Genomic DNA, 144,179 nt, shown 5'->3' with positions numbered 1-144,179 from the left:
ATTTCGACAATTTGTTGTTCTTTATTATGCGCCATTTCGACATGGTCGAAGCGGTTTGGAAAAGTTAGACAACCAGACAATCCGTGATGAGAAAGCTTTGCGTTCAACCATCTTCGTCGTTTGGCGGAGGGGCGCATGATTTTTTTTTATCCGGGCTTATCGGGTTGTAAAAGAAAAGCTTACTCCGCACACAGGACCGCTTTCTCCTGGTCATATAAAGCTTCCCTTTAAAACTCAAGCAATGATGTACCACCTGGCTCTTTCAGTACTACTTTTTCAACCTCTATAAGAGTACATTCGATATTTGTTTGAGGTCCACATACGCGCTGCATCGCATACCTCCGATCAAACCGTTCATTCCGACGTTCTCTTCTGTCGTGCTAACATTATTTGTAGCGAACTACCGATGCATGACCCAATCATTACTGGTTCCAGTTGATTTCGTACTCCTGTATCTGTTCTGTCATCTTGACTGTCCGTCCACATTGGTTCTGCACCCGCCCCTTTTAGGCTCTACCCCGTTCCCATCACGTAAGATATCGTATGTAGACAAATAAGTAAAAATTGTATTGCATGTAGAAAAATAATCAAGAAAAGGCGGTTGTATAGTAGGTAACATTCATAATTAAATCGTCTTTTTGCCGTTTTCTTCTCCCGCGATCGGCTACGTCGGCCGGAAGTGCGGCGTTTAAGCCAGCCTGACGCAGTATCGGGGTGAGTTTTTTTTTTTTGTCTTTTGTTGTGTTTGGCGCCACTCGCTTCTGTGCTCGGAAGAATGTTTTCCTCAATCTTCCCTGTTGTCCTGCAATTAGCTCACCTGTCTTGGATATCGCATGCAATCCAAACAGCATCTTTTAATTATGTTCTCTTCTTTTAGTCAATCGCGCGTAAGCGCTAGATTAGATAGACGTTTGGGATTTTGGTAGTATTTTTACGTGTCTTTAATTTGCATATTTTTTCACCTGAAATTCGACGTCCCAACTGTGTGAGAAAACGACCGCATTAGGTCGCGTCCCAGCGTTGGGTTATCGGGGAGAAAATGTCGGTAGAAACGGTCCGGGGAATACTCCTCAGCTCTGGCTAATAAAAAGGCGTTGCGTCCTGCAGTATGACACGCCGGAACAGGGGCTCAATACTGATCTCTGTGGTGTTTGTGGCTCGTGGCATCGGAGGTGGACTGGCTGCTCATCGAACAGACGCAGCAGGACGGGAAGAGGAAGCGCGACAGGAAGGGCCCCTTGTACGGATCAGTCGGGTCAATCACCAGCAGCGCCTGCAGGTTGTAGCGCTGCTGGCAGATGGCGTAGAAGCAGGGCGCCACCAGGTTGCACGTCGAATGCTCGTACCTGCGTACAGGCGGTTTGGCCGCATGAGGCGCATTTAGAGCCCGACAAGAAGAAAAAAATTGCGCCAATCCACGCCGTGAATGTGGTTGGAAAGCAAAGCTGTAAACGGCCCCCCTAACGATTACCCATGCAACGTCACTTAAATTCACTCACATCGCTCTACAAATAGTAAAACCAGAGAAAAGTGAATTTTACTTAACCACATCAATTATTACTTCAAAGAGATATTCTTTGTAAAGTTAAATCATTGCATGATGCATGAACGTGTTTGGTTGAGTTGTATTGGTGTAGCAAAAGAGTGGAAACTTTTTTTATAAAATTAAAGCTCCAACCCGGTGTTAGACGATCTGACTTCTCCGTCTCGGCGCCGCGGACGGAGGCGACGAGATTTGCGGCAGAGAAGGAGGAGAAAGAAATACTTCTGTTCAGATTGCTGAACGGCCCAGAGTGCAGCCCTGGGGAGTGATTCCTTCTTCTGTGGGGCCCATATGCAGTCCGCGCGGCCTGTGTTCTGTCCACCCGCTGAAGCTGGGTAGCTAGAGAGGGCCTGGACAGCAGCATCTCCCATTCCTCTTGTTGGGTAGTTGACGGAAAGAGAGGAGGGTGCTACGGACTAAAGTCGCACACCCCGATTACGGGGCGGAGTCTTCCTACTTCTGAGCAAAATTTACATTAAGCGTCGAAGCGATTCGGATGCATTAAGTGAAGACGCGTAGGCTGTGGGAAGGAGCCCGCATTGTATGAGCCGTAGGGTAGTTTGTTGTTTTCTGGAAAGGTCAGGGTAAGGCAAAGGTACGGTCTGTCTCAGAAGGCGATAATGCTGGGTTATCTCCTTGAACGTTACAAGCCGGTGACTGTCCTCGTGCAGCTCCATAGCACGGGAGGTAAACGCGCAGGCTTGTTGGGTGGGTGTATTTGTTGCCCTCCATTGAAGCGTGAGGGGGTGTCCAGATGAGCTGAATGGAACCGTTTGGGGAGTGGTTTTTTAGCGCGCGCAGTGCAGGTCAGGACACCCAACCCGACTGGTAATTCCAGTTGGCTTGCTGGGATTCGGTGACAACCCACCGAACCCCTGGTTGAGTGAGAACCAAGGTGATGGCTGCCTCTTCTACTGCCGTCATTTCTCGGGTCCTAAGCGAGGTACACGCAAGGAGGTTGCTGCTGGAGGTAGCCACGATGATGGCGTATTGCTGCCCTCGATGTTTGGAGGCGTGTGTGTAGATAACTGCATGATCCCCACCGAGGGTGGTGTTTAGCGCTTGAGCCCGTGCTTATCGGTGACCCTCGTCATGTGAGGGGTTCATATTTCTAAGCAAAGGGAGCATCTTTAGTTTTAGTCGCCAAGAGTCTGGCAGTACGTCAAGCGGAGTGACATTCTGGGCTGCCCAGCCAATCTGGTGAAGCATGCGGTTACCCACCGCAGTTCTGAGTCGGACCTTCTGGTTACAAAGATGGCCTTCTATCAGCTCATGGGACATCTTGAAGGTAGCGCAGTTAAACATGGACACTAGTGAAAGAAACGACAAACCACAGTGTCCGTGTTTAAGTGCGCTACCTTCAAGATGTCCCATATGCATTACCAACTAGCCCAGTTGTCACTTCTTCTTCTATCAGCTCTTCCACCGTGTTGTGGAGCCCCGTGCTAAGCAGCCTCTGTGTGGACGCAGTCACGAGAAGACGAATGGCCTGCTCGACCTCCTTTCTAATCATTATATAAAGCATCCCTATGTCTTCCTTGTTGAGAAGAAGACAGGGGGTGGACGTAAGTGACTCTCGAGAGGACGAAAGCTTCAATTAATCGAAAGGTACCGGATTCCTTTAGGCCTCGCTTCTTGGTGGCAACTCGCCTGATCATATGTAGGATTTCATTAATGCTGTTTTTGAGGCGCTGCAAGGAGACGTCACTCTTGGTGTTAGCCTCGAGATGTAGGCCCAGGATCTTGATACTGGGGCTTGGAGTGATGGCCTCGCCATCACGGAGTATTTGAATGTATTCCTTGATTTGGCGTGAGGGCGTACGACAAGGAGCTGTGATTTTTCACGGGAACACTGGAGGCCACAAGCTTTAGCGCACTGGCGTACTACAAGTGAGATGCCATGCATTGGTACTAGCTTCCTTTAATTTATGTAACTCTTAACACATGAGCAAGGTGCGCACAGAGCCGCTAGACGGGCGTGAGTGGTAGCGTGACGCTTTCACGTGGCATTCAGCGAGAACGCAGGGAGTAAACCCGTAGATGTGCTTGGTGAGTACACCACCTGTCTTCACCGTCTTTGCTTGGGCTCGTAGCTAAAGCGGTACGATGACGGGCTCTCGCTTTGTTAGTCTATTAGTTCCAAGTTCGATTCCCGGCGGCGCCAGTAAATTCTTTTATTTGTTCGCTGGAGTTTTCTGGTGACACCAACGGTCGCGAAAGAACCCTTGGGGGGTAGAGGTAAAAAGCTTTGCTTTAAAAAGGTCCCGTTGCCCGGCAATGAGCCACTCACACATTTTGAGAGGTAGGACACGTGCCAAATAATAAACGCATTCTGTTTTCGGCAGGTATTCGCAATCTGCGTGGAATAAAATGCCCTTTAAACCAGTATTTCATTGCGCCGTAAATAGAGAATTAAGTAAAATCTTGTTACCAAACAAAGGGAGGGTGGTAGATTCTTAGAAGAAGTTAAAAGCACTGTATTCGCAAGGGGAGCACCGTATAGGCGGCGAGATAAACCGATCCCAGATGGCTGTCCACAGGAGGATCCCTCCAAGCACCGCCGCGTATGTGCGCGTGGGAAGCAGAGGGGGGTAACTCTTATTTTTAATGTCGGCAGGCGATGGTGACGACATATTTCAATGGACCACTACCTTACGAGATATAACGCGCATATTATAACTAAAGGCGAAAATTTCGGCCCACAAACGAAGGTTACAGATAAGGCAAAAGCCGGGAGGAAGGCTGCCAGAGCTCGATCTTTGACACTGCAAAGCTCCTGTCTGCAACTATGACGGGTTCACAAGCCACCACAATTAGTAGAGTCAGGTCATAAGCGAAAAAGATTTATCAGAGTACGGGAGCTTACTAAGCGTTTCATGAACGCCAGGTTACTTCACGTATGCTATGTCGGCCCGTGCAGGACGCGCGAGTCAATGACCTGGCCAACGTGATTAGTGATAGGTTTTCACTACACCTGCTTTATCGCCAGCGAAGGCAACTATATAAACGTTTACCCGATCAACTACCTCAGCGTGGTCGCTTGAAGGTTGACAGTATCCTTGGTGAGGTGCTTTTTTTACTGCGAAACAGTACATATCTCACCCCCCCCCCCCCCCCCCCCCCGCTGTTTTCATTCCGGTGAAGCCGATTTACTCGGCGCCACTTCGGGTCCTCCTTGCCACTGCCGACCCCTCTTCTACAACTGTTATACCCCTCTCCACCACCGATACCTCTTTCACATGTTGCGCAGTCGGCTGACAGCGGCCGTAGCGCCGTTATGAGATGATTGTGGATGATCAAAAGCAGCGCGAATGGGCGTAAAAACGCCCGAAACCGCCGCTACCGCCGCCGCCGAGAGTGTAGCCGCGGTCGTTGCCACCTCATATTCCACCTCGCCCACCCGCTGCGGGGCTCTGCCGGTTGAAAGCAACTTGCCCTGTTGGAACGCCTACTTGAACACAATTATTCTTTAGCTTGAAAGCCATTCGAGCGATTGTCGCGTCGGCGGCCCTCGTTGACCAGCTGGTCATAGTTTTTCTGGAGAAAGAATAATAATAGATCTTAGTCACGCAGCATATAAAGTCTATCGGTTCCCCTTCGCCGGTGTATTTGACGCCTAATTATGGGCCATCTCCGGTTGCCGGCTTTGACGCGCACGGGTTGCGGGTGGAGGGAGGGGGCATGTACGCACAGCAGGGCTTAATGCCGCTACCGATGACATACCCGCAGTGGTGGTGGGAGGTTTAAACGTGGGAGTATCATGGTTCAGTGCACCCTGTCAGCTGTCTTCCGCAATCGAGCGGCTTGGGTCTGGGTTGGTGTGTTGCACAGACAATAAGGTGCCTACGATTTGGCTGCGACAGGGACAGGCACGTGTGTACCCGCTAGAATAAAGCACGAGGCCTTCGAGGTGTTAACTCGAATGCCGCTGCCGCCGCCGTTGCTGCCTTAAGTCCCAGCTCGTCGAATAGCTGCGAATTCCTCCCGGATGAACAGTAACTAGCCCGCTTGGAACGCCGACGTGGGCCAATATCACTTGTTACGCTTAAAAGCCTTCAGAACGACATGTTCGACAGGGACTTTCCCTTCAAAGCACACGAACACAATCGGTTGCCGGTTTATGTGTGCACGGGTTGGGAGTAGCGGGGGGGGGGGGGGGGGGGCGTACACCCGCAGATGTAGGTTTCATCCTTTGCTGATGACATGCCCGTTGTGCTGGCGGGAAATTTAGACGTGGGCGTCAAATCGCCCAATGGGACCTGTCCGGTCCACTCAGTGGTCGAGCGCATTGGGTTGGTGTGTTACACCAACGACGTGGGAGGGAAACAGACCTCTCCATGTTTATCGGCTAGAAAAAAGCTCGGGTCATTTCAATCTTCATTCAGTTGATTGGCTCGAAAGAATACTAAATCGCAAATTTCAAACAAACTTGTTTTGTTTCGTGCACACCGTGGACCGCGTCCAGCTTCGCAGGTCATGCTTCTTCACAAAGTGGAACGGCAATAATTTTATTTATTGAAGAACGGCTACGTACCTTTATGTTGGTTGTGTAATGTTTATCTTACGCCTTTTGATCTTTTAGTCAGTGACAGCGCCAGTGAGGTGGACCCTATAGTTAACTACCCATTTACAAAGGAATGGTTTCAATTGTATAGATTGTAACGCCGCATTTGCCACCTTTTGTCTGTGAACTTCTTTAGTCTCAAATAATGACATACATCTCTACACATGTAGATCCATATCGGCGGTAGCCAGTAATGATGGTCTTGACTACTACTTGAACTGCTACTACTGCTACTGGCACAGCTGACATATTACAGCTCATAAACTGCCGCTGCTCTTGTTGCAGCGGCTGGTACTAGAGCTGCTTAGGCCTATTCTGTTACTACTAGAGGCACTCCAGGCAAGCTGGCAAATAGATTACGATATCTACATTGCCCCTTTAAAAGGAATTGCATTTCTAAGTGTCGCAGCACCATTGCGAGAGTGTGTAGCGCTTTGGGAACATTAAAAACAGTGAAAGTTGTAACTGTAAATTGTAAGTTTCGTTTTGCGGCTACAAGTAATAGAACACGGGAACAATACGTCGACATTCTGGCGCAGCACAGAACGAAATTTTGTTTGCTCCCATATCGAGGTCTAGAGCCGAGCCGTACGTAAGGTGCTCCGAGAGTCGGTGCGGAAGCTATTATGCCTCTGTCGATCACAGACGCTTCCGTGACGGCCTCTCGAACTCAGTGCAGGGAAGTGAGTTTATTATACCGACGCGACAGGCAGCTCTCCAGGTGTTAAAAATCTGTCTCCTTTTAATTCACTGAACTTTACAAGTGTCTAAAATTTATTTTTTTAATCCTTTCTTGGGGTATTTCATATAGCAAGAACGAGATAAAAAATCCCTTTTTGTAGCGTTTTTTTTTTTCTGTCAAAGGCATTACCAAAAGTCTGCCTACGAATTTTCTCCCTATGGTCCTTAATATTTTGCGATCAGTTTATTTAAAGCGCAAAGATGATTCAATACTTGAAAGGTAACTGAAAAGGGAAAGGCTCAGCAGGAGGACGATGAATCAAAACTGAAGGCGGCAGTAGAAATAGTTGTCAGTTTGCAGGTATAGACAGGAGTGAGGTTCATGATCGAAAAAAAGGTTAATATGACTTCGATATGCCAAAAATACTACTGCCTCGGGCCAGTGACGTACACAGAAGCAATAGAACGCAAAAAAAGCTTTTTTGGCCGGCGGTGAAAGAGAGAACCGAAATTTCGAGGTGTAATACTTCAACTACATGTGGCATCCCTTTCAGTGGCTGCATTTCCCTCTGTACAAAAATATGGGTGTACAGTCCCCTAACTCCAAACAGTTCCCTAGCTCCAAACCCGCATTAACCAGCTCACCCACTTGATTCACCTAATGCGTGGCCAGAAACACGGCCTCATAGCACGCGATACCCGCAAACTAGTCCTAGCCATGTTACACAGCAGACTAACCTATGGTATCCCCTTCGTTCCCCTAAAGCCAAGCGAACGTGGAAGGCTTGATGCACTCATCTGCAAAGTGATTAAGGCAGCCCTTGGCCTACTTGCGCATATACGCCCCCCCCCCCCCCCCCAAAAAAAAAAAAAAAAAAAAACCTCGTCAACTAGGGCTGCATAACGCTGTGCGCGAACTTATTGAAGTGCAACCCTTTCTCAGGATCAACGCCTCACACTCGCCCCAGGCGGCACGAAGATCATACGAGACGTCGGCTGACCGTCTTCCGACCCTCGCAGCGCTCCTCAGCCTACCCACGCAACACCTGACATTGCATTAGAGGGGCACCAATTACCAGGTACATGCAAACCACCTACAACAAGGTCAGCAGAGAAGCTGGGGTACGCCACCTCACCAAACTCTACCCAAATGACCAACAGGCCTGGTATACAGATATTGCTCAGCTTCCCGACTCACTGCGAACCACTGCAATCGCCGTGAACTCGCAAGGAGGCACGGCAACTGCAGCTGCCTACCTTAGCCGGCGAGAAAAAAGGTACTCCTTAGAACAGGTGCCGGTAAAGGTCACAAAATCTCAAAATGACGAAAGCACACACAGCCCCTTTTTCAGCCGGAAGCAGGTGTCAAAACTGAAAGCCAATCACGAAAAGTTTAGGGTCCAGATGACGAATTCACTGAGAAGTCATGAATTTCCGCACCCATCCCGCAACTCTCCCTTTCACTGATGATCTCCTCTCCCCTCTGCGACCACTGTGACTCCATGAGCACACTCTATCATGTGGTGGGTGAGTGTCCATGTACGTTCCCCCCCCCCCTCTTATCTGTTCAGTATAATTGAGCCTTGGGAGCGCGCCCCTGCCAGCGCCTCCTCCGTCGTCCAGCAAGAGCGGGTGGAGCAACGGAGTCCTGGAATCAGGAAGCCACCACGAAGAAAATGCTTCAACAATACACCAATAAAGATGCTTATTCACACTTTTCGGCACTGTCAATGTACAGTTTGTTTCTTGCTTGAGATCCCTATGCACTGTATGAACGTAATCTGGGATGTTTCTGATGAAATTCCAGTAGTAAGTCTGAAAAGCGTTGTTAACCCTTTAACTTTCGCTGGCAACCTGGGGAGCACAATCGCCATCACCATTTCAAGACTACGTATAAAAAAAGAGGGTTTTACATTCAGAGCTACACCTGGGCTATGAGTCGCCGCACAATAGTGGAGGGCTATGGAATAATCTGTGACACCTGGGGTTCTATAACGAGCGGCAAAATCTCGACAAAACCCGCCGTGGTGGCTCAGTGGCTAAGGCGTTGCGCTGCTGAGCACGAGGTCGCGGGTTCGATTCCCGGCTGCGGCGGCCGCTTTTCTGATGGAGGTGAAAAGCAAAAACGCCCGTGTGTACGAGATTTCGGCGCACGTTAAACATCCCCAGGGGGTCAAAATTAATCCGGAGCCCTCCACTACGGCGCGCCTCATCGCCTGCGTTGCGTCGGCGCGTTAAACCCTAAAATCAATCAACCAGCAACTTATTCGGGACAGAAAAACATCCACTTTGTTGCCAGCCCCAGCCACAGGTCTGTATGCCTATGCTTCAAATCATGAAAATTAGAAGACCGTTCCCCGAAGTTAATCGCATTTCCCTTAAACGTACTTTTTCTCATTTCTGGTGTCATTGTTCCTTTGGTAATTCCCCAAATGTTTCCCTAATTATTTCTAATATCTTTAGCCACCTTCACAGCAGCACAACTACGCACACTATTTCGCCGTGATATCTGCTCATCTGACCTCCTCCTTGGCGCTCAGTCCACTTCTCGCGAAGCTTCATACAGCTTCCAGCTTGTTCAAGGTTAGGGCATAAACGACCACTCGTAAAATTCAGTCATTTTACTAAGCTTAATCGCAGTTGTAGCACTCAAGCGGGGGAGCGCTGCTTTTTTATCCACGGTAGCAGCCCACGTTCTTCGAATGCTCCCGTTTGCTGCGCCACACGGCGGTGATGGGGTACGGGGGGGGGGGGGGGGTTGCCCAGCAAGGTGTTTTTTTGCTCGCGTGGCATTCCTTCCCTCTGTAGGCTTGGTTAACAGTCTTCACATCTGTAAGGTCCACTTATGAGATCAGCGGCCAGGCGCCCGGGCTGCGCGTGAGAACCCGCCACTCTGTCTGGTGGCCCAGCACTGTAGACTCTACGCTGCAGCCGTCGCCAATTCGTCACGGCGCGCACGGGAGACGGATTGTCTGGCCCACCGCATACCACAGGGATAATCCCCAATTGAGAAAGCAGACGGCGCCGCAGGATTCCGGGAACAGGCTGCGTGACGCGCGGAGGTGGTGGGATTACCGGCGTCGAAGCGCGCGCCGCGCAAGACACCATTGTTAACTCGCCCCGGCCGGCACGGTGCACTGTCGCCTGCCTTTCGCTCTCGCTTAAAAATGTAAGAAACAGCGCAAAGGACAGGACGCAAATTAGACGACAAACACGCGGCGCTTTAAAGCCGACAAACACGACTAAAGTGTACCGGTACGTGGACAACTACCTTGTTCTGCATAAATTGACTGATGAACACCAGGAAAGAAATTCCGTCAATCTAATTTTTGAGGTGTTTCAGCAAGAACTAAAGTGCCTGAACTTGACGAAGGAACAACCCGATGAAAATGTTTTACGTTTTTTAGACCTCACAACCAAGTTCAACCCTGAGCATGTATGCTGGCGTTTTGCACCCCGCTTGCAAAAGGCTCTCTTGCCTTTTACTTCGGCCCACTCAAAGATAGTAAAAAGAGGGGTGGCCACTTCATGTTTGAAATCGGCATTAACCAGGTCGTGCGAGCACTCAGCCCAACAGCGTTTTGACGCCCAAATGGGCAGACTAGAAGCAGCGGGCTATCAGCCTCCGTTTTTATCCAGCATTGCAGAATCCCTGTTACGGGATCTCCGGAAACAAAAACAGAACAAGCCGTTACCTAACGAAGAAAATGAGCACGCAAACGCCGTACTACCGTCATTCCTTACGTGCATCAGGTATCGCACAAAGTTAAGAAGATTGCCGTAAGAGGGGGCGCAAAAGTTCTTATGTCCGCGCCCAACAAACTAAGCAAGCTCTGTGCGATGGTAAATAAGGTAGGAAGAAATCACAACCCATGTAAGATTAACCACAAAACGAAGTACGTAGGCTACCGTCAGATTGTCGTTTACGAAATCCCCCTGGATTGCAAACGAAGCTATGTGGGTCAGACGGGAAGATGTATTAATCTACGGCTCCAGGAGCATGCAAATTCACTAAAATCGAATGTCGGCGGTTACCTAGCTGCGCACTGTCGCCAGTGTAAGTGCCAACCAATGTTTGATGAGTGTCGTATTATTCGAAGATATGCAAACAAACGTACACGTGAAATTTTTGAAGCCTTTTGCATTAGTCAGAGGGGCGATAAATGTGTAAGCAAACCTTCCGTGCTTCTGTATGAAAATGAAATCGCGTATCTTTCAAATGTATAACTGAGCCTTACTTATCGATGACCACGTGACAATAACTTGTGTATTTTCCTCCTCGCTTGCTATCGGTATTTTCCTTTTTTTTCCCTTTCCATTGCTGTGTTGATGTGTATATAAGCCGCCTGCAAGCAATAAAACTTGGTTGTTAGTCAGCGCCACGTGTTTGTCTTCTACTCTACGTCCTGTCCTTTGCGCTGTTTCTTACATTTTTAAACATGCACCAACCAGCCCACTTGCTCCCCGTTCTAAGTTTCGCTCTCGCCCCGCGGGGTCGCACGCACCTGCTCGTCTGCGAGCGTGCCGTTGACCCAAAGATGGCGGCGCCTCATTGAATATTCCGTGGCGGGCTGAGTGACAGCTGTCTACCTGAATTTGGTCACTCCCTTACGCGTGTACGAACGCTACAGGGGCATTCCCGAGAGAGGGTGATCTCGAGGTTTTATAAGGCCGAACTTGGCCGTTGGAAATCGTTCTTGTCTGAGCGCCGAGCTGGGCAGTTCCCGGCGGGACAAGGAGTCTCGATCGTTAAAGCTAGGTTGGGATTTGCGAGCCCCCTAGGATAAAGGTTAGGATCGCGTCGGAAGTTCAGGGTGCAGCGCCGTACCGGGCAACTAGACGGATCCTGCGGCGAGACAGGGTCTCGGCCGTGGTTTCTCGAGCGGTTTGTGTACGCTCCAAGAATAGGAGAGTTAGACGAAGTTGAGGAGCTCGACTGATTTGTGCGCACTCGGAGCTAGCGTCTAGCTGAAGTTCGAAGGTTTTCCTTTTACTACTCATGTACCCAGTTTTTCTTACTGTAAATAGCTGTATATAAACTCTTCGTTTCACTTAATCAACCCCAACGCCTCGAATTCGTCAATCCGACCGCCATCTCCAAGAACTTCAACACCATCGCCCTGCCAGCCTCCTGCCAAATCAACCGGAGCCCGGGCGATTGGGTTCCTGATCGACACCGGACTTCGGGGAAATGAACCACAACCACCTTTACTACATCCTTGCAGGACTACGTTGCGCAGCAACGTCTTTTTTTTGTATTTTATCGCCGAGCTTCATGCGAATCTTGGTTGAGGCGAGGGCGTATCCGCTCACGTGTAATATACGTGTGCTGGTCGCTTAAAGCCTCGGTGAGAACCGACTGGATAGAACGAAGCATAGTAAATCTGGGAACAAAAGACCAGCAACGTCAGCGCTCCAAAGGCCCAAAAGCGCAAATAAGTTTACAAAAGGAACGACACCGCGAGTAACCGAAGCTGGGTGACGGTATATATGCATGCTTTCATCCCTGTAACCTATCGACAATATTACCCTTGAATTGTTTTGAAATAATAAACAATTGTTGACATTTAGGTGACTAAAACCATGACTCTCAACTTGACCGCTTTTCTTGGTATTTTTCTCTTTACGTGTTAGTTTTATTTGATGGCTTACGATATCACTTTTGAAGTTACCCGCTTCTTTTGGTGGTCAGAAACAAAGCTGACTTTTTTATGAATAACAATAAGAGCTGGGGAGGACTTCTAATCGTAGACGTAATGAAATGAGTACGCGAAAGAGTTTCTTTTGGCCAGGTTTGCCTACGAGCCTCCGGCCAATGTAGACTATAGCCTACAACCTATATACATCGGGCGCACTGCAGCTACTTATTTCACAGTCCATCCCTATCCATGCTGCTGCGAAACTGCCTCCACACCAGCTGAAGGGCAACTCAAACATCGGGCGAGATTTATGGTTCATGCACTTTGATTTGTGTTCCAATTTTCTGGTGCAGAAGTTTAGACCGCGTCGCAGCCAACGGGAATTCAGCGGGCGACTAGCGTTTCTGTTTCATTTTTCTTGTTCCCGCTATAAAACAGGCATGCCATGTGTTTCTTTGTGTTTTATTATTGCCTGAGCAATAGATGGGGCATCTCAGCAAAATCTTCACGGTGCTGTGTTCATTTTCGCCTCACTCTATAAGCAAGAAGAGCGATTGAAAACAACGAACTAACGAGTGGAAATAAGTTCGGAGGCCCTTCCGAACTCTGGACTCGTTGCTATGGGGACAAGTAGAAGCATGGAGAGCCAGCTGCCACTGACTCGACAAATCTTGCTGCTACTGCGACTGCTTGTACTCATTTGAAGTCGTGCGTTCCGATCAAGTCTCAAGCCGCGCCGAAAAGGAACGCGTTGCAGCCAATGGAAATTGCGTCCCCGAAAAGGGTTGGCTGCTATGGACGCTTTTCGCGGACGGTAGCCGGGTGCGCGCTTCCACCAAGATATCGAAGTAACGTTTTCGTTTTAATAATTATCTCCGTAACTATATGATATTCACCATTATATTATCATTATAAAAAAAAATTCATTGAAATATTTCAATACCTGTAAGCCGATAGCTCTTTGCATTTCGGCCAAAAAACACGAATCAGATTACTCACTCTATTTAATTATTTGCTTTAACCGGGTAACAAAGTTCTTAACGGGTGTATGGAAGGTGGATAATGAAACAGCACAATCTGTGCAGTTCATGCACTGCATCAGTGGAGCTTAACTCAAAAAGTAATCCCTGTTCTCGTTTTAGGCTCAAGCACTGATGTACTGCTCAAGATTCAACAAACTTTATGCGAGTAATTTGTGCAATTCTTCGGGTGGCACTGTGCCTTCGCACCAAATAAAAACTTTATCGAACGGCTGCCGCGTAGATGTAGATGTAGAGCAGTAGAGTGTAGAACGATATAGCATAGCGAAGAAGTAAGCTAACACGTGATTTCAGCATTTTCCGCGCCTTCGCAGTAGGGGAGCACAGCGGTGCTCTGGCGGGTTGCTCGCCGCGCAGGTGTTTGTCAGTGTTTAGCTGTGGCAATGTACAGCGAAACGCTGTGCGCCGAAATTTCTTTTAACCATACGTCCTTAACAGCAAATTTATTATATAAAGCCACACGCTCCCTTTAAAGAGAAGTTTACAAAAGAAAAACGCCATTTCTCAAATTGGGTTTCAGACGGTATTATTTGCAGCTGGCAGTTAAAACATCCCTTAGGCCCCAATAGCCTGCGAGAGAAAAAATGACGCAAAGAAATTAGGGAAGACCAAACGTAATTTTTGCTTGGTTTGGGAGCATTCCTTGGTATTTCAAACAGAAAGCAACAAAACGCACGCCCTGCAGGAAGCTCTCCTTCACTGTTCGAGGCTATATAATCTGTAATTTCAAGGTCCGGGCACAGACATGATTGCAACGTAAAAAAAGAGTCCACAAACAGACGGCAGCGAGCTGCCGAGTTGTTTTCTTTCTCTGCTATATGATGGTTTGCCGTAGCACCGCTCGGCTATTTAAACCCCCACTGTTTCGACACGTGCCAATTTGGCACCGGGCTGTCTTTCGATGTGGTGTTCTGTCATAGTGCCTGTCCGCGTAACGGAAGCATCAATGCTACAATCGCCTCACCTGCACGATATCTCGGTGACGAATTGCTCATAATAGGGCGTGTTAATGACCACAAGCCAGCGGCCGTTTGTGTTCTTGGCCCAGCCGGGACGGACGATTCTCGTAGTTGCGTCGCAGGCCAGTGCTCCGTTCCCGTCGTCCGCCAGCGGAGGGGTGTGCGAGTGGCGCAAGTCTCGAAATAGCTTCTCAAGGGGCCACCGGAGAAACTTTGTCACTTGGGTCACGACATCACTGGGGAAAGAACGAAGTGATCGGAGGTCATAAGACACGAGCATTATCGATTATCCATGCCTGTGCGCTTATAAAGATGCACCCGGCCGAAAGCACACAATGTCATAAACATTGCGCACGCTATTCTCTTGACCTTGTAGTTGATGTATGTGGTTATTGGATGGGCGATCCCAGTTCTAACCTCACCGAGATCTTTGCCTGCCGTGAGCAGCCATTTGCGTGATTTATCATGTAGATAGGTCCACAATGCCTACACTAAAGCTAGAGCACAAAAGGTTAATGATCTCACCAAATGCCACCGTAACATTGCTACGCAGCCTTGCGATGCCAGTAACATGTTCGAGCCCACCGTGTGATTTCCCGACATGCCTGTGTGGCCAATCGTCTATTGTAATACCAAAAATTGAGTGAATTGAAATGAAAAGATGTACAAAATTCAAACACTGAACCAAAATGTTATGTTGGAAGTTTTATCAGGGGCTGGTGGCAGCAGTATTTTTTTGTGGTGGTAGGATTGACCACTTCATCACCTCGTGACAGTATTTTCACTTCATCCACAATTAAGCTTTCCGGGTGTAGAATTGCCAAAGAGGCATCTGAAACTTTGCAAAAGTAGCAATGTCGACAATAACCTAAACTTCACTTATCCCCAACGGTGTGGTACAAGTGCTCTAAGTATACATAGTATTCCCCTTTGCATTGATAGCACATTCGGCCGCCATCACATTCTAGAAGCCTTTAAATACCGCTCAGTAATAAACGCACTCCTATTATTCCACTCTTCTGTCGTCAAAACGAACTCGTGCGTGTCACATTACATCACACTCCAAGGGTCCTGCGAAATCCAGTGTTAAAGGCTGAAAAGGCGCCGGTCATCGAAGGCAATACGAATTTAATGTCGCGGAAAGCTTCCTTTAAAGCGCTCTGCCAGTCTTATTGCTGAATGATGTCGGTGCCTTTGTATCAACATCGTAGTTGTTTTTTAACGGGTGAAATAGGTTATATCCTGCAGTAGAAAGTCACTGATACCTGTAAACGTAATTCTGCACTATAGCTTCAGTATTTTGGTAGGGTGTAGAGCTATCAAGCTTAGATCCTTTACGTTTGCTGCTGTGTCGTATCGAGCGCTCTGATCAAATGCAAAGCCTTCCTTGTCCCGAATCCCGGAATGGTTCCTCCTCCTACCTCTGCAGATATTGAACTACTCACTAAAAGCAAACGATGAGTTTGCTTTGGTCATATTCTTACCACGCACTGAGAGCTCTGCAGATGAATGTTGCTTTTGGGCAACTTCCCTGTTTTGAAGTACTTATTAACTTTACGTTGATAGGATCAAATGCGTGGCCTTTCTATACCGTGATGCCTAGCTCATTTTCCTTTTATTTTTACTTCCCTCAGCCTTTTGCCTTTACCGTAATGCCAAACAACTTTTCCTACGATCCATACTCGAACTTGCTTGCTGTCCTTACCCTCGTAATAAACTCTGCCTTCTATTGCTGCTACCTGAACATCCGCCAGCTTGGTGTTCTCCTGGCAAGGATGAACGCGTTTTCCCTTTCCTAACGAAGCTCTCGTCAGCCGTCAGCTGGTTTCCTTTACAATGAGGCTAAATACCTTCTTCCGCTGCAGAAACTTCCGCCATTGTCTCTAGCGCGTAATGTTCAGATCTGCTATCTCCACTATTATTCTAACTTTGTAGTCCGTGATGCTAAACTCGGCTATCTCACCCTGATATCCACACATCCGTAAGCTTGTTAGCTTCATGGTTATCCGATTCTTCCTATCTTCCCCCTCCGGCGCGAACTTGTGTCGCATCATTGGCTTTATTGTGATGCCAAGGCCCTCTTTCTCCCTGGAAACACTCCCATAACCATAGCTATCGGAAGAGTCGCCCAATTTCTTTTCCCTAATTAACGCTCTTCGTCATTTTCTCGTCGCAGGAAAAGGTCCATCGCCGACCTATGCTGGTGCGTTTCTTCAGTGTTCTAATAACCGTTTAGGGCGTCATGGTCCAACCAATGCTTTAAATTTTTCGGTGGGTCTCTTTTGCTACAGTACACCCAAGTGACCATGCTTGGGTCCAAGGGGCATTTTTGGCCGAAAGCGAGGACCGACATGCAATGTGGCTCAAAAACGTTACCTACGCTGTGACATCTCCAATAAAAAGCAAAATGCCCCGATGGCGTCAAGTGCCAGCGCAGATGCATGATGGGCATCAGGCTACACAGCTTGTCACAATGATTACTTATTAAGCTGATTTGTGGTCAAGCTTATCCACTGGTGTTTCAGTGATCTAAATTTTATCACAGAAAACCCCAAGAAGACACTCTTTGCTGATTTATACTTATTAACGTAGGATGTTGGCACTGAGCACAAAACCAGAGATCGAAATGCGTCGAGATAATAGTCATCGGGTACGCTTCGAACGATACTTAAGAACTTCAATAATGGCTTTTTGCGCCGCCAGTGTCTCCTGTTTTGTGTACGGGCGCAATTAAAAAAACACCAAGAGGCCCCACAAGGCTCTGAGCACGCTCACAGTGGTCCAATGAGCATGTGGGCCAGGATTGTGCCTCAGGGATCTGTAAAAGGCGCTAATTCAGTATCCACCGACGTCATACAAGACGCAGAAATAGAAATTTGCGCTTTGTGGAGCCGACTAGGGGAATTGGCTGAGTGAGGCGAGGAACATTTTTGCACCTATATGGAGCTAAAGGGTAATCTCCAACGAAGCCTACCTATTATCTTGAACGGGCAGCATTTTTTTCTTCCTTTCATAGTTTTTGCTTTATATAAAAATGTAGTGAACAATTTAGCACCAGTATTTTCACGCAACTTTGCCACCATACGTACGTGAGAAATACAATAAAGTTTTCATATAGTGAAATGATTAGAGTTGTCTGAATTCATAGTCGGTGAAATATAGTTTCAAGCTAATTGTGCCACTGGATTTCAAGTTACTGCTATTCTTGCAGAAATCATTGCTGCCTGATACGCGTAAAGTGGTGGGTATACAAACAACAAATGCTGCCTTCCCCTCGTACATGAGCAAAACCTTTGAAAGGTCCTTCTAGTGCTTGGTGATTGCGTGGACAGAAAATTTAGAACGCCTGCTTCAGTGGCACGCCCTGACTAGAGTAAGTTGCACGGCTAAATTTCTACCATGGCATAGCGGCCGGTATACATAATCAATTCGAAAGCCGGCCTCCTGGCAAGGTTGAACAACCGTCGGCCAAGAACTGTACGGCAGGTCAGCGGCCAGAGAGCTGCTCTGGGCCGCTTGGCGAGGCATTGGTCAAAGGTGAGCAACTGTTCAGTATACACCAGGAACTTCAGCATGTGGCCAAGGCCCGCATTTTAGTACGGATTTTACACTTTCACCGGAGAAAGACCGGACAGAAATTATTCGGCCAAAGTGCCAAGGCTGCGGCTTAGCCATGCACACCTGTGTCGCTTGGGAAGGTTTCATTCTGTACAGCTTTTAATAACGCGCTGTAAACGATTCTGAAGTGTATACTTGCATTGGGTAGTCTTCCGTGTGAGGGCAGTAGCCAGCATTGAACTCCGAGCACGGTGGAGCTGTCGCAGTTCCAACTGCTGTGTCAAAGTCACCCAGCAGCTCTGGTGACGCTTGGGCTACGGCGAGCTCGCTGGGTTGATGTGCGCTTGCCTTGGTGACGGGATCTCTAAACCGGAATTGGTTAAGGTTGAAGCCCGCTTCTTTTGGCACAGTGCTCATCCAGTGATGCACCTGCAAATTTGTAAGCTGATTTTGACGACGCTTATTGTGACGACGGTCAAAAACGCTGCGTGCCTTAGCATTGTTGCAAATACTCGCGCTTTGCTGCTAGAAGAGCTGATGTTCTGAATATTTATCGGTGCCTCTCTCTCTCCTTTTTCTCTCTGCTTTTTCTCTCTCCTTTATCAAATTCGAGAAAAATCCGCCGTGATCCCGCTTCCGATCACGGCAGATTATTCCTCGACTTTGAGTTTTTTGTTCCTGTAACATACAAAAATGAATATCACCTCATTAGGCGCTATAAAGCACCCTCAAGCAGAGGAATAGCACTGCCCATAATGATTGCATGCTTGATGCATATATATATATATATATATATATATATATATATATATATACGGGAAGAAATGCCGGCAGTCTACAACGTCAAAGAAGGCATTGGGGAATGGTTGAAATATTTTTTACTGTTAGTGACGTTACATTATTATTTATTATTATTAATTACGTGAGAAAGAAAGAGCCCCTCATTTACAAAAGAACGAGCCCCTCATTTACAAACCCTATATATATATATATATATATATATATATATATATATATATATATATATATATATATATATATATATATATATAAGGGTAGCAGTCCACAACGTGAAGGCAAACCAAGGAAAAAATGTGGTAGGTCCTCCATTCTTCTTGAACCTGATATAGTTTTTTAATTGTTTGAAAACTAGAAAGAAAGTGGAGAAAAGACATCCCCGCCGAGGGGGATAAGAACTCATGACCTCCACAATACCGGTATGGTGCGAAAACCACTATGCTACCGGCGGGGCTGTGCTCCCTTCCACTTTCTTTGGTGTTTATGTTAAGGTAACTGTTTCCTGTGCTTGGGGGTATTCTTATCCATGCCTGTGCGCTTATTCATGCCTGCGCGCTCTGCAGCTTGGGTGAAACCCTCTAACCCAGTTTTAAGTGCGATGCACTTTATAAGCGACCCCAAACCATCCACCGCCGGCGGCGGCGGCGTCCGCAGCCCTGCTCTCCCTAGCAACGGCGCAGAGCGGAGAGGAGCGTCGGTAGCAACGGCGCAGTGACGTCACTCACCACGTGACGCCACGCCCTCACCGCTCCCTCGCGGCGCGGCGGTGTGCGCCGCGCGCATCCCTCTCCTCACCCGCGCCGTGACGTCACGCACCACCTCCTCTCCCGGCAGCTGCCGTGCGCCGCTGCGCGCGTCCCCCTCCCCCTTCGCTCGCTCCTCCTCTCTCCTCGCTGGCTGCAGCTGCGCGCGCACCCCTCTCTCTCGCGCCCCCGCCTTCTCTCTCAGCCACCTGGCTCGGCGCGCTCAGCGCGGCGTACCCCCCTTTATATGCAGCGATAAACCGCCAGACCTCCGTGGGTCGGCTCGCGCGCGCTCTCTCGCTACAGTTTCCTGCTCGCTCTGCTCCAGTTTAGACCGTTCGCTGGCTGGGCGCCTCTCAAGGCGATGTCAGAATTACTACGCCGTGTACTCTCGGCGCAAGAAATGCATTCGCACTTCCTCACGATTCCCTTCGGGGAGGTGGGGGCAATTTTTTTTTGGACGTTTTTATAAGTTACCTATACCAAAACGAAGCAGTAAAGTACCTGACTAGCGAGCGAGATAATAGGATATTTTAAAACTATTTCTGCACTGTTCACTCCCTTTCAGGCGGAATTTTATAACGTCGGGCTATATTGAAGTCTTAAGCCATGATAGCAATTTATTTTACACATTTCAACTCTCCAGGTGCGGCAGTTTGGCTGGGTGCTGATATCACTTCTGGGGCCTTTTTTTTCCGTTATGACTGCAATTGCAAAAGTTCCGCTAGTAATTTTAGCGGCTTTTTATTTCGAAATTCTTCAATTTGGTTTTTGCATTCGTATGCGGGTAATATTTGTCAGTAAAAACCAATTCCATATTTAACTGAACCGAAATTATACTGAGTAATTCGTAAACAAAAATGAAGGAAGTTCACACTAACGTGTAAAACTTGAAGGTAGAAAAACTGCACGCAACGTGCACGACCATCACGAAAATTTAAGTACAGGATTGCAGCCGATTTGCTTCTTCTTCGCTGCCGCACCGGGCTTTACTCCATAATTGGTACTATAACTGTGAGCTTTTTTAATTTGTTCGGGAGTGATAATCGTCGGAAATCACCTTGGCGGGGCGTACGCTATGACGTGTCTTTCTCGTCCCGATCATGTGTTGCCACGATTACGGTGAACGCTGGTGACTTTTTTTTTTTTGCCAATCTTGGCCAATATCCCTATGTGGGTATTCTTGGCTGGAAAAACGCGCGCCAGGGACGCTGGGCGGTCGCCGCGAGGCACGCACCCACGAGGGCTCGGCATTTTCTTGTTCTGTTGAACTGCAGGGCGGTCGCCGCAATCTAGGCCAATCTCCCTAGTGGGTATCCCTGGCTTGATAAAGGTGCGCAGAGGACGCTGGGTGGTCGCCTCGAGGCACGCACCCACGAGGGCTCGGCATTTTCTTGTTCTGTTGAACTGCAGGGCGGTCGCCGCCATCTAGGCCAATCTCCCTAGTGGGTATCCCTGGCTTGATAAAGGTGCGCAGAGGACGCAGGGTGGTCGCCGCGAGGCACGCACCCACGAGGGCTCGGCATTTTCTTGTTCTGTTGAACTGCAGGGCGGTCGCCGCCATCTAGGCCAATCTCCCTAGTGGGTATCCCTGGCTTGATAAAGGTGCGCTGAGGACGCTGGGTGGTCGCCGCGAGGCACGCACCCACGAGGGCTCGGCATTTTCTTGTTCTGTTGAACTGCAGGGCGGTCGCCGCCATCTAGGCCAATCTCCCCAGTGGGTATCCCTGGCTTGATAAAGGTGCGCAGAGGACGCTGGGCGGTTGTCGCGAGGCACGCAGACACGAGCGCTAGGCATTTTCTTGCTTTTGTTAACTGCTGAGCGGTCATCGCGAGACCCGCGCTCATGTGTGCGCGCTCGGCAATTTCTTGGTATTTTAACTGCGGACACGAAGAATTAGGATTTATTAAACAGCTTCGCTGTTAAAACACGTAATTTACCCCAAAAGCCTAGAATATCCCCATTAATGCTGGTTGGGGCTACACCTGCAGAATACTTTTTCAATCTATTCATGGGCAACATATACCGGAAAATCGACTTCGATATTCAATGGATCTGCAAGGGAAGGGGGAAATCACGCCCGCGGCAATAGCAAAACCCGGCTTTCACGAGACCAGGAAAGATTGTTCTTGTCTGTCTGTACTTTGCTCGTAGCTGTTTCTGTTTATAAATTATAAGTGGCTCCAATAAGTCAACATTTGGGGCTGAACTTCTCGCCATGCTGAAAAACAGTGAAGTTTTGCTCTCGGCTTTTTGTCGTCAACACCAAGGCAGCTCATCTGCTCATGACTCGTCCACCACGCTGCCACTACGTGACGGAGGCGAGAGACCCCAGTACGGGGACGCCTTCGCCAATGTAACACCCGTTAATATCTGGATTTGAAGGAGAGGCCAGAAGGTACACCGATGACATTCATTCCTAGGAAGAGGTAGCCTGCAACGCTACATCGAGATTTTCCTGCCTGACAACTTGCGTATCCGACGTACCATTCAGCAGCTTTATGTTTTGGATAAAGCTGCGTTAGCCGCGGCTGTTGGAGGATGTTCAGTCCCCATGGCTGGAAAATGCGCGCTTGGTGGCAAAAATAGACAAACAGGAGAAAGGCGTGCGCCGCAAGAGTGTGCGCTCGTGCCTGGACAGGAGAAAAAAAATCAGATTGTTTCCCTGGAAATGTCGTCGCAAGACGATAGTGTTCTGTCACCCTGGCCCCCTAGCACAGCCTCGTCTCCCCCCTTCCCCCGCCATGCTCTTTCCTCTGCTCTAGCTCGTCCTGTGAATAAAATTGGGTTTGTTCAGTTCAATTCAATTTTCCCGCGTTCGCACTTTTCGCGCATCATCTGTTTGGACAGCGCAGGATTTTTTTCTGTTTTGTTTCTGGTTATGCTTAGAACAGTATGAGCTGATATCTTTTGTTTGAATTTAAGTATCTCTCACCGCTTTCGACACCGTTTTCACCACGTAATTTTTTGTACTTTCCCATTGAAAAACAAATACAGCTTGTATACTTAACCAAAACAACGGAAACGTCGTTTCGGATGTGCACTTACATTTTGCCTCCAATATGCCTGAAGTTTCCTTCGTGCTGAGTGTCCTGGACAAGTATGAGCCGTGCCAGCAGTGTTACTACTCAGGAATGGTCCTACCTGTACATACTCAATGGTGAAGTATTCTTTCACTTTGGCCTGGTGGCTGAGTCGACAGACAGACAGACAGACAGACAGACAGACAGACAGACAGACAGACAGACAGACAGACAGACAGACAGAAGAAAAAGTTTCCTGCTGTTCGAGAAACATTAATAATCGGCCCAGATGTACTGGGAAGGGCCATGAAGACAACATATAAGTTTGTTTTATTCAACACTTGGTGTTTTATAGTACCCTCAGCACTCTTCGGCAGCCAATTACTTTTAAGTGCAATGCACTTCTTAAGCGACCCTGAACCTGCGTCCACCGGCGATGTCCGCGCACGTGGAGATGGGCGCGCGCAGCCTGGCCGCTGACATGGCACATACCCACGTGGGGGATTGGCCAGGAATCTCCTCGTCTTCCTTGGCAACGGGGGGAGATGGGCGCGCGCTGCCTGGCCGCTGACATGGTACATACCCACGTGGGGGATTGGCCAAGAATCGGGCGTGAGAAGGGCTAATGCACCTGCTTAAAGGAACGAAATTTCAAAGCTGAGATCCGCTCTAGCAATCAAGTACAACGACAACACAAATAGGTGTCTGTGAATAAATGCATCTTTCTTTCTTTGTAGTTGTTTGTGTGTGTGTGTGATCTCTCTTTCGCGAACATTACCGAACCGCGCAAATTCAACTCGTGCATTCGCACTTTCACATTCTTCCCCTCGGGGAAATGCGGGGAATTTTTTATTCACTGAAAAATTAATCATTTAAGCCAAATTTTCATGCTGCCGCTGCATCGTATGTTTCGTGACGTCATTGCGTATTTAGGGCAAGTACCTAAAACAAAACATAGTATGTTGACCGGTGCTGCGTTATTATGCTCATTTTTGTTGCCTTGTTTATTACCTGCGTTCCTAGATGACGCAGCAGTACTGCTCGAGGACAACTAATCGCACTCTGCTTCTGACCGAACTTGTGTACCTGCCGTATTTTCGTTACGGTTGATATCAATCGGGTATGACTCGACAAACAGGGTCACGTAAGTGACCCTGCCACTTATGTCAGCTTGACGAGCGCGTTGCCAGACAAGCTCAACACGCCTGACGACTGTGTTGACCAGTGTCAGATGGCAAAGTACTGCACTGACTGCTTCTATGTTTACGCGTTCGTTCGTAACTTTCATTGTCCACCCGACCATTCCACGCTACCATTCTTAGTGCTATAAAAAGAATTCGCACTAAATGTGGGAGCGATAGCTCGTCCGGTAAGATTATTATCTCTATTTAATTTACGTTGAAATTTGCCGGCCTCAGCCAACCACGGCGAGCTGCCCATTATACGTAATAAGTTCAGTGCGGAAAAATTGTGAGTGAGTTGCGTGCTGTAACGACTCAGCGCGCCGCTACTCTCTGCGCGCGTGCTGCAAGCGTGGTTTAGTGAGGGAACGCTTCGTGTGCTTGGCGGGGAAGCCGGGCTCCTCAAACAAGCTGTGACACACAGGAGCGTTTCCGCTGCGCGAGTGCTTGCTGCGGTGACTCACCCCGCGGTAGCAGCAAAATAGAAAACAAACTGTTCTGCCGGATACATGCAGAGACTTGCATCAGCGGCCGGACGCCTGTCGCCGAGACCTTCTCCCCCCGTTCTTAGACTCAACGTGTGCCGGCTTCCAAAAGACCGGGAAATAGTGTTCGTGAGTGTCTGCACTCTTTTCGTGCCACGTGCAAAGCAGTGTGAAAGCTGTTTGACTGTTGGCGCTACGGGTTAGAAATACGCGTTTGCTCCGAGCACAAAGTCATTAGAGTAGCAGTATTGGATCCTGCTGTTGCTCTATTTGATTCATGCTGTCAGCTCGCCCAGAAGGGTGCTGCTCCTGTATCGTCGCTGTTCATCTCGTTCCATGCAGTAAACCAGTGAAGTGTGTCCTTCCGCTCTTTGTCATCAACACCAAGGCAGCTACTTCTGCTCGCCGGTCATGCACCACGCTACGACTACGTGACGGAGGCGACGGAGCCCGGATCGGGGACGCCTCCGCCAATGTAACAATGGCTATTCTCTGTTTTACTCATTATATAGCTTATTTGAGTAACGTTTACGCTTAAAGTGGTGTCATGTTATTCTAACGAGCCGGTCTTTAGAATGAACCAAAATTTTATTTTGTCTAGATGACCCCTTTAACCTCACTAACGCGCGAGGTTATTCACGATGTACTTTTTCAGGGCCCTTTTTAAAATTAGTTTCTTACAGATGCATTTAAAATCTTGTAGGCGACCGATCGCAAGTATAGGTAGATAGCAGGGGAATGAGCCAATGGAGATAAACTTCCTCTGGTACTCTAAAATTGTTTTTAGGGGCCAAACACCTTAGGGGCCTTGGTTGTCGGCGTCTTATATAAGCGTAGTCGTTCTTCCTCGTATTCGCATGTGGTCACGGTATTAAAAAAATGGTGCACTCGCATTCCAACGCCTCGCGCTAGAATGTAGCGCGTACTAACAGAACACACATGGCACTCGTTTTCCAACGCCTCGCGCTGGAACGTTTCATTTCTATGTGACAAAGCGCGAATTAACAGAAATCACCGGGACACTAGTTTTTCGTTCACCCTTGCTTGCTTGCTTGCTTCAATTTCGCTCCGTAGTCGCTTTAACTTTAAAATTTGCAGTTCTCGGTTTCGAATTTCACTTCCCCTCAGTCGTCGTAATTGGGACGTCGCGTATATGAGCGCGCGCCATGTGGCAAGAGAGAGGCTTGCAATCTTTGAATAACCTTATACACACAATGATTTGCCCCTCCCCCGGTTTCACGTTAGTGAATATGGCCCGGCTTTTTGCCTTGTTTAATCCCCCCCGTCCTTCATGATCCCACGAGGCGGCATTTAATACTGAAGTGTTGAAACACTAATCATAAGCGAGAGACTGTTTAAACAGTTTCCGAGCACTTTCCTAAAATTTGATTCGACTCCTGTCTATCTGACCTACATTTAGTGCTGTTATTTTCGCACGAATTGAAATGAATGCCTTCAGAATAACATTTCATGCCTGCTCGCTTGCATGCCTGCTCGCTTGCTGGCCTGCTATGGTTTGCAACGTGGGATTGGTGTCTCACAGATTCCGGCGCAACTTTGGAGGGCCAGACGGTGGCGATTCTGAGCTCCGATTATGACGGCAACCTTTATAGTAACGTTGAAGGGGCGGCCGCTTGAAGCAGAAATAGGTCACCCCATATATGGATGCCAGGCCTAAACAGTCTCATTGAGCTCCCTAAAACTATTTTCTTTTGATTTTTATTTCAATTCTAGATTCATTTTTAATTAACCTTCGATCACGGCCAAATCTTGCAAAGGATTCTTTAGAACCAGTTCTGTACACTTTAAGGAGGAAACGCAATTCATTTTTTCTACTATTTCGAGATGAAAAACCTTATTAATTAAAGCGACAAATGGCATGCCGAAAGGAAGTGGTTGATCAATTACCGAGAAGACGTCGATTACATTTCGTTCTGCTTCGCATACGCATTTTGCAGTGGGAGCTATAACATATTCACAGGGGTATTAGTCCTACAAATTCATTATTCTTCTTTGTGTTGTTCTATCCTTGCAAGCTCCCCTATTATATGGCTTCCAGAACCTCATCCTGCTACCGGTCATTTGATCGGGATTGCTTAAAGGACAGAAACAACTGTCTCGCTCGCAGTTTTCAGTGAGCACTTTCAGTAAGCGAGCTCTCGTAATTCATGATCATCTTTGTGTTCAAGTCGGCGCCAGTTCTGTGTGCTGGCAAATTCGAATGTTGCTCCGTTCCCTCCTTCCAACAAAACGTGGCTCCTCGATGAATGAAACAAGCGCTGTAGACTTGTTTTCCGGTGTCTTAGGAGAACGAAAAGTTGCGTCGAATCGAAATTTTGAGTAAATTGGCCGCCTTAAGCTGGCTGCAGCGCGCTTAACTAAGACGGCCTTCCGCCGTTGTTTTTCTATTTCTTTCGTAAATGTTTCCATGGGGGCTGCCGTATGTCCCTTTGAGCTCCGTGCAGAAGAGCCAAAGGAGCTGTTCTTGATTTGAGGCTTGTTTTCTTGGCGGGCTCTCCTCGCGGCCGGGTTTCTTAGGCACAGATAAAGACCACTCTGTCCCTGACGCGCTGAGTGACCACGTCCAAGGTTTCCTGCAGTTTGTAGGCTTCAGTTTGTCCTACAGTTTGTTTCACAGATAGAGCGGAAGCTTACGCGAGTTGGCGGTTCACTGTGAATATGCTGGCCCAACACAAAGGACAAAGAAGGATTTCTGAAAATGAGTGCGTTTACCAAACGGGCACATGTTTATATGAACGATAGAGGGGAATTGTTGCAACGTCCATACAGTCGTTCAAGGTAACCTGGGCGTTCACTGCCGAGACTTCGGGCGTGTGCCGGAATTTGATAAGTGTGCCGTAATTTCCTAACACCGAGAACAGCTTACGCGTGAAAATAATGAGGCAGGCATATTCAAGATTAAAACACGGCAGCACGGCGACCATTGCATCAAACTTCAGAATTTGGCTGTGATGCAATAGGAAACCACCGCAGCGAATAAGGCGACGTCACGCAAATTTTTCGGGTTTTTATATGTGTCGACTGTACATGTCTCTCCAGATTTCTTCAATAAAGCGTAGTCCAAGTCAGCGCCTGCCTTGTCTGCTTCCTTCTGGTCTCGTTTTTTGCGCTGTGCTATCATATCGATCTTTCCAGGCGGTGTGACCGTGGGGTCAACAGCGATACTTATGGCGCGCGAAACACGCGTTTTCGCTCGTATTCTTTTCCTAATGCTCGCGTGGGGCCTCATCTTTACCGCGTGGTCGGATAGTTGAGATAATCCGAGTGCGCCCTCCGCCATGCATGAGGGAGTCTCGCTCATTTTATCCCCTTCCCAGTGTGCGCATGGTGGGCGATGGATATGAGCGAGGGCATGGCGCTGTTCATGCAGACAGAAAGAATGCATTCTTGCTCCCTGGTATCGAACCATGGAGGGAAATATTTGACACTGTGAGAACGAGTTTTTTTTTTGTTTTGTTTACTTTCGTACCGCTCTAGGGCGGGTCGAATCGTGGCGCTACGACTCTGCCAGTTCGTTTGTTTTTGTTCATTTTAAACTTGTATTCCGAAGACTGTCTTCAGGTCCTCGCATCGGAAAATGCATTGACTACCTGGAAACAGCATGCTTAAGCCACGTGTCTATTCACGTACGTAGCCGTGATCGGTCATTTTTAGGGGCTGGGGCTGTCGGCGTCCCCTATCGTCATCGCAATCGTCTTCTCACGGAGTCATGGCAGTGAAACACCGGGAAACTCGTTTACGCCTCGTACTAGAGAGCTTCGTGCTTCAAAGACAAGAGACTTTTCCAGGAAAGCTGTATACTTCCACCCCCCAGCAGTTTCATCTCCGTTCCAAAAACGCCCAGGCGCCAAGAATACACTTATAGCTTCATGCTTCGCCCTTCCCCACGTTTCACGTTAGTGGAAATGGCCCTGGATTTTTCGTGGTGTGCCAGTGGTCAGCATGACCTCAATGTGGCTTAAGCGTACGTCTCCTTCTCCCTCTGTGTTGTTCTGCACCCTGCGGAGGTGGGCTCCTTTTGCTCCTAAATCCTGAATATTTGATCTGGGAGGAAGGTCAAGGAGAGGAGAAATTATCGCTTGATGCTGGCTATGCTCTGAATCTGTTCGATCTTCTGTGTTGTCATGGGATGTTTACTTACAAAAAATGCAAATAAATTGCAACTCTAGGAGCAGACCGTCGTACGGTCACCTGCCTGCGGCAAGCGAGCCATCAAATCTACGATTGATCTTTCGTCCCGGGCATAACGTGAGGGAATATAAACGGTTATGGGCAGTGAAAGTTTTTGAAAGGGCCAGATTCGTCTCAGAGTATAGCTCCGTAAGGAACGTGGGGCACGCTTCGGGTGGTCCCTGGCTGTTTCAGCTTAAATAGTGCGGTGGCCAATTGCTTGTTTTATCCAAGAGGGTCTGCGCTTCGAAGCGTTATACGCATGTTTTCTTCTGCCCTGTGAGAACTAAATGCTGCACAAATAATAAATTTCGAATCTCATGTGGACATCTCAATATGATGTCCAGGAAATTTCGAAAGTTGTGTTTCACAGAGGTGTTTCGGAAAAAAATTTCTAAATGCGTGTTTTCGCCATATTTACAGGCGCTATGCAAAGCGCTTAGAAAGGTTCGCCGCTGTGTTGAAAGAACTAAAATGTGGCAAACATTTCGAATTTGAAGCACATATGGAGAAACTTATAGAGAAAAAAAAAATAGAGGAAAAGTCCGGGATGATGTGCGGGCAAGCTTTGAGATCTGTAAATTAGTTAGGATATCATGGAAAATTTTCTAAATGCGTGGTTTCGACCTATTTGAGCGCGTAAACGAAATGCGTAGAGCGTTTTGGAAAATAATACTAACCCCAGCGATCAATAACAATGTGCGCAGTCTTCCCGGTGTTCTGGAGGAACGAAATGATGCATCAAATTGAAATTCAGAGTGAATAGGAGGTGGGTGAGCGTTCGTGCAAACTTGAACTGTATCCCTTCGGAATAAATGACTAAAGTCGCATTGCCGGCGCCTACATTTTCCGAGCCATGTAGCACGGCTTCCAGCTGTAATGAAACAAATAAATACGGCAGAACAGTTCAAGACTGTAGTAAAGAGGGGGGGGGGGGGGAGGTTATGCATGATGTGCGGGCAAAGTTTCAATTGGGGAGGTTAATTAGCAGTTTTGATTAAACATACTAATTGATGCTCCGTAGAGTTATGCGCAGGCTTCATTCTGTCCTGGAACGACTAAATGGGGCCGTCGTATCAGAATTGATGTCTGGGCAAAGTTTCAAGGTTTTGAGTTCATTAGGTCTTTCAAACAAAATGGCGAAATGCCGCTTTTGACCATTCAAAGCGTCATAAAATGGCGCGTGTTTCCTCGTTGTCCTCAAAGAACAAAGTTTGTCATACAGTTCAAATTTGCAGAGAATGTTTAAGCGCGTTGCCTAATTGTGGTCTTTGCGGGGGAAGGGGGGGGGGAATTTAATAATACTAAACGTTGAAAGCACTACATGGAAGTTTTATAAGAGTGTAGAATGTTTGCCCACGCTGAAGAGCCCCACGTGTCCCCAGTTTCAATTCGCATGGCCTGGTGGTCTTGTGATAGGTGACGCACGGTCAAACTTTAGCGTCTGTGGTATAATTATAGCTTCGGGCAAAATGGGCAGTTGAGTTTGGAGACTTTATACCGCCGTTACACGCGCTTCGGTTGAGGGCGTTGACCACCATCCCCATCGCAATTGCCAGCAATATGATTTGCTGGCTCGGTCTATTTGGTTTCATGCCGTTCCGAAGAATCGATTCATAACTCTTATAAAACTGGCCTTATCCTCGACGTGGCTATTTATTCATAGCATGAAGCATGTAAATGTTGCTCGTGCAGTAACCCGGAATGAAAGTGACATATTCTTGACATATTCTGATGAAAGTCGATTCTGCTGCTTGCCCCCACATCTTCAAGCGAAATAGCTTACCACTGAACAGACCATTTGTGTATATATAATCGATCTGCAAGGAAAGCTTTCGTGCCAATATCATCTTCATTTTTAGGTTACGATCACGATCAAATAACTTACCGACTGCCTGCATATTTCGTTATGCGATTTTGAGCATTTGGTGGAGTGCGGCTATCATTTTGCTTATATCAAGAGTTCATATAATGTCTATGGTGACGTCAGCACTATATCCTCACAACTTCTAGACAGACGAAGAATTTATTCACGTGAAGTGCTCAGGGGTAAAGGACAAACAATTGCTGAGCGTTAAATAACTGTTCAAGTGGTTACTTCCAGTAAATTTTATTTCGAATTACGAAATAGTCAGGGTTACCTGCTGTTCGACGCAGTTAGCAGAGTTCATCGGCTGCCTATGCAGCAGTGGTTGGGCGAAAACTTTATTGACCCTATAAGGTACTTTTCAATGCCTATTAGAACACTCTTATATCCGTGTTCGGGAGGTTCCCTTTATCCATGTTTGAACCGTGGCGAAATGTAATTGGTCATACTGACAAATACATTGTCAATAGTACTGGGATAGGCAATTTTGCGGTACTATGCCCGCTGAGTTGTTAAGCAAGCGTTCTTGAATGCACACAACCTTATGCAGACGGAAGACGCGTCAGTCGGCCGCTTCCGGTAATTAGTCTTTTGCAAATATCTATGCGCAAATTGTCTTCTTGAACTTTCTTGAAACGTTCCACCATAATTTAAGCCCAATGGATGTGGAAAACACGAGAAATAAAAGGACTAAGTCGTTTCTAAAAGTAATAGCGACCCATTATTTCATTCAGCCTCATTTACAAAGTGTCCCGTGACAATAGACCCCACTTTTGTCAGTTCAATCCTGGGCGCGGCGGCTGTTTCCCGCTGTGTGCTGCTGATTGCAATCCGCTTCGATGATGGGGCTGCTGAATTTAAGCCATGTGTCGAAAGCAAAAACGCCCGAGGGTAGAAAATTTGGAGCACATTTAAGACCCCCCCCACCCCCAAATTGTGTAAATCAATCCATTGTGTTGCACTACGGCGCGCCTAATGTAAATTCGGCTCGTAAAAACTAGAAATTTTAAATTGATGCCTGCAGTTGAGCTCTCGCGAAATCTACGGAATACAGGAAACTTCCCTACTACTCAGGTCAGCCGTTGACCTCTCGTGAAATCTACGCAATACAACAAGCTTCGCTACTATCGTCCGGAATAAAGTGCACTAACAATGGACCCCGTTGCATACAATATAGACTACGCTATCTGTCCGTGCATGCCGGATAAACAGCAGTGACGAGCTCTTAAATTACGTCCCGGGTAATTATGTAGCCAGCCAAATTGTTTTGATTGCGCAAATTCCGCAAATTCGAGCTCCTTCTCTGGCAGGAAACTAGAGCTGAGAAGACCTATACGCACTTTTCTTCACTATTTACTAGTAACGCGTCCCCCATCTCCACAGTTCCTGTGCCATATATATGAACAAAAAATTAGTAGTGATCTATGGTAGTATTACCCAGAGTATGCGAGACATAATGAGTAAAGTGCGTGAAGCCACCCGCCATGAGGGATTATTAGTCTGGTTTAAAAAAAAATTGGCTGGCGATTATGATACTCCCGAATGTCATACTTGGGTGCAGCTGTTCAGCTGTTTTGACTGCAAAATCTCTTGAGACAAAGAATTTCGAACAGTCGTATTTGTATGGTTACAGAAAACTTGTATTTCCAGGGGCTCACGAAGCACATGCACCGGTTGCCTCGGTCATTGTTCAGTACTCACTCGGGGTTCTGGCGTCGGCGCTGCTGAGCCTCCGCTCTGGCAGCTCGTTTAGCTGCAGCGGCTGACGAAGCGCACAACCGGTTGCCTCACTCGCAGTTCAGCACTCACTCCGGATGGCTGCAGTGCGCTGAGGCAGCCCTCACTCGTGGGTTCTCTTGACGGTAGCTATGGCGAGCATTTGCGTCGGCAGCGCGAAGTGCGTCTCAGGAATGGACCGCGAACTGCGTCTTAGGAAGCGAGCGCACGTCACGCGCATGCTTTCCGTGCGGACACAGCATACTAACCCTCCCCCCCCCCCCTCCCCCCCGCACACTTTCGGAAATTCGTCTCGGGCCGCCAAGCCCAACCGCCCTCCCCTCCCAAATTCTCGACAGTCTCCTCCTCTGCTTTCTTTCACTCTTCGGACTTGCCATCATTCGCTCGATGACACCGACGGCGACGCCCCTCAGCCTACCAACGGGCGCCAAAGGGCGTCGCCCTAAAACTAGTCTGTATGATATGATATAACTATAGTATGAGTTTGTTCTCACGATCTTAAACTCACGTCGAGGCATCACTGGTTCGAGTGAATGAAAGTCTTGGCACGTAAAAAAAAAAAATCAAACATCAGCACCCGCAGCCACCCCATTGGCCGAAATGTGAGAGACGGCCACTGGCAAGAGCGCTATGGGCCACGCTGCCTGTGTGCCACGTCATCCCGCAGCAGCGCCTCCTTTTCTGTTTTCTGAATGAAACGTAGCCCGTGCGAAGTTAACGGGATCTCAGGGGTGTAAAGGATCGGAAGAAACCCGCGGGAGCCGAACTCCTGAGCCACGCTCTTTTCTTTGTTGTACTTGGGGCAGCTCAAGTCAAAGTTTTTGTTTTCCTGTTCTCATCTATAACCTAGACTCAAAGCCAATTTTAACACGATCATTTCGCTTGTTTCCGTAAAAACGAATCCAAGCTGCATTTTAAATTAAAAATATTTTTTTTGGTTAAGATACCATACGTTGCCTCAAATATGCATGTTTCCTTTCCGCTAAACAATGTAGACAACTGCGAGACACGCAACCAGTTTTAGTAGTGTTCAGAAGCAGCCGCCACTTGCGGGCTCCGAACGTGTACGGCTTCGCCAATAACCGTAGGTCAAGCACGGGTTGCCCTTAAACTCAATTTGCAGCATCCTCGAAAACAGCATTGGCTGTGCAAGAAGCCCTCGGAAGGCTAACTAAACAGATCAACACGACGAAAGTTTCGTGCGATCGCAATCACTGACGTCAGCTCGGCTGCAGGCACCGGCCACTCGGAAATCAATTTTAAATGGTTGCTTCAAACACTGCGTGAGAATATGAAGCAGTGAGGACTGCGCGGGCATGGAGGTGCCTACTAGCGCTCCTCCGTGCGCGCAAATCTCCACGAACGCGCGCGCGCGCACGCGCACGCGCACGCGCACGCACACACACGCACGCACGCACGCACGCACGCACGCACGCGCACACGCACGCGCACACGCACGCGCACACGCACGCACGCACGCGCACGCACACGCACGCACGCGCACGCACACGCACGCATGCACGCACGCACGCACGCACGCACACGCACGCACGCACGCACACACACACACACACAAACACACACACACACACACACACACAAACACGCGCACTCGCACACGCACACGCACACGCACACACACACACACACACACACACGCGCGCACGCGCGCGCACACGCACACGCACACGCGCACGCACACGCACGCACGCACGTACGCACGCACACGCACACACGTACATATGCACACAATCTCATGATGCGAAGGCCCGTCTAGATAAGACATATTGGAGACTAAATCATGTATGCAATGTCAGAATACGTGTTTCAGGAATGGGTTTGTTCACAAGTAAGCTGCCATAATGAAAATAAATTGCTGAAATTGACAGAATTGGCTACTTTGTTAGCTAGCTACCCGCCGCGGTGGCTCAGTGGCTAAGGCGTTGCGCTGCTGAGCACGAGGTCGCGGGTTCGATTCCCGGCCGCGGCGGCCGCTTTTCTGATGGAGGCGAAAAGCAAAAACGCCCCTGTGTACGGGATTTCGGCGCACGTTAAAGATCCCCAGGTGGTCAAAATTAATCCGGAGCCCTCCACTACGGCGCGCCTCATCGACTGCGTTGCGTTGGCGCGTTAAACCCTACAATCCATCAAAATCTACTTTGTTAGCTAATGCGTCAGCCTTATTACGCCACATGTATTCGTTCTGAATCTTTATACGCAGATTTGGCTGAGTCGCCAAATATGTGGGATTTTTCTTTGTAGCTTCGTTTGTTTCTTTTCGACAATGATGTACAGTTACGCTATTTTATGAGGCATAAATGTGTTACCTTGATCAATTACGCATTTTCGTGCAAATTTAGGGCGTTTGGGCTTTTCTTTGTGTTTCCAGTTGTATATCTCAGAGCTTCTTTTATGTTCGTCTGTTTCCTGAAGGCAGGGTAGGAGCTACATATTTTTGATTTCGTGAGTTCATTGCTGATTTTCATACTTTTATATTCTGTGTATTTTTGGTCTTCTAATTTCTCTCGGCCAATTTTCTTCATTCATGATATAATACGGATTAAATGTGCAAACTTCGCCAATTATGCATTTTATGCAACATCAGGGCGTTACATGGCTCCTCCGTTTTTCCGATTTTTTATTCGTGTTTCGATTTATATATCAGGGCATTTGTTATTTCTGTCTTCGTTTTGTGTAGGCGGTATGTAAGGGTACATAATTTTCATGCCGTTGGTTCATTCTTATAATTTTGCGGGTTGGTATAATTTGTATGACAATTTTTTTTTATTTCCTTCGACACTTTATCTCTATTTACGATATTAAAACTTCTTAAATTCGTCAATTATGCATTTTCTCGGAAACGCAGGGCGTTACATAGTTGGTCCATTTCCATAAGCCGGAACCCTCACGCTTTTAGGTTCATTTCCGTAATTTTTTTGTTAGACTTTCCTATTGTTTTTAGGCGCTTTTTTATACTTGTCTTCGTTTCGTGATAGCGGGGGTACATATTTTCCATTCCGTTACTTCAGGTTTTAATTTTTTTAGTGCTGCTTTTTGTACTTATTTGTGGTTTTAAATTCCGCTCAACCTTTAACGACCGCCATTTACGTTACTGTAAGGATTAGATATGTGCCATTTGTGCGCAAATGCCGGGCGCTACGTAGATGGGGCTGTGGGGAAACTCGGCAAAGATTGCTACGGATTAAAATCAGGTGAGTACATTAAAAATGTCTACGCGCCACGCGCGCTCTCCGGAAATCAAAGTTTATACAGGCGAAGCCCTCGAGTAATTAAAAAATATAAATTTAAATCTGAACATGCTATATTGATATTCATTCGTGGATACTCTATTCAGGTGTGAGAGACGAAAAAAAGCGTTAAACCTACGCTTAATATGCACGTGAAACCCAGCTTTTAGGCTGAAAAAATATATAAGCCGTAATAACATTCACAATTCTCAAAGAGCTAATGTATTACTTTTTTTTCATTTCGAGATTTTTAGAACAAATATGTCTTTCTAGTTTCGAACCGGGTAGTGCTTAACCTCCGGGGCTTAGCCACCGCGCCAGTTTTCGTAGTCTTGATTGGCAGTGAGGCATGATTGAACAACTTATTCTGTGGGGCGGCGTATAACATTCCAAATTACAGAGCGACTTTATCACTGCATTTGAGCCAAGTTCTGCTACTTCTTTGAACAGCTACTCCCGGACACTGTGAAACGTGTGCATGTAGCTTTCCGGAAATACTTCATGAAGTAAACATAATAACACGATGGCAATGCGGCACAGAAACAACCACAGCGACATTAGGCGGTTTGCCGCGTGAAGGGAAGAAATTCCGTTTCTAAAACGACCCGAAACGAAGAACAGGGCGGAAGGGGGGGGGGGGGGGGAGATCTGAAATCGCAGATGGAGAGCTTCATATGTCGCAAATAGTCTTGAAATTCCGTGTACTGGCGTATCCAAACATTTGGCAGGATATTGAGCATAAGATGGCCGCAATTCCCAAAACGGCGGCCGGCAAGTTTCACCAGCACAGGAATACCCATTCATTTTATCTTGATAGAAGCATTCCGGGATGCATGAGATCACGTAATTCTACCAGCCCACCGAAAGCCCAGCCATGTCCGCGTGCGGCGCCTGGTTTTTCCAGAAAATGAAGTCTGACTTCAAAGGCGGGAGCTTTCAGACGAAAGAAGGGCGACACAACCGTACATCGCAAAACAAAACGTTGCAGTATGCTTTCGTACGCCGCTCTAAGTGCAGGTGAGCTCCCACGGAAAGTATACATTGAAAGTGAGTGGGGCGTGGCGTCTCTCGGCGGCCAGCTTGAGTAAACGAAAGTTCGAATTTTCTGCGAGACTTCATACCCAAGACGTGGGCTCCCGCACTAAGAAAACGCACCGATAGTGCCTTCCGCTAGTCGTACTTTGTATGTCAGATGTTCCGTCGGCTCGTGCAGTGCCAGTGTAAACTGATGCTGCACCGACTGACTAATCCCGACTTGCGCTCCGCTGTTTGCTGGGGATGCATAATCATTGTTCAATGTATGTACGGTTTCGCCGCCTCAAATCGAGAAATGGTTCGGGTAATTGGTTCATATCACTTTTGATCTCCAAGCGCTACGATGGGGCGACGTTAAGGTTGCTCGTGTAACTATTCCGAGGCCCTTCGTGCTTTTATCATGAATATGTATTGCCGCCAAACATCGCTGCCTTGTTATGGCTTACTCCAGCCGGTGCAGCCCCGTCGGACGATTGAAAAACGAGCTGGTGCCCTGCGTTGGTGCAGGGCATTAGTTAACGGTGATAACTGCTCGATAGGTAGACACCTAAACAGCGAAGACGAGAGTTCGAACTTGCTTAATGCAACCGCTAACTTTCCTATGCGCCGGAATCTCGATCTGAACCATAACGTTCCCCTTCTTTTATATACTTGAGTACACATGACGACAAACATGAGCGGCATTCGGAATTTCACGTTGCGAAATCTGTCCAAAGCGCTGGGTTGCGGGATAGCCATAGACACGCCTGTTCTTTTATACAGTGGCGGTACATCTTGCGCAATGCGGAAAACGACAGCAACGCAAGGTTCTATTAATAATATAGTTAGTACAGCGCTCCGCTGACGACATAGCTGGTTATTAATTGCGCGAGGTGGCGAAATCGGCAAACTCCCGTCAACATAGCGTACTCTTTGGTGCGAGTGTCTTGTATCAGGTATTTTTTTACCCTCTTATAATGAATAATTCGTGCTTGTTTTTTTTTTCCGCTTATAGCATTTTCACTTGGTCGCATGCGGTAATGAGAGTGCACGGCCACCGCTGTTCTCGGGCACGAGTATTAGTAGCCCGTTTTACTGCTAATATTTGTGCTAATAGGCGGAAGGTCAGGCAAGGAATGGTAACCCTTGGAGCAGTTAGAGGAGGGATTGGTTGGAGGTGTGCCGCCAGAGGACCAAAGTTGCAAATGTTTGCTCGTCTTGTGTGAAACTGTGCTAGGTGGTGTGCGATAAATATACCTTGTTTTTTATCAATGGTGTCATGAAAAGCTGTGTAGTTTACGTGGGCATGAGGGGCGTTTAGGGGCATGCCTGGAGCTACCAGGTGCACTTTCGTAGGGCAGCTTGTAGCCACCGGCTGGTGTTTTGCTTAGGTGGACACATGGAGACATAATCTATGAGAAACGGTGGCTTCAGAAATCTTATCAAGCTCATATTTGCGTACGTCTTGCTGATGTCGGGAGAAATGAGCATACTTGGAACCTTCGCGATTTGGCTGACGATTTGGGTCATTCACTAGTTAGATTATTCAGATTTGCTGAAATAGACCACTGAAATTTGCATGGATGGCCATCCGGGGTAGGTTTCCAGCCTGGACAGACAACAAAGTAACGACGAGATGTGTGTATATGCTGCAAGAAAATGCATTAGGAATGGTAATATATTCATACATTTGCGGATAACAGGAGAGCCCAATTTCCGGCGTGCGCTTCCTGTTGACATGAAGTCCTTGCTTTAGGCTGCGCTAATAGTACTCGTGGTTTAGAGCGATGCCCCAGATGAAGATATCATCAGCGTAGATGACATGTTTGAGAGGGGGCGTATGGTCGAGTCGGGAGGAAAGAAGCGGATGGTGTGATATTGAAGAGGGTAGGAGAAACGACTTAACATTCAGGGGTCACTCCTATGCGGAATAACGTTGTTCAACATAAGTACTGTCGTGTTGTTCACGCGTGTTGAGAGAAGAAGCCGAAATGGCCTCTGATCACGCAACATCTTTGGCTGCTTGGTCGGACGATGGCCTCTCTCAAAGTGGACAGATTCCTCCTCAATTTTAACATACCAACTGATAAGTAGACATCCACAGCAGGGCATGACCAAAGACCTGGCAAAAAGGATAATCATAAAAAAAATTCCAATCAGTTCAAAAATTTAGTGACAGTTGTAGAAACGTTCGTATAATCATCGTTGCTGCACCGATGGCGTAATCATTATCGGTGCCCGCTAACAGTTGGCAGCTCGCTCGAGCTGCTTCATCTTTCTTACAGTCGCCATTAAAGCTTGCTATCTGTATGGTCGCACCTCTCTGCATAAAGGTTTTTGTCTCTGATGCCTAGATTCCCAAACTTGTTCTTATATTTCAAGATTTTCTACCCCCACCCCCCTCTCCCAATATCTTGTGACCAAAGGAATGTTGCATCGCATGCGTTTGAACGTGGGGCAGCTCCATTAATTTAAGTTCAATATTAAATTAGAGGATTCACCGCCATGCTGAAACTATGCTGCGGGAGAGAACACTGAACATCTGTTGCGTTTCTGTCCTCTGTTCAACGCTACGCTATTGGCGGTGAGCGCGACCACGGGCGGCGCTGCGAAGCACGTCCCCGGGACGTCGGCTTAGGGATTCTCTCATTTGTCGTCTTCTTCACTCGGGCTCGCTCTCCCTGCTGTTTCTTTGCGCTCGGTTGACTTTTGATGCTTGTCCACACCAGATTTTGCGTGTATGTTGTGCGTAACTTTTTATCATAATAAAAGACTTAAATTCGCAAACACTAGCTCAAGGCGTCATTTAAAGTACACGTTTTGACACCACTCCGGAAGAAACGTTGCCGGCGTCACCACATTCCTTGCGAAGCAGTTCATGTGCGGAGCGCGAAGAGCTAGGCATTAGTTTCTGTATGCAGCAATCTTTCGAACAAAGGGAACAGCCTGCTGCTAATAACCGACAACTGCAAAAGTGCAAGACGAAAACAAATTCCAGGCGTTCAGGGTTCTCGGCTTTGGCAGAAGGCATTACGATGCCTGGTAATCGTATGTAAGCATGAATATGGTAAAACCGTTTTGCCTTGCCGAACGCTCGAAAGTATTGCATCACATCACTTTACGTTGTGATGGCATGACAGTATATGCACTATTGAGCGCAAAAACGTAGGTTAAGTCACAAATAACCTACTGTGTGTATAAACGCCTGCTGGTATTATACCAGGCTTCTAAACTGTATAAAGGTTTATATAGCAAAACGTTAGCAATTCAGCGCGATACGAATAACGCGATCGGCTCAAGCACGGAGGCTGTGTTCATATACAGTGCACGGCGCCATAACGGCTTCATCCACAAAGCAACTATGGTTTCAACCTGGACGGATAAATGTAAACCAAATCATAGGGACTTAGGAATGACACAGCCATTTTTTATTGCTGCTTTTCTGTCCTCATAAAAAATCAGTACGGAGAAGAGCTATAGCTAATCGGTTTCCATTACTTCTGCAGGTGCGCCACCATAAGATGTTTCCGCCATAACACACGCACGGCACACACACACGCGCCAGCACGTCCACGCACACACACGAACACACACGCACGCACACAGACGCACACGCACGTACACACATACACACACGCATGCAACGCAACCACACACCTACACGCAGGCGCTCGCAGACACGCACGCGCACGGGCACGCACGCAGGCACACGTACGCACGCGCACGCGCATGTACACAAACACGCACACACACACACACGCGCGCATGCACGCATGCCAATCACGTATAGGGTAAAAATACCGTAATACGATGTTCAGACGTGGAGGGACATTTACGGTACATTTCACACAGCCATGTCTTCCCATATTCAGATATGCGTTATAGTAAAACTGCACACAAGAGAGCAAGAGTAATTTTTTTTCAATTCATGGAGCGTCATCCAGAGTAGACCAGGATTTGTTCTTTGCGCCTGAAAAGTTTGTAAATCAATAAAGAGCTGTTTGGACATAGTCATCGGTTTCGATTCTTGTTGTACTGGAAACCGGCACGTATACTTTTTATTGCGTAATTTAGCGACTATATCAGAGCCTTCAACACCGTAATCATGTCATAACCGTTCGAGTTGAGAGTCAGTTCGTTAGGATAACGATGGTTACAATAAAAATTCGGGGCACAAAAGCCGCCCTCGAGTACTCTGACAACGTTGTCTGCGCTGTTTCTCGATGGCGTAGCACAAACCTTCTCATTGTATTTGCATTTGAATAAGCAACGCAGGCTGCGGATATGCACCTCCTTGCACGCAGCCATAACGAAAGCGAATTTGTGAAGGAGGGAATGTATGCCATACAGCCTAAAGAAAATATCCACACAAACTTTTTGAGCCTTCCAAACATCCCCAAACCTCCTAATAAGACGTTTGTGGTGGTGAAATTAAATTAAAGCGTTGGGCAAGAAAAAACATTCATCTGATACAAGTCAACAAAAATGAAATAAAAGACAGCCGTTTTATATCCTGATGTGCGATGCGCGTGTAGGGGCCCGCTGCATGGTGCTGAACACTTCAGACTGTTGGGTCTTCATTAGAGTATCTGACAAGTACTTTAGGGAAGCCTACGCATTATTAATACTTATCGAGGAGCCCTGAGCACTGAACCTCGCAAATTAGCTAGAAAGGACGAGTTACACACTATCTTCTGACCGATTCTCTGAAGAAAGTTGTTCTCTCTCTCCTTATGTGTTGAAACTAGTGCGGGATACAGCTAAAAATTATTCAGATGGGTCAGAAGATGACAAATAACTGAATTACTGAAAATGCGCTTTTTGATGCCCTAAATCATTGAAACGAGAGATTTCTAGCACAGACACTGCTGCCCCTCACAAGCGCCGGGTAGCAGTCGACAGCGGCGCGAGTCCCAAAACTGACGTAAGGAGCCAGGCGGCGCCATTCAAACATCTCATCGTTAATAATAACAGCAAGTTCACTCTAGGAAGTCCCCGTACGGTGTCTTCAACAGAACGCTTTAGAATGACCAATCGAAGTAACCGAGTGCGCATATTCGCATATTCAGCTAATGTCGAGGTCCAGAATAAGATTTGATTTAAACACATGTGCGCAGGAACAACACATGACGTGCATGGCAGTTTGCACCGCGTAATGTACCCGCATAGATGCCCTTTCTCAGTCAGATGGGATGCTGGGCCTCGTAATTCGGTCTATTTGCACACTGGACCACTTCGATTGGTCAGTGTGAAGCGTTGAGGTGAAGACGCCCCACTGAACTTATTATACTTATCTTTTTCCTGTATGACGGAAAGCCTGACTTTAAGTCTGCCACTTTCTTAGACCCTGGCCTAATATTGCATAAGCAACGTTAAATGTAAGAGTTACACCCTTTGCTGCGGGGCTCTGGACCCGTAACACTTCTCTTGTTCCTTAGGCCATAAAATTCTGCGTGACTTTCGATGTACGTTTAAAGCGTTGCCGCGCTTGTGGTCTATTTCTGTGCGTGTATTTGTCTCCTGTTATGTAAGCCTTTATTTTTCGCATTCCCTTTCGTTATTTCACCACATCCACCTTCATTTCTTACAGTTACTGGATCTTATGAGATACCGTCTTCTGGCGTAGCAAATCCTGCTGACAGGAGACGTCCCCTGGAGCTTTTATAATAGCACTCTCTCTTTATTTTATTTTAGTCGGCGCAATAAAATTTCCTCCTCCTCCTCCTCCTCCTCCTCCTCCTCCTCCTCCTCCTCCTCCTCCTCCTCCTCTTTCTAGCTCTCATTCTTTCTCTTCCTCCCTCTGCATTTTGACCAAGAGGTAACTACATACAAGGCTTTTCACCGGACACGTGCACGTAATCATTCCTCGCCCATGGTTTGGCGCTGTAATTGGCAAGATATGTTTGCTAAAATTATTACCAATCCAAACTTTTGTGCAACGCTGCCAGCCTGCGGGGGCGCTTACTAGTGGAGGGGTGCCGACTAATGTAGGCCACTTAGGATACTTTGCCGAATGGTTAAGTCTCGTTCATACGCCAAAGAATGCGTGGCATTCGTTGCCATATGTGCGAGATTTGACCCACACAGTGCCAGCCGCGAAACGCCCTGCATTTCTACAAAAATGCATAGTCGTTGGATTTAACACATTCCCTCTTTGTTAGAGCGTAATTGGAGATAATTTTACGAGAGAAGCTAAAAAACAAATACAACAAAACAATACAGTAAAATGGACCAACAAAATAAAAAAAATGTAGTTTATACACCACGCTTATAAAATGAAAAAACAATAAATAAAACAGCCCAGAAAAGAACGACGGCAACAGGAATAAAAAATGAAGGAAGCTCACACTAACGCGCGAGACTTGATGGTAGCGAAGCTGTACACAACCTTCACGACCATTACGAAGGTTTAAGTAGAGGATTGCAGCCGACTTGCTTCTTCTTCGCTGCCGCAACGCCCTTTACACCATCATTGTTGCTATAACTGTGAGCTTTCTTTAAATGCAGAGCATTTCTTTAACTCACGATGTAACCCGGCGTTGGCGTGCCCCGGCGTCCGCAACAGCCGTTCCAGGTGCGCCCTCTCCACCACTCCTCCTCTCCCGCATCACGCTACCCTCCTCGCTCTCAACAGCAGGTCCGCACCCCTCCCCCTACACTATATAAAAAAATAATACTTACCGGCGCCTGGTTTCGATCCCACGACCCTGCGGGCGGAACGCAAGGTACATGGTGCTCTACCCACTGCGCCACAAAGCCGACACAGAATGGAAGGCTACGAACGCGCCTTATATCCTTGACTCATTCACACTACGTCAAGAAGCTGCTGATACAACGCATTCACTACCTGTGGGCGGAACGCGAGGTACATGGGGCTCTTCCCACTGCGCCACAAAACCGATACAGAATGAAAGGCTACGAACGCGCCTTATATCCTTGACTCATTCAAACTACGTCAAGAAGCTGCTGATACAACGCATTCACTACCACCAACTCCCCAAACACTAAAGGTTAACGCAATACACCCACCCCCTATGCGACGCATTTACTCGAGTCCCCCTCGCGGGGAGATGGGCCCTTTTTTATTTGTTTGGGAGTTATAATCATCGGGCATCACCTCGGCGGGGCGTACGCTATGACGTGTCTTTCTCGTTCCGAGCATGTGTTGCAACGATGACGGCGAACGCTGTTTTTTTTTTTTTTTTTTTTTACAATTTTGGCCAATCTCCCTATCTGGGTATGCTTGGCTTAACGAACGTCCGCCGGAGGCTCTAGGCGGTCGCCGCGAAGAACGCCCACACGAGCGCTCAGCCTTCCTTGGTTTTTTGGGGATTTGGCCTGTTCGTCACATGGCGTTTCATCATAGGCCGGGGAAAGGGGCAAAAATGGACACGCTGTGAGCACTTGTCTACCAGTGAGGGAGCAACGAAAATGAAAAAAAGTGAAGAAAAAGGAGTGCTACGGCCACTGCAAATTAGTCATGCGAGCGTGTAATTCGTGCACGGGTTCCCCGAAAGGCAAACATTTTTTGTGGCGTGCCTTAGTGCCAGTTTAGGATCGCTGTGGCGGCCGCTAAGAGGACCGGTACTGCGAAAAGGTGTGCAAAGTAGTTATAGTCATGCCTCATCCCCACTTACGTCTAAAAACAGCCACGAATTTTGTTTTTGCGTTCCTGTGACGAACTTTCTTAAGTGACAAACTGGCCTATGACGAATGATCCTATGTGACCAAACGGCCTATTACGAACCGGCCTACGACGAAACGCCATGTGACGAACGGGCCTACACCCGGATTTTTTATGTACCAAGCGGTCGCCGAAATTTTGGCCAATCTCCCTTACTGGGTATGCTTGGCTTGACGAACGTGCGCAGGGGACGCTGGGCGGTCGTCGCGAGGCAAGCACACACGACCGCTAGGCATTTTCTTGGTTTTCTTAACTGCCCGGCGGTCGCCCCAAGGCTCGCTCTCTCGTGCGCACGCTAGGCAATTTCTTGGTATTTTTAAGTGCGGACACGAAAAATTACGATTTGCTACACAGCTTGAGTGTTAAAAAATCTAGACGACCGACCGATCGTGTAACACCTTGCATTCACACTAAGGTGCATACTTGGTGGAGTTAACCCATTTAATCACTATACTAGAGTAAATGGAGATAACTGTTCGAAGAGAATTCTAAAAACAGAAAATACAAAAAAATGACAAACTTAAAATACAAAAATTCACATACGATACAAACATAAGCACTTTATACATCACCCTTCCCCCTATACGAAGGCAAAGAACAATCGCAGAAGAAAAAGACGAAAACGCGAATAAAAATCGGGGAAACGAACCAACCGTTCAATAGCCTGAATTTGCACAAAAATGAATGATCGGCTGAGTTAAAAAGGCATGAAGGCAACATACACCTTTATTTGATTTGCAAAAAAAAAAAAATAGCCTTGGGTAACTCCGTCAGCTGCATTCTAACCACGGAGGGTGTTTTTTTTTTTCATAAAAAATACGGGAGCAAAATGAAAAAAAAAAAAAACAGAAATTTTGCACTTCAGTGACCGAATATGGGCAGGAGTGATGCAATGGAGGCAAGCGTAAAACCTAATTATTACTGTGCTAACAGAACTCTGGTATTCAAGTGATGCGATTAAACGTAACTAGAGTCCGCACTTCAATAACCCGGCCATGCTCCTTGGTGGCATCTTTGATCCGCAGCCTCCGATTGTCCGAACAAGATTCTGTGACGTCATAGAGACGTCGCCTGAAAGTGGATGGGTAGCCGTAACTGCTTCATCTGTTTTGCTTGACATTTCTATTAGTTTTTCAAGTTAGCGATAAAAATTGATATAATTGTTATCGAAACAAAGGAGTTTTCTGGTGAACGAAACGTCTATTTTGTCTTCATGGCGCCTTTAAACATTTATTGGTTATAATAGTGTAAATAAAGACAATTGGTCAAAGGGAATTTTAACAGCGAATCCGTTGAGCCAATCGTTTGTGTAAGATGTCCGCAGTTAAAAATACCAGGAAAATGCCGAGCGCTAGTGCACGCGGGCCTCGAGCGCCCGTTCTTCAAGCCAAGCATGCCCACTTAGGGAGATCGGCCAACCCTGGCCACAAAAAACAACTCCACCTTTGGCCGTATCGGGGCAACACTTGCTCGCAACAACAGACACGTTGTAGCGTACGCCCATCGTTTGTTCTTCCTCGTGTCGTCGTGCGCACGCGCTCTGTACCGTAGAAGAACCGTGGCTTGAATGTCGAAGCTGCATTGACTCCACATAGCCTGGTCGCGGATAGTTCGCTCGGCCGAGGAAGAGGCCGCGCTGCAAGAGGCTCGGCGTGCACAACATCCGCTACAGATGAAAAGTCACGCTTCCAGAGTGGCGTACGAAAACGTCGACCAGAACGACGAGCTCACTCTTGCCTGCTCAACATAAGGCCATTGGAATGCCATGCCGCCGACATCAACCACGACACCACGATACTAAAACTCAACTTTGTGTCCGTCAACCCTCACCCACAACAGCGTCTCCATTCGTCTTGCTCGTGAGTGCTAGCTTCCCTCAATTTTTTTTAGAAACCGTGCATCTGCCCCAAAATACATCATTGGTGATGTTACGGAACATAATCGCTAAAAAATGAAGAAAGTTAAAAAACAAAAAAAAAATAACCCGAAGTTTTAGCTACTCATAGCGAAATACTGCTGTAAGAAATTAACACACGATGAAAACAAGCGGAACGAGAATTCTTACTCATTAGTAGACGATTCTTTGAATGCTAGGACTTTTCTCTTCTCCTTCGCGCCTGCCTGGAACGCTGTCTTAGTGTAAAATCAATGAAACCCGCAATTTCGGGCTCAGCGGCAGAACCCCTTAGCCACTGCACCACAGTGGCGGGAGGTTATCATAAATATTTTAGGCCGTGACAAAATAAGTTAGTTTATATGTCTTCTTGGTGGATTTATCGCTGCACGTAGAATGAGTGGTGGTGACAGTGCGCAGCCGAGAAAGTTGTCTTCACGCTTCGTTCAAAGCAGATAGGCAAAATTTGTACTTCGCCATCAACGAAACACAGCAGCCGTGGACGGCGGAATTTTTAACTGTATTTTTTTTCTGAATTATTGAAGGACAACTACTGAGAATGGAAATGACAGGTAGATAGTAACTAAACTGAATACGTAAAACCAACGTTGACACCCGTACATGAATTTCAACCAAAAAGAGATTCTGATTGAAGTGATGGCATCAATATTTAGAACATAAATACTTAGCAGAGTGTAAGTGTCAATGCGTCTCACAAAACAAGAAAGCCCGTGATACTTGCAGAGTACTAAGAAGCCATTCACACCCTAATATAACTGGTATTCGCAAGAAGGGCGTGCGAATATGGGCATAATATTTTTACGGAAGAACCCGGCAACTCGCCTAATCCTCAAAAACCTACTGTATGCACCTCTTTTTGGTCGGCCAGCCAGATGTTTGCAAACAAAGCTGTTTTGTTGGGGCCCCATTAAAACAACCTTAAGTCACTGCGTCCTATATCCCCACAGCTACGTGCCCAATGTCCCTGTATGCATTCGTATCTTGACGTTGCAGAGGAAACATTCAAGGTATAACGCCGAATCGGGGTATAAGGTATAACTCCAAACGACCGTTAGACCATACAAGATATAACTCCGTACGACCGTGAGAACTGCGATTGTACGTGTAGCATAACGAATTTTAACTCCTCTATAATTTTGTAAAGCCGCGTTGGGGTGTCCCACGTAAGGAGAGAAAGCCTCTTTGAATATACTTCATGCAGCTCAGGTGCGGCTAATGCTAACGCGGAACACATGTACCACATACGTTAAAATTAGGTTCTTCGACAAGTGAGCTTTACGAATACTGTCGAATACTAATATGCAGGGAGAAAAAAACGTTCCGCGGTGTAACCGCCTACCAAATATTTTATCACTATATGATCATAGTTCTGAAAGCAGGCTATGCCGATTACATACGCAAACAGCCCGTAGTAAAGGTAAAAGGGGAATGGAGGAAGAAAGAACAGGAACGTTCGTTTCTACTTGGGCCACAGTGATAGCATGATGCCACTTGGAGTTCGCTGACAGGGCAGCAGCATGCCGGCTGCATCATGCTTAGTAGTCGATGGGAGTCAGGATATCGGTAGAATGCCGATATATTAAGATAAATTCAAATATGAAAGGATGCAGAATATGAAATTACTGAATTGTTCACGAGTTCAAGAAAAATGTATTCGATTCATAATCAAAATTTTGATGATTCAAAAATTTACCCACCCTTTCAGATTGTTTCGGAGAGATTCCTTACATTAGTATTCATTGGTAAGTGGCCTAAATATTAACAAGTGATGCTATTTTCTTTCGGTGGACTTCTTAGGTTCATCTCGATATGTTCACACATCACACGCGAAAATAACCATGCGTCTCTGCTTCACCACATCGTGCTTATCAACCGTCACTATGAAGGCGCCACATTGGGCGACTTCGCGGTCTTTATTTCCTGTTTCTTTCTATCCCCCCCCCCCCCCACGCAATTGTCCTACGATACTGTGAAGTATTATCAATTACTACGTAACTAAATAAAGTTGGCACACGTTAAGAATACAAACTGTGATTGATCTGCCCTGTGCCATTACGAAATTTAATGTTGTCACCACGTAAAGTAACCCCGCAAACATCTTTTTTCGGTCATATCGTAGGGTCTTTCTGAGCAAAAGCTTTCCTGGCGCGTTTGGTCTAAATGAGGGGTAATCCTGGTGCACTGTAGAAAAGCCAACCGACCATTGTTTCCAAAAGTACCCGTTACATTTTAGAAACTTCATTTGCGCCTTTTATGGTCGGATGTGCAATTCGGTTTACGGAGAGCGCACAAAAAAGTCGTAGATACAGTGTTAGTGTGTTTAAAGCTCTGAAAACGATAATACAGGGAGCTACTGGGAGGTTTCATTTCGAATGGGCGTGCTTTAAAACACCAACTTGCGAACCATAGAAAATAATTCTCCAGCTTAAGAGTATTCGTGTTCCGAGGCCAGTAACTCTTTTTGCGTTCTTTGCTGGCCGTCTGACTGCCATTTGAAGAACACAAGCGTAAATTCAGCGCTACAAGATATATATATATATATATATATATATATATATATATATATATATATATATATATATATATATATATATATATATTTCCCTTCGCTGTCTGCACTCAGATGAACGTGCGGCGTTGTGAAAAACGTTTCACAGAGGTCGTGCTGCTGCGCAGCTATCAAATATCTCCAAAGGGGGACGAATGGTCACCTCAGGCTGCATTGCCATTGCATAAATCTAACCGATGACACGTGGGAGTTGTGTGCAACCGCAAGAATAAAATATAACCTCGTTTCAACTGATTGATTGATTGTAGGGTTTAACGCGCCGACGCAACGCAGGCGATAAGGCGTGCCGTAGTGGAGGGGTCCGGATTAATTTTGACCACCTGGGAATCTTTAACGTGCGCCGAAATCTCGTACACACGGGCGTTTTTGCTTTTCGCCTCCATCAGAAAAGCGGCCGCCGCGGCCGGGAATCGAACCCGCGACCTCGTGCTCAGCAGCGCAACGCCTTAGCCACTGAGCCACCGCGGCGGGTTCGTTTCAACTGCAGAACCTGCGGCTTTCTAGCTTTGGCGCAACGAGTGAAAAGTCACCGACAAATAAATATTTGACGCCCGTAAGCGTGGATTTGTTTTCGCTATTGCTATGTACAATTATAAGGACGACAAAGATATGCAGCTGAATCTTTGTGGTAGCGGGCAAAAGACGAGTCGATTTTATTTATTTATTTATTTATTTATTTATTTATTTATTTATTTATTTATTTATTTATTTATTTATTTATTTATTTATTTATTTATTTATTTATTTATTTATTTATTTATTTATTTATTTATTTATTTATTTATTTATTTATTTATTTGTAATACTTTCAGGGATAAATGGCAATATGCAGCAAAGGAATACATATCAATCATACACCTTTACACAAAATTAGGCAAACAAAAAATCAAGAAAAACGCCGCTGCAAGCCAACATAGTTGCACACAACAAGGCATGGTTTATACAATGCTGACTATGGGATCTTTGAAACGCCTGTGATTTACAATGGTTGCTGTAGGTGAAGGAAGGCGATTTCATCCGTATGATGTGCGGGGAATCCGCGACTGGGAAAAAGCGTTCGTTCGGCTTGATGCTATGCCAACTGTGTGAGCATGACCAAGCGAGAACAAACGTACAATGGAGGCAAAATGAGTTCTTCGTACAGGTGTTGGTGATGAAACATGTTGTGGAACAAGGAAAGTCGGGAAATGTTTCGTCGAACTGCTTGGAATTCAAGGTTAAGGGTAGATATCATTGCAGTTAAGCTGGCGGTTCGACTATAGCATGACAGTATGAAACGGGCTGAATTGTTTCGAACAATTTTCAGTGAGTTTATTAGATTGTGAAAGGAAGGATCTCAAACTGAACAGGCGTATTCTAATTTAGACCGGAGAAGCGTTTTGTACAGCAGTAGTTGAAAAGAGATGATGATGTCTTAGCAAAATTGCGCTTGTGGTAACCGAGTATGCGATTTCCATTGCTAATAATATTTTCAATGTGAACAGACCAGGTGAGTTTATTTGTGATGTTAACGCCGAGATATTTCTAAGGCAAAACAGAGTCTCCGGCGATGTTATCACGGTAGTAAACAGGTAATGGATTATTTTTTCTAGATACGCGCCTACATTTACATTTACTAACATTAAGTTTCATTCGCCACTTTATGCGCCAAGCAGATATAGAATTTAAGTTAGTTTGAAGGGTAGTAAAGTTATCATCACAGGTTATTTCCCGGAACACCACGCAATCGTCGGTAAACAAATTCATATCAGACAAAATGCACGAAGTCAAATCGTTAACATATATTAGAAAAAGCAGAGGGCTGAGGACAGAACCTTCAGGTACATCCGATTGTACAGAAGCATTACTTGAATTTTAATGACTTAAGTCTCACGCGTGAGTTTTCTGTAAAAAATAAAGGTTCATAAGCGGGAGCGAAGGAAGAAACTCCATCCGCGAGTTCAGAGAGAGAGTGAAAAGTTCTAGAATGAACTGCGGAAAATTCAGAATTAAAAAAATTGTTTCGGAAATATTGAGCATAGATACCTCTTTCGCAGCTTTCACCAGCGCAAAAATGCCAAAATGTTGCCGAAACTTGTCAGAGGTTTCTTTTTCTAGGGACTCCCTCCGTATTATAGCAGTCAGCCAGCTTAGCTTGCTTCTAAATATTTTTTTGTTATTTGCATCCTGCTCGGTGCTACGGCTTGGAATATTGCTGCTTTTAATACGTAAGTGATAACTACCTCCACTTACCTTGCCGCCAACTTAGCCTGGCCTGTGTATAAAAGGGCGGAAACTTTTAAACTCTATCAGCTTTAAAAACATACCGTATTTATATCCGTAAAAAATATCCATGCAATAAAAAAAACACTCCCTAAGTGCAATGAAGCACACTGCATGGCTGGAAAGGATTAGAGTTGATGCGATGATCTTTTCTGTTCGTTCAAAGCGGGAAGACTTGCTTTTGGAAGGAACATTCCGAAATTTGGTGGATGGCAAGGCCTGCTAGCCAGATAAATACCCCGCGCCTTCTTCAACGAAGAAAAACAAGACACAACCATCGCTTGCAATAACATCATGAAAAGGACCAAAGCAAATCTCCTCCCATATTACAAATATCTTGTTATCCTAGAAGAGGATAAGCAGAATTTGAGAGATAAATATACCTAGCAAGAATACTGTATCAGGAACATTGGAGAACTGTACGGCTATAATGTTTTGAAAAGGAGTAAGCCATACTAGGAAAGATACGCGGCCTATTTAAAAGCATATTTTTCTCTTCGTTTTGTTTATTTTAATGAATATCTTAGACTTTTTTCCTCGCTAGCTATGATGGCTGCATTGTTCTGTTTTTATAGTAACGGCGAAAAATGAACTGCGGTTAAAAAACTAACTAATGCTTTTTGACCAGCTTGCTGAGTACAGGTACACTTTACAAATTTTTCGACCGTCAAATAAACTGGCATCGTTTGCGTTCCAACGCACATACTGTTCTTTCGTAAGCTTGCTGTGAGGCACCCGATCTCCACATTTTGCCGATTAAAGCTGCCCCAACACGACCAATTACAGACCATAAGCTTTTCTCTGTGGTGACCATAACTAGCCCTTGAATCAGTGAGCTCAGGCTACGGCTGTAAATTTGCTACTTTTAGTGTCATGTTCAGGAATAGTTCGAAAACAATGCTTCTCGTCGAATCGATGCAGCGGCGAATGCTGTTGGTCCTGCTCGAAAGTATCCCCAGCCGTTTCCAGAACCTAAGTTAAAGGAAAAGGCGCGCGGCAGTAGAGAAAACGAACGTTATTTTCAAAAAGTCCACCAGGGCAACTACAATTTTGGTGTACTAAATGACCGTTTTGTTCCGATAACAATGATTCCAATTTTATCCGGAACTTCAAACAAATGATGGGGATATTACGGAAGACAGATGAAGCAGTGGCGACTCCTTAGCCACCTTCCAACAACCTCTGTATGACGTCACGAAATTTGTTTGTGCGATTGGCGGCCGACCACCAAAGCTACCGCAAAGAGAGGGCTTTCGCGCACCACCCCGCCAGTCGAAGTTCGGACCCCACGGGTAGAAATTTGTGTCTTAATAGCAGAACTGTTCCAAGGGACACTGAAGTGATTTGCAAAGATTGCGGGATTGTAGTCCGGAGTCCATAGGCCATGTTTCGACCACTCTGTGTGCGTTTACGCGAATTTATTTAGCAGAAAAATCAATTCGAAAATGCTGTCGTCCTCTCTGCATCCTCGCACATTTTATGTCGCGTGTTCGTGGGACGTCAGGAGGAAATGACTTGGCTTGACTGCTCTACTGCACGGCTCGCCGACCTTCTTACAGAGTCGGCCCAGAGTCTACTTCGCCGGCCGCCGACGGGTCGTCGCAGTTAGTTCACTCAGTTGAAACTAAGCCACGACACGTTTGTGAATGGAAGAATTTGCCTTTCTTTAGTTTGTTAGTTTGTACACTGCATCAAGCTCCGAGTCCGGGTCGCTCGACACAAGCGCTGCACAAGCGCTGCACAAGCGCACATGCGATGCTTCGCTGACTGGAACGCTAGTAGGAACATCTAAGGCCACTTGAAGGCAGGAGAAGAGTCAGCGAAGCCAATATAAGTACTAAGGAAATAAAATCAACTGATACTTTTACCGTACAGGGTACAACTAGGGAGCAGGAAGCACTTTTTTGCGCTGGGTGAACAAGCACAGCGGTCAGCAGGACGATCACACATCTGCGAGCGCTTTTCCGTCTAAGAAATGCAAATGCTACACGTGAGATATTGTGGAAATTTGGGGGACGCTTACTGCACGAGCGCTATGCAACAAATAGTCACCTATGCTGCTTGAAATGCTAAAACTAAATAAAAGTGTAAACTGGTTATACAGAATATACCTTATATTCCCAACGCCGGCAGCTGTCTTGCCCGTGGCTGAGTGGTCTGGAGCGCTAGGTATGTTATTTTGCAAGTTGCAAATTCGAATCCCCTAGGCTACATTCTTCTATACTAAGTTCACCATTTTCTATACTAAGTTCATTAAGTTTTCGCTAAGTTCTAAGTTCTCTAAGTTCTCAGTTCACTAAGTTTTCTATACTAAGTTCACCATTTTTGGGCCGTAACGTTCACTGCTCCACGAACGAGTTCGCAGAACGCGCGCAGGCTGACACTGACGCGGCAGCGAGTTCTCGTTGGCGTGGTGTTGCCACAAGCAACGGCAGCTTGCGGGCAGTGGGCACAGGCCAGAATGAGCAGACCCTTGGCCTGGTGCGAACACGCTGTTTACGATACAGGCATGAGTGAGGCAAGCTCCAAATAAGGGGGAAAAGCGCATGGCATTTGAGCGTCTGCGGTGACGCGGAGGGCGGTCATCCACTGCGTCGGCCTCGGCTAGTGATTGCTACGATTCCAATCCATCCTGGGAGGCTTATCTTAAGCATTTTACAGCCGACAATATGGCAGAAGCGTGGTATGATGATTAATGGGATATCCAGAATGCCCATCCAACAATAACGTCGGATGTCAAGCATGTTGTTTTACAGAATTCACACCGAAACTTGTTTGAATGCTAACCTTGGACATGGTCAAATCATGGTACACCTCCTCCCGACGTCACAGCTTTTAGTTGGTGCGGCCGCCGCAGACCGCGCAGGGTAGTTTTTCTTCTTTCGGGCTTTATAAAATAATTACCGTCTTATCAACCGAAAAAACCATGAAAAGTGTGTTAATTTGAGCCAGTCTACGTAGTGCAAGCAAAAACGGGAGCTTGACAAATTCACTTGTCTCCCTTTAAGCTTGAGCTTTGTCCACAGGTGCACGGAAAAATAACACCAAGAAAAAATAGCGAGCACACGTGAGCATGCGCCTCATGAGTAGCGTCCAGCACGGTCCAGGCTTGTGCGTGGGCTTGCGCCCACACGCTCACCAACTACGAATCTTACGCATACCGCCGACTACAAACTGGCGCCTTCTTCCTTCACGCCATCCTACACCACATCGCCCCCACCATCTACCCTTCCCACTGCCAGCACTGCAATTCCCCTCTCACCACTTACCATCTATGCTCGGTTACAACTCAAGAACGGCACCACCTCATGTAGTGTATCACTCCGCCAAAGCGCCGGACCCGTGACACCAGTGCGCGCGCGTTTTGAAAGGGGTTTGAAATGAATGCGTGATATCGTCTGCTTTGTCTCACACAGTTTGTTTGCCATCACTGGAGTCATTTATATGCATATTAAGTCCAAAAAAATCACGGGAACGGCTCACGCCATGTTCAAAATATTCCTAGTAACGCCCTACTTGCGTCGCGCGGAGAAACATCCTGCTACAGGGTTAAGGCACAGCGGCCACTTCCGGTGCCGTTCTTAAGTTGTAACCGAGTACAGTATTTCTCCTGCCCATACTCACCTAACCCCCTCCCCTCCCCCTCCCTGGAGCAGTGGAAGACTGAGCTGGTCAGCCCGGACCCAGCCCGCCAGCAGGCCCTGGTCTCCCGGGCTCTCCAGTCAGCGCGGTCACGAGGCCTTCTGGACTAAGGAGGCTTCCCACACCCCTTCCCCTTCCCCTGTTGCTCCAATAGACGTTCACCACTACCACCACCATGAGGAGCTCACAAAAAAAGTACAAGGAAAACAGCTCACGTGCGTCCGCGCCTGAAGTGGGGAGCACGGGACAGCTCGCGCAACGGACGCCGAGTTCGCAAAGCCAGCTGCCGCCGGTTCCAGCGCGTGCTAACGCGGTCACTTTAGGAGAGGTGTGAAAGCCTTCGGACAAAACTATCGGGCCTGCCAATCTTGGATAACTTTCAGCGGCAAGCTTGCAAATCCATGTGTGGTGCAACAACCGGGTCTCCGACGAAGGGAGAGGGGCCACGAGTTCTGCTGTTCCTCCAGCCTGGCACCACTGGTGCAAGCTGCTGGAACGTTTTGCACAGTACGTTATATTTACCTTAGAGAGCGATTTTGGCTCCTAGGTGCAGCGAAAGTGTGCTATATTAGTTAGAAAAATAGTTGCAAAGCTACATTTGTTACCATTTTCTTTGCCTGAGGGGCGCGGGAAAGAGACCAGAAAGATGTTGTTCTTGTTTTTTGTCGAAATTTCCTCTAAAGCACTTTTTGGGACATCTGAAATACGTTTAGGACATCTTGAATAAACCCATCTAGTACCTTGCAGGTGGCAAAAAGTCTCTTCTCCATTCTCTGCGTATTTCATGTGGACAGAGAAGCCATATTGCTGCTGTCGACCGGATTCTTTTCAGTTGCAGCAACGGAAGTATGCGACAAAAACATTAAAGAACGACACATCGAAAGCGAAGCATTAGCTTAAAAATTCCCTTCTGCGGTGAGCGAATCACCCACGTTCCCTACAATTGCATGCTGTTCTCTTCTGCGTGTACTGTTCCATAACTAGGGTTGACTATCGCGTTCATATTGCTTCCAATCATGAATAAAAGGGAGCCGCGTCGCTGCTTGTCTATTTTAACGTTAGAAGGTCTCCGCAGCCTAACGGGATTCAGGATTCCCCTCATGGCGTAGGGGGTTGTTTTTGGCAGTAGTACATTTATCTTCCCATTTTGTATTTAATAGAGATATAAACGTCAGTAGCAACTTAAATTGATAAAGCAATTCGATCATTCTTAGGGTTCTGTAAGGAAATTTGTTAACCGTGCTTGGAATAGGGTTTCTGGAATGGCTCGCACGCGCCAATCTCACGCGAGCACCAGCCGTACAGTTTCAATCATTGAACCGCACTAAATAAACTTGAGTACGCAACTTCACTTATCTAAATTCACTGAAAGATCCTTTCCGAGGAAAAGCATTGTATTTATCTACATGTGCACGAGCTGGTGTCTGCCGTACCCATCAAACCAGCTGACTGCAGGGCTTCTTATTGCTGAACAGGTACCACTTTGGTCACATACCTGAAAGAGGCGACTGTGACCTTCGTCGTTGCCTTCCGGTTCCGAAATGCCACGTGTTAGGTCATAGTGTCCCCATGTATTGGGCCAGCCAAAAGGTCTTCGGCTGACATTATAGGGTAGTTCAGCTGAAGGTGGCCAGAATTCCTTTCCGAGCGAAAGCGTTGCCGGCATGGCCGCCGTTTGGGGGGGATCGGCTTTTTTCTTAGTGCGAAATAGAGCGAGTCGACCTTCTCGGCCCTTCCTCAGCGTCCGGTGGTCTGTTGTTGCAGTCGGGATTTCGTTTCTTTGAAGGGCTTTGTGATGCGGTCCTCCCTGGAATCGGTAGCCAAGAAACATAATATTTTGACGAATGCACATAAACCAGGCCTCGATGTTGCATTTCAAGGCATCAATGCAATTAGGTTAACCCCTTTCCGCAATGTACAAGTAGCTCTTGTGCTGGCACCCGGGCTTTACTGGCGATCATTACTAGCGATCAAACTAGGGACCTTGCTTCTTTTGTATTGTTTATAAAACGTGTCAAGCAAACATCTTATGTCTGAAAATTGCATGTGAGAGTCTGATTTTTGTTCTTTGTTTTCATCCTTTTTTTGTTTCTGCAATTGTCGGAACCAATTTGTTATAAAAGTGTAGCATTTTTTGGCTGGGACCATTTGACAACATTGTTGGGTCGATGTGCGCATTGTATGTGTATCTTTTTTGGTTTAAATAAAATAAACTTCAAACTTCAAACTGTTTGTCCCTAATAACAGCAGTGTATACCAAACCCTTCAAAGGCAATATTTTACGTGGTAGGACTGCTAAAAAACCGTGAATTAGGGTTACGTTGTTGGGGCTAATAAAAAGACAAGCTCAAGGGGGTTTTAGAAACGAAAAACCCCGCTGATTTGCCGCTGGCTGGGTCACTTTGATGCAAAAAAACTAGCTGTCGTTTAGAGCATAGACAAAATAGTTTTAATGGTTTCAACGATCAGGTGATGATATGGAAATACCTATATAATTGGCAAAAAATGTGCACTTCGCACAGAACAGCACAATGTACACAAATTTAACGTTAAGTTGCACGGCTATAGCCCCCTCTGAGTCAATACAAACGGATCCGTTTATTACTTTAGTCGTATATGTTACTCGCAACTTGAACAACTGTCCTAGCGTCTAACACCTGGCATCTAGAAACTGCTAGAGGGTACTGTAAACGGCGACAGCTTCCACCGAAACCTGGCCCGCGTTTTCTGCCCTGCACAATCACACATTTTGCCTTTCGGGTGTCCCGACAACCAATAAATACGGCCTATTAGGCCCAGGTTAGATTTTGGCAGACCAGTATCTAAACGCGTGTGCAACCGTGCGTGTTTGCATGTTTGTAGTGTAATTAAAATGCCTTAAGTGAGTGTAGTATTTAAAGGTTGGAAGAAAATACTTATCTAATTAGAGCCCTACATAGATTCTTCCATTATTATGGGAAAGGTTCAGGAAAATATTCATTCAAAGAATGGCAGAATTTTGTAGAACACGTAATCAGGGACTTCAAACTTCAATTTTAGGAATAATTTTAACTTAGTCAGCAGGTCTAGCGAAAAAAACGGTGAATTTGGCTTTACTTGAAAATCAACTGATAGCATTTAGAGCCGTCAAAAGTTTTTCAAAGCGTTCCACCACATTAACTACATTCCTGTAATGAAAAGAAAGCAAAAGTACGGTGTTAGGGGAATTGTTTTAGACTTGGTTCAAAGCTATCATCTGCTTCAATAGCAGGTTGTGGTCACAGATTACAAAATATGCACCACTAAACAAGTCAAACCTCTAGAACCCTATTAAAGCCTCCTTGGGCCATTGTTATTCATAATTGAAATCAGGACCATTGTAAAAATTAGTCACTCCTGAAAATTTGTTACTTAGGCGTTGGGCCCATCCTTTATTTTTTACCGCGAAAATTTCTTCGGTGACTTTCTACGATGTGAATAGCGTGAGGCGCAGGCTTAATCTTTGGAGAACATTTATTTTTCCTACACATTAACACCCCCGAAACGAAAACGGTGCACAGTAACGAAAAAAAAAGATGCAGATAACATTTCAAACAGCTCGAACGCCGGTGCTTCAGATACTGTTCGTTGCATGGAAGAACGCTGCTTGCAGAACATACTACAGGGGAATCTGACGTTAGAATTGTTCCGCCAGTGTGTGAATGACGAGGAGATATAATATTTGTTAAGGCTTTGCGTTTCGCTTGGCTCACTACGCCTTTATGGTTATTGTATTTTCTTGAGAGAGGGAGATAGAGATTTTTTCCAGCGAAGCGATCGTGCGGGGTAATGATGTGTCGATTGGGAAGGGCTGGTCTGGATGCTACCTTGTACCAGCCTAAGCAAAATTCCATATGTGGTGCGATAGAATGCTCTTATTTGAGGCTACGAGCTAAGCCCTAATTTCTGGGAGTTCCCTATTTTCATTCGTAGCCCAACGGATGGGCTTACCGGCTTGACATTAGGGATATCGAAGTACAGTTTTCCGCTCGTCTGTGGACAGAAACATAAGGCGGGTAGTTTCTTTATGATATGGGTGGCCGCTAACTAATTACGTTATTGTTATTATATTTACGTTATATTTTAGCCAATTAGATTGGTAAAACACTGGTCGCCAGAGGTTGACTATTCTAGTATTTCCACTATAAAAATGCAGAACTTCTTACTTTATTATCAAAAATATCCCGCACTTTTGTTTAACTTCTTTTATTGCTTGACGTTTCATTATCGACACATAAATTGCTCCTCATCTGTGTAAAATTATGACCTTTTCTCAAGAATTTTTATTTGGTTCCTGCTTGCTGGAAAGGGTAAAGACAAAATGCAATCTTTATTTACAACTGTCATTGTAATCTAGCGCAGACTACGTCTATCTTTGGAAATGACAAAAATTCCAACAAAAACAAGCTCCTCATTCTCTTAAAAGGCACAACAGTGCGCCCTGAAATTTCCGTACGTTACCCTTTTTTGTTAAACACCCTATGCACTAAATGGGCCAGGCTTCTTATTTTTGTGTGCTTCCGTACATTAATGAGAACCACTCGTATTTGATTTGTGATGTTGTACGAGTAACATAACGCGTGCTAATTTAGGTGAGGCAGAAGTTTAGCTATGAAGTAGGCAGTGCCTTTGACAAATCTCCCGGTCCTGACGAGATTTTATTATGCGGGACTAGTTTTGAGAAAAAAATTAAACAGACATTGATAAAAGCCGACGTAAAAATAATTGCAATCAACTTCTGTCATATTTTGTTCTTAATTTGTGGAGGGGATAAGTGATCTTATTTATGACCCATTTTCTCACTTATGTTGTCTACTCCCTTTTTTAAGTTGTACTTGCATGCGTATGTTGCTGTTTGCGGTAATATTATCGTGCAGATATTTCTTCAAAATTTTCTTGTATGCTTGAAGTTTTCTTCTCGTGTGTTTGTTGCAATTTTGTAAATAATGCATTAACTCCTCCGTTTCTTCTGTTATAACGGTCAACTACAGATACGAGGATTCCGTACCCCGCCATGCCGTACCGCCTCTAGTCTTTAGTCTCGCCTCCGCTTTCCTCTGAAAGGTAAAATAAACTTCGCTTCACTTCGCCTGAGCTTATTTTACTTATTTATTTATTTATTTATTTATTTATTTATTTATTTATTTATTTATTTATTTATTTATTTATTTATTTATTTATTCGAGAAACCCCCCTGCAGACGAGTGGGTTGGGGTAACAACTAGTATTACCGGGTTGACAAGCACTCGATGGTTTCCGTTGAGTTTGTTGCTTGACAAAGATCCAGTGCGAGCAAGAAACGAGAACACCGCACACAGCAGAAAAACCTGCACAAAAGAGAAAATGGTCAGCGGACGAAAGCGCGTTTTGTTACAGCTCTTCTAGCTCACCTTAGCGGGGAGGCCAAGATTAGGGTGTTGTTCAATTAAGGACCTAATACGGAACAGTTACTGAACCGCATGTCATTAGTACCATATAATATATCAAAGCTGCTTATCTGCAGGGTTATTGCCGGCGCTTGCCGTGAATTGTTTTGTATCGCCCTATTTGCTCTCCCCTCCGTGTATGCATTGTTTAGCCTTGGTTTGTTTAGTTTCGCAAAGTCACAGTATAAACTAGAATTCTAGAGAAGTTAGCTAGCCTTGAAGCTACATGCGAACCAATCCATTTGGCTAAAGCAACATTAGGTGACATCTTCGTAGGCAGTAAGAAATTACCCAAAAGAGGGCGAACTATCATTATCATTATGGCAGATGTTCTGGATGCTAATGGTAAGTAGTGGTTAACTGATACTAACTGATGACACCCAGAGCAGGGATATAAAGTTTTTAAGAAAACGTTGGCACACTAAAGGCAACTATGTAATACTTACCAGAAAATTGAACTATTTATTGTTTTTATTGAGACCTTATTGACGACGAAAGCATCTGGATCTTTTTCACTATTTTACCCCATTTTCTGTGTCTAATAGTATGACGTTAGCAAACATTGGGATCTTTCAATAACTAAGCTTTGCAAAAGTTCTGGGATGTTTTCCCCTCAAAATGGCCGCACAAGTACGAGGTTCCAGCTTAACAGCATGGCCACATTGCGGCATGCCTGCTAGAAACCACCGGTACTGCTGAACGCGCAAACGTGAAGAAAAGAGCGGTCCTTGTTTTCAGGCGTAGAACAAGTGGAATGATTGCAACAGTGTACAATAGTGTCCCAAGCATGCATAGCGTAAATACTACGCTCTTTTAGTTATATCAACACCTGGCATAAGGAAATGAAGACTCAATTCTCTATGCAAACGTTTCTAAGGGTTCACAGTTGCACCTATATCATTGACTTGGAGATGGCGTGCCTGTTAGAAACCACCGGTGCTTCTGAACGCGCAAACGTGAAGAAAAGAGCGGTCCTTGTTTTCAGGCGTAGAACAAGTGGAATGATTTCAACAGTGTACAATAGTGTCCGACACATGCATAGCGTAAATACTACGCCCTTTTAGTTATATCAACACCTGGCATAAGGAAATGAAGACTGAATTCTCTATGAAAACGTTTCTAAGGGTTCACAGTTGCACCTTTATCATTGACTTGGAGATGGCGTGCCTGCTAGAAACCCCCGGCACTGCTGAACGCGCAAAGGTGAAGAAAAGAGCGGTCCTTGTTTTCAGGCGTAGAACAAGTGGAATGATTGCAACAGTGTACAATAGTGTCCCAAACATGCATAGCGTAAATACTACGCTCTTTTAGTTATATCAACACCTGGCATAAGGAAATGAAGACTCAATTCTCTATGCAAACGTTTCTAAGGGTTCACAGTTGCACCTTTATCATTGACTTGGAGATGGCGTGCCTGCTAGAAACCCCCGGTACTGCTGAACGCGCAAACGTGAAGAAAAGAGCGGTCCTTGTTTTCAGGCGTAGAACAAGTGGAATGATTTCAACAGTGTACAATAGTGTCCCACACATGCATACCGTAAATACTACGCTCTTTTAGTTATATCAACACCTGGCATAAGGAAATGAAGACTCAATTCTCTATGCAAACGTTTCTAAGGGTTCACAGTTGCACCTTTATCATTGACTTGGAGATGGCGTGCCTGCTAGAAACCCCCGGTACTGCTGAACGCGCAAACGTGAAGAAAAGAGCGGTCCTTGTTTTCAGGCGTAGAACAAGTGGAATGATTGCAACAGTGTACAATAGTGTCCCAAACATGCATAGCGTAAATACTACGCTCTTTTAGTTATATCAACACCTGGCATAAGGAAATGAAGACTCAATTCTCTATGCAAACGTTTCTAAGGGTTCACAGTTGCACCTTTATCATTGACTTGGAGATGGCGTGCCTGCTAGAAACCCCCGGTACTGCTGAACGCGCAAACGCGAAGAAAAGAGCGGTCCTTGTTTTCAGGCGTAGAACAAGTGGAATGATTGCAACAGTGTACAATAGTGTCCCAAACATGCATAGCGTAAATACTACGCTCTTTTAGTTATATCAACACCTGGCATAAGGAAATGAAGACTCAATTCTCTATGCAAACGTTTCTAAGGGTTCACAGTTGCACCTTTATCATTGACTTGGAGATGGCGTGCCTGCTAGAAACCCCCGGTACTGCTGAACGCGCAAACGTGAAGAAAAGAGCGGTCCTTGTTTTCAGGCGTAGAACAAGTGGAATGATTGCAACAGTGTACAATAGTGTCCCAAACATGCATAGCGTAAATACTACGCTCTTTTAGTTATATCAACACCTGGCATAAGGAAATGAAGACTCAATTCTCTATGCAAACGTTTCTAAGGGTTCACAGTTGCACCTTTATCATTGACTTGGAGATGGCGTGCCTGCTAGAAACCCCCCGCACTGCTGAACGCGCAAAGGTGAAGGAAAGAGCGGTCCTTGTTTTCAGGCGTAGAACAAGTGGAATGATTGCAACAGTGTACAATAGTGTCCCAAACATGCATAGCGTAAATACTACGCTCTTTTAGTTATATCAACACCTGGCATAAGGAAATGAAGACTCAATTCTCTGTGCAAACGTTTCTAAGGGTTCACAGTTGCACCTTTATCATTGACTTGGAGATGGCGTGCCTGCTAGAAACCCCCGGTACTGCTGAACACGCAAACGTGAAGGAAAGAGCGGTCCTTGTTTTCAGGCGTAGAACAAGTGGAATGATTGCAACAGTGTACAATAGTGTCCCAAACATGCATAGCGTAAATACTACGCTCTTTTAGTTATATCAACACCTGGCATAAGGAAATGAAGACTCAATTCTCTATGCAAACGTTTCTAAGGGTTCACAGTTGCACCTTTATCATTGACTTGGAGATGGCGTGCCTGCTAGAAACCCCCGGTACTGCTGAACGCGCAAACGCGAAGAAAAGAGCGGTCCTTGTTTTCAGGCGTAGAACAAGTGGAATGATTGCAACAGTGTACAATAGTGTCCCAAACATGCATAGCGTAAATACTACGCTCTTTTAGTTATATCAACACCTGGCATAAGGAAATGAAGACTCAATTCTCTATGCAAACGTTTCTAAGGGTTCACAGTTGCACCTTTATCATTGACTTGGAGATGGCGTGCCTGCTAGAAACCCCCGGTACTGCTGAACGCGCAAACGTGAAGAAAAGAGCGGTCCTTGTTTTCAGGCGTAGAACAAGTGGAATGATTGCAACAGTGTACAATAGTGTCCCAAACATGCATAGCGTAAATACTACGCTCTTTTAGTTATATCAACACCTGGCATAAGGAAATGAAGACTCAATTCTCTATGCAAACGTTTCTAAGGGTTCACAGTTGCACCTTTATCATTGACTTGGAGATGGCGTGCCTGCTAGAAACCCCCGGTACTGCTGAACGCGCAAACGCGAAGAAAAGAGCGGTCCTTGTTTTCAGGCGTAGAACAAGTGGAATGATTGCAACAGTGTACAATAGTGTCCCAAACATGCATAGCGTAAATACTACGCTCTTTTAGTTATATCAACACCTGGCATAAGGAAATGAAGACTCAATTCTCTATGCAAACGTTTCTAAGGGTTCACAGTTGCACCTTTATCATTGACTTGGAGATGGCGTGCCTGCTAGAAACCCCCGGTACTGCTGAACGCGCAAACGCGAAGAAAAGAGCGGTCCTTGTTTTCAGGCGTAGAACAAGTGGAATGATTGCAACAGTGTACAATAGTGTCCCAAACATGCATAGCGTAAATACTACGCTCTTTTAGTTATATCAACACCTGGCATAAGGAAATGAAGACTCAATTCTCTATGCAAACGTTTCTAAGGGTTCACAGTTGCACCTTTATCATTGACTTGGAGATGGCGTGCCTGCTAGAAACCCCCGGTACTGCTGAACGCGCAAACGTGAAGAAAAGAGCGGTCCTTGTTTTCAGGCGTAGAACAAGTGGAATGATTGCAACAGTGTACAATAGTGTCCCAAACATGCATAGCGTAAATACTACGCTCTTTTAGTTATATCAACACCTGGCATAAGGAAATGAAGACTCAATTCTCTATGCAAACGTTTCTAAGGGTTCACAGTTGCACCTTTATCATTGACTTGGAGATGGCGTGCCTGCTAGAAACCCCCGGTACTGCTGAACGCGCAAACGCGAAGAAAAGAGCGGTCCTTGTTTTCAGGCGTAGAACAAGTGGAATGATTGCAACAGTGTACAATAGTGTCCCAAACATGCATAGCGTAAATACTACGCTCTTTTAGTTATATCAACACCTGGCATAAGGAAATGAAGACTCAATTCTCTATGCAAACGTTTCTAAGGGTTCACAGTTGCACCTTTATCATTGACTTGGAGATGGCGTGCCTGCTAGAAACCCCCGGTACTGCTGAACGCGCAAACGCGAAGAAAAGAGCGGTCCTTGTTTTCAGGCGTAGAACAAGTGGAATGATTGCAACAGTGTACAATAGTGTCCCAAACATGCATAGCGTAAATACTACGCTCTTTTAGTTATATCAACACCTGGCATAAGGAAATGAAGACTCAATTCTCTATGCAAACGTTTCTAAGGGTTCACAGTTGCACCTTTATCATTGACTTGGAGATGGCGTGCCTGCTAGAAACCCCCGGTACTGCTGAACGCGCAAACGCGAAGAAAAGAGCGGTCCTTGTTTTCAGGCGTAGAACAAGTGGAATGATTGCAACAGTGTACAATAGTGTCCCAAACATGCATAGCGTAAATACTACGCTCTTTTAGTTATATCAACACCTGGCATAAGGAAATGAAGACTCAATTCTCTATGCAAACGTTTCTAAGGGTTCACAGTTGCACCTTTATCATTGACTTGGAGATGGCGTGCCTGCTAGAAACCCCCGGTACTGCTGAACGCGCAAACGTGAAGAAAAGAGCGGTCCTTGTTTTCAGGCGTAGAACAAGTGGAATGATTGCAACAGTGTACAATAGTGTCCCAAACATGCATAGCGTAAATACTACGCTCTTTTAGTTATATCAACACCTGGCATAAGGAAATGAAGACTCAATTCTCTATGCAAACGTTTCTAAGGGTTCACAGTTGCACCTTTATCATTGACTTGGAGATGGCGTGCCTGCTAGAAACCCCCGGTACTGCTGAACGCGCAAACGCGAAGAAAAGAGCGGTCCTTGTTTTCAGGCGTAGAACAAGTGGAATGATTGCAACAGTGTACAATAGTGTCCCAAACATGCATAGCGTAAATACTACGCTCTTTTAGTTATATCAACACCTGGCATAAGGAAATGAAGACTCAATTCTCTATGCAAACGTTTCTAAGGGTTCACAGTTGCACCTTTATCATTGACTTGGAGATGGCGTGCCTGCTAGAAACCCCCGGTACTGCTGAACGCGCAAACGCGAAGAAAAGAGCGGTCCTTGTTTTCAGGCGTAGAACAAGTGGAATGATTGCAACAGTGTACAATAGTGTCCCAAACATGCATAGCGTAAATACTACGCTCTTTTAGTTATATCAACACCTGGCATAAGGAAATGAAGACTCAATTCTCTATGCAAACGTTTCTAAGGGTTCACAGTTGCACCTTTATCATTGACTTGGAGATGGCGTGCCTGCTAGAAACCCCCGGTACTGCTGAACGCGCAAACGTGAAGAAAAGAGCGGTCCTTGTTTTCAGGCGTAGAACAAGTGGAATGATTGCAACAGTGTACAATAGTGTCCCAAACATGCATAGCGTAAATACTACGCTCTTTTAGTTATATCAACACCTGGCATAAGGAAATGAAGACTCAATTCTCTATGCAAACGTTTCTAAGGGTTCACAGTTGCACCTTTATCATTGACTTGGAGATGGCGTGCCTGCTAGAAACCCCCGGTACTGCTGAACGCGCAAACGCGAAGAAAAGAGCGGTCCTTGTTTTCAGGCGTAGAACAAGTGGAATGATTGCAACAGTGTACAATAGTGTCCCAAACATGCATAGCGTAAATACTACGCTCTTTTAGTTATATCAACACCTGGCATAAGGAAATGAAGACTCAATTCTCTATGCAAACGTTTCTAAGGGTTCACAGTTGCACCTTTATCATTGACTTGGAGATGGCGTGCCTGCTAGAAACCCCCGGTACTGCTGAACGCGCAAACGCGAAGAAAAGAGCGGTCCTTGTTTTCAGGCGTAGAACAAGTGGAATGATTGCAACAGTGTACAATAGTGTCCCAAACATGCATAGCGTAAATACTACGCTCTTTTAGTTATATCAACACCTGGCATAAGGAAATGAAGACTCAATTCTCTATGCAAACGTTTCTAAGGGTTCACAGTTGCACCTTTATCATTGACTTGGAGATGGCGTGCCTGCTAGAAACCCCCGGTACTGCTGAACGCGCAAACGTGAAGAAAAGAGCGGTCCTTGTTTTCAGGCGTAGAACAAGTGGAATGATTGCAACAGTGTACAATAGTGTCCCAAACATGCATAGCGTAAATACTACGCTCTTTTAGTTATATCAACACCTGGCATAAGGAAATGAAGACTCAATTCTCTATGCAAACGTTTCTAAGGGTTCACAGTTGCACCTTTATCATTGACTTGGAGATGGCGTGCCTGCTAGAAACCCCCGGTACTGCTGAACGCGCAAACGCGAAGAAAAGAGCGGTCCTTGTTTTCAGGCGTAGAACAAGTGGAATGATTGCAACAGTGTACAATAGTGTCCCAAACATGCATAGCGTAAATACTACGCTCTTTTAGTTATATCAACACCTGGCATAAGGAAATGAAGACTCAATTCTCTATGCAAACGTTTCTAAGGGTTCACAGTTGCACCTTTATCATTGACTTGGAGATGGCGTGCCTGCTAGAAACCCCCGGTACTGCTGAACGCGCAAACGTGAAGAAAAGAGCGGTCCTTGTTTTCAGGCGTAGAACAAGTGGAATGATTGCAACAGTGTACAATAGTGTCCCAAACATGCATAGCGTAAATACTACGCTCTTTTAGTTATATCAACACCTGGCATAAGGAAATGAAGACTCAATTCTCTATGCAAACGTTTCTAAGGGTTCACAGTTGCACCTTTATCATTGACTTGGAGATGGCGTGCCTGCTAGAAACCCCCGGTACTGCTGAACGCGCAAACGTGAAGAAAAGAGCGGTCCTTGTTTTCAGGCGTAGAACAAGTGGAATGATTGCAACAGTGTACAATAGTGTCCCAAACATGCATAGCGTAAATACTACGATCTTTTAGTTATATCAACACCTGGCATAAGGAAATGAAGACTCAATTCTCTATGCAAACGTTTCTAAGGGTTCACAGTTGCACCTTTATCATTGACTTGGAGATGGCGTGCCTGCTAGAAACCCCCGGTACTGCTGAACGCGCAAACGCGAAGAAAAGAGCGGTCCTTGTTTTCAGGCGTAGAACAAGTGGAATGATTGCAACAGTGTACAATAGTGTCCCAAACATGCATAGCGTAAATACTACGCTCTTTTAGTTATATCAACACCTGGCATAAGAAAATGAAGACTCAATTCTCTATGCAAACGTTTCTAAGGGTTCACAGTTGCACCTTTATCATTGACTTGGAGATGGCGTGCCTGCTAGAAACCCCCGGTACTGCTGAACGCGCAAACGTGAAGGAAAGAGCGGTCCTTGTTTTCAGGCGTAGAACAAGTGGAATGATTGCAACAGTGTACAATAGTGTCCCAAACATGCATAGCGTAAATACTACGCTCTTTTAGTTATATCAACACCTGGCATAAGGAAATGAAGACTCAATTCTAATGTTTCTAAGGGTTCACAGTTTCACCTTTATCATTGACTTGGAGATGGCGTGACTGCTAGAAACCACCGGTACTGCTGAACGCGCAAACGTGAAGAAAAGAGCGCTCCTTGTTTTCAGGCGTAGAACAAGTGGAATGATTGCAACAGTGTACAATAGTGTCCCAAGCATGCATAGCGTAAATACTACGCTCTTTTAGTTATATCAACAGCTGGCATAAGGAAATGAAGACTCAATTCTAATGTTTCTAAGGGTTCACAGTTGCACCTTTATCATTGACTTGGAGATGGCGTGACTGCTAGAAACCACCGGTACTGCTGAACGCGCAAACGTGAAAAAAAGAGCGGTCCTTGTTTTCAGGCGTAGAACAAGTGGAATGATTGCAACAGTGTACAATAGTGTCCCAAACATGCATAGCGTAAATACTACGCTCTTTTAGTTATATCAACACCTGGCATAAGGAAATGAAGACTCAATTCTCTATGCAAACGTTTCTAAGGGTTCACAGTTGCACCTTTATCATTGACTTGGAGATGGCGTGCCTGCTAGAAACCCCCGGTACTGCTGAACGCGCAAACGCGAAGAAAAGAGCGGTCCTTGTTTTCAGGCGTAGAACAAGTGGAATGATTGCAACAGTGTACAATAGTGTCCCAAACATGCATAGCGTAAATACTACGCTCTTTTAGTTATATCAACACCTGGCATAAGGAAATGAAGACTCAATTCTCTATGCAAACGTTTCTAAGGGTTCACAGTTGCACCTTTATCATTGACTTGGAGATGGCGTGCCTGCTAGAAACCCCCGGTACTGCTGAACGCGCAAACGTGAAGAAAAGAGCGGTCCTTGTTTTCAGGCGTAGAACAAGTGGAATGATTTCAACAGTGTACAATAGTGTCCCACACATGCATACCGTAAATACTACGCTCTTTTAGTTATATCAACACCTGGCATAAGGAAATGAAGACTCAATTCTCTATGCAAACGTTTCTAAGGGTTCACAGTTGCACCTTTATCATTGACTTGGAGATGGCGTGCCTGCTAGAAACCCCCGGTACTGCTGAACGCGCAAACGTGAAGAAAAGAGCGGTCCTTGTTTTCAGGCGTAGAACAAGTGGAATGATTGCAACAGTGTACAATAGTGTCCCAAACATGCATAGCGTAAATACTACGCTCTTTTAGTTATATCAACACCTGGCATAAGGAAATGAAGACTCAATTCTCTATGCAAACGTTTCTAAGGGTTCACAGTTGCACCTTTATCATTGACTTGGAGATGGCGTGCCTGCTAGAAACCCCCGGTACTGCTGAACGCGCAAACGCGAAGAAAAGAGCGGTCCTTGTTTTCAGGCGTAGAACAAGTGGAATGATTGCAACAGTGTACAATAGTGTCCCAAACATGCATAGCGTAAATACTACGCTCTTTTAGTTATATCAACACCTGGCATAAGGAAATGAAGACTCAATTCTCTATGCAAACGTTTCTAAGGGTTCACAGTTGCACCTTTATCATTGACTTGGAGATGGCGTGCCTGCTAGAAACCCCCGGTACTGCTGAACGCGCAAACGTGAAGAAAAGAGCGGTCCTTGTTTTCAGGCGTAGAACAAGTGGAATGATTGCAACAGTGTACAATAGTGTCCCAAACATGCATAGCGTAAATACTACGCTCTTTTAGTTATATCAACACCTGGCATAAGGAAATGAAGACTCAATTCTCTATGCAAACGTTTCTAAGGGTTCACAGTTGCACCTTTATCATTGACTTGGAGATGGCGTGCCTGCTAGAAACCCCCCGCACTGCTGAACGCGCAAAGGTGAAGGAAAGAGCGGTCCTTGTTTTCAGGCGTAGAACAAGTGGAATGATTGCAACAGTGTACAATAGTGTCCCAAACATGCATAGCGTAAATACTACGCTCTTTTAGTTATATCAACACCTGGCATAAGGAAATGAAGACTCAATTCTCTGTGCAAACGTTTCTAAGGGTTCACAGTTGCACCTTTATCATTGACTTGGAGATGGCGTGCCTGCTAGAAACCCCCGGTACTGCTGAACACGCAAACGTGAAGGAAAGAGCGGTCCTTGTTTTCAGGCGTAGAACAAGTGGAATGATTGCAACAGTGTACAATAGTGTCCCAAACATGCATAGCGTAAATACTACGCTCTTTTAGTTATATCAACACCTGGCATAAGGAAATGAAGACTCAATTCTCTATGCAAACGTTTCTAAGGGTTCACAGTTGCACCTTTATCATTGACTTGGAGATGGCGTGCCTGCTAGAAACCCCCGGTACTGCTGAACGCGCAAACGCGAAGAAAAGAGCGGTCCTTGTTTTCAGGCGTAGAACAAGTGGAATGATTGCAACAGTGTACAATAGTGTCCCAAACATGCATAGCGTAAATACTACGCTCTTTTAGTTATATCAACACCTGGCATAAGGAAATGAAGACTCAATTCTCTATGCAAACGTTTCTAAGGGTTCACAGTTGCACCTTTATCATTGACTTGGAGATGGCGTGCCTGCTAGAAACCCCCGGTACTGCTGAACGCGCAAACGTGAAGAAAAGAGCGGTCCTTGTTTTCAGGCGTAGAACAAGTGGAATGATTGCAACAGTGTACAATAGTGTCCCAAACATGCATAGCGTAAATACTACGCTCTTTTAGTTATATCAACACCTGGCATAAGGAAATGAAGACTCAATTCTCTATGCAAACGTTTCTAAGGGTTCACAGTTGCACCTTTATCATTGACTTGGAGATGGCGTGCCTGCTAGAAACCCCCGGTACTGCTGAACGCGCAAACGCGAAGAAAAGAGCGGTCCTTGTTTTCAGGCGTAGAACAAGTGGAATGATTGCAACAGTGTACAATAGTGTCCCAAACATGCATAGCGTAAATACTACGCTCTTTTAGTTATATCAACACCTGGCATAAGGAAATGAAGACTCAATTCTCTATGCAAACGTTTCTAAGGGTTCACAGTTGCACCTTTATCATTGACTTGGAGATGGCGTGCCTGCTAGAAACCCCCGGTACTGCTGAACGCGCAAACGTGAAGAAAAGAGCGGTCCTTGTTTTCAGGCGTAGAACAAGTGGAATGATTGCAACAGTGTACAATAGTGTCCCAAACATGCATAGCGTAAATACTACGCTCTTTTAGTTATATCAACACCTGGCATAAGGAAATGAAGACTCAATTCTCTATGCAAACGTTTCTAAGGGTTCACAGTTGCACCTTTATCATTGACTTGGAGATGGCGTGCCTGCTAGAAACCCCTGGTACTGCTGAACGCGCAAACGTGAAGAAAAGAGCGGTCCTTGTTTTCAGGCGTAGAACAAGTGGAATGATTGCAACAGTGTACAATAGTGTCCCAAACATGCATAGCGTAAATACTACGCTCTTTTAGTTATATCAACACCTGGCATAAGGAAATGAAGACTCAATTCTCTATGCAAACGTTTCTAAGGGTTCACAGTTGCACCTTTATCATTGACTTGGAGATGGCGTGCCTGCTAGAAACCCCCGGTACTGCTGAACGCGCAAACGCGAAGAAAAGAGCGGTCCTTGTTTTCAGGCGTAGAACAAGTGGAATGATTGCAACAGTGTACAATAGTGTCCCAAACATGCATAGCGTAAATACTACGCTCTTTTAGTTATATCAACACCTGGCATAAGGAAATGAAGACTCAATTCTCTATGCAAACGTTTCTAAGGGTTCACAGTTGCACCTTTATCATTGACTTGGAGATGGCGTGCCTGCTAGAAACCCCCGGTACTGCTGAACGCGCAAACGTGAAGAAAAGAGCGGTCCTTGTTTTCAGGCGTAGAACAAGTGGAATGATTGCAACAGTGTACAATAGTGTCCCAAACATGCATAGCGTAAATACTACGCTCTTTTAGTTATATCAACACCTGGCATAAGGAAATGAAGACTCAATTCTCTATGCAAACGTTTCTAAGGGTTCACAGTTGCACCTTTATCATTGACTTGGAGATGGCGTGCCTGCTAGAAACCCCCGGTACTGCTGAACGCGCAAACGCGAAGAAAGAGCGGTCCTTGTTTTCAGGCGTAGAACAAGTGGAATGATTGCAACAGTGTACAATAGTGTCCCAAACATGCATAGCGTAAATACTACGCTCTTTTAGTTATATCAACACCTGGCATAAGGAAATGAAGACTCAATTCTCTATGCAAACGTTTCTAAGGGTTCACAGTTGCACCTTTATCATTGACTTGGAGATGGCGTGCCTGCTAGAAACCCCCGGTACTGCTGAACGCGCAAACGTGAAGGAAAGAGCGGTCCTTGTTTTCAGGCGTAGAACAAGTGGAATGATTGCAACAGTGTACAATAGTGTCCCAAACATGCATAGCGTAAATACTACGCTCTTTTAGTTATATCAACACCTGGCATAAGGAAATGAAGACTCAATTCTAATGTTTCTAAGGGTTCACAGTTTCACCTTTATCATTGACTTGGAGATGGCGTGACTGCTAGAAACCACCGGTACTGCTGAACGCGCAAACGTGAAGAAAAGAGCGCTCCTTGTTTTCAGGCGTAGAACAAGTGGAATGATTGCAACAGTGTACAATAGTGTCCCAAGCATGCATAGCGTAAATACTACGCTCTTTTAGTTATATCAACAGCTGGCATAAGGAAATGAAGACTCAATTCTCTATGCAAACGTTTCTAAGGGTTCACAGTTGCACCTTTATCATTGACTTGGAGATGGCGTGCCTGCTAGAAACCCCCGGTACTGCTGAACGCGCAAACGTGAAGGAAAGAGCGGTCCTTGTTTTCAGGCGTAGAACAAGTGGAATGATTGCAACAGTGTACAATAGTGTCCCAAACATGCATAGCGTAAATACTACGCTCTTTTAGTTATATCAACACCTGGCATAAGGAAATGAAGACTCAATTCTAATGTTTCTAAGGGTTCACAGTTTCACCTTTATCATTGACTTGGAGATGGCGTGACTGCTAGAAACCACCGGTACTGCTGAACGCGCAAACGTGAAGAAAAGAGCGCTCCTTGTTTTCAGGCGTAGAACAAGTGGAATGATTGCAACAGTGTACAATAGTGTCCCAAGCATGCATAGCGTAAATACTACGCTCTTTTAGTTATATCAACACCTGGCATAAGGAAATGAAGACTCAATTCTAATGTTTCTAAGGGTTCACAGTTTCACCTTTATCATTGACTTGGAGATGGCGTGACTGCTAGAAACCACCGGTACTGCTGAACGCGCAAACGTGAAGGAAAGAGCGGTCCTTGTTTTCAGGCGTAGAACAAGTGGAATGATTGCAACAGTGTACAATAGTGTCCCAAACATGCATAGCGTAAATACTACGCTCTTTTAGTTATATCAACACCTGGCATAAGGAAATGAAGACTCAATTCTAATGTTTCTAAGGGTTCACAGTTTCACCTTTATCATTGACTTGGAGATGGCGTGCCTGCTAGAAACCCCCGGTACTGCTGAACGCGCAAACGTGAAGGAAAGAGCGGTCCTTGTTTTCAGGCGTAGAACAAGTGGAATGATTGCAACAGTGTACAATAGTGTCCCAAACATGCATAGCGTAAATACTACGCTCTTTTAGTTATATCAACACCTGGCATAAGGAAATGAAGACTCAATTCTAATGTTTCTAAGGGTTCACAGTTTCACCTTTATCATTGACTTGGAGATGGCGTGACTGCTAGAAACCACCGGTACTGCTGAACGCGCAAACGTGAAGAAAAGAGCGCTCCTTGTTTTCAGGCGTAGAACAAGTGGAATGATTGCAACAGTGTACAATAGTGTCCCAAGCATGCATAGCGTAAATACTACGCTCTTTTAGTTATATCAACACCTGGCATAAGGAAATGAAGACTCAATTCTCTATGCAAACGTTTCTAAGGGTTCACAGTTGCACCTTTATCATTGACTTGGAGATGGCGTGCCTGCTAGAAACCCCCGGTACTGCTGAACGCGCAAACGTGAAGGAAAGAGCGGTCCTTGTTTTCAGGCGTAGAACAAGTGGAATGATTGCAACAGTGTACAATAGTGTCCCAAACATGCATAGCGTAAATACTACGCTCTTTTAGTTATATCAACACCTGGCATAAGGAAATGAAGACTCAATTCTAATGTTTCTAAGGGTTCACAGTTTCACCTTTATCATTGACTTGGAGATGGCGTGACTGCTAGAAACCACCGGTACTGCTGAACGCGCAAACGTGAAGAAAAGAGCGCTCCTTGTTTTCAGGCGTAGAACAAGTGGAATGATTGCAACAGTGTACAATAGTGTCCCAAACATGCATAGCGTAAATACTACGCTCTTTTAGTTATATCAACACCTGGCATAAGGAAATGAAGACTCAATTCTAATGTTTCTAAGGGTTCACAGTTTCACCTTTATCATTGACTTGGAGATGGCGTGACTGCTAGAAACCACCGGTACTGCTGAACGCGCAAACGTGAAGAAAAGAGCGGTCCTTGTTTTCAGGCGTAGAACAAGTGGAATGATTGCAACAGTGTACAATAGTGTCCCAAACATGCATAGCGTAAATACTACGCTCTTTTAGTTATATCAACACCTGGCATAAGGAAATGAAGACTCAATTCTAATGTTTCTAAGGGTTCACAGTTTCACCTTTATCATTGACTTGGAGATGGCGTGACTGCTAGAAACCACCGGTACTGCTGAACGCGCAAACGTGAAGAAAAGAGCGCTCCTTGTTTTCAGGCGTAGAACAAGTGGAATGATTGCAACAGTGTACAATAGTGTCCCAAGCATGCATAGCGTAAATACTACGCTCTTTTAGTTATATCAACAGCTGGCATAAGGAAATGAAGACTCAATTCTCTATGCAAACGTTTCTAAGGGTTCACAGTTGCACCTTTATCATTGACTTGGAGATGGCGTGCCTGCTAGAAACCCCCGGTACTGCTGAACGCGCAAACGTGAAGGAAAGAGCGGTCCTTGTTTTCAGGCGTAGAACAAGTGGAATGATTGCAACAGTGTACAATAGTGTCCCAAACATGCATAGCGTAAATACTACGCTCTTTTAGTTATATCAACACCTGGCATAAGGAAATGAAGACTCAATTCTAATGTTTCTAAGGGTTCACAGTTTCACCTTTATCATTGACTTGGAGATGGCGTGACTGCTAGAAACCACCGGTACTGCTGAACGCGCAAACGTGAAGAAAAGAGCGCTCCTTGTTTTCAGGCGTAGAACAAGTGGAATGATTGCAACAGTGTACAATAGTGTCCCAAGCATGCATAGCGTAAATACTACGCTCTTTTAGTTATATCAACACCTGGCATAAGGAAATGAAGACTCAATTCTAATGTTTCTAAGGGTTCACAGTTTCACCTTTATCATTGACTTGGAGATGGCGTGACTGCTAGAAACCACCGGTACTGCTGAACGCGCAAACGTGAAGGAAAGAGCGGTCCTTGTTTTCAGGCGTAGAACAAGTGGAATGATTGCAACAGTGTACAATAGTGTCCCAAACATGCATAGCGTAAATACTACGCTCTTTTAGTTATATCAACACCTGGCATAAGGAAATGAAGACTCAATTCTAATGTTTCTAAGGGTTCACAGTTTCACCTTTATCATTGACTTGGAGATGGCGTGCCTGCTAGAAACCCCCGGTACTGCTGAACGCGCAAACGTGAAGGAAAGAGCGGTCCTTGTTTTCAGGCGTAGAACAAGTGGAATGATTGCAACAGTGTACAATAGTGTCCCAAACATGCATAGCGTAAATACTACGCTCTTTTAGTTATATCAACACCTGGCATAAGGAAATGAAGACTCAATTCTAATGTTTCTAAGGGTTCACAGTTTCACCTTTATCATTGACTTGGAGATGGCGTGACTGCTAGAAACCACCGGTACTGCTGAACGCGCAAACGTGAAGAAAAGAGCGCTCCTTGTTTTCAGGCGTAGAACAAGTGGAATGATTGCAACAGTGTACAATAGTGTCCCAAGCATGCATAGCGTAAATACTACGCTCTTTTAGTTATATCAACACCTGGCATAAGGAAATGAAGACTCAATTCTCTATGCAAACGTTTCTAAGGGTTCACAGTTGCACCTTTATCATTGACTTGGAGATGGCGTGCCTGCTAGAAACCCCCGGTACTGCTGAACGCGCAAACGTGAAGGAAAGAGCGGTCCTTGTTTTCAGGCGTAGAACAAGTGGAATGATTGCAACAGTGTACAATAGTGTCCCAAACATGCATAGCGTAAATACTACGCTCTTTTAGTTATATCAACACCTGGCATAAGGAAATGAAGACTCAATTCTAATGTTTCTAAGGGTTCACAGTTTCACCTTTATCATTGACTTGGAGATGGCGTGACTGCTAGAAACCACCGGTACTGCTGAACGCGCAAACGTGAAGAAAAGAGCGCTCCTTGTTTTCAGGCGTAGAACAAGTGGAATGATTGCAACAGTGTACAATAGTGTCCCAAACATGCATAGCGTAAATACTACGCTCTTTTAGTTATATCAACACCTGGCATAAGGAAATGAAGACTCAATTCTAATGTTTCTAAGGGTTCACAGTTTCACCTTTATCATTGACTTGGAGATGGCGTGACTGCTAGAAACCACCGGTACTGCTGAACGCGCAAACGTGAAGAAAAGAGCGGTCCTTGTTTTCAGGCGTAGAACAAGTGGAATGATTGCAACAGTGTACAATAGTGTCCCAAACATGCATAGCGTAAATACTACGCTCTTTTAGTTATATCAACACCTGGCATAAGGAAATGAAGACTCAATTCTCTATGCAAACGTTTCTAAGGGTTCACAGTTGCACCTTTATCATTGACTTGGAGATGGCGTGCCTGCTAGAAACCCCCGGTACTGCTGAACGCGCAAACGCGAAGAAAGAGCGGTCCTTGTTTTCAGGCGTAGAACAAGTGGAATGATTGCAACAGTGTACAATAGTGTCCCAAACATGCATAGCGTAAATACTACGCTCTTTTAGTTATATCAACACCTGGCATAAGGAAATGAAGACTCAATTCTCTATGCAAACGTTTCTAAGGGTTCACAGTTGCACCTTTATCATTGACTTGGAGATGGCGTGCCTGCTAGAAACCCCCGGTACTGCTGAACGCGCAAACGTGAAGGAAAGAGCGGTCCTTGTTTTCAGGCGTAGAACAAGTGGAATGATTGCAACAGTGTACAATAGTGTCCCAAACATGCATAGCGTAAATACTACGCTCTTTTAGTTATATCAACACCTGGCATAAGGAAATGAAGACTCAATTCTAATGTTTCTAAGGGTTCACAGTTTCACCTTTATCATTGACTTGGAGATGGCGTGACTGCTAGAAACCACCGGTACTGCTGAACGCGCAAACGTGAAGAAAAGAGCGCTCCTTGTTTTCAGGCGTAGAACAAGTGGAATGATTGCAACAGTGTACAATAGTGTCCCAAGCATGCATAGCGTAAATACTACGCTCTTTTAGTTATATCAACAGCTGGCATAAGGAAATGAAGACTCAATTCTAATGTTTCTAAGGGTTCACAGTTGCACCTTTATCATTGACTTGGAGATGGCGTGACTGCTAGAAACCACCGGTACTGCTGTACGCGCAAACGTGAAAAAAAGAGCGGTCCTTGTTTTCAGGCGTAGAACAAGTGGAATGATTGCAACAGTGTACAATAGTGTCCCAAACATGCATAGCGTAAATACTACGCTCTTTTAGTTATATCAACACCTGGCATAAGGAAATGAAGACTCAATTCTCTATGCAAACGTTTCTAAGGGTTCACAGTTGCACCTTTATCATTGACTTGGAGATGGCGTGCCTGCTAGAAACCCCCGGTACTGCTGAACGCGCAAACGCGAAGAAAAGAGCGGTCCTTGTTTTCAGGCGTAGAACAAGTGGAATGATTGCAACAGTGTACAATAGTGTCCCAAACATGCATAGCGTAAATACTACGCTCTTTTAGTTATATCAACACCTGGCATAAGGAAATGAAGACTCAATTCTCTATGCAAACGTTTCTAAGGGTTCACAGTTGCACCTTTATCATTGACTTGGAGATGGCGTGCCTGCTAGAAACCCCCGGTACTGCTGAACGCGCAAACGTGAAGAAAAGAGCGGTCCTTGTTTTCAGGCGTAGAACAAGTGGAATGATTGCAACAGTGTACAATAGTGTCCCAAACATGCATAGCGTAAATACTACGCTCTTTTAGTTATATCAACACCTGGCATAAGGAAATGAAGACTCAATTCTCTATGCAAACGTTTCTAAGGGTTCACAGTTGCACCTTTATCATTGACTTGGAGATGGCGTGCCTGCTAGAAACCCCCCGCACTGCTGAACGCGCAAAGGTGAAGGAAAGAGCGGTCCTTGTTTTCAGGCGTAGAACAAGTGGAATGATTGCAACAGTGTACAATAGTGTCCCAAACATGCATAGCGTAAATACTACGCTCTTTTAGTTATATCAACACCTGGCATAAGGAAATGAAGACTCAATTCTCTGTGCAAACGTTTCTAAGGGTTCACAGTTGCACCTTTATCATTGACTTGGAGATGGCGTGCCTGCTAGAAACCCCCGGTACTGCTGAACGCGCAAACGTGAAGGAAAGAGCGGTCCTTGTTTTCAGGCGTAGAACAAGTGGAATGATTGCAACAGTGTACAATAGTGTCCCAAACATGCATAGCGTAAATACTACGCTCTTTTAGTTATATCAACACCTGGCATAAGGAAATGAAGACTCAATTCTCTATGCAAACGTTTCTAAGGGTTCACAGTTGCACCTTTATCATTGACTTGGAGATGGCGTGCCTGCTAGAAACCCCCCGCACTGCTGAACGCGCAAAGGTGAAGGAAAGAGCGGTCCTTGTTTTCAGGCGTAGAACAAGTGGAATGATTGCAACAGTGTACAATAGTGTCCCAAACATGCATAGCGTAAATACTACGCTCTTTTAGTTATATCAACACCTGGCATAAGGAAATGAAGACTCAATTCTCTGTGCAAACGTTTCTAAGGGTTCACAGTTGCACCTTTATCATTGACTTGGAGATGGCGTGCCTGCTAGAAACCCCCGGTACTGCTGAACGCGCAAACGTGAAGAAAAGAGCGGTCCTTGTTTTCAGGCGTAGAACAAGTGGAATGATTGCAACAGTGTACAATAGTGTCCCAAACATGCATAGCGTAAATACTACGCTCTTTTAGTTATATCAACACCTGGCATAAGGAAATGAAGACTCAATTCTCTATGAAAACGTTTCTAAGGGTTCACAGTTGCACCTTTATCATTGACTTGGAGATGGCGTGCCTGCTAGAAACCCCCGGTACTGCTGAACGCGCAAACGTGAAGAAAAGAGCGGTCCTTGTTTTCAGGCGTAGAACAAGTGGAATGATTGCAACAGTGTACAATAGTGTCCCAAACATGCATAGCGTAAATACTACGCTCTTTTAGTTATATCAACACCTGGCATAAGGAAATGAAGACTCAATTTTAATGTTTCTAAGGGTTCACAGTTTCACCTTTATCATTGACTTGGAGATGGCGTGACTGCTAGAAACCACCGGTACTGCTGAACGCGCAAACGTGAAGAAAAGAGCGCTCCTTGTTTTCAGGCGTAGAACAAGTGGAATGATTGCAACAGTGTACAATAGTGTCCCAAGCATGCATAGCGTAAATACTACGCTCTTTTAGTTATATCAACAGCTGGCATAAGGAAATGAAGACTCAATTCTAATGTTTCTAAGGGTTCACAGTTGCACCTTTATCATTGACTTGGAGATGGCGTGACTGCTAGAAACCACCGGTACTGCTGAACGCGCAAACGTGAAAAAAAGAGCGGTCCTTGTTTTCAGGCGTAGAACAAGTGGAATGATTGCAACAGTGTACAATAGTGTCCCAAACATGCATAGCGTAAATACTACGCTCTTTTAGTTATATCAACACCTGGCATAAGGAAATGAAGACTCAATTCTCTATGCAAACGTTTCTAAGGGTTCACAGTTGCACCTTTATCATTGACTTGGAGATGGCGTGCCTGCTAGAAACCCCCGGTACTGCTGAACGCGCAAACGTGAAGAAAAGAGCGGTCCTTGTTTTCAGGCGTAGAACAAGTGGAATGATTGCAACAATGTACAATAGTGTCCCAAACATGCATAGCGTAAATACTACGCTCTTTTAGTTATATCAACACCTGGCATAAGGAAATGAAGACTCAATTCTCTATGCAAACGTTTCTAAGGGTTCACAGTTGCACCTTTATCATTGACTTGGAGATGGCGTGCCTGCTATGAACCCCCCGCACTGCTGAACGCGCAAAGGTGAAGGAAAGAGCGGTCCTTGTTTTCAGGCGTAGAACAAGTGGAATGATTGCAACAGTGTACAATAGTGTCCCAAACATGCATAGCGTAAATACTACGCTCTTTTAGTTATATCAACACCTGGCATAAGGAAATGAAGACTCAATTCTAATGTTTCTAAGGGTTCACAGTTTCACCTTTATCATTGACTTGGAGATGGCGTGACTGCTAGAAACCACCGGTACTGCTGAACGCGCAAACGTGAAGAAAAGAGCGCTCCTTGTTTTCAGGCGTAGAACAAGTGGAATGATTGCAACAGTGTACAATAGTGTCCCAAGCATGCATAGCGTAAATACTACGCTCTTTTAGTTATATCAACAGCTGGCATAAGGAAATGAAGACTCAATTCTAATGTTTCTAAGGGTTCACAGTTGCACCTTTATCATTGACTTGGAGATGGCGTGACTGCTAGAAACCACCGGTACTGCTGAACGCGCAAACGTGAAAAAAAGAGCGGTCCTTGTTTTCAGGCGTAGAACAAGTGGAATGATTGCAACAGTGTACAATAGTGTCCCAAACATGCATAGCGTAAATACTACGCTCTTTTAGTTATATCAACACCTGGCATAAGGAAATGAAGACTCAATTCTCTATGCAAACGTTTCTAAGGGTTCACAGTTGCACCTTTATCATTGACTTGGAGATGGCGTGCCTGCTAGAAACCCCCGGTACTGCTGAACGCGCAAACGCGAAGAAAAGAGCGGTCCTTGTTTTCAGGCGTAGAACAAGTGGAATGATTGCAACAGTGTACAATAGTGTCCCAAACATGCATAGCGTAAATACTACGCTCTTTTAGTTATATCAACACCTGGCATAAGGAAATGAAGACTCAATTCTCTATGCAAACGTTTCTAAGGGTTCACAGTTGCACCTTTATCATTGACTTGGAGATGGCGTGCCTGCTAGAAACCCCCGGTACTGCTGAACGCGCAAAGGTGAAGAAAAGAGCGGTCCTTGTTTTCAGGCGTAGAACAAGTGGAATGATTGCAACAGTGTACAATAGTGTCCCAAACATGCATAGCGTAAATACTACGCTCTTTTAGTTATATCAACACCTGGCATAAGGAAATGAAGACTCAATTCTCTATGCAAACGTTTCTAAGGGTTCACAGTTGCACCTTTATCATTGACTTGGAGATGGCGTGCCTGCTAGAAACCCCCCGCACTGCTGAACGCGCAAAGGTGAAGGAAAGAGCGGTCCTTGTTTTCAGGCGTAGAACAAGTGGAATGATTGCAACAGTGTACAATAGTGTCCCAAACATGCATAGCGTAAATACTACGCTCTTTTAGTTATATCAACACCTGGCATAAGGAAATGAAGACTCAATTCTCTGTGCAAACGTTTCTAAGGGTTCACAGTTGCACCTTTATCATTGACTTGGAGATGGCGTGCCTGCTAGAAACCCCCGGTACTGCTGAACGCGCAAACGTGAAGAAAAGAGCGGTCCTTGTTTTCAGGCGTAGAACAAGTGGAATGATTGCAACAGTGTACAATAGTGTCCCAAACATGCATAGCGTAAATACTACGCTCTTTTAGTTATATCAACACCTGGCATAAGGAAATGAAGACTCAATTCTCTATGAAAACGTTTCTAAGGGTTCACAGTTGCACCTTTATCATTGACTTGGAGATGGCGTGCCTGCTAGAAACCCCCGGTACTGCTGAACGCGCAAACGTGAAGAAAAGAGCGGTCCTTGTTTTCAGGCGTAGAACAAGTGGAATGATTGCAACAGTGTACAATAGTGTCCCAAACATGCATAGCGTAAATACTACGCTCTTTTAGTTATATCAACACCTGGCATAAGGAAATGAAGACTCAATTTTAATGTTTCTAAGGGTTCACAGTTTCACCTTTATCATTGACTTGGAGATGGCGTGACTGCTAGAAACCACCGGTACTGCTGAACGCGCAAACGTGAAGAAAAGAGCGCTCCTTGTTTTCAGGCGTAGAACAAGTGGAATGATTGCAACAGTGTACAATAGTGTCCCAAGCATGCATAGCGTAAATACTACGCTCTTTTAGTTATATCAACAGCTGGCATAAGGAAATGAAGACTCAATTCTAATGTTTCTAAGGGTTCACAGTTGCACCTTTATCATTGACTTGGAGATGGCGTGACTGCTAGAAACCACCGGTACTGCTGAACGCGCAAACGTGAAAAAAAGAGCGGTCCTTGTTTTCAGGCGTAGAACAAGTGGAATGATTGCAACAGTGTACAATAGTGTCCCAAACATGCATAGCGTAAATACTACGCTCTTTTAGTTATATCAACACCTGGCATAAGGAAATGAAGACTCAATTCTCTATGCAAACGTTTCTAAGGGTTCACAGTTGCACCTTTATCATTGACTTGGAGATGGCGTGCCTGCTAGAAACCCCCGGTACTGCTGAACGCGCAAACGTGAAGAAAAGAGCGGTCCTTGTTTTCAGGCGTAGAACAAGTGGAATGATTGCAACAATGTACAATAGTGTCCCAAACATGCATAGCGTAAATACTACGCTCTTTTAGTTATATCAACACCTGGCATAAGGAAATGAAGACTCAATTCTCTATGCAAACGTTTCTAAGGGTTCACAGTTGCACCTTTATCATTGACTTGGAGATGGCGTGCCTGCTATGAACCCCCCGCACTGCTGAACGCGCAAAGGTGAAGGAAAGAGCGGTCCTTGTTTTCAGGCGTAGAACAAGTGGAATGATTGCAACAGTGTACAATAGTGTCCCAAACATGCATAGCGTAAATACTACGCTCTTTTAGTTATATCAACACCTGGCATAAGGAAATGAAGACTCAATTCTAATGTTTCTAAGGGTTCACAGTTTCACCTTTATCATTGACTTGGAGATGGCGTGACTGCTAGAAACCACCGGTACTGCTGAACGCGCAAACGTGAAGAAAAGAGCGCTCCTTGTTTTCAGGCGTAGAACAAGTGGAATGATTGCAACAGTGTACAATAGTGTCCCAAGCATGCATAGCGTAAATACTACGCTCTTTTAGTTATATCAACAGCTGGCATAAGGAAATGAAGACTCAATTCTAATGTTTCTAAGGGTTCACAGTTGCACCTTTATCATTGACTTGGAGATGGCGTGACTGCTAGAAACCACCGGTACTGCTGAACGCGCAAACGTGAAAAAAAGAGCGGTCCTTGTTTTCAGGCGTAGAACAAGTGGAATGATTGCAACAGTGTACAATAGTGTCCCAAACATGCATAGCGTAAATACTACGCTCTTTTAGTTATATCAACACCTGGCATAAGGAAATGAAGACTCAATTCTCTATGCAAACGTTTCTAAGGGTTCACAGTTGCACCTTTATCATTGACTTGGAGATGGCGTGCCTGCTAGAAACCCCCGGTACTGCTGAACGCGCAAACGCGAAGAAAAGAGCGGTCCTTGTTTTCAGGCGTAGAACAAGTGGAATGATTGCAACAGTGTACAATAGTGTCCCAAACATGCATAGCGTAAATACTACGCTCTTTTAGTTATATCAACACCTGGCATAAGGAAATGAAGACTCAATTCTCTATGCAAACGTTTCTAAGGGTTCACAGTTGCACCTTTATCATTGACTTGGAGATGGCGTGCCTGCTAGAAACCCCCGGTACTGCTGAACGCGCAAAGGTGAAGAAAAGAGCGGTCCTTGTTTTCAGGCGTAGAACAAGTGGAATGATTGCAACAGTGTACAATAGTGTCCCAAACATGCATAGCGTAAATACTACGCTCTTTTAGTTATATCAACACCTGGCATAAGGAAATGAAGACTCAATTCTCTATGCAAACGTTTCTAAGGGTTCACAGTTGCACCTTTATCATTGACTTGGAGATGGCGTGCCTGCTAGAAACCCCCCGCACTGCTGAACGCGCAAAGGTGAAGGAAAGAGCGGTCCTTGTTTTCAGGCGTAGAACAAGTGGAATGATTGCAACAGTGTACAATAGTGTCCCAAACATGCATAGCGTAAATACTACGCTCTTTTAGTTATATCAACACCTGGCATAAGGAAATGAAGACTCAATTCTCTGTGCAAACGTTTCTAAGGGTTCACAGTTGCACCTTTATCATTGACTTGGAGATGGCGTGCCTGCTAGAAACCCCCGGTACTGCTGAACGCGCAAACGTGAAGGAAAGAGCGGTCCTTGTTTTCAGGCGTAGAACAAGTGGAATGATTGCAACAGTGTACAATAGTGTCCCAAACATGCATAGCGTAAATACTACGCTCTTTTAGTTATATCAACACCTGGCATAAGGAAATGAAGACTCAATTCTCTATGCAAACGTTTCTAAGGGTTCACAGTTGCACCTTTATCATTGACTTGGAGATGGCGTGCCTGCTAGAAACCCCCCGCACTGCTGAACGCGCAAAGGTGAAGGAAAGAGCGGTCCTTGTTTTCAGGCGTAGAACAAGTCGAATGATTGCAACAGTGTACAATAGTGTCCCAAACATGCATAGCGTAAATACTACGCTCTTTTAGTTATATCAACACCTGGCATAAGGAAATGAAGACTCAATTCTCTGTGCAAACGTTTCTAAGGGTTCACAGTTGCACCTTTATCATTGACTTGGAGATGGCGTGCCTGCTAGAAACCCCCGGTACTGCTGAACGCGCAAACGTGAAGAAAAGAGCGGTCCTTGTTTTCAGGCGTAGAACAAGTGGAATGATTGCAACAGTGTACAATAGTGTCCCAAACATGCATAGCGTAAATACTACGCTCTTTTAGTTATATCAACACCTGGCATAAGGAAATGAAGACTCAATTCTCTATGAAAACGTTTCTAAGGGTTCACAGTTGCACCTTTATCATTGACTTGGAGATGGCGTGCCTGCTAGAAACCCCCGGTACTGCTGAACGCGCAAACGTGAAGAAAAGAGCGGTCCTTGTTTTCAGGCGTAGAACAAGTGGAATGATTGCAACAGTGTACAATAGTGTCCCAAACATGCATAGCGTAAATACTACGCTCTTTTAGTTATATCAACACCTGGCATAAGGAAATGAAGACTCAATTTTAATGTTTCTAAGGGTTCACAGTTTCACCTTTATCATTGACTTGGAGATGGCGTGACTGCTAGAAACCACCGGTACTGCTGAACGCGCAAACGTGAAGAAAAGAGCGCTCCTTGTTTTCAGGCGTAGAACAAGTGGAATGATTGCAACAGTGTACAATAGTGTCCCAAGCATGCATAGCGTAAATACTACGCTCTTTTAGTTATATCAACAGCTGGCATAAGGAAATGAAGACTCAATTCTAATGTTTCTAAGGGTTCACAGTTGCACCTTTATCATTGACTTGGAGATGGCGTGACTGCTAGAAACCACCGGTACTGCTGAACGCGCAAACGTGAAAAAAAGAGCGGTCCTTGTTTTCAGGCGTAGAACAAGTGGAATGATTGCAACAGTGTACAATAGTGTCCCAAACATGCATAGCGTAAATACTACGCTCTTTTAGTTATATCAACACCTGGCATAAGGAAATGAAGACTCAATTCTCTATGCAAACGTTTCTAAGGGTTCACAGTTGCACCTTTATCATTGACTTGGAGATGGCGTGCCTGCTAGAAACCCCCGGTACTGCTGAACGCGCAAACGTGAAGAAAAGAGCGGTCCTTGTTTTCAGGCGTAGAACAAGTGGAATGATTGCAACAATGTACAATAGTGTCCCAAACATGCATAGCGTAAATACTACGCTCTTTTAGTTATATCAACACCTGGCATAAGGAAATGAAGACTCAATTCTCTATGCAAACGTTTCTAAGGGTTCACAGTTGCACCTTTATCATTGACTTGGAGATGGCGTGCCTGCTATGAACCCCCCGCACTGCTGAACGCGCAAAGGTGAAGGAAAGAGCGGTCCTTGTTTTCAGGCATAGAACAAGTGGAATGATTGCAACAGTGTACAATAGTGTCCCAAACATGCATAGCGTAAATACTACGCTCTTTTAGTTATATCAACACCTGGCATAAGGAAATGAAGACTCAATTCTCTGTGCAAACGTTTCTAAGGGTTCACAGTTGCACCTTTATCATTGACTTGGAGATGGCGTGCCTGCTAGAAACCCCCGGTACTGCTGAACGCGCAAACGTGAAGAAAAGAGCGGTCCTTGTTTTCAGGCGTAGAACAAGTGGAATGATTGCAACAGTGTACAATAGTGTCCCAAACATGCATAGCGTAAATACTACGCTCTTTTAGTTATATCAACACCTGGCATAAGGAAATGAAGACTCAATTCTCTATGAAAACGTTTCTAAGGGTTCACAGTTGCACCTTTATCATTGACTTGGAGATGGCGTGCCTGCTAGAAACCCCCGGTACTGCTGAACGCGCAAACGTGAAGAAAAGAGCGGTCCTTGTTTTCAGGCGTAGAACAAGTGGAATGATTGCAACAGTGTACAATAGTGTCCCAAACATGCATAGCGTAAATACTACGCTCTTTTAGTTATATCAACACCTGGCATAAGGAAATGAAGACTCAATTCTAATGTTTCTAAGGGTTCACAGTTTCACCTTTATCATTGACTTGGAGATGGCGTGACTGCTAGAAACCACCGGTACTGCTGAACGCGCAAACGTGAAGAAAAGAGCGCTCCTTGTTTTCAGGCGTAGAACAAGTGGAATGATTGCAACAGTGTACAATAGTGTCCCAAGCATGCATAGCGTAAATACTGCGCTCTTTTAGTTATATCAACAGCTGGCATAAGGAAATGAAGACTCAATTCTAATGTTTCTAAGGGTTCACAGTTGCACCTTTATCATTGACTTGGAGATGGCGTGACTGCTAGAAACCACCGGTACTGCTGAACGCGCAAACGTGAAAAAAAGAGCGGTCCTTGTTTTCAGGCGTAGAACAAGTGGAATGATTGCAACAGTGTACAATAGTGTCCCAAACATGCATAGCGTAAATACTACGCTCTTTTAGTTATATCAACACCTGGCATAAGGAAATGAAGACTCAATTCTCTATGCAAACGTTTCTAAGGGTTCACAGTTGCACCTTTATCATTGACTTGGAGATGGCGTGCCTGCTAGAAACCACCGGTACTGCTGAACGCGCAAACGTGAAGAAAAGAGCGGTCCTTGTTTTCAGGCGTAGAACAAGTGGAATGATTGCAACAGTGTACAATAGTGTCCCAAACATGCATAGCGTAAATACTACGCTCTTTTAGTTATATCAACACCTGGCATAAGGAAATGAAAACTCAATTCTCTATGAAAACGTTTCTAAGGGTTCACAGTTGCACCTTTATCATTGACTTGGAGATGGCGTGCCTGCTAGAAACCCCCGGTACTGCTGAACGCGCAAACGCGAAGAAAAGAGCGGTTCTTGTTTTCAGGCGTAGAACAAGTGGAATGATATCAACAGTGTACAATAGTGTCCCAAACATTCATAGCGTAAATACTACGCTCTTTTAGTTATATCAACAGCTGGCATAAGGAAATGAAGACTCAATTCTAATGTTTCTAAGGGTTCACAGTTGCACCTTTATCATTGACTTGGAGATGGCGTGACTGCTAGAAACCACCGGTACTGCTGAACGCGCAAAGGTGAAGAAAAGAGCGGTCCTTGTTTTCAGGCCTAGAACAAGTGGAATGATTGCAACAGTGTACAATAGTGTCCCAAACATGCATAGCGTAAATACTACGCTCTTTTAGTTATATCAACAGCTGGCATAAGGAAATGAAGACTCAATTCTAATGTTTCTAAGGGTTTACAGTTGCACCTTTATCATTGACTTGGAGATGGCGTGCCTGCTAGAAACCCCCGGTACTGCTGAACGCGCAAACGTGAAGAAAAGAGCGGTCCTTGTTTTCAGGCGTAGAACAAGTGGAATGATTGCAACAGTGTACAATAGTGTCCCAAGCATGCATAGCGTAAATACTGCGCTCTTTTAGTTATATCAACACCTGGGATAAGGAAATGAAGACTCAATTCTAATGTTTCTAAGGGTTCACAGTTGCACCTTTATCATTGACTTGGAGATGGCGTGACTGCTAGAAACCACCGGTACTGCTGAACGCGCAAACGTGAAGAAAAAAGCGGTCCTTGTTTTCAGGCGTAGAACAAGTGGAATGATTGCAACAGTGTACAATAGTGTCCCAAACATGCATAGCGTAAATACTACGCTCTTTTAGTTATATTGAGGGAGACGTCAAAGGCAGCCGTCACCCAGAAGAGACGTCGCAGAGTCAGTCGGGACGGCGCGTTTATTCCGAGAGGCAACCGAGAATACCAGCCCGAGGAATGATGATGTGGATGGGTATGAGAAACAGATGAGGTGCGACATGGTGATGATAATTGTCTTGAGAAGCAGACGGAGTGCAAGGTGGATTGGACACGAAAGTAGCAGGCACCTTCCATGTGTCCTTGAAGCGAGCACTATCGTAGCTTACACACAAATGCTCACAATATCAACACCTGGCATAAGGAAATGAAGACTCAATGCTCTATGAAAACATTTCTAAGGGTTCACAGTTGCACCTTTACCATTGGCTTGGAGATGACGCTCGAATTCCGCGTTTTAGAACGCCATCATGCGATAAACTTGTTCATGCCCACTGTATAGGGTGGTATTTGAATCAATCATGTCGCGAGCGTGAAACAAAAGTTGTTCCTTTCGTCGTAGCCCATGCCCAAAAAGGGGATTGGCCCGGAATCAGGAGAATTGAGGGGCGAATGTGCGCGTTTCACAAAATTCACAATACTGGGAATTGGAAACGTTAAAGTTGCGGACCGCGTGACCCCTGAACAAGATGGCGCGTGAGCAGAACAGGTGCTTACCAGCCACGCAAAACCCTGATTCTAGAATGAATCTGGTTTGGAAAGTTTGCTTGCTGGCGTAATTCGCAGCATAAGACGAAGAAATGAAAGCGAAGAAACAGACGGGAACATGGTGTAGCAGAAAAGAAGCCCGTCGAAGTATTTCGTGCCAACAGGCAAAGAAACTAATGTGAAGAAGGAGACGCAAATACAACGTAGCGGTAATGAAGTCGTTCAAAAGCATCGTAAGGCTTTCACCTTCAAAGCACGTAAGCCAACTTAAGTCCCTCGATGAATGTCTTTAAGTGGTAGGATGTGGCTTTAACGAATTACTAATTTCCTACTCCAACGAAACGGGCTCGAAGTTCAAACGTCCACTTTAACGCACCGTATCTTGACCTGAGTTGAAAATTGGGAGTTAGGCTGCAGACAAATTCCGATCCCCAGGGGTTCTTTAACGTGAGCTGAAATTTCCTAAAATAGACGAACAATAATTTCAGATACAGATTGCTTTTCGCAGTTGCCAACCTATTTTCATTTTTTCTGTACATGCGTGCGTGCGTACGTTGATGACGTCTCCACAGATCCATAAAATTGAATGTATTCGCCATTTCTTATATTCTCTGGATCAAGCCCGCGCCGTGCGGCTTAGTGATAAACATTCGGTTTGGAATTTCTTTTTCATTTAGTTCAAGGCGGCCCTTGAAAATTTTAATGTCAGAAATTTAAAATAAAATTTAGAGTCAGAAAGAAAGTGGTGAAAAAATGCCCGGGTGGGATCCACCCGGCGGGCCTTTTTAGATGCGACGCATCTCTTGCTCTGAGGCATGTCCCTCCTGCGTCGGCGTTGTCCGGCGTCCGCACGCCAGCTGCGCATGCGCCACTCTCCTCCCGTCTTCTCTCCGACAGCTGTGCGCGCAACGCTCTCACTCCGTCTCATTATCATAAACAACAGCTGTGTGCGCGCGCTTCGCTCGCTTCGCTCCGCTCCCGTCGCGCAAGTGTGCGCATGCGCGACTCTCCTCCGTTGTCTCCTCTCCTTGAGGTGCTGTGAATGTATAGCGGGTATCGCGCTGCGGCGGTTCACTCAGCGCTCGCTCTCGTTCGACTTCGCGTCACTCTGCTTGACGACTGAGGGCTTGACTTGATTCTTCCGATGAAGACGTGATGGAAGCGACGGTCCCTTCATGAAAAGTAAAATTACGCCCATCTTTCCGCGTATGAGAACACCCGCATGTGATGGAATGCATCATACGCATTCACAACACGTTTCACCCGATTTAGAGAATCAACCCAATGGAAACGCCAACTGAACCCCCCGATGTGTCGCATCACACCAGGGTTTCCTCGCGGGAAGATGAGCGTAATTTTTTTCACCACTTTCTTTCTGTCTCAAAAAATTCTTCATCTGTTTCTATGACCCACCACAACCTCCCCTTTGCTTTCCGAGGTTTTCTTGACTGCCAACCCTTATTTTCTGTCTAATTTCACCGAGCCCCTCATTTCCCATTTTCTGATTCGCTACATACGTACATACATACATACATACATACATACATACATACATACATACATACATACATACATACATACATACATACATACATACATACATACATACATACATACATACATACATACATACATACATACATACGTACATACATACATACATACATACATAACTGCAATTTCAGTTAACTTGCGCCTTTATTCTAATAAAGCCGAAACATCCTTCAAACTAGCATTTTGAAGATAACACTTAATGAAAATGCGGCGCAGATGATTACACTAAGTAGTGTAGAGAAGTTGCGGGCACAATTTTTGGTACTGGGACTTGTTCCTTGCTTCGTTTTCTTTGAGTTCCAACCAAATATTTGCCGCGTGTCTGCTGACTTCGCTGCAACTTCCGGCTAAAGCCGATAGTCTTCGGCCGCGCCTGCCACATAACTGCTTGTCCTCTCTCCCCAATCCACCTCTCACCCTCTCACACGTGATAAACTAAGTACATGTTTGCTGAATTCAATTTTCCCGCATTCGCACGACGGGCGTGGCATCTATTGGTACGCTTCGTCACTAATTCGCTTGGCGTTCGATCCGCGAACTCCAGGCTTGACCGCGAGTTTTTTGTATTCTGGGGATAAAATATTCTTTCTAACGCGTTTTCTGTGTTCGCTGTCGCGAAATTACGCCAAAGTCTATTTTAAATCAAAGGGATATTGCAAAAAAGTATAAGCATTTATTGATGGTTTGCCTTAAGGAGACCCCGCAACACTCTTTTCCACTTTTTTACGAAATCTTAAATGCTTGCAGAACATAGTCAACCAACTCATTTAGCACTTAGATTAGGGGTTCGAAATGTACCTCAGCCAAAAATTACTCCCCTATGCCCATCAGATCGCTTAAAAACTTGATCAAATGATTTTCTCTCTTTCCCGGTTTTAGCGTTCTTCAACCGATGGAATTAAGTCATTACAGTGGTGTAGCGACCACTAGCCGGCTTTCCTGCAGTTGCAGCTATGTACGCATTTTATAGCCACTATAAAAAGAGAGCTACAAAATCAAAGCAGAAATGAGTGACACATCTGCTTCGACGAGCAAATCATGCCGTGCCGCTCCATGCTGGCGATAACTCTATCTTTCTAAGTGCTTCCAGAAGCGAAGGAAAGAGTGAAAGCGTTTATCGGATGTGTTGCACAGTCCCTACAAAACTTTTACAGACCCTTGTATAAAGACATGTTAAGCTTGTAATATTAGAAGTTTATGAAAGCAAACGCTCAAAAGTATCGGCGAACTTCTAGCCGAGCAGTGCGATTAAAGTTCATATGGTGTTGAAGCGTATCCTTTGAGACTAGTTAAAACGATCTCGTTTTTGGGGAGGGGGGGGGGGGGGGGGCGGGGCCCGCACTTTATTTGTATGCCTCGAGATGGATCACGCTTGTCCTTGCGTATTTTTGGCAGGTGTAGACGATGCCGGAAGCACACGGCAAGATAACACATACGTCGGGCTGTCGATACTCTCATTGCTTTCGGGATAAGTGCGTTCTATCTTTTTCTGCTCTCGAGCCCTACTTGCTCTGTCAGCCAGCCAGCGAGATATCGTTTTCCTAGTTTGCTCACGGGTATGCACTACACCATCCGCAGAGCGCATCCATCACCCTTGCAGAAATGTGGGAGCACTCCGTTGAGGAAGGCTGGGCGAGAAGTGCCTTCTATCCGCAAGGATGCGTCGGGAGAGGTCGTGCTGATGGGAACAAGGTTCTGATCCGTGCACGCGGAAAGATAATCGCTGACGGCCCTTCGTTCTGCGCGTCCGATGTTTGCATGCGCTGCGATGACACCGCGCCACATATTCATATTAAAAGCGGAAAGTTCGAGGGGCCCGCTTCGCTTTGGTTATGTCGGTTCCTTGGCAATAATAGAAGCGAGGATGCGATACTTTCTGATCAACGGGCCTTCCAGACCGGCAACACCATCGAAATAAAAGCAACCTCACCAATTGTCTTCGTGGCTATTGTGTGGTCGCGAATAAAACGTGCCGAAGAAACTGCAGAAATGAGTCTGGGCAAAGCAACCATATAAATACACAGTGGCTAAACAAGGCGCCAAGACCTGTTCAACGCCGTGGTGTGTGTTCACACTTGCTATGCAAGAACAAGGAATTCTGCAATACAATGTTTTGCACCCACCTGCTTCAGTACTTACTATCTAAAGGTATGTTTTCGTTATCTATATATTGTACGTGATGGGACGATGTGAGTGATGTTTGAATTCTCCCAACTGCAATAAACACCTAGCCTTGGAATTCAGTGTGCGGCATTAAGACGGTGAATGTTATATAGACCGTATGATATAGGTCTACTGATTATATCACGCATTTCCCGGCAACATTTGTACTCAGCGCCTACAATACTGGAATGCGGTGTGCAGTAATCAAATTTTACAATTTTGTGCGTGTGTGACAATTGCCTTAGCCACAACAAGTACGCCCGAAGAAGTCCCCTAAGGTCGTCTTCACCACAGAATGACCAATTCAAGTGACCAAGTGTGCAAATTCAGTCAATCAGGAAGCCTAACATATTATTTTACTTTAAAAAGTGCATGTGCGCAGAGACAACATGCAAGGCGTGAATGGCGTTTTGCATTGCGCAATGTCCATACGCAGATCCCCTTTTCCATTTAAATGAACTGTTCTGGCACGTTATTCATCACATTTTCACAATTGGCCACTTCGATTGGTCCTTCTGGAGCATTGTGGTAAAGAGGCATTACGGGGACTTCTCGGAGTGTATGTGGGAAGTGTTTTTTTGGTCAAATGCTCGAGCAACCTATGCTAAATCAGTTTATCTACGTTTTCTTATTGCTTACGAATTCAACTTGGCGCCTGAAAGTTTGGTTAACTGTGTCTCATACATTCTTTCACTGGATTTGATTTTTAGAGATTTCAATGTCAGTTGCAGCTTTCGGCGTTACCTACACATGAACAAAGGAAATCAAACAAAAGTGCGAAAACATTTGGTATATATTTGTGTTTTTATCGTATGCTTTGTCTTGTCGGTGTGTCGTCTCAGGAGGCCCTTCTTTGAAATGTGCCTTCTTAGATCCTCATATTCAATTGTTTTATTTACTGGTAACGGAGTTGTTTACAATGCCATGGTCGGGGTGGTACATTTGTGAATAAACAAACAGACCTATGCAATCAACGACCCCGAACCAGTACAAGTAGGTAAAAAACAATAAGGATTACTTCAAAAAATTCCAAAAGGCTCAAGTGCATAGTGCCTGAAATCATCCTGTTTTAGGTAGTGCCACTGCATTAATTATCTATAAAAATGTACGTAAAGTCATTTGTCCGCTTCTTCAGTATGCTAGGGTTAGCGCATGTCTTTGGCTCGTGAAAGTAATGAGAAAAAACGAAAAGGGCGTTTTTGCCAGCCTTCTCTCACTCACGCCAGTAAGTTTAATTACTGGCGCGCTTATTCCTAGAATGTGTCCCCAACTCGCCCAACTTTCAATTGTGTTAAATTTCAATCACTCGCGCGACACGTGTGCCCCGACAAGAAACAATCTGGGTTGACTTTGTCTGACGATCGCGTAGACTCTGCGCACCAGTTGGTTTCTCTTTGTCGACAACTGTTGGTTTTGAAACCTCGCGAGCAGTTCTTGGAGAACAACGTGATCATCTTCCGAAAGAAGGTTCACCGCCTGTAGGCAACTAAATCATCTTTCCCTACAGTACAGCGCAGAACGCTGCGAGCGAGGCAGAGGCGTACATTGGAAACCGGGTGCAGATCATTTTAATTTCCAATATTCTAAACATGGCACACTACTCACATACATTATAATCTGCAAAAAAACAATTCGGCTTGTGATTTTCGGGAAATAGGGGCGTAGAAAGCGTTCTCTACTGTTGACTATATAAAGCTGCTCTCTACTATGGTTTGGGTAGGCCGAGTGTGCCTTAGACTTCCTTGTCCCATAAAGTGGAACGTCAGCATAGCGCGATGCATCGGCCGCACGAGTTGGCCAGGTCAAGCAGCAGTCTGCATTTTCATCGATCACTCTCAATCTGAACTGCAAGACTTGGCTAAAAAAGGTTTACGTTAGGCACAAGTTTTCATTCAAGACCGATATTAATATTAACTGCTAGCTAAGCCTGGAGTTGTCCTGCGTGATACAGTCAAACCCGTTTATAGCGAATTGCAATATGCACAGCGATTAGTTCGATATATCCAATAGTTCGATATAGCCGAACCCGCCTATAACGAAATTATTGTTACAAGTTCGCAATCCGCGGGACCCGCCCCCCCCCCCCCCCGCCCCCCTCCCCCAGCCCAACTCCACCATGACCAAATGCAGAAACGAACACAGTAAAGTAGCCATTACCATACCCAAAATAATCCATTTATTGCCAGTAATGAAGTTACTTTCCTCCTGAACTGCCTACTTTGCAAAGAAAAAAGCGGTGATTTTTGTTTTCACTTTCGTTTAGGCGGCTTCAACTAGCATAGCATTCTCTACACGAAACATTGTTTGCACCAGTTCGAGTCCGCGTCCTCCAAAGTTCGAGTCTGCGTCCTCCAAAATGTAAGAAGCATTGGCGGAGCACATCGACTGCCGAAAGCGCTCCTTTATAAGCATCGGACGGCTCTCACTCGCGACATCATCGGGAACGTGGGGGAGCTCTTCCCACAGTCCACCGATGCTGCTGTCTTGGTCCGGACTCGCTGACTGCACGGGTTCCGACGTGAGTCCCGCGCATCGGAAACAGTTACAGAAAGTGTCTGGCGTCACGTCGTCCGTGCGAGGCGCAATGTCTCAGTCGCAACTCTTGCTCCGTGGTCGCGGCCAATTCACGTTTCAATCGCCGCTCTGAGACCGTGCATTTCTGCGGTCATTCTAGGCGCGCAGAGTTCGATATATCGGATGTGAACTTCGTTATAAGGAATATGTTGCCCATGTATTTCGGAAATTGAAATATTTTTGTTGGATATATAGCATAATTCGCTCTATCCGGGTTCGTTATAGCCGGGATTGACTTAAATGCGGAGTATTAGTATATGAGTTAAAACCCACCCCGAAATGCCTATGCTCTGTAGTCGATGAGTATGTGAATGAATCTGGCAGCGCGAAAGATGAACTCCCTGAAGAAGGATTAGGAACCCATTTGTTAGTGAAATCATGGCCACGCCAGTGGGGATGTTCAGGCATGTTTCTGCAAACGTACCACCGAAATTAGTACGCACTAGTGGTCTAAAAATTTGTAAATAAAAAAAGACCGGGCTTCGGGGGGGAGGGGGTTGTCAAATGGGCCGAAGCCACAGTTTGTGAAGGAAATGCTCTGTAGTACGTGCTCAGGACCAAATCAGGGCCACTCTTCTTAAGGCGTAGCTATACTCCGACGGCTTGTGGCAATTTAGTTCGCGCTTTAGGCATGCCGGAATGCGCATGCTTCCGACAGTGAAGGGGCCAACAGATGCTGACGCGGGGGACCATTCAGGCGAGAAATGAAGAAGCTTTGGCGGGACTCTTTCGCTCCTCAGGCGCGCCGGCAAGCCGGACAAGGAACCACTCGCAACCGGAGCCGCCCCTCTACCGCCTGCACTTCGTCGATAGCGCAGGCTAGAAGGTCACGTAATTGTGTAAGTACTCGTAAACGGCTTGTACCCGCCATTACTCAAAGCTCGGCCGTACCGCAGAGCGAGGATTGAGGCAATGGTTTCACACACTATTCGCTTTGTCAAGGTTAGATACAGGTCAGGTGGGTTGTGCACTGAACCAGAGATAGGTCATGAAGCTGCCGTTACCTCCGCTTCAGGAGAACCACGCAATTAACGTTAACAATTAACACCCCATACTAAGTACGAGCACAATTACGACTGGGTAAAAGAATTCATAGCGCAACAATACCACGACCAAAGCCACTGTTCAGGACGAAATGCGAGTAGCATTCTGGGCACGCCACTAATCCATAACTTGTGTACATTTGCGCAATTAAAATACTGACCGTTCTTACATCCCTATCTTTGTTGCTCAGTCGTGATCAAGTTATGGGTTACGGCAACGGGTTTAATCAACCACACCCCTTTTTTCGCCCGGATGCGTAGAAGATTCGTTCCCAGGCCACTAGTCTTGTTCACGCACGTAAACCAATTTTTACCAATTTTCGGCACTGCGACGGGTGAGCAAGCGCCCTCCGCCCTCAAAGAGAACAAGGTGTTATAACAGGATGTTATACGTGTAGAAAAATTGGCTCTAGGTTCGGAGAAAAAGCCTTCACGGCGCTTATCGACCCGAAACCCACATTTACAGTAGGCATTCGTGTTACGTTTGTTACTTTCAAGGTGCTCACACATTTCCAAACTGACACACCTGGTAGCACCAAGCTTAACGAGCGCGGAAACCGCGGGAAACTTCGGTGTCATGATATATTGACAGACCGCCGGTTTTACCTGCGGTAGTAAAGGGCCAGCCTGCGCGTTTCGCCCCGGAGAATCTGTTACCGCATACCTTATCACTATCTTTATCTGGCCACAACGCAAGCACGGTAATTCGGGACCACGGTCGATGGCCTCCCCTTAAGCAAGACTGCTATATACTTCCTTCTTGCGTCTTCGGCACCTCTTCTCTCTTCCTCTGCTCCCTCACTCCACCGCTGCAGCACCGAGGCCCTCGCGTGACAACTTTGGCTGGGAAGCTGTCCTGACGCACGCCTCGCCGAGAGCCTGGCGCGGAATCTGAGCACGCACTGGAATGTTGTGGGGCGTGGAGGTCATTTCTCAGCTGTCGGGCGACGTCCCTTCGTTACGCTCGGTCAATTCGACTCCCCTCTTTTACACTCGAGTGCGACCCAGGATTCGACCTCGACTCCCTCCCAGGCAGTGGCTCGCAACAAATTTCCCCGCGGCGCACGCCTGGTTCGTCGTTTGGTGAAGCAAACATGTAGTTGGAACGCGGCTCTCCTGGCCCCTTATGAAGCCATGGAACAGCTCAATACGGCTGCCGGCTCACCCTTGCTTCCGTTTGCTTTAATAGTCAAATCGCGGTCTGTGGTTAAGTTAAGTTAAGTTAGCTTCCGGTGGCGACGAAAGGGTGTGTTTAATGCGGTAGCACACGCAGCCTTTGTGGTAATCATTTGGTAGTACTTTTGAATCTCAGTTGATCAGCCATACCTTTATTTTGCAATAAAGAAAGGGAACTCGTTAGTGTACCACGAGGGGTTAGAAAAAATACAGTAATTCCTCGTTATAACGAAATCGCTTTACTCGAAATATCGCTTTATTCGAAATTTCTTCGGGTCCCAACCCAAACGCATGCATTTTAGGCCGCATTACTCGAAGCGCCCGAAGAACTCGACCCCCTTAAAACGAAGTGGCGAGCGGAGGCGTCGCCGAGCGGCGGCGACCCAGCAGCGAGTCAGGCGGTCAACGTGGCGAGTTAACAAGCTGGTGTTTCCCCGGCGATTTTCTCGAGCCGGTCATGCTCGATTCGCCTCATCCGACTTTAGTCCAAGGGTCCAAATGGGTGGTAGACTGATTAAATTTTATTCTTAGATATTGGTGCGCGAACGCTGACAGTCGAAGTATAGAATTAGCAGTTTTGTCCACATCGGGGCGCCGCAAAACTTTTATTTTGGAAACTTCACGGAGCACACCCAGGGGAAAAAATTGCCCAGTGATCATGCAAAACCCTAGTGCAAAACCGATTAGTTTTCGTGGTTGCGCCGTGTACCCACAATAGCGGTTAATCGTTGTTTTTTGGGCTCAACAAATAAACCTCAAGCTCGAGCCACGGAATTTGCGACGCTTTGCAGCGCGAAAGTCTCATAGCGTTCCGTGACGCCCGCGCCAACCCCCTCCCCTACAAAAGTGGCCACTGCCTTCTCGTCTTCGTTCGCTTTGCAGTCTGCGAGGCGTTCGGACGCCAGTCACTGCTTTGTCAAATTGGAGAAGGGGTTGCTCACGCCTTGCTAGAACATGAAACAGCCAGAGCTCACTGCCTGTTTTGCACCTTAATAAAGTTTTGCTTCACTGAATACATTGTGTTCTGATTCCTCGTAGTTGTGGCGCAATTTAGGTTAAACTACTATAGCTTTTCTCGAGTGGCCGCTTATATCGAAATACCGCTTATAATATATTTTTTCACCGTCCCGCGGACTTCGTTACAACGAGGAATTACTGTAGTTGCAACTATTACAATGAGCCGGCTACACCTCCGAACTAATTTTAGAGATGAAAGGAGGACCAATTTATATATTTTTACTGCAGTAAATGCTGTTACTTGAAAACTGTTACCGCTTCTAGAGCGTAGCGTTAAAACTTACCTAGCGGGGCGAAATGATAAAGCGACCGTTTATTTTCGTTCCCGCTGTTAATAAAGCCGCTTAATCTTAAGCTTAAGATTAAGCCACGTAATATTAAGCCTTTTTTTGCTTCCTGTCACCGAAAAGGTCATTGCTATCTGGAGTATTACTTCGTACCCGTACATCACGGACGGCGGGGTACCCCGGCACGCGCGTTTCGCCCCACCTGAGAAATTTGTATTGTTCTCAAAGTTGATTTCCAGTTTTATCTGCTTTTAAAGAACTAAACGATTTCTACGATACCTTAAGGGGAATGTGCTCATCAATAGGGCACACAAAGGCTCAAAAGCAATACGTCAAGGATCTTATGCAAATGCTGCCACAAATCCTTGTATATCGAAATGATCAAGAGTTGAAAGTTAGCAGCGTTGATTGCAAAATAAGTCAATCCTTATTCGGGCGCTTAGAAGATAACTCTGTTCGCGCAAGACTGCTGTTGGTACGCTTTGTCACAGCGCGTTTAACTGACCATTCCGTCCGATGAAAGCCGCTGACTCGGTGAATCGCAAGGCTAAATACCGTTGGCCGCGGAGTTCTCAAGTGTGCTGAGATAGACTGCGAAGGACCAACATGATAGTTTCCGTTGTGCAGTGATAAAGCGCGAATTATATCTAAAAAAAATCCCCATCGCCTTAATTTGTTCCAACAGTCGTAGCGATTGGTCTTTCACGTATGTTGTTGTGAAACAGTTACCCGGAAAGTTTCCACAATGTGGCAGCAGTTGGGACGTAGAATTTAACTTCTCGAACCGCAGTAAAGCTACCCCTAATTGCACTGTGACGAAAAGGCGGTCACAAAGAGGGCCGACCGATGCTTGGATTCAAATCGTGCGTGTGGCAGGGCGTGCCCTTTGGTGGGTCCTCTCGGAATGGGCCTGTTGCTTTCCCCTATAGATACAACAAAAACTCCACTGCCAGCTGGTTGCTGCCGATGGTCTTTCCTCGCGTTATTTTCCAAGTATTTGCATTTCTGTTGGAAAAGACAGTTTAATGTAAGCGTTCTTTTAAAATTTTGAAGAGGTGTGATGGTACCAACTATAGACTGCAAATACCTGCACTTAACAATTTGTATGTTACATATTTTCGCGTGTCTACGTAAGTACTCGCACGTACTTCTATGTATGTATCTATATGTATGTATGTATCTATGTTCTATGGATCATCGCCATTATTAGCCTTTGTATGCTAAACACCTTTGTAGAGATGTGTTAAAGTGTCGTATTTTTGCACTTTACCACTCCTGTATGAGCCTTTGAATAGGCTTACAGTATTAATCAATAAATAAAAAAATAAAAATATTTATCCACGGACCAACGTATGTGTCACGTCAGATGTTGAATTCTTTTTACGGTCGCTACACTCATTGAATGTCGGAATTTTTTACTCCTTCATTTCTACTTTGTTGTGTGGTAACTATACCCAAACTTTACACCCCGTGCTGTTGCCATATATTTCGTTTTCATCATTGTTTTGAGCAAATTATTTTGCGTTTTAGGTCAATTTCTCGAATATTAAACACCTCCGATGTTATCGATAGCATTATATACATTGGAAGGGCCCGCACAACAGAGCCGCTTACTTATTTTATCAGCAGGGCCAGCGTAGTTGTTGAGTGCAAATAGACAGACAGACAGAAAAATAAATAAATAAATAAATAAATAAATAAATAAATAAATAAATAAATAAATAAATAAATAAATAAATAAATAAATAAATAAATAAATAAATAAATAAATAAATAAATATGCGGATGTATTATACTGCATGTACATCGTGACATACCAAAGTTATTGACAATCCTTCAAAACAAGGAATTCAGAGGGCCGTATAAACTATACCGACGCGTAAGCACGATATTCTTCCTGAGAAAGGGGCATCGCAACGTTTATAGTGTTTTTTTTTTTACCGAGTGTCATTGAACAGAGGTCATTTCTTTATGCCACAACTTTCGCTGGTACATTGTAGAAAAGGAAACACAGCGCCCAGTTTAACGGGACAATCCTCATAAAACGCGGCAAGGCAATGTACAAACCAAAGAATCCAGTAAAAAAACTAGGTATAATAAACATAAAATTAATCCTGCGTGCTTAGGTCGGGACAAAGGATCACGAAGAGGAGAAAGACCAAAACAAAGCCTGCGGATTAAGTTACAAAAGCAGGTTCGCGAAAAAAGGCGTTTTGGTATTTTAGCCCCTGATCGCCCGTATAACTTTGAAGCACTAGTCATAGGAACTAGTCTGGACGTGTTGATCATGGCACATACCAGAAGCCCAGGGTGCGATTCATTTTCGTTGTTTTGATGCTGGATGCCATGCTTTCTCTAATCGCCTCGAAGGGATGCAACCCTGAAACTTTTTCGCGTGTGATCTCAGTGATTTTGGGATATAGCTTCCGTCAGGGTTCGCCAAAGATTCACAAATTCAGTAACTGCAAGTCGGCTACAGGAGAACAAGGGCGTTTAAGAGGAAAATCAGAAAGGAATCACATATAGCGATATAGCCACTTTACCGACGTCGCATGCCGGAATTTGATCTGTACTTCATCCTAGTGCACTAATTTAAATGTTGCGGTGGGCCACGAATGAGGAGCCTGAAACACTGAATAGTTCTCCCAAAATGTCAACAATAATAATAAACGGTCAATAATAAACGGTGACGTCGTTGTACGATCGTAACTAGGCAGAAGTAACATAAGACGTAGGAGGTGCCAAGATAAATTGCGGGGAATTAAGAAGATTCTATGCCCGTTTGGGTGCAGGTCTTGGCGGAGAGACAATGCCCGGCAAGTTACACGCCAATAATCGGTGTACCTTGCGTTGCCAAGTTTTCGCCGGTGCATCAAGCAGGAGCAGAACGCAGCAGAATGTATTGCTTGCACATATGCCACGCAGCGCTAATGCAGTGGCTTTTATTGATAAGGCACTGCTTGAATGGCTTCTCAAGAAAGGGTATAATGTTTCCCGACCAGTCTCAAGTTTGCGGCTCCCCATTTTTCTTAAAATATTCTTTTTAGGGCGAAGGTGAAACAATCTCAGTCTATACATGCTTGACAAGTTGATTTCCCAGCTATCAGGGAGCCCGCAAATGCAGCAGTACCAAGCTCTTAGGGGATGTGTAAGGCGAAGCAGTAATCGATTCTTATAGCGTATTCTTTGTCACCGCCGATTCGTCGGTAGATGATTCGCGTATCCCACGCTTGAAACGTGGTTGCAGGGGTCACGGTGATAAGAAGTTTACTGGCAGCATAGTTGCACTAAAAGTCAACAGGTACTGCTCCCAATGACGAATGGCTAAATTACAGGGTGGTGTATAGGGGCCAGCATAGGGAAGTTTGGATAGCGTGCGCAGTGAAAACGCTGGGCTGAACGGGGCTATGGAACGGGATTTCAGAGAAGGTTCCAGCCAAGCGCAGACTAGTAGGTTATGGCGCATGACTTAATTGCCTTCGCACACAGCTTTAATACTCTACACTCTACGGACTGAAACATAAAGAAAAGGAAGGGAGGGTTGTTTCTGATCAAATCAACAGAAAGACGTGGCTGGGCTGGTAAATGTTCATTTTAGTGTGGACATCCCAATCAGAGAGGGGGAGTGAGAAGGAATGCGAAGAGGAAAGACAGGGGCTGAAATAATTGATGATCGGTGGCACCGCACAGCAAGGACAGAGGGCATTAGAAACTTTATTGGTTGATTGTGGCGGTTAATGCGTCGAAACTACACCTGGGCTACAAGGCGCGCTGTAGTGGAGGGCGGCGGGTGATTTTGACCCCCTGGGGATCTTCAACGTACGCCGAAGTCTCGACACACGAACGTTTTTGCTTTCCGCCTCTTTCATAAAAACAGCCACCATGCATTAAAAGAAGTCTTGGAGGCGTGTTTTCTCAAGAAAGCCGATAGTGCACATTTTCTTCTCTTGTAATTTCTTTCTCGGGTCACTGTAAATGCAATGCTTTTTTACGGGTGATTTCATAGAACAACGAACAAAGAGTGGCGGGTCGACCACTTACATTTGCTTCAAATTTTTGTATGCAATGCCCTGATTATTCTAATGGCCAGATTAATGAATATTTTCTCTGTAAAATGTTTTGTCTAACTGAGAAAAGTTTTGGAATGCGACAAGATGGACACCCGCCGCTACCTTCCCGTGCGCCTCGGACAACTTTAACGACGTCTATCTACAAAAATATGCGGGACGGGCAATTCGTAAATTTTCTGCTCAATCCGCGCCTGCTGTACAGTTCCCTAAACAATTTTTTGTTACTAACATGAATATAAAGTTTTCGCAATAAAATGTCAAATTTGACTCAGAGGCCAATTTTTTTCGAACTTTCAGCTTGAATATTTGAAAAAGTACGTACTCAAGTTACAACCTTTGACTTTTACTCACGTGGGCTTCTTGCATTTGTAAAAAAAAAAAACCAATGAAAATTATAATAGTGTAAAATACGGTTAAGATGCAACGGGAACGTAAGTTTGAACAAAAAACTGAAAACCCCAAAGTTCAGACGCTCATATATAAAAAAAACATATCTTAGATTTTTCTGAAATTTCCCCCAGATGTAGGCCTTTACATTTACTTTCATTATCATTAAAAACATAATGCATAATTTTGTTTCTTGAGCGCGTAAAGCGCAAAAGAGGAGCCCTATCCGCTCAGCTCTCGACAACGTACTGTAGTGATAGCGAGTTTCCTCAAATTTGTACAAAGTATATTTGTATTGTATAAAAGGAAAGGATCCCTCCACGGAACCAATAACTGAGAATGGAACAGAAAGGATGGCATTTTTAATGTCCACGTTGGCACCGCAACAAACAATGTGGGCACAATTTAATGAGTATAGTTTGGGGGAAAAACGACTAACTCTTAGGTTCAGCCCCATATTATAAAAAAATCCCTTCTTCAATTTTTGCGAAACTCTCCGAAGGTGTTTGCGGCTAAATGAACTTTCTTTAGAATTAGAAAAACCTAAAACCTTGGATTATAGCCCCTCGCGGGCTGCTCAGACTAGAAGTAGTAGTGGAGCTACGTCCTTAAGCTTTGCACATTTCTCATTTTTTTTTTTTTTTGTACAAAAGGGAACATACCAAAGTTGAGGTGGAATTGCACAAAGTACACTAGAAAAATTGCGGTTTGAAAGTTAACGTTCGAAGCAATAAACAATAAAGGATTTCAAGCAAATGTAAGAGGTCGACCTGTCCCACTTTGTTCGATCTTCTCTTAAATTCCCCTTACAGAAGAGATTCTGAGTTGTATCAAGCAACTTGCAAGTGGTAAAGGGGGCGTGAATGAGCTACTTGTTTGGAGGGTCCCCCTTAATAGCGCCTTTGATCATAGGAGATCTTCGCGCAGCGTTTTTTCAGTTCATTCATGTACATCACGCAATAAATTAAACCTGCGTTTACTTGGCGCAGAATTAACTCGTCACTGAAGCATGCCGTTGCTGATGCCTCCTGATTAATCCTTCTACCCTCGGAACTGTGTACGCGGGAATATTTACCCTAATCTGAAATGCCCCCCACAAAGTCGAAAATCGGTCCCTCTCTAATGAATGCAGAAGAACGGTTTCGCCATCATTATTTTATCACGCTTACAGCCCCCCTTGCCACTGCAGATCGATGCTAATTTACGGGTCAGTGAATGGCTGCTTTCTTGCATCGCCTGATACCTTTTCTCTACTAGATAGTTTTTTCTTCTTCGCATATTACACAACTGCCGTATCCTAAGAGTCTAAAGCCAAATTACTTAAACTTGAGTTCAGTAAGCGTAACAAAAATGCGGCTTAATTTGCCCTGTAGAAAAGAGGTTGGGTAATTAAGCATCCCCTGGCATCTTTCATTTACTGCATTATAAGGCTAACGTAATTTAGTAAGCAGCGAAGGTTTTTTGGCGGCATCGAAAGATAACGACAACTCAATGTTGATGGGGCTTCAGCCGAGTTTCTCATGTCCGAGAGAGAAGGAAAGAGAGACTTTTGAAGTTTTGCCAGCCTTGCAATATTGGAAGTGTGAAGCCTAACCAACATGCTGACAGCCTAGCCAAGGAAGCCTTATCATCTACAAGGATGGGGCAAGCGTGGTGCGATTCCCAACGCATACAGAAACAGACCGTTCGTGAGCACTCTAGGCAGCTGTGGCACCAGTATACATCAACAAGTTGTGACGAAAGGCCTGAAGAAAGCAGAAGCCTGTCTGCTCCACCGAGTCAGAAGAGACTCAGCCCGTACACCAATTCGACTACATAAAATCAACATTGCTTCCTCCCCTTTGTGCTCCTTGTGCAACGTGACCGGTAACATTGATCACTACATTATGAAGTCCTCCAAAACCAACCTTGAGCGGACGAACATTTTTCGTGATCTTCACAAGCTAGGAGTGCCCCACGCTACAACGGAGGACATTATTTTTCATAGGGACCACTGGATTGTGCGAAGAGAGTTGTCTCGTCTCCTGCGGGGATTCTTGCAGTCCACAGGACTAAGTGAGGTGTGGTGACATTGTGTGCCTCTGTTATAATAGGACTTAGTCAAGTGTGGTGACATTGCGTGTATCTGATATAATATTGGGGACCATTAGACGGAGCAATTGCCGGCAGTTATGCAAGGCTGACTCTGCCTCATCCAACAATACATACTACTACTACTATTCCTACTACTACTACTACTACTACTACTACTACTACTACTACTACTACTACTACTACTACTTCTACTACTACTACTACTACTACTACTACTACTACTACTACTACTACTACTACTACTACTACTACTATTACTACTACTACTACTACTACTACTTCTACTACTACTACTACTGCTACTACTACTGCTACCACTACTACTACCACTACTACTATTACTACTACGACTACTACGACTACTACTACTAAGGGGAGTGGTAAATTTGCTTATACGTAATTACCCTGCGGCGATGTGAGAATTTTCGCTTACAGCTCTACTTCAAAACAAAATTGCAGGTAGCTACAATTTTGACCGTTATGCTTAGTACACGGACTTTCGCCGCCACTCGCCATCAGTTGCCATACCACATGTACTAGGTATGGATAAACAAAACCACGCCTGAAAACTGCATGCAAAAAACAGCCGTGGAGGTATGCAATGATGTGTTTTGAATTATAGCACGCTGACGTGGTGTTCTAAAAACAATTGCAGTTGGAAATTGATTCGTTGGTAGAATAACGGCATGTTCTTTTCTGTGGACTGAACGAAAACACTTTTCTTGCATTTAGTTGAGCAACGGAGATTGCAGGGAATAAGCGCTCGGGCTCGTGGCGGCATGGTACACCGAAGAATGTATCCGTAGGTATGCTTTGCCAAAATGCATCTGAATGGCCAATTGCTGCGTCCAAGGAGGACAATTTTGCTATTAACGAGGTCACACATGTGCGATTTGGCTTGCAGTTTTTTTCTGAGATGGGACATTACGCAATGCAAACGGATTCGCTTGGATTTCGTGGTGTGGCAACGCAGACCCATATTTTTTGTGTCAAATCACAATGTTTTGTTAATGGCCGACATTACTTTATAATTACAGTCAATCAGGAGCATTGTAGCAAAACAGGTTCACAGGCGTTTTTGGGAGTAAGTATTGAGAAGAAAGCAAACAGCGCCCCCTAGTTAACTTAAACAAGAGAAGGGGAATTTGCCAATCCCCGAAACAAAGGGGAATGACTTCAGTAGTCATCGTCATTATCATTTCCCAACCGAACGCGTGGGTAATTAGACCGCTGGCACTGGCATAGGTTCTTTGGTTTACTACAGATGCGCTCGCTGGCTCCGCTTTCCCACGATGACCTAAAATAATAAAACTTTGCTTCCAGTTAACGAATTCAGTTCGGCGGATGACAAAGCTCATCATGCAGTTTCACTCAAAAATTGGATCTAGGCGGCGGCATGGCGCAATGCAAATATCGAACGCGGATTGCGCAAAACCGCAGCGCAGACCTATGTTTGAGTAATATGGACCTCGATTGAGTAGCATTTGATCCCTAAGCCACAAGCGTTGGTCATTATTGCGGGCTGTGGCAAGACGAACTCGTTAGAGTGTTTCAGAGCGGCCACTGCAAAAAAAAAATTGATTCGTTGGTCTGCTTCGTAACAGTATACCTATAGCGACGTCGCAGCGTCAAGGTAAGTAAATTCGACGAATAACGAGTCCAGACATATGGTTTGACTGAAAAATTACAGGGGACGCTTAGAACTTCTAAGAATCTGAAAGCGAAAGGATTGTTGGTCCTTTGCTGACCTGTGTTGAAATTTCTGAAGAGTTTGCGGCAGTGCCCGTCACCACTTGACCCTCTGAATTAACCTCATTCCGCTCGCTCTCCATCGCCAGGAGCCTCCTGTTCGCCCACGTCCGTACCTTCATCTCTCAAGGCGGCTCGTATTGCACTTGCTGCAGCGGCCTAGCCTTCTCCCGGATCTCCGGCTCTCGCTCGCTCCGACCACAACTTTGACTTTGTATGGGCGACGTATTAAACGCGATAGGCTTTCATGGGCTACCTGAACGCGAAAATTTTTCGTCTGTCTGTCTGTCTGTCTGTCTGTCTGTCTGTCTGTCTGTCTGTCTGTCTGTCTGTCTGTAACTCGATTCAGCCACCCGGCCAAAGTGGAACAGGAGCTGCACAATTGGCTTGTATACTCACAGCCAAATAACGTCTAAGTCGGGTGGCAATGTTCATACTGGCCAACATTGTTGAACAGGAACAAAACATTACGCAAATATGAGGCACAAAATCAATACATAAGTGATATTCGCAGTGCTCCTTTATAACAAATTCATGGATGCTTGATTTTTGCGACAGCAAATGAAACACTGCATCTAGTGCATAAAAAATTCACTCCGCCGCCTGCTGTCGCCCGTTCCACTAGAGCTTATAGCAGCATTTTACGAAATCAAACGGAAACAGTTTAACCTCTAGCTTGTGTACTTGGGAGGAGCGCGACGGGAGAGGAAACGCATGATAGGTGAGAGGGAAAACGAAGGGAGGCATTTACTTGACAAATGTTGACGAAAGACTGACATTTACAGCGAAAGGAGCAGATACGCGGCCAATTTTTTTCTGTATCTCACGACGCGCGGGCTCGGAACATAAAGGTCTGAGGCTTTCACTTTAAGATGTGATTTGGACTTGGGCATGCCGTGCAAACAGTCATGCTTATAGATTCGATGATTCCACAGTGCAGTCGGCATTCTTCTAGTCAAATCGTTTGCTAGCGCTTCCCGCAGACGCACTCTGTTCCTTGGCTCACAATGATCTCCGATTGAGGTGCATCGCGGAGAAGCAGACCCACGTATGTTTGTAAGAGTGTAGGCCCTCACACATAAATGCACGCGCGAGATCATCTACGCACGAATGCATGAACGCAAAAATTTCCAAATGGGCTCAACAAACAGCCTTTGATACTTAAAAGCTTATTATGAGATCCTTCTTTTCCCCCTTAATTAAGGCAGCATTTGCGCCTCGTGAAAAGTCGGGAAAACCCCGTATGTGCGCACTCGAAGGCAATCCTGTGTTTATTCGGTGACACGGTGCCTCGCATGAACAATCGTTGCAGCCAACGTCGCCGTTTTGACGAATAACGAAGCCCAGCATACAAATAAGAATTGTATTGGCTGCAGGCCTCACTCTTGACGTTAAAGGTTCAGCGCGAAAGACACGAGATAATTTAGGGTCACATGATACGCACGCGAGTACAAATTTCCCATTTTCGCTCCTTTGGTCTTACTACTCACCACGTAATTTGACTCCGAGGTGGGGCCTACACTTTGAAAAAATCCTGTAATTCAGCGTCACCGCAATGCAAAATTGACCATTCCATCTGCCCAGCAATAAATTTTGGTGAATGGCAATGTCGGGCACGCCATTTGACCCTGAAGTTTCGTCCGCGCAGTGGCATCGCGTAGTGCAAGCACGTCATTCGCCTTGCGCAGCGCCACCGCCCAGATCACGTTCTTGAGCCAAATTGAAAGTATGTTGCTGTCATCCGCCGAAATAGCTTTCTCGGTGGCATCGATACGTCGCTATAGTCCCTTGTGGTGAAGCTGAACCACGGGATTTCATTGTAGTTTACGGTTCGACTCTGCCATGTTCAAAACGTCACCCTCTCACTGCAATATACAGATCGCTTACTATGGAGTTTTCCCTAGTCTAAACATTGAAATAATTGTGATGCTGTTACCGCGCGCCAGCGTAGGAACCATGACAAGTGTCTGAATCAAATTGGGAGCATGTTTGCGTGATGCTGGTGATGGTACTACTCAGCACTAAAGCATATCTTTGTCTTTCGGCAGGGTCCGCGATAAATCAGACGGGATGTTCTGATCCATGAAGTCACTCTATCGTTTAAATTGGAAGCTGTGGCTTCACTGGCCAGAGCAGAAATGGATAAGGCCACGACTTCTTAATAACACTGCCGCTGAACCAGCAATATACGCTCCTTTTTGCGCGAGGTTGTCGATAGCGATGTTTAGCGTATGTTGTTGCGAACCTGCATCGTTTCGCAGAATACGTGGATGCCTTTTATTGTCCCAACCACTAGACCCTTCGTGAAATTACGGGAGGCGTTTGTTTTGGGAATATCGTACGTATTTTAAATAGGGCGCGCTAAGCTTCCTTTGTCCGCTTATAGTCGTGTACACAAAACTAAACAAAATATTGACTGACTTTCGCCATTACTGCAACCGGTGGCGCACGATCGCAGATTTCGTTTTTTTCTTCTTCTTTTCTGCAACACCAACGCTAAATATAATACGAATGACCTATTTTTGTTCGTACTATTACTGAAAGCACGCAAACAATAGTCCGGTTGGCGATAATGATAACTCAATTATATATACTTTGTGGTCTGCAGAATGTGGAGGAATATTTAGAACAAGAAGCACCGCGTTTTTTTCTTCAAATTCGCTGCTTATTTCCCACTCACGAAGAAAAGCTTTTAATAGAGTATAAATAATGAGCGCTGAAGCTTTATGCTGCACTTCTGCTGGCAAGAAGGTGAATTTGTGTAATTGCCAACACCCAACTAAGCTATACCTGTCGCTTCCTTGCTGGCACAGAGACGCTTCTCAGACTCGTATATGTACTACACTAGTGCCGGCAGATTCCTCTCTATGGTAAAGTTCAAAAGCTCCTGGCGCAGACCCAATTTCCCACTGAAATCCCTCCTTTGATCGGAGTGATTTATTTGGGCTTGTTGCGGTAAGGGACGGAGGCAGTGCGAAGTTCCTGCAATTATGGCTTACTTTTAGCCAAGACATGTTTCTATAAAATTCTTGATTCGTCATTTGTTCGCTCAAAAGGTACATCATTCTTTCAGAGGCGTGCCACTGCATGGTTTATGTTGAATCTGCTGCTAGAAACACAACAGAATATCCCCGCCTTCGACGGCTAACTCCACGATATCGAAATGTTCCAGCTTGCCGCAAAGCTAACTTTTGCGAGGATTCGCGCAGGATTTCTAGACTCTCTTCACAAAGCTTAGATATCAAATCAGGAATCCGATGATGAAGAGAGCCCCAAGTTCATCAATTCAAAACCACCAGACCGCGGGACTATAGACGTTCCCTCGAGGGCCGGTTTAAAACCAGTATCATTCTTTAAAAATAAGTAACGGATTGCAACGCCACCCCGACTTGCTACAGCTGGTTTCCCATTTTGCGTTGTAGAGCCCCGCCCGTTATTCCGTCCTGTCTGCTTTGTCTCGCGCACTTTTCCTGTTAGGAACATCTTGAGGGCACTATCGATCCGGGTCCGCACTAGTAAAAATCAAAACAGCAATATCTGTGCTGCATTGTCCTTACCGTGGCGTGGTAGACCTCCATGGTGGCTGCGATAATTTTAGAGGAGTTTGCCGTATTTTCTGCCGTCGCACACCACTCCTCCGGGTGAAGAGTGTCCGAAGTTTTTCGCGGCCCTTTTTTCTGGATACTTGCTCGCCAAGTACAACCCTCTGCATACTCTGTTTTGACCTAGGCTGCCCGGTAGCTTTCTTGTGTGATTTTGTTTACCGATAAAAGGAACTTAATTCCAAGTACTGAAGATTTTCCCATTACACGCGTACGTTAACAGCTTTCTGGGGTTCACCGGGCGCGACTTCGCGATCTCGAGGTCGTTAGTAGCATGTCTTTCACGGGAAGAGAAGGTACTTGATCGGCTGTGGCCTGTCCTGTTTTCCGTGTGACCCATGCGACGATATCGTAGCTTCCGACGCTGGAACACTGTGTGCGACGTAAACTGTTTAAGTGTTCTCGTTCGCAGCTTGGGGCCCAGCTGGTCATCCGTGGTCGCATTTTACGAGGTAATAAAGTGAAATCACCCGCAGGTGCCCTTGAAGGACACATATTTCGGGGATAATGGACAGCTCTAAGTCGTGAAAAAAAAAAGGACAGCAAGGAAGAAAATGGATGTTTCGAGATGTTCTGTTTTACAACTAGCGAGGCTCTCAATATTATTTCGGCTTGTCCAATCACTTGAGGCATTATTTAGAGAAACAGTGAAATGGCTGCTGGTGAAATCTAATTTCTGATCACATCATGTTCTGTACCTTACCAACTTCGTCGTTCTTTTTTTTTCACTGCTTGAACGAGTCCAGTGTATAGCACAGACCTCGAAAACCCTATCCATAACTTGCGGTTCTCCAATGGGTTATGCCTTCGTATTTTGCCTCAGGAGGTCTTAAGCTTATTTGTAACTGGTATGAGAAATGGCTCCTGAAATTAAACACCACAAAATTCGAGGTAATGTCCTTCAGCCGAAAACATGCAAATTCTGAAATTTTCTCAATTTCCTGAACACTAGCTTTCCTACATTTCCTCCTATAAGTACCATGGTGTTCTTCTTGCAGCTTATCTTCGATGGGTCCCACACATCCCGTCCATATGTGCCAAAGCATCGCGTTCGCTGGGCTACCTACGCCGCAACTTGCGAAATTACCCAACTAACACTCGAAAACTCGCTTTCTGAACCTCCATGCTGCCACAATTGGAATTCGTGTAATCAATTTGATCCCGTCGTCAAAATTATTTAATACGACGAAAAGGATTCAGAATAGCTTCATATCCCGCAACTTCATATCACGTAACTTCATATGCAGCAACTACGATATCAACTCAAGCATAACACAATTTAACCTCGACCTTCTACGGCCGTCGTTAGATAGCCACCGCAATAATGGTCTTCTGTGCCTGTGCAACAAATATATTTTAGAAATAAATGATCCCGGCGACAACTACAAACACCTCATTGTTTTCCCCGCAGAATGCATAATCACTTCAGCTGCTTGCGCATATAAGGCAAAACTAATGCATGCAACATCAGCTCTGCCTCATGCCATTCGTCTCTGAAACGAACTCCCTGATAACATATCCTCCATACCTAATCCCAAAACGTTTCTTTGTCAGCTGTTCATGCTGTACACCATTTAATGTTGTTTTCGAATTTCAAACGCAATGCGTATTACTGCGATTTGTAGCTATGTCGTCTTTCATTTTCTGAAAATGTATGCCTGTTTTACTGCGTTAAAGGCAACAAGTGCCGTGTACTTTTAAATATCCTTAGCACCCCTAAATATGCGTACTCCGTTTATATTAAAGCAAAGCTTTCTACCTCTACCCCCCAAGGGTTCTTTCGAGACCGCTGGTGTCACCAGAAAACTCCCGCGAGGAAATAAAAGAATTTCCTGCACCGCCAGGAATCGAACCTGGAACTAACAGAGCAACAAAGCAAGAGCCCGTTGTCTTACCGATTAAGCTACGAGCCCACGCGGAGTTGGGCATGACAAGTGGTGCACTCACCAAGCACATCTAGGGGTATAACCCCTGCATTCTTGCTAAATGCCACGCGAAAGCGATTAAAGGAAGCCCACACCAACCCATGTCATCTCACTTCTAGTACGCCAATGGGCCTGTGGCTTCAAGTGTTCACGTAAAAATCTTAGCTCCTTGTCGTCCCCCTCACGCCAATCGATACCTCAATGAACACATTCAAATACTCCTTGATGGCCAGGCCATCACTCAAGCCCCAGCATCAAGATCCTGAGTGACGCCAACACCAAGAGTGACGTATCCTTGCAGCGCCTCAAACACACCATCAATAAAATCATACACATGATCAGGTGAGTTGCCACCAAGAAGCGAGGCCTCAAGGAATCCCATACCGTTTGGTCCTCTCGAGAATCACTTACGTCAACCCCGTGTCTTCTTCTCGGAAGGAGGACGCAAATATGCCTGATATAATGATTAGAAAGGTGGTTGAGCAAGCCATTGGTCTTCCAATGAGTGCGTCCAAGGAGACCCTGCTTAGCACGGGGCTCTACAACACGGTGGAAGAGCTGATAGAGGGCCATCTTTCTATCTGAAGCTCACTGCGGCGGGTCGCCTTATCTTTCACGAGGTTCGCTGGGCAGCACAGAATGTCACTCCGCTTGATGTACTCCTGGACTTTTTGGCGACAAGAAACAAAGATGCTCCCTTTGCTTAGAACTATGAACCCCTCAGACTACACGGGTCGCCGACAAGCACGGGCTCAAGCGCTCAACACCACCCTCGGTGGGGATCATGCAGTTAGCTACACAGACACCTCCCAACATCGAGAGCAGCAGTACGCCATCATCGTGGCTACTTTCAGAACCAATCTCCTTGCTTGTGCCTCACTCAAGACTGAAGACATGACGGCAGCAGAAGAGGCAGCCATCGCCTTGGCTCTCACTCAACCATGGGTTCGTAAGGTAGTCACCACTTCCCAACAAGCCTACCGGAATTACCTGTCGAGTTTGGTGTCCCGGCCCGCACTGCGTGTGCTAAAAAACCACTCCCCAAATGGTTCCATTCAGCTCATCTGGATGCCCGCTCATGCTTCCATGGAAGGCAACGAATTCGTCCACCAAGCCGTACTTTTAGCCCACCTGCTATGAAGCTGCATGATGACGGTCACCCGCTTGTCTCAATCAGGGCGGTAACCCAGCATTATCGCCTTCTGATACAGACCCTACCTTCGCCCTACCCTGACCTTTCCATAGAACAACAACCTACCCTACGGCTCATAGAATCTGGCTCATTCCCACACCCGACGCGTCTTCACAATGCACCCGAATCGCTACGACGCTGAATGTAAACTTTGCTCAGAAGTAGGAACCCTCTGCCACATAATCAATGTGTGCGACTTTAGCACTGAGCACCCTCCTCTCTTTCCGTCAACTACCGAACAAGACCCATGGGAGATGCTGCTGTCCGGCCCCTCTCTGCCTACCCAACTTCAGCTGGTAGAGAGAGCAGACGTGACGCGGACTGAATATGGGCTACAGTGAAGGAGGAACCACTCCCCTGGACCACACTCTGGGCCATTCAGGAATCTGAATAGAAGTATTTCCTCCTTCTGCCTCTCCTACTCCTCCTCCTGATCCTGCTCCATCTCTGCCGCTGATCTCGTCACCTGCGTTTGCGACGGCAGAGACGGAGAAGTGAGATCGTCTAATACCGGGTTTGAGCTTTAATTTCGTGAAAGCCGTTTCCACTCATGTGCTATACCAATACAACTCAACCAACCACCGTTCATGCTTCATGCATTAATTTAACCTTACCAAGAATATCTGTTTGAAGGAGTAGAGGGTAAGAGTATGCAAAGTGAATTTCACTTCTCTCTGGTGTAAATATTTGTAGAGCGAAGTGAGTGAATTATGTGACGTCGCATTAGTAAGCATTGTTGGTGCCGTTCACAGCTTTGCTTTCCAAACACATTCACAGAGTGGATTGGCGTTAATTTTTTTTCGTCATCGCACTGTCCTTGCCTGAAAGTTGTACTTTTTCTGCCCCGCTTACACATAAGGCAACAGGAAAGCCTGCGGGACAGAATGGGATGTTCATTCGCTGCCACCAAGTATGCATCCTCATTGACACCAGCAAATACAGCACGTATACAGCTGGCCACCGGCTCAAGAAAATTTAAGACGCACCTCTTGGTATCGGCGTACTACCGCCCATAAACCAGCAAGAGCACAAAGTGGGTTCTCGGGTGGGTCAGAGAGTTGCGCATGCTCTACCCAACAGACTACATAATCATAGGTGAGGATTTTAACGCCAAGCACACCACCTGGAACTACACCACAAACTAACCGCGAGGCAACGACCTGCAGGCTACCATGGAAGCGTATGGTCTCTACCTGCAGAATAATATTGCTAACCCAACCATAATCGGTTTGCACGTGAAACAAAGGGACACTAACCTAGATTTGACTTGGGCAGACGGCCCCCTCGTCCATGACTGGCACGTTGCAACAGACCGTTGGGGTAGTGATCACTACTCCATATGGTTTGGACTAAAACGGGCTCAACTCCGGCAGGGCACACGGCGAATTACCACCACCAACTGGGCAGCGTATCGATCCTGCTCCATATGCCCAACTCAAGCGCACGACATAACTAGACTCTGTAACGAAATACAGCGCGCTTATCAAGCAAGTTTTCAGTGTTCCACAGTAGAGGAAGACTGTCCTTGCCCTGACCGGCAGTTGCTAAACCTATGGGATACCTACCACGTACTCGTGAACTGGTACAAATGTAATGGAAGACGATTTCGACACCTGAAGTGAGCCAGGCTCAAACACAAAAAAATTAAGCGATACGAAAAATAACGTTCTTGCGTTGGGCGGTATACTGCGATAGCTTCAAGAAAGACACCTCTACTAAAAAGCTATATCATACATTTCTATCCCTTAACGGCAAGAAAAAGACTAGTAACTGTCTTGCCAAAATTGCTTTAAGTATTGGGTGTTCTATCGAAACAATTTAACAAGAGGCGGCTTACAACTTCTTCCCCAACGCCAGCCTTACGCCTCCACCTCCCCAACCCTCGCGTAACTGTTACGGACGAAGACAATGAAGAATCCCCGTTCACTATGGCGGAAATGGAGACTGCCCTCCACCAGGTTAACAAGCTCAGCGCTCCTGGTAAAGACGGTATCACGTCGACTATGCTTCAGAATTTAAACAAACAAAACAAACAACTCCTCCTCCGACTCCTCAACGATGTCTGAAAATCTGGTTCCATCCCTGCCTCCATGAAACACTCGGTTATACAACCGATCCCCAAACAAGGGAAAGCAACGAAGGACGTCCGTAACCTCCGACCAGTCGATCTAACATCTACGATAGGTAAACTTCTCGAAAGGATGGCTCCATGAAGACAAACACAATCCCTCTAAAGTCGTCATATATACTGACAATGCCAAGACAATCAGCACAATGCCCTCTCGAGATCCTCATGACTACATCTCCAATGCAATTATGACAACCTCGCCGAAATAAATGACACCACAATTCTTATAGAATGGACCCCCGACCACAAGTCCAACCCAGGGAACGAGACGGCGACGTCGTCACCTCAAGGAAACGACCCCAAGGCCAGACCCACTAGTGCCCGAGGACATCCCGCGAGGCCTCCAGTTCCTTCTACACAAGGCCCGCTCCGGCAAAGCGGTCACTCCTGACGTCCGCGACCCATGGACCTCGTACTGAAGTCTCGGCAGAAAGAGACCAGATGGCACACCTGTTCCCCCTCCTACCCTTCCCTGCCAGCTGTGCAATGCCGACCGACCCACCATAAATCACCTTCTCTGGGACTGTGCCCGACTTTCCGAGGAACGCCGTAGGTGTCTACCTCCTCACGTCACGTCCCTTCAAGAATGGATAACTCTTTCGAGCGACGTGAACGAAACTTTAATTAGTCTGTGGACATTTGCTGGACGTACAGGTCTAGTGAAAATGACCCAAATCAAGTGGTCCGTGTGCGGGGCGGACACGCGTTGTGATTGAAGCCCATCCCCCCGCTTGTTTATTTCCCCTCCTCTCCATCCCCTTCCCCCCCCCCCTTACGAGGCGGTCGACCTCTCCCTTCTAAATTAATTAATTAATTAATTATTTCATTAATTCATTCATTCATTCATTCATTCATTCATTCATTCATTCATTCATTCTGTTTGTACCTGTTCAAATTCCCCTTACTCAATGCACTGCCGTGGTGCCTGTATAGGTAGATATAGATATAGATATAGATATAGAGCTAGAGCAAGCTAGAGCAATAGATATAGAGCAAGCCATTCGTATATTAGTGTTTCTAAGACATACCACTGTAAAATGTCCAGTGGGAAATTGATTAACGCTTTAGCGCCACAGTGGGGGCAGTGGGGAGAGGGGTAGGTGGATGGGTGGATGGGATGAAGGAGAGCTCGGTTGGGAAGTGATTCAGTTTAAAGGAGGCGCCACAGCCGTTCCTCCGACGGGGACGATCGGTGAGCCGGGAGTAGCGTGTTGCGGGAGAGGCGGTAGTAGTCAGTAACCTCCCGATAAATGGTGAGGGAATCCCTGGCGGAGTAACCTACTTGACGGGAATCGGTCTCGTCAGGCGCACGCGTGACGAGGGTTCGTGTTGCCTTGAGAGCGCACCCCGCGCCGTCTAGTCCCGTGTGTGCCTGTAACCAGAGGAGTTCAGTGGAATGCTAGGGGTCTGAACTTTGAAGGAGAATTATGCAGGCTAACGCGGAGATAGTGCCGCTAGCAAAACTTTGATGGCCGTTTTATTTCAATCGGATAATATTACGTCACGGAAGGCCGGTGTGCGAGAGCCAAGGCTTTGGCCACCTCTTCCGCAACATGCGGGGTTGCGGTGGGAATTGTGAGGGATGTGAGAGGAGTAGGCGTCGGCGAGGAGTGTGAAAGCCGGCTTGTGCCGTTGTGGTGCAGCGTCTACGTAGAAGATGTTCGATGAGGGTGGAAAAGTGGAGACGAGGGCACGCATTTGAGCATCTCGACGGGCAGTATGATAAGTACGGTTCATATTACGAAAGAGTGGACGGATTGCTATGCAACCTCGGTAACCGGGTGGAATGCGAGCCGTAGGGGTTGATGTAAGAGGAGTACGTATTTGTGCGTCCTTAAGTAAGAGTTGGCCTGGTGCGTGCCTAGCTAGTCGATGTATCTTACGCGTACAGTGCGCTTCAATTAATTCGATCAGGGAGTTGTAGGGGCCGGTGGCCCATAGTTTGGTAGTGGATGCGTGAGGAGGCAAGCCGGACAACCCTGTAGGCCTTACGGATGAGCTCGTCTACTTCGGGGACCTCCGTGGTAGAGAGGGACATATATGGGAGGGAGTAGGTAATGTAGCGCAGTAGGAATACCCGGGTTAATCGACAGCGGGGCTTCTCATTCGGGCCGTGGCCCCTAGGAGTTACGCGCCAAAGGAAACACACTTTTAAAAATGTTGGCGCGTTTCATGCCCCGCTGCTGCACCTCTGCTCCTCTGCTCTGCTTATGTTGCAGGGCGGCAGGGTAATCTTAACCACTTGGGGATTTCTAAGCTGTGTCAAAATCTCGAAACATAGACATTCTCGTTTTCCATCTGCATCAGAATAGCTTGGCACAAAAAAGAGACGCCGAGCAGTCCAAACAAAAACGTACTGACGTTTCGGCTTTTAGCCCAGAAGCCTTGTTCACAATGAAGGCATCATCAGACGTGGGTCGTTTAAGTGGGCTTGAGTAATCGCTGCAAAGAGCGTGCGTATATCGGGTTTATATTTTTGTCGTTACGGTTGACTGTGTTATATGTGGTCTGAATGATTAGTGATTCCAAATGTAGCCGTGATGCTGTCATTTTTCCTGTTGCGACGATTCTTGCGTTGTCCCTATCAATGTTGTGGTCATTCCCGATGGCGTGCTCGGCTCAAGCATTGTTCCGGACGCTCTTATTCTTTAAGTCACGGGCGTACTGCCGCAGACGATTATTGTAATTCCCTGATTCCCCGATATAAACACCGCTGGAGTCTGCGCAAGGCATCTCGTTCACCACACCTGGGAAACGCTCCTTGGGCAAGCGGTCTTTGACTCTCACGAGCTCATGGGGCATCTTTTTGACTGGAACCTGGGCCGCCTGCACATCATATTACCGTAGGACACGTGCCAAACATGCGCTTGTTCTTGGAATGTACAGGAGCTCGCTTCATCGGGGGAGCAGGCGCGTCCAATTGTCCCCGCGCATACTCACTACCCCAGTAACCAAGAAACAGCGCTGTCGTGGCGGACACGACCTGGGCGAGCCAACCTAAAGGACTGGCGTCGCTTGTCCTCTGTCGGTGGGCACAGAAGAGTAGTTACAATGAATTCCCCACTCAATTCACCGCTCTTTAAGATGCGGAGCATCTCTTGCTCGGGGGATGTCACTTGTCCGTGCCCCGCCCGCAGCGCCTCTGATGATGATTGTGGCAGATGCCCCTAGGGATTGGCCAACCAAAGAATCCATCACGAGATAGCTTCGCGTTCAACCACCGTTGTTATCTTCCCGTAGGGGAACCGCTGAAGAAGAAGAAGGAGAAGAAGACAAAGCTGCGAAGAGGAGGGCATGTACGTTGCTCTCAGCCGGTGCACCAACGTCAACAACCTTTACCTCACCAACGCTGACGGAGACTACCGATTCTACCAAAGAGACGACAACATCGACAAGAAGATGATGGACGAGTTTCGGCGCCTCGAGAACCACCGCGTACTCACCGTCACACAACAGTACTTGCGTGCCTTTACCGCCGGTGTGGACCAGGACGCAGGACCGCTGGCGCAACTAAACACCAGATCACTCAACATAACGGCAACACAATGGAACCATACGGAACCCCCATGATGCTTCGCATCCTCATCAGGGTTCCCCACGGGAAGATGGTGTAAGTTTTTTTGCAGTTCGATACGACATCGTCTATTCCGTATAAGTGTACAAACAACGGAATTTTGCTGCTGCTACCATGCCCCAGCGTGCTTCATGAAACTTTGTGCGGCTGTATTTTTGTTTACAATTTGCGGGTTTTACGCACCGAAGTTACACCTTGGATATGTGGCAAGCCGTAGTGGAGGACTACGGATTAATCCAGACCACCTGGAGATATTTAGTGTGCGCCGAGATCAAGATACACGAGCGCTTTCGTTTTTTCGCCTCCACCAGAATAGCAGCCCCTGCGGGTAGGGTCGAAACGGCGTCCTTTCTCTCAGCAGCACAATGCCTTAGCCACCCGCCGCGGTTGCTCAGTGGCTAAGGCGTTTCGCTGGTGAGCATGAGGTCATGGGTTCGATTCCCGCCCGCGGTGGCGGCTTTTCAGATAGAGGCGACAAGCAAAACACGCCCGTGTGTACGAGATTTCAGCGCGCGTTGAAGACCCTCAGGTAGTCAAAATTAATCCGGAGCCCCCCACAACGGCGCGCCGCATCACCTGCGTTGCGTCGGCGCGTTGAACCCATCAATCAATCAACAACGCCTTAGCCACTGACAACCACGGCAGGTTTAAACTTTTTTTTGTAAAGTGCTGCTGCTTCTCTGTGGGTACGTTGAACGTAACCCCGCGTGCTCTCATGTTGATCCTTCCTAACCACAACCATAATAAGTCGCTTGGTGCTATTGTCGCACTCTCTTTACGCCATTACGACAAACGCCATGACGAGGGACAAGAAGCATTTGGCGCTTTCAACAAAAATCAACAACTCGCGGCTAAGGTGTCGGACAGTGAGGACAGATTGAAAACTGTAGAATCTATAGTAGAATGCGTAGATGGAGTACCAGGTGAAAGAAATATCAAATGGATTATTAGAGAGAGAGAGAGAGAGAGAGAGAGAGAGAGAGAGAGAGAGAGAGAGCACCTTTCATAGAAAAGGATGAACACTGGTCACGATGGGGGAAAGGAATGGGTAGGAAGGGTAAGAGAAAATAAACACATTAATGTTGGTCGTTCTCAGTAGACTCAATAACTGGGCCAGTTCTTGGAACCTGCAATTCATGGGCCAGTTTATGGTGATCGCAATAGGGTTTGTGCACGTTCACCAGTTCGTTCGGGGTAGGACCCGCTCAAACAACCCGCGCCAGACCGCTTTTACTTGAATAAACTGCTATTTCATATAATAGTTGTGCATCAGTTTGTTGTGGATCGGGATGGGGTTGGGGCGATTTGAATGTACGGTGCGTGGCGAAAGCTGGGTACCACCAAACTATGTGTGTGAGGTCTGATGGAGTGGTGGTACGGCAGTAAGGACGTCGAGGGGGTAGGTGAGGGATATACCACTTGCGAAGTGTTTCGGGTGTGTACGCTGAATTTGCAATATATTTGTTAATAAAAATTTCGCCTGAGCGGGGAATAGGAGGTAGGTGGCTGAGGTAGCCAGCTGGATGGAGTTAGGGCTTTTAGACGTGTGCGTCGGTCCTTCTTGTACTGGTGTATACGCATCGCTGCGGAGGAAGAGGGGGACCGCGACGACCTTACCCCAGGCGCCAGATGATAAGAGGGGGAACTCTCCTGAGCGGCCACATGGGCCACCAGGTTGCCTGAAGAAAATGGTTCGTGGCCAGGTACCCAGCCGACGCGGATGTTGATGTTGTTCCGTTGGAGGAGTTGAATTTGAAACAGAATTTCGTGGACGACAGGGTGGGTCGAATCATACGATCGCAAAGCTGTGAGGGCTTCGTACGAATCTGTGAGTATGAGTATGGAGGGCAGTAGAGGTGGGTCACAGTCAAAGGCGATAACTGACACTCCGTTGTTAATAGCGTACAGCTCGGCATCGAGGCTGGCAAGTTCCTTACCAATATGGTAGTGTACCCTGAAAGAAGCGGTGCCTCAGGGCATGTCGAAGCAAGGCCCGCGCCGTGATGGTTTACGATTGCTTCCATGAAAATGTCCAGTTCGTTCTGAAGGCGATCCCTTTGGAGGCGTCGGATTCGCCGCTGTCGCAACAGAGTATTAGTGCGCTCTATAGGTTTGTTATGCGTAGAAGTATCAATTGCTGGTCGCTGCCAGGGTGCTATGGGGACTGGGTAATCGGAAAGTACTGGTGGTGTTCAGGTGCCCCACGCTGATAAGGCGTGGTCCTGGTGTGTAAGGAGTCTTTTGAAGTCCGCCTGGGCTTTGGCCTCCTGAATGATGGCTTCAATAGGAGGAAGAGGTACAGCTTGCTCCAGTTTACTAATAGGTGTATGCTTTGGTAAGCCAGTGACTGTCCTGAGGGTCACCCGATGTAGCACCTGAATGGTTTTGATGTTGGTCTTGTTGAGGTCGTAAGCTGTTGCACCGTACGTGAGGGTGCTCACAGTGACAGCCCTGGCCATATTCAAGATGTCTTACTGCGATGCTCCACCATATTTATTCGACAATCGACGAATTGAGTGCAGTATGGCATTCCATTTCTGTTTTAATCTTTTGAGCCAAATGCCAGGACTGTTTTTTGTTCCAGTTAGAAGGCCTAGGAATGTAATGGGCTCAGTTGAAGCAGATACCTCGCAGTTGACTAGGTTGACTGCAATTTCTTGGGACGGGTCAGGTGGCTTACAACCGCGTAGTGCCAGAAATTCGTTTTTTTCAGGTGCGAGTTCTAGACCTAGCTGAGCCAGAGTGAGCTCAAGGCTATTAGCCGTGGCCTGTAGCTCAACAACCTGGCCCTCTAAAGAATCAAAGTCGGCCGCTTCCGTCCAGACCGTGATATCATCGGCGTATGTGGTGAAGCGGGCGCCTGAGTCCATTTCAAGTTGTCGAGATACTCTGGTCATGGCCAGGTTGAAAAGTAGAGGGCCTAAAATCGACCCTTGGGGAACACCGCGGTCGAGGTAGTAAGTCGTACGTTCCCATCCAGGGTGCGAACCGTGAAGGCGTACTGGCCGGCTCTGGAGAAAGGCTCTAATCCAATTTTTCGGGCGGGCACTGGGGTAGGCACGAGCAAGTTCCTCTAGAATGACCGGGTGGCTAACGTTGTCGAACGACTTTCGCAGAGCAACCGCCATGATCAGGTCAGGAGTGCCGCTATGGTAGCGGGGGCGGTTAATTACCCTACGCAGAAGCCAGAGGCAATCATGCGTGCCAACATTGGGCCGGAAGCCTGTTTGGGCTGGGTGAAATTACGGTTGGACATATTCCAAATAATGTGTGAGCCGATTGTTGATAAGGCGCTCAATCAATTTGCAAATAACGGGCGTGAAGGAGATCGGCCTTAGGTTCTTGATTTCACTGGAATGCTTGTTGGGTTTGGGGATATGAAAAATAAGTGTTAGTTTAAGTTGTTCTGGAACTTTTCTGTGCTCCCAGAGGTCATTGATCTGACATAAAAGGTGTTCCAAGGCCTCAGACGGGAGGTTTCGGAGATGCTGCCACGTGACACCGTCATGACCGGGCGCCGAATAAAGCCGTCCCTGGCGGATTGCAATGCGTAAATCGGCCATTGTAAAAGGTAGCTCCAAGTCAGGGTCAGGCTTAGGAATATCAATAATTGGAAGTGGAGCGGGGGGAGAGGTGGAAGCATGGGGAAAGAAGGTACTTATAAGTCGCCGCTTTACTGATGACGGGTCTGCGCTGAGGGTTAGGGTAGCGAAAAGAGGGGTTCGTTTGGCAGTCTTCTGAGTGAGGCTGTGGTGCAGACGCCAAAGCACCGGTAAGCCTCTCGCGTGACTGAGGGTGTCACATAGAGTTGTCCACTGATATTGGTTTAGCTCTTTTTGATAAGCTGTAATAAGTTGGTACTGTTTCATGATCTTTTGGAGGTCTTTCTGGCATTTTCCATTTGATCTGTAGGTGCGAGTGAGCTTATGTACTTTTTTCCGAAGGTTAGCCATGTGGTTGTCCATGTGCGGTCATTCCGTAGCACATTCGATGTCCTCCTGTGCCCGGTTAGATGTTGTGGTGATTAAGGAGCACAAGTCCCTTAATGAGTTAATGAGGTTGGGGGAGATGCACTCATTATAGCCTCCCGAAAGGCACCCCAATCAATGCGCTTCATGGCCTTCCGTCGGCGGACCTTCTTCCCACGGAGATAGATAAGTATTGGGAGATGATCACTGCCCCAAGTTGTAGAGAACGGTGACCATTTGCGAGTAAGGCCAGGAGTAGCCCAGGTAAGGTCAGGGGTCGTATCTTGCTGCGAAGAATGAAGGCCAACTCGAGTGGTCATGCCTGGTTCATTGATTAAAATGAGATTTGAGGCCTCGGTGGTGTCTTCTAGCGCTTGTCCACGAGAATGTGTGGGCATAGCTCCATGTGGTACTCTGTGCATTGAAGTCACCACCGAGAAGGATTGATTACAGAGGAAGTTGAAGTGGAGAGCGCCGCACTCACGGTTGCGTGAACTGGAGGACAGGTCGCGAAAGGATTATCTTTTTTTTGCATTGCTGACACACAATCTGAGTTGCGGGCGGTCTCTCAAATCCACATCCGTAGCATCATTTCGTGTTTTCTGAATTTGATCTTCCTGATGGGGTAATTTAAAAGGCACGTAGATGAGGCGGTTGTGTTTTCGTTTCAGTGGATAAAAACCACTTTTATACGTTATTTCTTTAGTGCGTCCCGTTTTTAGTTTTGTTTTTGTTTGTTTTTTTGGCCAGGGGGGGGGGCTGCTTCGTTCGGGCAAGTAATCAATATTTCAAAATGGCTCTGGTCTGTGCTAGTTGGTACATCTTCGGTGGGAATCAGCTTGAATAAAACGAACACAAACGGAGGAGGGGGTAACACGACACACTGCTGACTATCAACTGGAATTTTACTGAAGGAAACACAGATATATACATACGAAAAAACACGAAAAATATATAAAAAGCTTGTTCATGTCAGTCAGTTAATGATTAGCGAAGATTACTGCGCAGAAACTCTTTTTCGGTACGAGACAGTGCCACAGACGGCACACTGACGCAGCTATCTCCAGCTTCGTCTATCGCCAATGCTTCAACTATCTCTCGTCCGATTCTACTTCTCTTCCGTCCGATAACTGCGATTTTGTTCACGTAGGCTTCGCAGGGGCAGTCCCGAACGTGGGTGGCAAGGTGGCCGGAAGGGGTTGCTTGGAGCGAAGCAGCATGCTCTCGGGCCCTGTCGTTCAGGCATCGGCCGGTTTGTCCGATGTAAACGGACCGGCACTTCAGGGGAATTTTGTAGACGACATTTTTGCAGCAATCTGCGTACCTTGTCTGGTGTTTTTTGTCACAAACTGGCAACGGTGCGCACCTGTTAACCTGACGGCAGATGCCGTAGGCCTTGTTGGGGGCGGAGAATACGACCTTGATGCCATGTTTCTTTCCCACTTTTTTCATGGCATGAGAAAACCCATGTACGTATGGCAGCACTGCCAACCGTCTTCTGTCATCTTCAGTGGATAGAGGAGGCCGTCTCTTCTCTTTAGCCTTTATCCTTTGCAGGAGCGTTTCGCAGACAGGTTTCAGCAAGCTTTTTGGGTATCCAGCGTTCTGTAGGCGACTGGCCTGTCTTTCGAAGCTGGTAGCCATCTGGTACGGACAGGACTTCTTGAGTGCCGATAGCAAGGCAGTAGTGGCCACTGCTCTCTTGACAGTCTTGGAGTGGCCAGAAGAGTGGGGAAAAAAGGCCTTGGATGAACGGGGCTCGTACCTCCAACAGGCGTGGTGCTGCCGGAAGTGAATGATGATGTCCAGGAACCTGATCGACACGTTTTCAGGGAGTTCGTGTGTGAAGGAGAGGTCCGGGCAGCATTCATTGAAGACTTTGAGGACAGCGTTCAGGCAACGGTTTGGAGGAGCATCTGTGGTTGTGTTGCACAAGACGAGGAAGTCGTCTACGTAGCGGAAAATTGAAACGACGCGGTCTTCTTCGAGGCTGGACTCGATTGCTCTTCCGCATGCGGCCAGGAAGATTTCGGATAGGTACGGGGCTACACGGGACCCTATGCATATGCCGTCCTTTTGGACATAGTGCGCATCTTCGTGTTGAACGATAGTGGACAACAGGTAGGCATGTACGAGCTCAAGAAAGCTATCGACAGAAATTCCAGCAGCATTTTGAAAACGTGTAGCACCCTGTTCCTCAATTGCTGAGCGCAGTTCCGTCAGAACCTTGGCTTGCGGGATAGAGAAGTACATGTCCGCAACGTCAAGTGAAAAAACGAGGCTACTCTTGCTTCATTCTTCTCCAAAAAGGAAGTCACTGTCTCAGAATTGGGTACCTTGTAAGGGTCGCGTACACGTACCTGGGCTAGATGCTTAGCAAGGTAGCCCGAAATATGAGTTTGCCAGGTGCCTGCTTCCGAGACGATAGCCCTGAACGGGACTGCCTCTTTGTGGGTTTTTGCCGTAAAGAATACGCAGAGGGAGCCATTCTTGGTGCTGGTGACTTTGGAGCAGAGTTGTCCAAGGTTGGCCGCGTCAAGTTTGGCGATGGCTGCTTGTTTGACTTTCTTTACTTGGGAGGGCTTTGCATGTCGAAAATTCTTGTTCATGGCTTCCAACGCTTTTTCACCGAAAGTAGCAGAATCTAGCACCGCGAAGCCGGAGTCTTTGTCAGCTACACAGAGCTTCAGTTGCTTTTCGCGCAACTCTCGTACGACTGTTCCGAAAGCAGGACAGGACTTCTTGAAGTCCTGTCCTGCTTTCGGACCAGTCCTGTCCTGCGCTTCAAGAAGTCCGGACAGGACTTCTTGAGTGCTATCGGCACTCAAGAAGTCCTGTCCGCACCAGATGGCTACCAGCTTCGAAAGACAGGCCAGTCGCCTACAGAACGCCGGATACCCAAAAAGCTTGCTGAAACCTGTCTGCGAAACGCTCCTGCAAAGGATAAAGGCTAAAGAGAAGAGACGGCCTCCTCTACCCACTGAAGATGACAGAAGACGGTTGGCAGTGCTGCCATACGTACATGGGTTTTCTCATGCCATGAAAAAAGTGGGAAAGAAACATGGCATCAAGGTCGTATTCTCCGCCCCCAACAAGGCCTACGGCATCTGCCGTCAGGTTAACAGGTGCGCACCGTTGCCAGTTTGTGACAAAAAACACCAGACAAGGTACGCAGATTGCTGCAAAAATGTCGTCTACAAAATTCCCCTGAAGTGCCGGTCCGTTTACATCGGACAAACCGGCCGATGCCTGAACGACAGGGCCCGAGAGCATGCTGCTTCGCTCCAAGCAACCCCTTCCGGCCACCTTGCCACCCACGTTCGGGACTGCCCCTGCGAAGCCTACGTGAACAAAATCGCAGTTATCGGACGGAAGAGAAGTAGAATCGGACGAGAGATAGTTGAAGCATTGGCGATAGACGAAGCTGGAGATAGCTGCGTCAGTGTGCCGTCTGTGGCACTGTCTCGTACCGAAAAAGAGTTTCTGCGCAGTAATCTTCGCTAATCATTAACTGACTGACATGAACAAGCTTTTTATATATTTTTCGTGTTTTTTCGTATGTATGTATCCGTGTTTCCTTCAGTAAAATTCCAGTTGATAGTCAGCAGTGTGTCGTGCTACCCCCTCTTCCTTTTGTGTTCGTTTTATTCAAGCTGATTCCCACCGAAGATAATCAATATTTTTTTTTGCACTACAACAAAGTTGAGATTACTAAGGAACAACTACGGATATTTCGGGATAACTGACGCTCTTTAACAGCTTGATAATTTTTGTCAGGCGCGCGATCCTCGCGGGGCGCCAGCTCCTCACAGTAGTGGTGCTTCTGCAAGCACTACCTCCCCGGAATCATCATAGCATCTCCTGCCCAATCGAATAAATCATTTCTTTTCGCTAACATTGGAAGCGTCGTGTGCAAACGTGTCACGTCTTCCTTCGCCATCGATTTTTTCGGCCATATTATTACTTTAATAGAAACGTGGTTATCTGCAAGAGTGAAAAATGATGAAATCTTTTACTGCGGAAATCCGCACTCGATATGCGGATATGACCGTACTGTGCGTGCGGTAGGGACGTGCTGATTGCTGTCAATGACGCGTTTACTTATTCTGCCGTATCATTTATGTCATCCTTGTAAATTGTCTGCGTACGCATAGTTTCTACTAGTCAAAACTATAGCCTGTGAGTACGTTATCGATGCCCAACAACTTCCTCTTCTTTTTGTTTCGAGCTTTATAATGTTCTCAATTGACAGACTGTGCGCAGTCGCAATTTCCTTTCGATTCTCTTTAGGTTGATTCCAATTATCCAAATACTCTGTATAATGTACTCAGCACAACTGATAAAGTATCGAAGTTCTGAATTTACGTCACCAGTTAAAAAATACCGAGCTTGTTCTCGAGCCTAGGAAATAATCTTCAACCTGTTCTAATGCTCTAAATCTCATTTTTACAACACCACCTGTTCTCGTTTCTTCTCTTACATATCCTGATGAACTGAGTGGTCACATTTTACCACATTTCGCCGTACAAGCTCGCTCTCCTTCCTGTCAAGAGAGGTTCAAATTATTTGTGAATTTTCTAAAGCTAACCAGGGGCTAATCCCAGATGAAATAGAACTTTTTAACGAGGAATTTCTGACTGTGTACCAGTTGCGCTCAGTACGAGATAACTGGTTCATTTGTACAAAAAAATCCTTACCTTTAATCAATGAGCATGTACCTAAAGAAAGAATTCTTACCGCCCTTCTTCTTCTTGCTTTAGTTCCACTTCGCGTCTCCTCTCCAAAAAACAAAACAAAACAACAAGAAAAAAAGCGTCTATTTCGGAGCGCAAAAAGTTATAATCTTCTTAGCCTCTGGTCTACAGACTAACAAAGAATATATTGACGCTGGTTCTAAAGAAATAAATGAATTTTTTTAAAATTCCACGCTGCCTGCACTTCATAGTAATGAGCCAAAATTGCGGAGCATAATAAAAGGCTCATCTAGTTTGCTTATTCTGCTTATTCTTGCTGACAAGTTCCCATTTTACTGAATCAGTGCTGCGCTATTCTAAATATGGGTTCCAAAAGCGAAGCTATTGAGCAAATCGGTTGTGTATTGTGTCCGCAGTTAAAAAGACAAAGAAAATACCGGGCGCTAGTGAACGCATGCCACGAGCGCACGTTCGTCAAGCCAAGCATACCCGCTAAGGGAGATTGGCTGACATTGTCTCCACACACGCACAAAAAAAAAAAACCCCAGCGTTCGCCGTATCATAGCAACACTTGCTTGGAACGGGACAACACCTCATAGAGTACGCCCCTCGTTCATTCGTCCTCGTGTCGTCGTGCGCATGCGCTCTGTACCGTAGGAGAACCGTGACTTGAATGTCGAAGCTGCTGTAGGTGATCATTGACTCCACATGTCCCGGTCGCGGATAGCTCGTACGGCAGAGGAAAAAGGCCGCGCTTCGAGAGGCTTGGCGTGCAAAGCATCCGCTAAAGACGATAAGTCGCTCTTGCAGAGTGGCGTATGAAAAGATGGACCAAAACGACGAGCTCACTCTGGCCTTACTCAACATAAGGTCATTGAAATGACATGCCGCCGACGTCAACCACGACACCGCGATGATACTAAAACTCAACTTCGTGTCTGTCAGTGATCACCTACAACGGCTTCACCATTCAAGTCTTGCGCGTGAGCGCAAGCTTCCCTGAATTTTTTTTTTTTCATAAATGTCTTAAAACGCCATCCTCACGTTTTATCCAGCTGTATTGAACTCCGGTTTTTCATATGGAAACCGGTTTTGTTGACCCGGTTGGCTTGACTAGGCGAAATAATTTCAAAATCTCATCTTCACGATGCCCTTGTTAAATTCCTTCTATGGTTTTAAAATTAACCAAAGTCCATTCAGCTGTAGTTTTCGCTAAAATTCTTATCGTTCATTGCAGTGCTCATCACTATTGGCGGATTGTCAGTAAGGCAAGGTGGTTCCCTTCCATAAATCAGGTAACCCAGAACTTCCGGAAACTTTAAGACTCACATAATTAACAAGTATTTCGTGTAAGCTACTCGAGTACAACATTTAGTCTAACGTAATTATTTTCCTGAAACCATTTTTTAATCGCTCCAAACAAGGTCTTGCGGAAAATATTTTCGTAGGAAACGCAATTCGTATGTTCTTCTCACGATGTATTTCCTAAAAATAATGCAACTTTGCTCACCAGTTGATTTTGATTAATTTTTTAAATCATTTCGTATAGTTTTTTTGTGAAATACTTCTTCTGAAACTAATTGAAATGAACATTGCCTCAGATGTGCAATATTGTACTGCTAATAACTTATTATCTGCCGTCTCTGCTGTAACATCAGGTGTGCGGCAATGCTTAATGTTAAATTCCTCGTTATTCTTTATCAATAATTATGGCCGTTTTATTGTGTTACGTCTTCAACCATCGAAATATTTCTGACGTTTTTATGCTGTACAATAAAATCACTTATTCGACTGATTCTATCAGTCTTCGCGGTGATCCAAAGGACGTGTCTCTTTGGAGTTGTAACTGGCGAATGAAACATACGCCAACCAAATGTGAAAGCATGCGTGTGTCTATCAATCATTTAGCGTCTAAGTCATGCTGGTATCTTCTTAATGGTACCCCTTTATCGCAAGCAAACTCATAGACTGCCTTCGGCTTAACATCACTAACAAAGTTTCTTAGTTGAAACTTGTTAAATACGGGACTAGTAACACTAAATGCATGCTCGGTTATTTTAGATTTAACTTGTCTTCTGTGCCCATATCACCCAATTTGAATCTTTGAATCAAGCTAGAGCACGCATGTGCAAATTGCGACCAGGGTCAAGTCCCGCTCAGCGTCACCGTCCAAGCCGTTCAAAATAGCAAAGTTTATTTTATTCCCGGTAATTATCCCCGTCATGCCAGCGTCACAGTCTTTAAAAAATTCTGAACTAAACAGGCTTATTGTTCCGCCGTGAATTCCCTTGCTTTTTTTCTTTTTCACAAAATTTATGAAAATATTACATTTTTAAAGAAGCAGCTTTTCACCTCCACGTGACCAATTTCACCTCGTCAAGGTCACAGTTTCAAAGTAGGAGGGCCATCTTGCAGAATTAACCATTATAGGCACTCCTGCATCCTCAGAACAAGCGATGACTGATTCGGCCTTGCCGCCGACACTGCATCCGTACTCGACCCCGCGACCTTCAGACACTTTATTTCGCAGTAATTGTAACATTATAGCTCGCAAATTTGTTATTGTTTGCTCCCCTGCCTTTCCTGCAAAGCCATCGAGCATGAAAGCTGTTCAAATGAACAGAAATTTCAGTTTAGCTGAGCGTGTAAATCAATAAAAACCTCATACCGGAAATTTTTTTTTTCACAGCCATCCTAACTACACAAGTTTAACAACGAGCTCAAAAAATCTTACTATTCCAAATTCTAATCTTGATGTCATAAGTGCTCAAACCCACGCGTTTGCAACACATCATCGCGCAAACGAAGACCGGCCGAACCCGTCGACACTCAGATAGAGATGTTGTGTTTTGAAAGCCCGAGCTTGAAAGCTGGAACCGTATTTTCGCCAGCGTATTTTGGCGGGCAACGAACTTCTTCCCTGGAAAACAAAAACGCCGGAATGACGTCGGTCGTCTCACTCTGTTTTACCCGCAACAAAGGCTTCCTTGGTCCGGAAATGAAAACTGTATTGGTCCGCTCCTCGGCAAACGCTTCCTTTCTCTCTGGACTCCTGAAAAAATAAAAGCCCCGCATACTTATTTTATTTCGATTGCGTGCAGGGAAACGGCCAACTTCGCGCCCTGTCAGTGCAGATGTTGGTCTCATGCCAAAACGATGACGCATTTATGCGTAAATTATTTATGACGCTCAAACTGAGAAATGTAGACCTCTTTATCAGGGCGTCGCAAGCAACGAGGCGTGGCCACTGTATCTTGGCTGTCCATCCTTTGAAAGGCGTCGCGACCGAATTCCGACCTCATTCCGGTATAGTACTTTTGCAGTAATATAGAAGCAAGAGAGGTTGTTCCCAACCGACTTGCTCTCGACATTTTTTGCGGAAATGTAACCATGGTGATTTTTAACATTGCACAAACCGCAAGCGTTTGATACAGATAATTACGTTGGTGTGATGGGTGCGAACTGTTGGAGAATCATCAGCGTAATCACAAAATGCCGCAGCTATTTTTGTTCAGTAATTGGTCGTTTTACTAGGAATTAAATTTTCAGTCATAATTTACTCCCAGAAGTTCTTCGGTCATCACGTTGACACAGGAAGTCTTTTCCGGTTGCTGTCGTTGTGTGTCACGTGTTCCTCTGAAATGTGCCTGTTCTTTTTGCAAATAACTTTTCCCTCGGGGCAGATTCACATAGCTAGCCGCGTACAAACCCACACACGAAACATTCAGAGAGAAGCCGTCCTGGAAAATATCTTCTTGACGGTCAACCCACTCGCTTTGCGCTGCGGTTCTTGTAAATTGGCCATCTCGACGCATGTTGTGGTTTGTGTGGGTCTAGCAAATCCGTCTCCGAGACCTTGCTAGCACTCTTGAATAAAGCGGTCGAGCACTATTGAACAAAGGGTGCCAACGCTCGCCATCCAATAATACTAGGAGACGGACAGAATAGTTACGGAGCAGAAGTACTGAAAAAACTCGCACAGGGTCGACTTTTTGGTCAAATATAGTATTGGTTCTAATCAAACACCCTGTCAAAGACGAGTGCTCCTTGGAAGTAAAGACGATGGTTATCATTGTAATTATCCGATATTATCACTAACCTTGTTTCCCTGGCTCATTTGTTGGCAGTCCTTGTTCCCAACTGTCATTGGCGCAAAACACCCAACTCCCGTTATCCTGATGCACATTCAGCCATTTTGCTCCTTCTTCCTTGTCATCGCGGGTAACTGATGTACCTAGCCTCTCGACCTACTGATTGCCGCCGATACTGTCTACACGGCTTTGAAAAGAGCTCAGAACTACAAATAGGAAGAGCCGCTCGAGATACCAGGGCTAGCCGAGAAAAAGGGTTGCTGCATTTCGTGCATAACCCTGTGGTGAAATGCTCATTATTTCCATCAAAACTTTGATGATACATCCGTAGCAAGCACGTATGACATCTTATATTAGTGGGATATTACCTAGCAAAAATACGAGCGTGATTTCGGATAACATCGAACAAAGTGTTGCTGGTTGACCTCTTCAATTTGCCTGAACATTTTTGATATCATTTGCTGATTATTCCAATGTCGCGATTCTCAACATTTTCCCTGGAAAAAATTTGTGTAACTGTAAAAAAAATTTGGAAAGTCACAAGGCGGACCCCCGCCGCTACATGCCCATGCGCGTCGGTCTACTTTACCGAAGTCTAGATACGAAAATATTTATGAGGGAAAATTCATAAACTTTATGTTCAATTTATGACTGGTGTACATTTATCTAAAAACGCTTTGTTGTTGTGAAGGATATAAATGTTTCACAATAAAATGTAAATATTTGGCTCACAGCCAAATTGAAAGTATGTTGCTGTCATCCGCCGAAATAGCTTTCTCTGTGGCATCGATACGTCGCTATAGTCCCTTGTGGTGAAGCTGAACCACGGGATTTCATTGTAGTTTACGGTTCGACTCTGCCAAGTTCAAAACGTCACCCTCTCACTGCAATATACAGATCGCTTACTATGGAGTTTTCCCTAGTCTAAACATTGAAATAATTGTGATGCTGTTACCGCGCGCCAGCGTAGGAACCATGACAAGTGTCTGAATCAAATTGGGAGCATGTTTGCGTGATGCTGGTGATGGTACTACTCAGCACTAAAGCATATATTAGTCTTTCGGCAGGGTCCGCGATAAATCAGACGGGATGTTCTGATCGATGGAGTCACTCTATCGTTTAAATTGGAAGCTGTGGCTTCACTGGCGAGAGCAGAAATGGATAAGGCCACGACATCTTAATAACACTGCCGCTGAACCAGCAATATACGCTCCTTTTTGCGCGAGGTTGTCGATAGCGATGTTTAGCGTATGTTGTTGCGAACCTGCATCGTTTCGCAGAATACGTGGATGCTTTTATTGTCCCAACCACTAGAGCCTTCGTGAAATTATGGGAGGCGTTTGTTTTGGGAATATCGTACGTATTTTAAATAGGGCGCGCTGAGCTTCCTTTGTCCGCTTAAAGTCGTGTACACAAAACTAAACAAAATATTGATTGACTTTCGCCATTACTGCAACCGGTAGCGCACGATCGCAGATTTCGTTTTTTTTTTCTTCTTTTCTGCAACACCAAGGCTAAATATAATAGGAATGACCTATTTTTTTCGTACTATTACTGAAAGCACGCAAACAATAGTCCGGTTGGCGATAATGATAACTCAATTATATATACTTTGTGGTGTGCAGAATGTGGAGGCTTATTTCGAACAAAAAGCACCGCGTTTTTTTAAAACTCACTGCTTATTTCACACTCGCGAAGAAAAGCTTTTAATAGAGTATAAATAATGAGACTTAGAAACAATTTAAAAAATAAAATATTTACAATGCATAGACAAGCATGCACAATATGGTTATACTTTACGCTCAAAAATAGTATAAAAACAGGAATTAAGGTCGATACAGCTCTTCAAAATACTGTAAGCCGCGCTTGAAAAACAAAGCACATAACCTGGAAAGCATACACTCGTGCGACAAAATATTTAAAACCCAAAGGCAAATGGAGGCCGCGTTACCGCAACGCTTCTGTAGAGCACCGGCCCTTTCAGTAGATGGACCACACTAAGAGGGAGCCACGAATCGAGGCAGCCTAGGTCCACTGCACTGGGGCAACAGCTCTTTTAAAATATTCATTGTTTTTAAGCACTATATTTTGTGCTTTCAGGGGCTGTATAATCGTTACTTTTACTCAAGTACGGGACCTAGGAACTTATATTATTACTTACAGCGACGCTGTTAGCCTCTCGTTGGTCGGAAAATTTCGTGCCGTAAGAAAAAAACCCAGACAGGACCCAGCAGTTCTCGCCCAAGACGCCGAGAGAATGCGTCAGGCTAATCAGGCGGGCAGCATAGAGCTCATTATTCATGTAAAGAAAGAACCACAAAGAAAGCATCGAAACCGCATGACGGATGATAAGGCGCCGCAGAACAATGGGACCCCCACCCCTTCATGTGTTCTGGTAAAGATTGGGTTTGCAGCTGGGGCCCTATTCTTGACTGCACGAATTGCCGGCAATTCTGGCAATTTGCCGGAAGTCTTTTCTGATTGGCTTTCAATTCTGGTCACGTGCTTCCGGTTGACAAAGCGATTGTGTGTGCTGTCGTCATTTTGACGTTTCATGTCGTTTACAGACACCAGTTCTAAAGTTATCCTTATTTCTCGTTACTAATTAAGGCGCATAATTCTTGGCCGGCAATGAAAAACCAGGCTAAATGCAGCGGACATGACAACGTAAGCCTGTCTTTCCTATTCAACAACAATAATGCTTGTAATACACACCCCCTCTGTGATTGGCTGAGCAGGCGTGACGTAATTTAAACAGTTGGCGGGAACGATTATGTCATGCATTGGCAACTTCAGCCTGCGTAAAAGTGACGTAATACTACGTAACAGCTTGAAAATGGCGGCTGTTTTTGTCGCAAAATACAAGCAAAATAGGGTAAAAAATCGCCCCGGCTTACGGCGCCGCGAAATTTGCGGCAATGCGCAGCAGCGCAGTTTCGTATGCGCGCTGTTGAAAGCATGTTTTCTACCGAAACAAATTATAGTTTCAGCTGCTTCCAAGTCAGCAATCATGGAGCATACAAATAAGTTGCAGTATTTCGCTTTTATGTTTGGCAATAAAATAAAAATTATTTGTTTAGCGTAACCGCAACTTAAGAAGGCAGTACAAGCCTCTCCATGACAAAGAGAACCCAATGGATGGCATTTGTCCATACTCGCCCTAGTAAGCTGTTGGGTCACATGATCGAACTCAAGAGAAAAATAACAAAGAAAAGTGACTATTTGGTTCATTACAGCGCTGATTGAAGTCGAGCTTGACGAATGAGTGAATCGGCGACATCGGTGCGCTCCGCGGTTATCAGGCGTAGCGCTTCGCTGCTCTTACGTGTCATACAAGCGATGGTCGCGGCCGTCTTTTTCTGTGATCTCGCCATAAACTTGTAACATAGCAGCAGACGATGGCGTGGCGGCGGTGGCGGCAGGGAAGGTGATAACGCAACAAAGTTTGCATTGAAGCAGAGAGCACAGCTATGTTACTAAAAGCGATTGAAAGAAATAAATAGATACGGTAAGGAAATTGTGTGATGTTCTTTAGCTCGACATCCGCCTTTCGCTCGCTTTTGGATCAACGTTACTCGATCGCCTTGTGGTGTTGACGCCAAATTTGACCTCCAGAAATGTGTTTTTCTTGTCAGCCTCAGCTACCGTTTTAATTTTAAATGCAGAGCATTTCAGTAACTCACGATGTCACCCGCGTTGACGTTCGTCGTTGTCCGCACCCCTCCCCCTACACTATATAAAAAAAATACTATCCGGCGCCTGGTTTCGATCCCTCGACCCTGCGGGCGGAAAGCAATGTACATGGTGCTCTACCCACTGCGCCACAAAGCCGACACAGAATGGGAGGCTACGAACGCGCCTTATATCCTTGAATCATTCCAACTACGTCAAGATACTGCTGATACAACGCATTCACTACCACCAACTCCCCAAACACTAAACGTTAACGCAATACACCCACCCCCTATGCGACGCATTTACTCGAGTCCCCCTCGCGGGGAGATGGGCCCAATTTTTTTATAGTACATGCCAAGTGTTTTTATAACTTTCTTGCACAATATTTAATACCTTGGTAGCGATCTTTATGAGTGGCTCGTCAAATTACACTGCATGTCGTCATAGCTATAGGTGCAGCACGTCACTGATTGCACACGTCGTGCCTACGCAAAAATACATGGGCCAATTGCCGGCAATTTGTGCAATGGAGAATAGGGCCCCTGCTCTCGAAAGGGTAGCGGGGTTGACGCCATTCGAGGGCTAGCGCATGCGTCAGGCTATGCAGGACCAAGCAGTTCTTGCCCAAGATGCCGAGCGCATGCGTCTGAATCCAGCATTTGCCGCCAGAGAAGCTGAGTGCAAGCTACAAGCCCGCCAAGAAAACGAGGGACATTTATACCCTCCCGCATCAGCATGTGTAGTGGTTTACAACAGCTTCGCTGGACATCCAATGTTGCAGGGCGGGATGGCGTCCATTTTTTAGGGGCGAAGCACCTTAGAACCTCGCTTTGTCCGTGGCTTCTCCCTTGGCGTCCGTCTACACAGTGTTGCGCATGCGCGAGGAGCATTGGATTGGATTTGGATTTGATTGGATAGAGCGAAATTGGATTGGATCGGATTGGATTGGATTGGAATTGTATACACTGTACAGACGGGTTGTCACTTATTTACATGCGCGAGTGGGCAATTCCACGGGTGATTTACGGTAAGAACAACCCCCAGTGCTTCGCCCACTCGTCATGATTCACTTCGTGGAGATGCGTGAATTTTTTAATATCAATAACCACATTACTCATAATTGCGTCGCGTTGGGTCGGATTTTGCGTTGTATTGTGAATAAAATATGGGTTTCTCTTTGAGAATTAATTTTAACCTCAGAAAGCCCAAACATATTTAAAAAAAAAAATTAATAAGCGTCTGTACCTTTATTTATGGCTTGTGGGACTTCATTTATTAAACAAAACTGAAGTTTCAAAGAACAAAAAAATCATTGAACATATCATATGATACAGGGGGCTCGCCTGCAACCTCCTTGCCAGCTGCAGTCGCGTGGCAAACGTCTGTACCATCATTTATGGCTTGTGGGGCTTCATTCATTAAAACAAAACTGAAGTTTCAAAGAACAAAACAATCATTGAACATATCATATGATACAGGGGGCTCGTCAGCTACCTCCTTGACAGCTGCAGTCGCGTGGCTTGCGGCGTTCGAAGAAGCAGTTGCGTTGCTTGTTCAGCGAGAGAGTTACATTGCGTTTCGAGCGCAATTGTGGTAAACTTTGTAGTGCTCAGAACACAGCTCCTGCATAAAAGTTCCTTGTTCGCAAGAAGTGGAAGATGCCCAATGGTGTCTCTTCGAACGTCATCTAGGGGCTGAGCCGGCATGGCCTTCGTCGTCTTCACAAAAGCCGCAGGCAGACTGGTCGGCGGCGCTGTTTCTTGTGGAGATAAGGCTTTCTCATTAGCTGGCATCCATGTCCTCAACCTGAGTAGCCGCTCCTACAACTGATGGCTTTTGGCGACCGCGAACATTCCCGCATTCGCAAGGCAGATGAAGAGCATGCTATATGAGGTACTACATGCTCTAGCGCGTGAAGCGAATGGTGTACTTTTACAGCCACACATGATAGTGGTCAATCCGCCCGTAAAAGTGTTGTACACACCAACAATTGCATTTCGTGGGATGTCAACGTGGATTTTGGCCTTGCGGTCACACCAATTCACTTGTTGATGGCCTGTTTGTATGTGTGTTGCGAGAAATTCTTGTCGCCATTTTTTTCTACACAGTAAGACGAAGCTATAGATCCCCAGAAGCAATTATCTACAATTTCGTCATCCTCGATTGTCAGGGAGGGGCAGCGGTGAGGGGGGGGACTTATTTTCTTCAGCACTGCTGGAAAAGTCACTATAATCGCTAACATCTACGCCGCCGACGCTTCCGTCAAATATGTTCCTAACTTCGGGACCTGAAAAAGAAACAAAAGAATAGCAAACTGACGAAACGTCTACGGTCGAAAACTGTGTTGGAAAGCGTATCAAAAGCGACACGAAACATATGCTATCAATGAATACCCTAGACATCAAATAAAATACACGGAAATGTGAACCAATGTAATAGAGTGGCCGGGCCTCGAAAATGACAACAGATTATTTAGGTGATTGATTGATTGATTGATTGATTGATTGATTGATTGATTGATTGATTGATTGATTGATTGATTGATTGATTGATTGATTGATTGATTGATTGATTGATTGATTGATTGATTGATTGATTGATTGATTGATTGAATAAACTTTATTCAAGACAGCAAGCGCGATATTAGGACTCCCGCCCGGGGAGATGCATCCACAGTTCAGGATGTCTTGGAGGTGACCCGCTCGCGTTGCCCTCTCTACCAGCATGCGCTGGGTAGAGGGGTCGGAGCTGGCCAGAAACTCCACCCATTGCTGTGTGGTAATGTTTGGGAGTGGTGGTTGGGTAGGGGTGTTACAGCATTCTACGGTAATGCGGTAGAGAGCTCCCACCTATGGACAAAACTGACATGTGGCTGGGTATTGATAGGGAACATGGTATGGATAAAACTGACATGTGGCTGGGTATTGGTAGGGAACATGGTATGGTAGAGTGAATTGTGGGGGAAGGTGTTCGTCTGTAGCCTTCGCAGTGTAACTGCGTCAGTCCTGGAGAGTGGTGGGGTGGTGGGTATTTCCGTCGTTGTAGCCTGTAATGTGCCCGGATATCGGCGTATGCGAGGAGACGCATGGACAGGGTGGGGGGTGGGGCAAAGAGTAGGGAGTCACTAGGGCAGTCGGCAACGGCGCGGAGTACATGTTCGCGGGCCGCGGCATGAGCCGCTTTGGTGCCATCTAATCCCGTGGGACCTGGAGTCCATAAGATGTGTGAGAGAGGTAGGGGGAGATTCTGACGCAAAGTTCCTAGGGCTTGATGAGAGATACGGCCGGTGAGGTCGTTGCAACAGGCGAGTCAGTAGTATTAACTCTGTGTGACAGGCTGATTGGGAATTTGTGAGAATCGTGATGTAATCTTTTCCGGCTTGTAAAGCGAGAGAAATGGCAACTTCTTCCGTTGCGGTGGGTTGTGAGGTGCGAATCGTAAAGGTGGTGAATTCTTTTCCCTGAAGTTTGATGAGACTGGCAACAAAAGCTTCGGGGTTATATGGCGTGGCATCTGCGTACCCAGTAGTGGTTTGTTTGGCATGTGCAGTCGAATGGGGGTGAGCTCTGGCTTGACGGCGGGGGGTGTGGCACTCTGGATGCATATTGCGTGGTATGGGGGCGGAGCTCAATTGCTGGCGGATTTGGATAGGTATTAGTTCTTTGTGTTCATGGCGGGCTTAAGCAGAATAGCCGAGTGTGGTGAGTAGGTTCCGGGCAGTGGGTGTGAGGGTGAGCCGACGCAGTGGCGTGGCTTTGTGGGCTTCGATAAGTTCTTGCCATGCATTATAGAGGCCCAATTGTAGTCATTTCTTGGCCGGTATAGTAGAAGGAAGGCCGAGTGCTGTCTTGTAGGTTTGGCGGATTGCAGTGTCGAGTTTCTTGATTTCTGTAGTATTGAGGAGTAGGTATGGTGCGCCGTACGTGATGCGACTCGTTAGAAGTGCTTGCATGAGTCTCGTGGTGTCATGTTCTTTAAGGCCGGGACTTCATGCTACTCGATGTAGAAGGTGTGTTAGCCGGGATACTGCGTGCTGTAATGATAAGATTGTTCGTGACCCGGAACCGTCTTGTGGGATATTCAGACCTAACATGTGAACTTGAGAAGCATGGGAGATTGCTTGTCCGTTAAAGGTAACTATTATGAGAGAAGTTTTGTCCTTCAGGCGCTGCTAGGTCCATTTTGTGAGAGTCAGAAGCTATGATGATTCTGGTGCACATGTCAGACCTCTTCGTTGCATGTAGTCTTGAATGATGTGGACAGCTTGCTGTAAAGTGCCTTGTTGCTCTCCAATGGAGACAGTGGAGGTCCATAGCGTCATATCATTTGCATGGATGGCGTGTTTCAGGTGCGGAAGTGCTTGCAGCGGCGGAGGTAGGAAATTCATTGCCGGCCCCCGGTGAGCATCAGATTACGTATACACTTATACGAAACCTATCCGACAAGGACAAGGAACATTTTCTGGACATTATAAACTCCCACTGTGAAGAAGGCACCCTGCCGTCATCTTGGAAGCAATCCCTTATAACCCTACTACCTATGCCAGGCACAAACTCTGCCCTTGAAAATCTCCGCCCAATCTCTCTAACCTCTTTCCTGGGAAATACCATGGAAAGGACGGTTCTACTTGAGGCCTATTTTGAGTCCACAGATTTCTTTCCTCCTCAACAAATTGTTTTCCGGGAGGGTGTGTCTACCCAAGATCTCTTTTTCCTCCTACCTCACGACTTTGACCCTCCTCCTCCTTCCCAGATACAGGCCATAGTGACCCTGCATGTCCGCAAAGCCGTCGATAACCTTGCCCATGATCCTCTCCTAAATATACTTGCCTCTACCGGCTGTGGGCCGAAGATATACGGTTATATCGCTGCATTTCTGCGCGACCGCATGGACACGTTCCGTCTCCCTGATTCGGTCTCCGATTCTTTTCCCATCACGCGTGGTACTCGACAGGGTGATATTCTCTCACCCACCTCTTTTAACCTCGGAATTGCGCCCCTGTCTCGTATTTTAGCGCCGATGCCGAACATCAAACATACATTCTACGCAGACGACTTTACTCTTTGGTGCACATCTGGTTCTCCTGGGTCAGTGCAGGACACCTTGCAGCAAGGTATCGATGCAGTCACTAGGCATCTCGACACAGTAGGCCCGTCTCCCGCACCTGAGAAGTCCGAATTGCTGCTCATTTCGAAAACTCGCTATCAGCGCCAACACAACCACGTGATCACACTCACAATGGTAGGTCACCCCATCCCTCGGGTGATATCCTGACGAATTCTTGGACTGCATATCCATGAGTCATCTAATCAGGCTAATGTGGCCACAACAGTTAAAGTTTGCCATCAGCTTCCGCATCTAGTGCGCCGCATTGCCAAAAAGCACGCGGGGGCTACATGAGGGTCGGTTAGGCAGCTCGTACATGCCTTAGCTCTGAGTAAAATTCGTTATACAATTCCATATCTCTCCCTGACCTGTCACCAAAGACATCAGATTGAGGTTGCACTTCATACACGCTATAAGACCGCACTCAACGTTCCCGTTAATGCATCCGCTCAGCGCCTATACTCTACGGGGCTGCTCTTGCCCCTGGGAGAGCTTATACAACATAAAGACCGGTAAATGGCGCGTCTTTCTAGTACAAAACAAGGTCACTGGAGCCTTCCCCAAGTTGCTCTCAAACCTATTGACCTCCCTATCATCACCCCTCCTGCACCGCTCCCAGCTAACCTCAGGATAGCTCCAATCCCAAAAAACTTTGTAGCTGATACCAATCCAGGGAGACGGTGTGCTCGCGTTGTCAATCATGTCCATCCTATCGATTTTACGAACCTCTGCACGGATGCATCACGGACGCATGTCGGAGCAGCCGCCTATTCCATCGCAAATGGCAATGAAGTAGTGACACACATCCTTGGTCCTTTCACTAATTCCCCACCTACAGCGACTCTAGAGACCCTCCCAATAATCACCAGTATATAGGACCTCTATGATCTACGCAAAGCCTTATGATCTACCAGTATGATCTACGCAAAGCCTTATTAAGAAAGCTACGTCCCCACACTGTCACACTGAGGTGGATTCCTGGTCACGCTGGAACCCCACGGCAATGAGGTAGTGCATAGCCCCGCCCGCGAACTTCTGCACCGGTCGCCTGGGATTCCCTGGCCTTATCCACCGACGTGAGACACTACTCTCGACTACAAACAAAAAATGAAGCTTCACTACAAGAACATCAGAGAAACTCTTCGCACACTTCCGGTTCCAGACAATTCTCTAACCACCACGCAACTACGCATTCTTCGACGCATACAGTTAAATACCATCCTTACACCTGCTCGCTCCTTCCGCTACCGTATCCGACACTCACCAGCATGTCCCAATTGTCCCCGAAACATACGCTAATTTAGAACACTGCATTTTCTCGTGCACCATGGCTTTTCAATCCCCACATTTTCCCCACCCTCCTCCTTCAACGTGGCAGACTTGGCTAGCCTCGGACCAGCTCACGGACCAGTTGGCGTTGGTGAACCTGGCCCGGGACATTCTCGACCCTTAATGTTGCGTTCGAATAAAGTTTTTTCCTCCTCCTCCTCCTCATGGGATAGGGTTTACCGCGATAACTGGAAATTACCGGTCAATATAGCAATCGAGCCGGTAGCCGATGGGATGTATATGTGCATGACGCGGCCCCCTAGCAGAATTATTCTTATTTAGCTAGTACAACATTTTTTGAAGAAAATGGCCAAATGTCGGATGTCGGACGAAAGAGGAACAGGCACCCGTTTTTCGAGTAAAATAATGGCCGGGGGATGACGCCGCGCGAGCTCCTGGGTACGGCCAGTTTTCTCAAGAAGGGAGGAAAAACGTTTATTTACATTTTTAGTGGTTGGGTGCGCTTCACAGGGGTCTTGTGCCACGTGCTACAATTCCCGACGGGGTCAGCAGGGGTGGTACCCTTGGTCCAGGGCTCCGACGGCCTCTGCTGCTTTGCGGGCCAACTGAATCAGACCGATCTGTTCTTCAGAGCAGTTGCTGACCAGCAGTGCATCCCATTGCTCCGCATCAGGGTTTCCGATTTTGCGGACAGCCATTGTGCTTTGGCGTTCCCATGTGGTGGTACAGGGTGGGATTTTCTGGATGGCACTTGGGCATGCGTCTGCATATCAAGACAGATAAATTTTCCTCAGCATGTTCATGTTTGGGAACGTGCTTCTCTGCAGCTGTCTCCAGTTGGTAGCTTCTGCCCTCTTTAGGGATTCGTGTGGCGGACGGAAGTTTTTCCCGATACCCCTGTAGTATTGCCGAGTATTCCGAGGGGACTGGCGTGGGTTCTTCGAGGTCGGAATTATCGGGTGCTCGCTTGGTAGTTTAGTCTCGAGCTTCCTTGTCCACCTCTATGTTCCCCTCTATTCCAGAGTGCGCCGGGGCCCACAGGATCCTGTGTTGAATCGTAGATGGATGCTCAGGGTGTGAAGGTACAGTGGCTTTAGCCTGGAGGAGTGCACGGAGTGCACATACATATGCATCTTAGTCCCTTCAAGAAGTGCCGACAGGCCTCTGGCGAGTCGGAAATTATTGTAAATGACCCGCCCGCCCAGAAGCCTTCCGCCGCTTCCAGGGCGACAGCTAAGTCCTCGGCATCTGTCACGGTAGAATAACGTAGCGAGCCACAGGCGATCGTATGGAGGTCTAAGTCTATGACTACAGCCACCCTGCGTCCTTTCCTTAGATCTTGTGTGGCTGCATCCACGTACTGTGTTGCTCTTCGACGAGTAGCTGCCAGCAGACCCATGGCGGTGCCTTTCTGATTGATTGTACGGTTTAACGCGCCGACGCAACGCAGGCGATGAGGGGCGCCGTAGTGGAGGGCTCCGGATTAATTTTGACCACCTGGGGATCTTTACCGTGCGCCAAAATCTCGTACACACGGGCGTTTTTGCTTTTCGCCTCCATCAGAAAAGCGGCCGCCGCGGCCGGGAATCGAACCCGCGACCTCGTGCTCAGCAGCGCAACGCCTTAGCCACTGAGCCACCGCGGCGGGTGGCGGTGCCTTTCTATACTACTTACTTGAGAAACGTCCATCAGGGTATAAATAACGATACTCTGGGCTTCGTTCTTAGCTTAATGTGATTTATAGTCACTTTATGTCTTCTCAAACACAGCCTTTCCAATCTGATACGCTCGAAGTTGTGGGGTTAAAACCGTTTTCTTCTGAGCACTCCGTAAGTCCATTAATGCCAATAGCTTTATCGGCCTTTCTCGGATGGAGAGTTTATATGAACTAAAGGCATGTTAAGAACCCCATTCATACATGGATTTACAGATTGTAGATGGCAAAGACATTCCCAGTGAATTCATTTTAACTATAAATAGAGCCAAATTCAATACTCCGGCTTGAGGTACACGGTCGTTTTTCATTTGCGTTTCCGATAATGATGCACCAAGCTCCGCCTGAAATGTTCGTTCCGACAGGTAGCTCATTAGCCTGTTTAGCATGCATCCAGATACACCGAAATCCCTGATATCCCGTATTATGCCAT

This window comes from Haemaphysalis longicornis, unplaced genomic scaffold, assembly GCF_048455015.1.
Source record: "Haemaphysalis longicornis isolate Haplotype H1 unplaced genomic scaffold, Haemaphysalis longicornis Haplotype H1 scaffold_1, whole genome shotgun sequence".
NCBI lineage: Eukaryota > Metazoa > Arthropoda > Arachnida > Ixodida > Ixodidae > Haemaphysalis > Haemaphysalis longicornis.
Note: the sequence above shows the minus strand (reverse complement) of the source record.